We start from the raw sequence: 144,179 nt of genomic DNA on the forward strand, positions 1-144,179 counted from the left end.
CCGTGCGTGAGGCCGCCAAGTGATATGAGGTGTTACATGCTAGATCGGTGTGGCATTGAGTCGGGGTCCTGACAGTTGTCCTTGTTCTGATTTCTGCCTTCTTCAGCATCTCGACGCCTACCAGGTCGCCGCCTTCAACCGTCTCCTAGGCAAGTACTGGGAGCTCAAGGAGTAGCTCGCCGCCAAGGAGGAGGAGTTGCACGTCGCGGCAGGTATCTTCGTGCTCTTATCTACTGGGGGCACGCTAGCTCACCCACTGGGTGTAGCCCCCGAGATTCGGGCCAACTGTGTAACAGTTGGGCCAAATCTTAAGTCTTGCTTTCTCATTCACTAAACTCTTCGTTTTCGCAGCCGAGGTGCTATCCTGGCGGACTCGTCTACTCCGGGCTGGTCACCACTATGGCCGGCTCATTGTCGACGTCGACCGTCTTGGCGTCGAGGCGACGCAGGCGAGGGCAGAGGCGGCCGCGGCCCGGCGGTCTCTCAACGAGGCCAACCAGCTGCATGAGTAGCTGGCGGCTCACAAGAGCCGCCTCGAGGCCGAGGTGGAGCTTCTTAAGGCGTAAGCCACCAAGGTGGTGGAGGCGCAGCAGGCCCTGGTCGAGGTGGACCAGCAACGCGGCCAGCTGGCCGACGATAAGGGCCGGCTCCAGGCCGAGGTGGATCGCCTGTGGGGGCAGGTCACCACGGCTGAGGGGGCCCGGCAGGACGAGGCCCATCATCGCGAGGCGGCCGAGAAGGAGGTCGACGACAAGGACGCCAAGCTGAAGGCGGCCCTTGCCAAGGCGGCCGATCTGGAGAAGGCGCTCCAGGAGCGCGACCGCACCATTGAACGGGAGCGGCGTGGTACGTTGCTCGAAGCACAACACCTAGAAGAGTCCTTCTCTAGTAAGTGCTTTTTCTTGAATTTTTCCGGGTCGGGCTCCGGCCTTTCGTCCAAGTTGTCCTTCTTCTGATATGCTTCGTTTTTGTGGCAGGAGCCTTCACAGAGATGCAGCGGCTGGCGGAGGAAGTGGTCCGCTTTCAGCGCGACCCGACCGGAGTCGTTGGATCTGGAACGGACCCACGGGTGGTGTGGACCTTCCCGGAAATCACCGCCGCCGCTGAGGCCCGCCTGCGGTGTTGGGGAACGTAGGAGAAATTCAAAATTTTCCTACGTGTCACCAAGATCTATCTATGGAGAAACCAGCAACGAGGGGAAGGAGAGTGCATCTACATACCCTTGTAGATCGCTAAGCGGAAGCGTTCAAGAGAACGGGGTTGAAGGAGTCGTACTCGTCGTGATCCAAATCACCGGAGATCCTAGTGCTGAACGGACGGCACCTCCGTGTTCAACACACGTACATCCCGGTGACGTCTCCCATGCCTTGATCCAGCAAGGAGAGAGGGAGAGGTTGAGGAAGACTCCATCCAGCAGCAGCACAACGGTGTGGTGGTGATGGAGGAGCGTGGTAGTCCAGCAGGGCTTCGCCAATCACCGCGAGATATGAGGAGAAAGAGAGGTAGGGTTGCGCCAAGAGGGAGAGAAACTCATGTGTTGGGCAGCCCCTAGACCTCATCTATTTATAGGGGGAGGGGAGGGGGCTGCGCCCCCTCTAGGGTTCCCTCCCCAGGGGTGGCGACAGCCCCCAGATTCTATCTGGGTGGCGGCCACAAGGGGGGAGAGGGGAGGGGCACCTGGGATGGGCCTTAGGGCCCATCTGCCCTAGGGTTTGCCCCCTCCCACACTTCCCTGCGCCTTGGGCCTTGTGGGGGGGCACACCATCCCACCTGGGGCTGGTCCCCTCCCACACTTGACCCATGCAGCCCTCCGGGGATGGTGGCCCCACTTGGTGGACCCCCGGGACCCTCCCGGTGGTCCCGGTACGTTACCGATAAAACCCAAAACTTTTCCAGTGACCAAAACAGGACTTCCCATATATAAATCTTTACCTCCGGACCATTCTGGAACTCCTCGTGACGTCCGGGATCTCATCCGGGACTCCGAACAACATTCGGTAACCACATACAAACTTCCTTTATAACCCTAGCGTCATCGAACCTTAAGTGTGTAGACCCTACGGGTTCGGGAACCATGTAGACATGACCGAGACGTTCTCCGGTCAATAACCAACAGCGGGATCTGGATACCCATGTTGGCTCCCAAATGTTCCACGATGATCTCATCGAATGAACCACGATGTCAAGACTCAATCGATCCCGTATACAATTCCCTTTGTCTAGCGGTATTGTACTTGCCCGAGATTCGATCGTCCGTATACCGATACCTTGTTCAATCTCGTTACCGGCAAGTCTCCTTACTCATTCTGTAACACATCATCCTGTGATCAACCCCTTGGTCACATTGTGCACATTATGATGATGTCCTACCGAGTGGGCCCAGAGATACCTCTCCGTTACACGGAGTGACAAATCCCAGTCTCGATTCATGCCAACCCAACAGACACTTGCAGAGATACCTGTAGTGCACCTTTATAGCCACCCAATTACGTTGTGATGTTTGGTACACCCAAAGCATTCCTATGGTATTCGGGAGTTGCACAATCTCATGGTCCAAGGAAATGATACTTGACATTAGAAAAGCTTTAGCATATGAACTACACGATCTGTGCTAGGCTTAGGATTGGGTCTTGTCCATCACATCATTCTCCCAATGATGTGATCCTGTTATCAATGACATCCAATGTCCATGGTCAGCAAACCGTAACCATCTATTGATCAACGAGCTAGTCAACTAGAGGCTTACTAGGGACATGGTGTCTATGTACCCACACATGTATCTGAGTTTCCTATCAATACAATTATAGCATGGATAATAAACGATTATCATGAACAAGGAAATATAATAATAATAACCAATTTATTATTGCCTCTAGGGCATATTTCCAACAGTCTCCCACTTGCACTAGAGTCAATAATGTAGTTCACATCGCCATGTGATTAACACTCACAGGTCACATCGTCATGTGACCAACATCCAAAGAGTTTACTAGTGTCGCTAAACTAGTTCACATCATCATGTGATTAAGACTCAATGAGTTCTGGGGTTTGATAATGTTTTGCTTGTGAGAGTGGTTTTAGTCAACAGGTCTGCAACATTCAGATCTGTATGTACTTCGCAATTATCTATGTCATATTGTAAATTTTGCTTCCACGCTCCACTTGGAGCTATTCCAAATGGTTGCTCCACTATACGTATCCGGTTTTCTACTCGGAGTCATTCAGATAGGTGTTAAAGCTTGCATCGACGTAACCCTTTATGCCGAACTCTTTATCACCTCCATAATCGAGAAACATGTCCTTATTTACTCCAAGGACAATTTTTTTGACCGATGTCCAATGATCCATTCCTGGATCATTCTTGTACCCCATGACTCACTCATGGCAAGGCACACTTCCGGTGCGGTACACAGCATAGCATACTATAGAGCCTACATCTGAAGCATAGGGGACGACCTTCGTCCTTTCTCTCTCTTCTGCCGTGGTCGAGCTTTAACTCTTAACTTCATACCTTACAACTCAGGCAAGAACTCCTTCTTTGACTGATCCATCTTGAACACCTTCAAGATCATGTCAAGGTATGTCCTCATTTGAAAGTACCATTTAGCGGTTTTTTGATCTATCCTCATAGGTCTTGACGCTCAATGTTTAAGTAGCTTAATCCAGGTCTTCCATTGAAAAACACTTTTCAAATAACCCCATATGCTTTCCAGAAATTCTACATCATTTCTGATCAACAATATGTCAACAACATATACTCATCAGAAATTCTATAGCGCTCCCACTCACTTCTTTGGAAATACAAGTTTCTCATAAACCTTGTATAAACCCAAAATTCTTTGATCATCTCATCAAAGCGTACATTCCAACTCCGAGATGCTTACTCCAGTCCTTAGAAGGATTGCTAGAGCTTTGCATATTTGATAGCGTCTTTCAGGATTGTCAAAAACCTTCTGGTTGTATCACATACAACCTTTCCTCAAGAAATTGTCGAGAAAACAATGTTTTGACATCCTATCTGCAAGATTTCACAAATAATGCCATAACTGCTAATATAATTCCAATAGACTCTTAGCATCGCTACGAGTGAGAAAGTCTCATCGTAGTCAACTCCTTGAACTTGTCGGAAAATATCTTAACAACAAGTCGAGCTTTCTTAATGGTGACACTTACCATCATTGTCCGTCTTCTTCTAAAATCCATCTGTACCCAACGGTCTTACGACCATCAAGTATTTCTTCCAAAGTCATGGATTCTTTCTCGGATTTTATGGCCTCGAGCCATTTGTCGGAATCCGGGCCCACCATCGCTTCTCCATAGCTCGTAGGTTCATTGTTGTCTAGCAACATGACCTCTAAGACAGGATTGCGTACCACTCTAAAGTAGTACGCATCCTTGTCACCCTACGAGGTACGGTAGTGACTTGATCCAAAACTTCATGATCACTATCATAAGCTTCTACTTCATATGGTGTAGGCGCCACAAGAACAACTTCTTGTGCCCTGCTACACACTATTTGAAGTGACGGTTCAATAACCTCATCAAGTCTCCACCATCCTCCCACTCAATTCTTTCGAGAGAAACTTTTCCTCGAGAAAGGACCCATTTCTAGAAACAATCCCTATTGCTTTCGGATCTGAATTAGGAGGTTTACCCAACTGTTTTTGGGTGTCCTATGAAGATGTATTTATCTGCTTTGGGTTCGAGCTTATCACGATGGAACTTTTCACATAAGCGCCGCAGCCCCAAACTTTCAAGAAACGACAGCTTAGGTTTCTCTAAACCATAGTTCACACGGTGTCATCTCAACGGAATTACGTGGTGCCCTATTAAAGTGAGTGTGGTTGTCTCTAATGCCTAACCCATGAACGATAGTGGTAATTCGATAAGAAACATCATGGTACACACCATATCCAATAGGGTGCAACTATGATGTTCGGACACACCATCACACTATTGTGTTCCAGGCGGTATTAATTGTGAAACAATTTCCACAGTGTCTTAATTGCGTGGCAAAGCTCGTAACTCAGATACTCATCTCTATGATCATATCATAGACCTTTTATCCTCTTGTCACGAAGATCTTCAACTTCACTCTGAAATTAATTGAACCTTTCAATAATTCAGACTTGTGTTTCATCAAGTAAATGTACTCAACATCTACTCAAATCATCTGTGAAGTAAGAACATAACGATATTCACTGCATGCCTCAGCACTCATTGGACTGCACACATCAGAATGTGTTACTTCCAACAAGTTGCTATCTTGTTCCATCTTACTGAAAAACAAGGCTTTTCAGTCATCTTGCCTATGTGGTATGATTTGCATATCTCAAGTGATTCAAAATCAAGTGAGTCCAAACGATCCATCTGCATGGAGTTTCTTCATGCGTATACACCAATAGACATGGTTTGCATGTCTCAAACTTTTCAAAAACGAGTGAGTCCAAAGATCCATCAACATGGAGCTTCATCATGTGTTTTACACCAATATGACTTACATGGCAGTGCCACAAGTACGTGGTACTGTCATTACTATCTTATATCCTTTTTGGCATGAAAATGTGTATCACTACGATCGAGATTCAATAAACCATTCCTTTTAGGTGCTAGACCATTGAAGGTATTATTCAAATAAACAGAGTAACCATTATTCTCCTTAAATGAATAACCGTATTGCGACAGACATAATCCAATCATGTCTACGCTCAACGCAAACACTAATAACAATTATTTAGGTTTAACACCAATCTCGATGGTAGAGGGAGCGTGCGATGCTTGATCACATCAACCTTGGAAACACTTCCAACACGTATCGTCAGCTCACCTTTAGCTAGTATCCGTTTATTCCGTAGCTCTTTTATTTCGAGTTACTAACACTTACCAACCGAACCAGTATCTAATACCCTGGTGCTACTAGGAGTACTAGTAAAGTACACATTAAAATAATGTATATCCAATATACTTCTATCGACCTTGTCAGCCTTCTTATCTACCAAGTATCTAGGGTAATTCTGCTCCACTGGCTGTTCCCCTTATTACAGAAGCACCTAGTCTCGGGTTTGGGTTCAACCTTGGGTTTCTTCACTGGAGCAGCAACTGATTTGCCATTTCATGAAGTGTCCCTTCTTGCCCTTGCCCTTCTTGAAACTAGTGGTTTCACTAACCATCAACAATTGATGCTCCTTCTTGATTTCTACTTTCGTGGTGTCAAACATCGTGAATACCTCAAGGATCATCTATCCCTGATATGTTATAGTTCATCACGAAGCTCTAGCAGCTTGGTGGCAATGACTTTGGAGAAACATCACTATCTCATCTGGAAGATCAACTACCACTCGATTCAAGTGATTGTTGCACTCAAACAATCTGAGCACAATCTCAACGATTGAGCTTTTCTCCGTTAGTTTGCAGGCTAAGAAAATTGTCGGAGGTCTTATACCTCTTGACATGGGCACGAGCCTGAAATCCCAATTTCAGCCCTCGAAACATCTCATATGTTCCGTGACATTTTGAAAAACTTCTTGGTGCCTCAACTCTAAACCGTTTAACTGAACTATCTCATAGTTATCAAAACGTGTATGTCCGATGTTTGCAACATCCACAGACGACGTTTAGGGTTCAGCACATTGAGCGGTGCATTAAGGACATAAGCTTTCTACTGTCCGCATAATCGCTACTGTCAACTTTCAACTATATTTTCTCTAGGAACATATCTAAACAGTGGAACTAAAGCGCGAGCATACGACATAATTTGCAAAGTTCTTTTGACTATGTTCAGGATAATTAAGTTCATCTCATGAACTCCCACTCAGATAGACATCCCTCTAGTCATCTAAGTGATTACATGATCCGAGTCAACTAGGCCGTGTTCGATCATCACGTGAGACGGACTAGTCATCATCAGTGAACATCTTCATGTTGATCGTATCCTCCATACGACTCATGCTCGACCTTTTGGTCTCTTGTGTTCCGAGTCCATGTCTGTACATGCTAGGCTCGTCAAGTTAACCTAAGTGTTTCACATGTGTAAATCTGGCTTACACCCATTGTGTGTGAACGTAAGAATCTATCACACCCGATCATCACGTGGTGCTTCGAAATGACGAACTTTCACAACAGTGCACAGTTAGGGGGAACACTTTCTTGAAATTTTAATGAGGGATCATCTTATTTACTACCGTCGTTCTAAGCAAATAAGATGCATAAACATGATAAACATCACATGAAATCAAATAGTGACATGATATGGCCAATATCATTTTGCTCCTTTTGATCTCCATCTTCGGGGCTCCATGATCATCATCGTCACCGGCATGACACCATGATCTCCATCATCATGATCTCCATCATCGTGTCTCCATGAAGTTGTCTCGCCAACTTATTACTTCTACTACTATGGATACCGGTTAGCAATAAAGTAAAGTAATTACATGGCGTTGTTCAATGACACGCAGGTCATACAATAAATTAAGACAACTCCTATGGCTCCTGCCGGTTGTCATACTCATCGACATGCAAGTCGTGATTCCTATTACATTAACATAATCAATCTCATACATCACATATATCATTCATCACATTCTTCTTGGCCATATCACATCACATAGCATACCCTGCAAAAACAAGTTAGACGTCCTCTAATTGTTGTTTGCATGTTTTACGTGGCTGCTATGGATTTCTAGCAAGAATGTTTCTTACCTACGCAAAACCACAACGTGATATGTCAATTGCTATTTACCCTTCATAAGGACCCTTTTCATCGAATCCGTTCCGACTAAAGTGGGAGAGACTGGCACGCGCTAGCCGCCTTATGCACCAAGTGCATGTCAGTCAGTGGAACCTGTCTCACGTAAGAGTACGTGTAAGGTCGGTCCGGGCCGCTACATCACACAATACCGTTGAAACAAGATTGGACTAGTAACGGTAAGCATATTGAACAAAATCAACGCCCACAACTACTTTGTGTTCTACTCGTGCAAAGAATCTACGCAATAGACCTAGCTCATGATGCCACTGTTGGGGAACGTAGCAGAAATTCAAAATTTTCCTATGTGTCACCAAGATCTATCTATGGAGAAACCAGCAACGAGGGGAAGGAGAGTGCATCTACATACCCTTGTAGATCTCTAAGCGGAAGCATTCAAGAGAACGGGGTTGAAGGAGTCGTACTCGTCGTGATCCAAATCACCGGAGATCCTAGTGCCGAACGGACGGCACCTCCACGTTCAACACACGTACAGCCCGGTGACGTCTCCCATGCCTTGATCTAGCAAGGAGAGAGGGAGAGGTTGAGGAAGACTCCATCCAGAAGCATCACAATGGTGTGGTGGTCATGGAGGAGCGTGGTAGTCCAGCAGGGCTTCACCAAGCACCGCGAGATATGAGGAGAAAAAGAGGTAGGGCTGCGCCAAGAGGGAGAGAAACTCATGTGTTTGGCAGCCCCTAGACCTCACCTATTTATAGGGGGAGGAGAGGGGGCTGCGCCCCCTCTAGGGTTCCCTCCCCAGGGGTGGTGGTAGCCCCTAGATTCCATCTGGGTGGCGGCCATAAGGGGGGAGAGGGGAGGCGCACCTGGGGTGGGCCTTAGGGCCCATCTGCCCTAGGGTTTGCCCCCCTCCCACTCTTCCCTGCGCCTTGGGCCTTGTGGGGGGCGCACCAGCCCACCTGGGGCTGGTCCCCTCCCACACTTGGCCCATGCATCCCTCCGGGGATGGTGGCCCCACTTGGTGGACCCCCGGGACCCTCCCGATGGTCCCGGTACGTTACCGATAAAACCCGAAACTTTTCTGGTGACCAAAACAGGACTTCCCATATATAAATCTTTACCTCCGGACCATTCCGGAACTCCTCGTGACATCCGGGATCTCATCCAGGACTCCGAACAACATTCGGTAACCACATACAAACTTCCTTTATAACCCTAGCGTCATCGAACCTTAAGTGTGTAGACCCTACGGGTTCGGGAACCATGTAGACATGACCGAGACGTTCTCCGGTCAATAACCAACAGTGGGATCTGGATACCCATGTTGGATCCCACATGTTCCACGATGATCTCATCGGATGAACCACGATGTCAAGGACTCAATCGATCCTGTATACAATTCCCTTTGTCTAGCGGTATTGTACTTGCCCGAGATTCGATCGTCGGTATACCGATACCTTGTTCAATCTCATTACCGGCAAGTCTCTTTACTCGTTCCGTAACATATCATCCCGTGATCAACCCCTTGGTCACATTGTGCACATTATGATGATGTCCTACCGAGTGGGCCCAGAGATACCTCTCGGTTACACGCAGTGACAAATCCTAGTCTCGATTCATGCCAACCCAACAGACACTTGCGGAGATACCTGTAGTGCACCTTTATAGCCACCCAGTTACGTTGTGACGTTTGGTACACCCAAAGTATTCCTACGGTATCCAGGAGTTGCACAATCTCATGGTCTAAGGAAATGATACTTGACATTAGAAAAGCTTTAGCATACGAACTACACGATCTGTGCTAGGCTTAGGATTGGGTCTTGTCCATCACATCATTCTCCCAATGATGTGATCCCGTTATCAATGACATCCAATGTCCATGGTCAGGAAACCGTAACAATCTATTGATCAACGAGCTAGTCAACTAGAGGCTTACTAGGGACATGGTGTCTATGTACCCACACATGTATCTGAGTTTCCTATCAATACAATTATAGCATGGATAATAAACGATTATCATGAACAAGGAAATATAATAATAATAACAATTTATTATTGCCTCTAGGGCATATTTCCAACATGCGGGTCTTGGGGACGCAGATGGGGCGTCTGTCCCAGGTCGGCACTGCGATGATGACGGCCCTTTGGCCGGACTCCGTCGAGCTGAGCAGCTTCACGTGCCTCGCACGTTGATTGGAGATGGGGCTGGACCGGCTTCACGAGTGGCGCGTCTCCACCGCTCGTGCCGGTGCTGAGATGGCGCTCCGGTTCACGCTGTCTTGGCATCCGGACCTGCAGCTGGACGCGCTGATGGGCCACCGGGCCGCCTCGGAGCAGCTCTTGCAGGAGCAAGCCGGCCGGATTGCCTCCCGGGCCAGCTACATCGCCGAGTTCGCCTTCCATGATGAGTTCCACCCGGAGAGGACGGAAGACGGCAGGGTCGTGGACGGCGACGACTACGGCTTGCTTCTCCATGATCCGGAGGGGAGATCCGAGGAGACGGGCGTCTACCATGACGGGGGTGCCAAGAAGGACACTGGTGCCTCGCTGGACTCGGATGTCGCCATGGGAGAGCCGTCGACATCGCGATGCGGTGCTGAGATGCCTGAGATATTCTAAGTAGAATTTGTTAAGTAGAAGGTCCACCCACCCACTGGGGGTTTTAGGGTGTAATGAACTCGGGCCGTGGGCCTTTTTAAATATTTATGTGTAAATGTCATGAGTGTTTTCGCTTTTGCCTTCCATTTTTTGGACCGATTTCTTGCGCTTTTCCTATCTCAAACCTCCCCCCCCACCCGCGAGTCAGACGGCCGAGGCTCCGATCCATGACAAGGAGTTCGGTTCTTCGAGAGGAGCGCGCAGGACTTGGGCCCTTCAAAATGTTGAGCACGAGTGAAACACCCACTGGGCCGGCTGGCGGCAATCCGACGAAGCCGGTTGGCAAGCAGCCGGTCGTGCGACTGTTTATTTTCTGAGTGGCGGGCTAGGTTGATCGACCCGGCAGCCTTTGACTTAGTGTATGAAGCGTAAAGGAGCTCTGGCCCATTGTGCTTGCCAGCCGATAGCCAAAGCTGGATCTGTGGCTTTAGGGCGAAGTGGGGGACCACGGCATCCTAACTGTATCAGGAATCACCAAGTAAAGCGGCGGGGTGGCGATCGAGCCGGCCATCCCCTGAGCCCCCGGGTCGAGCGGGTCGGACCTGTGGTCGGGTTCATGTGTTTACAAAAGGCGACAGTACATACACTCGTGCAGCTAACTGTAAAACGGGAGGAGGAGTTCTGCGTTCCACGACCGGGTCGTTTCTTTGCCATCGGTGTCCTTCTTGTGCTTCCTTGACTTGCGTGCATCGATGAGGTAGTAGGCGTTGCGGTCGCACAAGGCTCAGCTCACGATGAATGGGCCCTCCAATGGAGGGGTCAACTTGTGCTGGCCTGCTTGCTCTTGGACGAGTCGGAGGACGAGGTCGCCAGGAGGCGTGCTTCTTCGAGCAGGTCGACACCATCCTCGCGGGCTTCTCTGGCTTCGGCTTCGGTGTACATCATGACACGCGGTGAGTCAAACTCGACGTTGATCAGGATGACGGCTTCGGCTCCATAGACGAGGAAGAACGGGGTGAACCATGTTGACCGATTCGGCGTGGTGCGGAGACTCCAGAGAACAGCCGACAACTCGTCAAGCCAGCTGCCGGGTGAATGGATGAGTGGCTCAACGAGTCGTGGCTTGACGCCGGACAGGATGAGTCTATTGGTCCGCTCAACCTGCCCATTGGACTGCGGATGCGCAACGGAGGCGAGGTCAAGGCGGATGCCGGAGACGGAGCAGTATTGTTCGAGCGTGCCCTTGGCGAAGTTGGTGTCATTGTTCATGATGATGCTGTTTGGCATGCCATAGCGCACCGTTATGTCCTTGATGAACTAAGCGGTTGTTGGTCCGTCCAGTTTCTTGATTGGCCGTGCCTCGATCCACATGGTGAACTTGTACACTGCCACCAGCAGGTGCGTCATGCTACCTCGAGCGGTTTTGAATGGGCTCACCATGTCGAGTCCCTAGACCACGAAGGGCCAGGCGATCGGAATGGTGCAGAGTGTTGATGCCGGCTGGTGGCTGCGTTTGCTGAAGTGCTGGCACCCCTCACACTTGAGAACGAGCGACTCGGCATCTTGGAGGACCATGGGCCAGTAGAAACCGTGGCGGAATGCCTTGGCCACCAGGGATCGCGACGCGGCGTGGTGCCCACATTTTCCCTGGTGTGTGTCGAGGAGGATGTCGATGCCCTATTCCTCCTCGACGCAGCGCTGGAACATGCCGGTGGAGCTGCGCTTGACGAGCTCATTGTTGATGATGCTGTGGGCGAACGCCCTGCGCTGTACTTTCCGGGCCTTAGTCTCGTCCATGGGGAGAACCCCGTTCTCCAGGAATTCTATTATTGGGAGAGCCCAAGACGGAGCCGTAATGACGGGGAAGACGGCCACCAGGGTGGGTTCCGAGTCGGCAGCCCCCGAGCCGGGTTGAGTAGCCCCCGGGTCGGGGATGGCGACGGCCGGGTCCGGGGCGATGGTGGCCGGGTTGAGCTCAGCGGCCCCCGAGCCGGGTTCCATAGCCCCCGGGCCGGGTTGAGGTGCGGCCGGGTCATCTAGAACGTGGATGGACTCGGAGTCCGGCGATGGCTTGACGGACGGCTTGCGCAGGTGCTCTAGGGAGACGCCGGACGGGATGGACTGTCGGGACGAGGCGATCTTGGCGAGCGTGTCGGCCGCTTCGTTCTCCGCGTGTGGGACGTGGAGGAACTCGCAACCCTCGAAGGATCCGGACAGCTTCTGGACGAGGAAGCGGTAGCTTGCCATGTTGGAGTCGGGGGCGTCCCACTCGTCGGAGCACTGCTGCACCACCAGGTCCAAGTCGCCGTAGCACAGGATGCGCTGGATGCCGAGTTCCTTGGCGAGCCGGAGGCCGTGCACAAGGGCTTCATACTCGGCGACGTTGCTGGAGGCGGCGAAGTGGATCTGGAGCACGTAGCGGAGCCGCTCGCCCTTCGGGGATGATAGTACGATGCCGGCCCCCAGGCTGAGTCGCATCTTGGATCCGTCAAAATGCATGCACCAATGCGTCGAGTAGGGGGGAGACGGCAAAAATTGGGTCTCAGTCCAGTCGATGAAGAAGTCGGCCAGGGCTTGAGACATGACCGTGGTGCGGGGCTCATAGAGGATGGTGTGGCTGGCTAGCTGGATCGCCCACTTGGCGACCCGGCTAGAAGCATCCCGGCACCCGATGATTTCTCCGATAGGAGCCATGCTGACCATGGTGACGATGTGCTCTTGGAAGTACTGCTTCATCTTCTTGGCGGTAAAGTATACGCCGTAACACATCTTCTGGTAGTGTGGGTAGTTCTGCTTGGAGATGGAGAGCACCTCGCTCAGGTAGTAGACTGGGCGCTGGACGGCTTGGATCTTGCCCTTCTCTGGTCGCTCGACCACCAGCACCGTGCTGACTGCCCGCGAGGTTGTGGCTATGTAGAGCAACAGCGGCTCCTTGTCGGTCGGCGCGGCCAGGACCGGTGTGGTGGAGAGCATGCGCTTGAGGTCTTGGAAGGCCTCGTCTGCCTTGTCCTTCCATTCGAACGGGTTCGTATTCTTCATCAGCTGGTACAGGGGTAGCGCCCTCTCGCCCAGCCGACTTAGAAACAGGATGACCGAGGCCAAGCATCCGGTGATCTTCTGGACATCGCGCAGCCGAGCTGGCTTGCACATGCGCTCGATGGCCTTGATCTTCTTCGGGTTCGCCTCAATGCCATGCTCCGAGACGAGGAAGTCGAGTAGCTTTCTGACCGGGACGCCGATGACGCACTTTTACGGGTTGAGCTTGATCTTGTATTCACGGAGGTTAGCGAATGTTTCCTTCAGGTCGTCGAGGAGTGTGAGGTGCTGCTTGGTCTTCACCACGATGTCGTCCACGTAAACGTGGATATTGCGGCCGAGTTGCGGCAGGAGGCATTTCTACATGCAGGGTTGGAAGGTGGCACCGGTGTTCTTCAAGCCAAACGACATGGTGATGTAGCAATACACCCCAAAGGGCGTGATGAAGGACGTCTTCAGGGCGTCAGCCGGGTCTAGCTTGATCTGGTGGTAGCCGGAGTAAGCGTCCAGGAAGGACAGGAGCTCGCACCCGGGGTCGAGTCGATGACTTGGTCGATCCGTGGGAGAACGAACGGATCCTTGGGACAGGCTTTGTTGAGGCTGGTGTAGTCGATACACATGCACCAGGTCTTGTTCTTTTTCAGGACGAGGACTCGATTGACCAGTCACTCGGGGTGAAACACTTCCATTATGAAGCTGGCCGCCAAAAGCTTGGAGACCTCTCCGCCAATGGTTCTTCTCTTCTCTTTGGAAAAATGTCATAGGGGTTGGCGGACAGGCTTGGCATCCTTGCGGACGTGAAGTTTGTGCTCGGCGTACTTCCTTGGGATACCTGGCATGTCCTTGGGGGTCCATGCAAAGATATCCCGATTCTCATGGAGGAAGTCGATGAGCTCGCCTTCCTATTTGCTGTCGAGGCGGGCGCCTACGACAACGTACTTGCTGCAGCTTGGGTCTTCCGGGTTCAACTTCACTTTCTTGGTCTCCTTGGAGGGTTTGAAGGCAGCCTCGTCGACCGGGTCCTTGGTCAGGATCGATGCGGCGGAGGCCTCACCTGCCAGGGCGACGATGCGGTCGAGCTGGTGCCGCTCCTCGGCAATGACCAGCGACTTGGCCAAGTTGGCGCCGTCTCGGGCGCACTCCAGGGACTTGCGGTAATCGCCGGTGATGGTGATGAGGCCCTTGAGACCTGGCATCTTCATCTTCAGATATGCGTAATGGGGAACCGCCATGAACTTGGCGAGCGCGGGCCGGCCCAGCAACACGTGCTATGCGCTGGACAGCTCCACCACCTCGAACCAGATTGGTTCGCATCGGAAGTGGCTGCTGTCGCCGAATAGGACATTGAGCTGGACTTGGCCAATTGAAGAGCAGGAGAGGCTGGGCACGATGCCGTGGAAGATCGTCCGGGTCGGCTCCAGGTCCTCGGCCCTGAGGCTAAGCTTGGTCATCGTGTCGCGGTAGAGGATGTTGATGTTGCTGCCGCCGTCGATGAGGACTCAGGAGAACTTGCACGTGCGCCACATGACGATGTAGGGTTGAGGACCAGGGCGTAACCACCTGGACTCGGCATGACCGCCGGGTGATTGATGACCCACAAGTATAGGGGTTCTATCGTAGTCTTTTCGATAAGTAAGAGTGTCAAACCCAACGAGGAGCAGAAGGAAATGATAAGTGGTTTTCAGTAAGGTTTTCTCTACAAGCACTGAAATAGTAGGTGATAGATAGTTTTGTGATAAGACAAATAGTAACGAGCAAAAAGTAAATAAAGTAAATAAAGTGCAGAAGGTGGCCCAATCCTTTATGTAGTAAAGGATAAGCCTTGACAATTTCTAATAATGAAGAAGGAGCTCCCGAGGACACATTGGGAATTATCGTCAAGCTAGTTTTCATCACGTTCGTAAGATTCGCGTCCGGTACTTTGATAATTTGATATGTGGGTGGACCGGCACTTGGGTACTGCCCTAACATGGACAAGCATCACACTTATGATTAACCCCTATTGCAAGCATCCGCAACTACAAAAAGGAGTATTAAGGTAAACCTAAGCACAACATTAAACATATGGGTCCATATCAACCCCTAACGAAGCAACGCATAAACTAGGGTTTAAGCTTCTGTCACTCTAGCAACCCATCATCTACTTATTACTTCCCTATGCCTTCCTCTAGGCCCAAATAATGGTGAAGTGTCATGTAGTCGACGTTCACATAACACCACTAGAGGAAAGACAACATACATCTCATCAAAATATCGCACGAATACCAAATTCACATGATTACTAATAGCAAGACTTCACCCATGTCCTCAGGAACAAACGTAACTACTCACAAAGCATATTCATGTTCATAATCAGAGGGGTAATAATATGCATAAAGGATCTAAACATATGATCTTCCACCAAGTAAACCAAATAGCATCAACTACAAGGAGTAATCAACACTACTAGCAACCCACAGGTACCAATTTGTGGTTTTGATACAAGATTGGATACAAGAGATGAACTAGGGTTTCGAGAGGAGATGGTGCTGGTGAAGATGTTGATGGAGATTGACCCCCTCTCGATGAGAGGATCGTTGGTGATGACGTTGGTGAGGATTTCCCCCTCCCGGAGGGAAGTGTCTCCGGCAGAACAGCTCCGCCAGAGCCCTAGATTGATTCCACCAAGGTTCCGCCTCGTGGCGGCGGAGTTTCGTCCCTTAAGCTTGCCCACGATTTTTTCTAGAGGGAAAGGGGTGATATAGCAGAAGATGGACGCCGGAGGCCCGCCAGGGGGCCCAGGAGATAGGGGGGCGCGCCCTAGGGGGGGGGGCGCCCATCTATCTCCTGGACAGGGTGTGGGCCCCCTGGCCTATTTCTTTTGCCCATAAATTCTTATTAAATCCAAAAAGTTGTTTCGTGGAGTCTCAGGTCTTTTGGAGTTGTGCAGAATAGGTTTCCAACATTTGCTCCTTTTCCAGCCAGAATTCCAGCTGCCGGCATCCCCCCTCTTCATGGTAAACCTTGTAAAATAAGAGAGAATAGCCATAAGTATTGGGATATAATGTGTAATAACATACCATAATGCAATAAATATTGATATAAAATCATGATGCTAACTGGACGTATCAACTCCCCAAGCTTAGACCTCGCTTGTCCTCAAGCGGAAGCCGAAATCGAATAATATGTCCACATGTTTAGAGATAGAGGTGTCAATAAAAAGAAAATATGGACATGAGGGCATCATGATCATTCTAATAACAACAACATATATGGGTTTTGTCATATGATTTCCTATGTTCAAGTAATAAACAATTCACAATGTCAAGTATGGTTCAAAAACTTCATTGGGAACTAACAAACTATAATCTCAGTCATTGAAGCAATTGCAATTTATCGTAACATCAGAAAGAGTCAATAATAGAGCTTTTCAGCAAGCTCACATACTCAACTATCTCGTAGTCTCCTATAATTGTTAACACTCACGCAATACTTGTGGTTATAGAGTTTCAGCCGGACACTGAGAAAGATAGTGGCTTATTGTGTTGCCTCCCAACATATTCACCTTTAGGTGATGTCAACAATAATAGCCTATGCCAACTTACATCCAATTGGATATATGTATCATGATCTTTCAAACACGAGGAGCTTGCCAAAGGATAAAAATAAAAAGGGAAAGGTGAGAATCACCTTGACTCAAGCATAAAGTAAAACATAAAGTAAAAGATAGGCCCTTCGCAGAGGGAAGCAGAGGTTGTCATGTGCGTTTAGGGTTGATGCACAAAATCTTAATGCAAAAGAACGTCACTTTATATTGCCCCTTGTATGTGGACCTTTATTATGCAATCCGTCGCTTTTATTACTTCCACAACAAGTTCGTACAAAGCTTATTTTCTCTGCACTAATAAGTCATACATATTTAGAGAGCAATTTTTATTGCTTGCACCGATGACAACTTACTTGAAGGATCTTACTCAATCCATAGGTAGGTATGGTGGACTCTCATGGCAAAACTGGGTTTAAGGATATTTGGAAGCACAAGTAGTATCTCTACTTGGTGCAAGGAATTTGGCTAGCATGAGGGGGAAAGGCAAGCTCAACATGTTTGGAAGGTCAATGACAATATACTTTAACTAAGATGTCGGATAACATAAACCATTACGTTGTCTTCCTTGTCCAACGTCAACTCTTTTAGCATGTCATACTTAATGAGTGCTTCACAATCATAAAAGATGTCCAATATAATATATTTATATGTGAACCCCTCTTTCCTTATCACTTCCTATTAATTGCAACGATGACCAAGGCTATGTTCATCAACTCTCAACAATTTTTGTGCCTCATACTTTCTATGTGTGAAGTTATCACTATCCATAAGATCAATATGAACTCTTTTGTTCTTTCTACTTTATCAAGATCATAGCAACATAGCAAAGCCCTTGACTCAACACTAATCTTTATTATAGATAGCACACAGACTCGATTACATAAAGAGATCACAATGAAAAACTCAAAACTACTTGATATCAAAACTTCGAACTAGTAGATCAAGATACTACTAAAAGGATCGAACTAAATAAAGCGGTAAAAATAGGAGTGTGATGGTGAAACTACCGGGGCACCTCCCCCAAGCTTGGCAGTTGCCAAGGGGAGTGCCCATACCCATGTGATTATTTCTTCGGAGGTGGTGAAGTAGGAGTTGTTGCACTTTTCTTCTCTAGCTTGCGTCTGAGGCTAAAATTTTCCTCCCTCAGATCCTCATTCTCGAGCTCAAGTTTCATTATCTTTTTGCATAGTGTTGCCTTGCTGTCCTGCAAAGAACATGGTGGGATAGATTGGACCTTAGGGAGGCTTGAATTCTTGAACTCCACGTGCATATCACCAGGTTGAGGCAGTGGATCGTCCTCTTCATCAGAGCTTGTCTCCTCCTTCCTCTTTGGATCATAGTCTTCTTCTTCCTTTGTGGTCCAGCCATAATGTTCCACATCCCCATATACTTTTGGGTTTGCAATATAATCAGCCATGTGGCTCTCTCCCTCCGAATCTTGGGATGACATCTTGTTCCAAATCTGCAATAGGAACAGCTCGAAACGAAAACAGAGGATATTTGCGTGATACGGTGGTCAAAACCTTCCGGAGTATATATAATGAATTTTTACTGACCAAAATACGGAACATACAAGAAAACAGAGTCCAGAAAGAACATGAGGTGCCCACGAGACAGGGGGGCGCGCCCTACAGGGGGGCGCGCCCTCCTCTCTCGTGGGAGCCTTGTGTCCCTTTCGGACTACTTCTTTCTTCCTAAAATCTTTAAATAATCCAAAACAGATAAAAATTGTCATTAGAGTTGTTTTGGAGTCGGTTTACCTACCGTACCACGTACCTATGCCTTTTCGGAGTCTGGAACGTTCTGGAAAGTGTCTCTTATGTATTCCTCAGGGGTTATGGTTTCAATAATATTAGTTTCAACATTGATAGGATTACCTGAAATATAATGTTTAATTCTTTGACCGTTTACCACCCTCGGATTTGTGCCTTCGAAGTTGTTGATTTTTGTAGCACCGGAATGATAGACCTCCTCGATAACATAGGGACCTTCCCATTTTGAGAGAAGTTTTCCTGCAAAAAATCTTAAACGAGAGTTGAACAATAACACATAATCTCCTACGTTAAACTCACGCTTCTGTATCCTCTTATCATGCCAGCGTTTGACTTTTTATTTGAAAAGCTTGGCATTCTCATATGCTTGGGTTCTCCATTCATCAAGTGAGCTAATATCAAACAACCTCTTCTCACCGGCAAGTTTGAAGTCATAATTGAGCTCTTTAATAGCCCAATATGCTTTATGTTCAAGTTCAAGAGGTAAATGACATGTTTTTCCATAAACCATCTTATATGGAGACATACCCATAGGATTTTTGTATGCAGTTCTATAGGCCCATAATGCATCATCAAGTTTTTGGACCAATTCTTTCTAGATCTATTCACAGTCTTTTGCAAAATTAATTTGAGCTCTCTATTGCTCAACTCTACTTGACCACTAGACTGCGGGTGATAAGGAGATGCGATTCTATGATTGACATCATACTTAGCGAGCATCTTACGGAAAGCACCATGAATAAAGTGTGAACCACCATCAGTCATAAGATATCTAGGGACTCCAAACCTCGGAAAAATAACTTCTTTAAGAATTTTAATAGAAGTGTTATGATCAGCACTACTAGTTGGAATAGCTTCTACCCACTTAGTAACGTAATCAACAGCAACTAAAATATGTGTATAACCATTGGAGGCAGGAAAAGGTCCCATATAATCAAAGCCCCAAACATCAAATGGTTCAATAACAAGAGAATAATTCATAGGCATTTCTTGACGTCTACTTATGTTACCTATTCTTTGACATTCATCACAAGATAAGACAAACTTACGAGCATCTTTGAAAAGAGTAGGCCAATAAAAACCAGATTGTAGTACCTTGTGTGCAGTTCTATCTCCAGCGTGGTGTCCTCCATAGGATTCAGAGTGACACTTGCGTAGGATTTGTTCCTGTTCATGCTCAGGCACACAACGTCTAATAATACCATCTACTCCTTCTTTATAAAGGTGTGGATCATCCCAGAAGTAATGTCTTAAATCATAAAAGAACTTTTTCTTTTGCTGGTATGTGAAACTAGGCGGTATATATTTAGCAACAATGTAATAGCATAATCAGCATACCAAGGAGCAGTACGAGAAGCATTGACGACCGCTAATTGTTCATCAGGAAAACTATCATTAATAGGCAGTGGGTCATCAAGAACATTCTCTAACCTAGACAAGTTGTCTGCAACGGGGTTCTCAGCTCCCTTTCTATCAATAATATGCAAGTCAAATTCTTGGAGCAAGAGAACCCATCTAATGAGTCTAGGCTTAGCATCTTTCTTTTCCATAAGATATTTAATAGCAGCATGATCAGTGTGAATAGTAACTTTGGAATCAACAATATAAGGTCTAAACTTATCACATGCAAACACAACTGCTAAGAACTCTTTTTCAGTGGTAGCATAATTTCTCTGGGCAGTATCAAGAGTCTTACTAGCATACTGGATAACATTCAATTTCTTATCGACTCTTTGCCCTAAAACAGCACCTACAGCATAATCACTAGCATCGCACATAATTTCAAAAGGTAAATTCCAATCAGGTGGCTGAACAATAGGTGCAGTGATCAAAGCTTTCTTAAGTGTTTCAAATGCTTCTACACAATCATCATCAAAGACAAAAGGAATATCTTTTTGCAATAAATTAGTCAGAGGCCTAGAGATTTTAGAAAAGTCCTTAATGAACCTCCTATAAAAGCCGGCATGACCAAGGAAACTTCTTATACCTTTTATGTCCTTGGGACATGGCATCTTTTCAATAGCATCAACTTTGGCTTTATCAACTTCAATACCTCTCTCGGAGATCTTGTGCCCCAAGACAATGCCTTCATTAACCATAAAGTGACACTTTTCCCAATTTAGGACGAGACTAGTGTCTTCGCATCTCTGCAAAACTCGATCAAGGTTGCTCAAACAATCATCAAAAGAGGATCCATAGACGGAGAAGTCATCCATGAATACCTCACAAATCTTTTCACAAAAATCAGAAAATATAGCCATCATGCATCTTTGAAAGGTAGCAGGTGCATTACATAAACCAAAAGGCATACGTCTATAAGCAAAAGTACCAAAAGGGCAAGTAAAAGTAGTTTTAGATTGATCCCCCGCTGATACAGGTATCTGAGAGAAGCCAGAATAACCATCTAGAAAGCAAAAATGTGTGTGTTTGGATAGCCTCTCTAGCATTTGATCAATAAAAGGTAAAGGGTAATGATCTTTCTTAGTAGCTTTATTTAACTTACGAAAATCAATTACCATCCTATAGCCTGTAATAATTCTTTGCGGGATCAATTCATCTTTATCATTAGGAACAACGGTAATACCTCCCTTTTTAGGGACACAATGGACAGGGCTTACCCATTCACTATCAGCAACGGGATAAATAATACCTGCCTCAAGGAGCTTTAGTATCTCCTTTCTTACCACTTCCTTCATTTTGGGATTTAATCGTCTTTGAGGATCTCTAACTGGTTTGGCATCTTTCTCCACTGAGATTTTGTGTTGACATAATGTGGGACTAATGCCCTTAAGATCATCCAGAGTATATCCAATAGCAGCTCGGTGCTTCTTCAGAGTTTTCAATAATCTTTCTTCTTCTTTCTCTGAAAGGTTAGCACTAATAATAACATGATATATTTCTTTTTCATCAAGATAAGCATACTTAAGATTATCAGGTAAGGGTTTGAGTTCAAACACGGGATCACCCTTGGGTGGAGGGGGATCCCCAAGAATTTCAACGGGAAGGTTATGTTTCAGCATAGGTTCTTGTTTAAGGAACACTTCATCTATTTCTTCCCTTTCCTTCATACACATATCGTTTTCATGGTCTAGCTATTGTTCTAACGGATCAGTTGGTGGAACGGCAATGGAAGCAAGACCAATAATTTCATCCTTACTAGGTGGTTCCCTTTCACGAGGTTGTCTACTAAATTAGCAAAATTAAACTCATGAGACATACCATCTATGCCAACAGTGACAATATTCTTTTCACAATTAATCTTAGCACTAGCAGTATTCAAGAAGGGTCTACCAAAAATAATGGGACAAAAATCATCTTGTGGGGAACCAAGAACAAGAAAATCAGCAGGGTATTTAATCTTCCCACACAAGACTTCAACATCTCTAACAATCCCAATAGGTTTAATGGTGTCCCTATTAGCAAGCTTAATAGTAACATCAATGTCTTCTAATTCAACAGGTGCAATATCGTGCATAATTTCTTTATAAAGATCATAAGGTATCGCATTAGCACTAGCACCCATATCACATAAACCATGATAACAATGATCTCCTATTTTAACAGAAATAACAGGCGTGCCTACAACAGGTCTACGTGTCTTAGTATCGGGTCTAGCAATATTAGCAGTTTCACCCAAGAAAGAGATGACATGCCCATCTAAGTCCTCATCCAAAAGATCTTTAATCATAGCAATACCAGGTTCAACATTAATTTGCTCAGGAGGTGTATAGGTCCTAGTATTACTCTTACGAACAATAGTCGAAGCTTTAACATGATCTTTTATCCTAACAGGAAAAGGAGGTTTTTCAACATAAGCAGTAGGAATAATAGGATCACTATATGTAATAGTCTTTTCTTCGACTGTAATAGGTGCAACTACTTTAACTTCAACAGGAGGATTATATTTAAACCACTTCTCTTTAGGGAGATCAATGTGAGTAGCAAAAGTTTCACAAAAAGTAGCTACTATCTCAGAGTCAAGTCCATACTTAGAGCTAAATCCACGGAAAGCATCGGTATCCATAAAAGATTTAACACAATCAAACTTAGGTGTCATACCTGACTCCTTACCATCGTCGGAACCCCAATCTTCAGAGTTGCGTTTAATTCTTTCCAATAAGTCCCATTTGAAATCAATAGTCTTCAACATATAGGAACCAGCACAGGAAGTATCGAGCAAGTTGCGATTATCAAGAGAAAGCCGAGCATAAAAATTCTGAATAATCATTTCCCGAGAGAGCTCATGATTGGGGCATGAATACAACATTGACTTAAGCCTCCCCCAAGCTTGAGCGATGCTTTCTCCTTCGCGAGGCCAGAAATTATATATGTAATTACGATCACGATGAACAAGATGCATAGGATAGAACTTCTGGTGAAATTCCAACTTCAATCGCTTATAATTCCAATATCTCGTATCATCACATAGCCTATACCATGTCATTGCATCTCCCTTCAAAGATAAAGGGAAGACCTTCCTTTTGACAACATCATCGGGAATACCTGCAAGCTTAAATAATCCACAAACTTCATCCACAAAGATAAGGTGTAAGTCGGGATGCAATGTTCCGTCTCCTGCAAAAGGATTAGCTAGCAGTTTTTCTATCATACCCGAAGGAATCTCAAAGTGAATATTTTCATAAGGTTCAGTAGGTTGAGGAGCATCTCTTTGCTCTTCTGGTTGGGGTGAAGATACCCCAAACAAGCCCCTCAAAGGATTAGTTTCCATAGTGACAAGTAACAGAAAATTTCAGCACACTATATAAATGTTTCCTTACCAAGTTCCACTCACCAAGAGCGCTACGCTCCCCGGCAACGGCGCCAGAAAAGAGTCTTGATGACCCACAAGTATAGGGGATCTATCGTAGTCCTTTCGATAAGTAAGAGTGTCGAACCCAACGAGGAGCAGAAGGAAATGATAAGCGGTTTTCAGTAAGGTTTTCTCTGCAAGCACTGAAATAGTAGGTGATAGATAGTTTTGTGATAAGATAAATAGTAACGAGCAAAAAGTAAATAAAGTAAATAAAGTGCAGCAAGGTGGCCCAATCCTTTATGTAGCAAAGGATAAGCCTGGACAAATTCTAATAATGAAGAAGGAGCTCCCGAGGACACATTGGGAATTATCGTCAAGCTAGTTTTCATCACGTTCATAAGATTCGCGTTCGGTACTTTGATAATTTGATATGTGGGTGGACCGGCACTTGGGTACTGCCCTAACATGGACAAGCATCCCACTTATGATTAACCCCTATTGCAAGCATCCGCAACTACAAAAAGGAGTATTAAGGTAAACCTAACCACAACATTAAACATATGGGTCCATATCAACCCCTAACGAAGCAACGCATAAACTAGGGTTTAAGCTTCTGTCACTCTAGCAACCCATCATCTACTTATTACTTCCCTATGCCTTCCTCTAGGCCCAAATAATGGTGAAGTGTCATGTAGTCGACGTTCACATAACACCACTAGAGGAAAGACAACATACATCTCATCAAAATATCGAACGAATACCAAATTCACATGACTACTAATAGCAAGACTTCACCCATGTCCTCAGGAACAAACGTAAATACTCACAAAGCATATTCATGTTCATAATCAGAGGGGTAATAATATGCATAAAGGATCTAAACATATGATCTTCCACCAAGTAAACCAAATAGCATCAACTACAAGGAGTAATCAACACTACTAGCAACCCACAGGTACCAATTTGTGGTTTTGATACAAGACTGGATTCAAGAGATGAACTAGGGTTTTGAGAGGAGATGGTGTTGGTGAAGATGTTGATGGAGATTGACCCCCTCTCGATGAGAGGATCGTTGGTGATGACGTTGGTGATGATTTCCCCCTCCCGGAGGGAAGTGTCCCCGGCAGAACAGTTCTGCCAGAGCCCTAGATTGATTCCGCCAAGGTTCCACCTCGTGGCGGCAGAGTTTCGTCCCGTAAGCTTGCCCATGATTTTTTCCAGAGGGAAAGTGATGATATAGCAGAAGATGGACGCCGGAGGCCCATCAGGGGGCCCAGGAGATAGGGGGCCGCGCCCTAGGGGGGGCCCTATCTCCTGGACAGGGTGTGGGCCCCCTGGCCTATTCCTTTTGCCCATAAATTCTTATTAAATCCAAAAGGTTGTTTCGTGGAGTCTCAGGTCTTTTGGAGTTGTGCAGAATAGGTTTCCAACATTTGCTCCTTTTCCAGCCAGAATTCCAGCTGCCGGCATCCCCCCTCTTCATGGTAAACCTTGTAAAATAAGAGAGAATAGCCATAAGTATTGGGATATAATGTGTAATAACAACCCATAATGCAATAAATATTGATATAAAAGCATGATGCAAAATGGACGTATCAGTGATCCTCTCGGGTCCAGGTGATCGGGCGATCCGACCAGTGCATGAACTCCGGCTTGGCCGGGACAACGGTGTTCACCTCGTGCCGAAGGAGATGCTCGCTACGCTTAACGTCGTCGAGGCTGGTAAAGATGATGTAGGCCGCGTTCTGGTCCGGGTAGGCGTCGTCGCACACCGCGCCGCCAGCTGGAGGTGGTGGTGGAGGTGGAGGCGGCTGTCCTGCGCCTGGGGCCGGAGTCAGAGGAGGCGGGACGTTGCCCCTCATGATGCGCTTGGTGATGGTGCACTGTCGAAGCGTGTGCGTGGAGGGTCTTGCGCCACTGTGGTGCTTGCAGGGGGCGTCGAGCATCTCTTCGAAACTCATGGCGGGTTGCCACGCCGTCTTGCTGGTCTGCCGGTGCTTCACGGCCGGATCCGCCATGGGCTCGGTGGCCACGACGAGTCGGTTGTCGTGGCGCTGCGCCGGCTGGTCGGCCTTGCGCTTGTTGTTCTGGTGATGCTGCTGCCGACTGCTTTCACCGGTCGGTTTCAGAGGGGGAACCGGCTTTCCCTTGCCGGTTTCATCCAACGCCACCTGGATCTTCATGGGGGAGTCAGCGTTGGCATACTTGTCTGCTTTCACCATGAGCGCGGCCATGGTGGCCGGCTCGGAGAGTAAGAGCATGTGCTTGAGGAGGGTGCCGTCTCGGTACCCGCTGACAAAGTACTGGATCGTGTGGACTTCATGGACGCCCTCGCAGTTGTTCCGGAGCTCAGTCCAGCATGCGAGGTACTCGCGACCAATCTCCGTAGGCCCTTGCATGCACATGGCGAGCTGGCTAGGGTGGCCGGGTCGCTTGTAGGTCCCCGTGAAATTGCGGACAAAGGCTTCCTCGAAATCAATCCACGTGTCGATGCTGCCCATCGGCAAACTGTTCAACCATGTGCGGGCTGACCCCTGGAGCATGAGCGGTGCGTAGCACACGGCGAGACGATGATTGGCATCGTGATGCCAATGGCCGTGGTGTAGTCGGTGAGCCAGTCTTCTGGCTTCACGGTCCCGTTGTACTTGGGGGTGTCGCGGGGGAGCATGAACCCTTTGGGAAAGGGCTCTTCCCGGATGCGTGGGCCAAAGGACGCCGGCCCGATAGCGTCGCTCTCCTCCACCACCAGGGAGCGAGCGAGCTAATCTAGGCTGTGGTGAGCGTCGGCGTCGTCGATGGCGCGCGGGCCGAGTCGACTAGCGGCCAGGCCACGGGGGGCCGGGTCGGTTGGAGCCGGATGCCGGCCATGCTGGCCGGGTCCGCGCTAGGTCTCTCGGTCGGGCTCGTCGCCCAATCCTCCTGTGGCTGTGGCAGCCGGGTCACGCCGAGTTCGGGCTCGGTCGGAGTGCGCCTCGCCGGCTGGTGAGGAAGCTGTGTGCAGAAGTTCGCCGGGTCCGCCAAGGCGGCCGGAGCTGGATCCCGCCGGCTTGGCGAGCTGGTTGAGGCGGTCCTGCTAGGCATTGGCCACTTTGAGGAGTTCGCACATCCGCCCGATGCGCCCCTCCAGCATGTCACCCGTGAGCTGGTCCAGGCCGACTGCGTCTGCCTGGGCAGCGCGCATGTTCTTCGCTGGGGTCTTGTAGACGGTCGGGACGGCACCAAGGGCCCGGCCTATCGCTCCTCCCCGAGCACCAAGGGCCCGGCCTATCGGCCGCGGCGGGCGTGAATCCATGGGCGGCATTGCGCTCCAGCTGAGCAGCGTCCAGGCGACGCTGGGTGGCGGCGAGCCTCTCGGATAGGTCTAGTATCTGCTGGCGCCTTTCCTCGAGCTGGGTTCGGGCCTCAGCGACGTTGGTGGTGTCGACATTGGTTCCGATGGGGATGCGGAGGCTCTGCATCGCGGCGCACAACGGATCGGACGGCTCGTTCTGTTCTGCTGCGGCCCTGGCTTCGGCAGCATTACTCGTCTTGCTCGACGAGGAGGAGGTGCCATCGCCGGTGACGAAGACCTCCACATGGACGTCGATCGCCCCGGCGGAAATGCCACCGCGGAGGGAACGGGGGGAGTCGGACTAGCTGAGCACCTCGCTGGGGTACTCGTCGGCCGTGAACGCATCAGAGATGCACAGCGCGGCGGAGGAGGCGGCGAGCGCGCCGATGACGTCGTCCGCCAGCGCGACGGACTCGTCGGAGTAGGGGAAGAGCCCCGTCTGAAGCATTGCTCCCGGCCAGCTCCTCGAGCTGCCCCACGATGGGCACCAACTGTCGTGGTGGGCGCACGGCAGATGCCAAGGGATGGCTAAAGAGAGGAGGAGGCTCGAGGGCGCTGGTGGGCTCCGGAGGCGAGGTTGGCATGAGCGGGCGCGGGACGCCGGACATACCCAGGTTCGGGGCTCTCCGTAGAGATAACACCCCTAGTCCTGCCGAGTGTAGTTTGATGTGTGATAGTACAATGTTGCTCCTGGAGCTGTATGGGGGAGGAAGGAGGCTGGCCAAGGCTTAGGCTGCTCCTTCTCTCTAGCGTTGCTGCCTTGGTGGCTAGTTCTGTGCTTACTGGCCTTTCTCTCGTTACATGCCCGTATGAGCGTGGGCTCCTGGGGGGTTTTATAGACCAACCCCCAGGGGTACAATGGTAATGTTACAAGTCGGTGGGCCCGGGGACCCGGGCTGGGACCCGCTGAGGGCTTGTGGTTTGCCGGGATCCCCTAGGTGTGGGCCCCGCGTGCATAGGGGGACTGTGCACCGTCTTGTCAATTGGCAGGGCATGGCCGAGTCGAGTCGTGTATAGTGGCTCTACGTTAGGTTGTCGCTTGCTATCGTCAGCGGTGAGGGCGGGGGCATTGTAGACATGCCAACCCTGGTCATCGGGTAGGTGAGGGGCACTATTGCCACGCTCCGGCTGGCCAGAGGCATGGGCGGGGCACTGTTGCCTTGGTCATTGTTGATTGAAGACTCGTCCCATCGTACGTCCTGGATGGTAAAGGAGCTGACCCATGGCTGGATTGCGGAGCACGCCATGGGTGGAGCTGGCTTGTCAAGGAAGCTTTAGCTGTGCCAGGTTCGGCTGTCTTGCGCTAGTTGTTGAGGCCGAGTCGACGCGTCTTGCCGGGTCAGAGAGTTTGGCCGGGTTGCGGGGCTTGGCCGGGTCGAGCGACCCGGCCAAGCGCATGTCGGCTTGAGGGGCGGTGCCAGCTCAGTTGTTTTTGAAAATGATCCGGGTTCCGTCGCCTACCCGGGGTTCATCCCCCCCCCCGACAATAGGGGATCGCAACAGTTTTCGAGGTAGAGTATTAACCCCAAATTTATTGATTTGACACAAGGGGAGCCAAAGAATATTCTCAAGTATTAGCAGCTGAGTTGTCAATTCAACCACACTTGAAAGACTTAATATCTGTAACAAAATATTTAGTAGCAAAGTAGTATGGAAGTGACGGTAACAGTGGCAAAAGTAATAGTAGCGGTTTTGTAGCAATCGTAACGGTGGCAACAGAGAAGTAACTAAGCAAAGATCAATATGTGAAAAGCTCATAGGAAATGGATCGATGATGGATAATTAAGTCGGATGCAATTCATCATGCAATAGTTATAACATAGGGTGACACAAAACTAGCTCCAGTTCATCAATATAATGTAGGCATGTATTCCGAATATAGTTATACATGCTTATGGAAAAGAACTTGCATGGCATCTTTTGTCCTACCCTCCCATGGCAGTGGGGTCCTATTGGAAACTAAGGGAAATTAAGGCCTCCTTTTAATAGAGTACTGGACCAAAGCATTAGCACTTAGTGAATACATGAACTCCTCAAACTATGGTCATCACTGGGAGTGGTCCCGATTATTGTCACTTCAGGGTTGCTGGATCATAACACATAGTAAGTGACTCTTGACTTGCAAGATAGGATCAAGAACTCACATATATTCGTGAAAACATAACAGGTTCAGATCTGAAATCATGGCACTCGGGCCCTAGTGACGAGCATTAAGCATGGCAAAGTCATAGCAACATCAATCATAGAACATATTGGATACTAGGGAGCAAACCCTAACAAAACTAACTCGATGACATGGTAAATCTCATCCAACCCATCACCATCCAGCAAGCCTACGATGGGATTACTCACGCGCGGCGGTGAGCATCATGAAATTGGTGATGGAGGATGGTTGATGATGACGATGGCGACAGATTCCCCTCTCCATTGCCCAGAACAGACTCCAGATCAGCCCTCCTGAGGAAGATTAGGGCTTAGCGGTGGCTCCGTATCATAAAACGCGATGAATCCTTCTCTCTCATTTTTTTTCTCCCCGAAAGTGAATATATGGAGTTGGGGTTGAGGTCGGTGGAGCTCCAGGGGACCCATGAGGCAGGGGGCACCCTGCACCCTCATAGACAAGGTGTGGGCCCCCTGACCCTGATTCTTTAGTCAATATTTTTTATTAATTCCAAAATGTGTCTCCGTGGAATTTCAGGTCATTCCAAGAACTTTTATGTCTACACAAAAATAACACGGTGGCAATTCTACTGAAAACAGCGGCAATCCAGGTTAGTTCAATTCAAATCATGCAAGTTAGAGTGCAAAACAAGGGCAAAAATGTTTGGAAAAGTAGATACGTTGGAGACGTATCAACTCCCCCAAGCTTGAACCTCTGCTTATTTTCAAGCAATTCAGTTGACAAACTGAAAGTAATAAAGAAAAACTTTTACAAACTCTGTTTGATCTTGTTGTTGCAAATATGTAAAGCCAGCATTCTAGTTTTCAGCAAAGATTATGAAGTAACCACATTCACTATAATATTTAGCTCTCATGTTTACTCATATCAATGGCATAACCAACTAGCGAGCAATAATAATAAATCTCGGATGACAAAACTTTCTCAAAACAATCATAATATGATATAACAAGATGGTATCTCGCTAGCCCTTTCTGAGACCGCAAAACATAAATGCAGAGCACCCCTCAAGATCAAGGACTGACTAGACATTGTAATTCATGGCAAAAGAGATCCAGTCACAGCCATACTCAATTTAAATTAATAGCAATGCATGCAAATGACAGCGGTGCTCACCAACTGGTGCTTTTTAATAAGAGGATGATGACTCAACATAAAAGTAAATAGATAGGCCCTTTGCAGGGGGAAGCAGGGATTTGTAGAGGTGCCAGAGCTTGAGTTTTGAAGCAGAGATAAATAATATTTTAAGCGGAATACTTTCATTGTCAACATAACAACCAAGAGATCTCAATATCTCCATGCTACATACATTATAGGCGGTTCCCAAACAGAATGGTAAATTTTATACTCCCCCACCACCAACGAGCATCAATCCATAGCTGGCCGAAACAACGGGTGCCGTCCAACTAATAACAATCCTGGGGGAGTTTTGTCGGTGTTCTGGGAACGGGGGTCCCCAGACTTGCCTGCCTGCGGCCTGCGGCGTGGCTCAAGGGGCGGCCCAGCATGGCCCATCTTCATCAGCACGAGCTCAAGAGCCTCGCGAGGGGCCAAGCCTCGCGGGGTGGATGACAGGAGGCTTCCTCAGGAGCGGCCTCGTCAGGCTGGCTCGCGAGGAGGCGGAGAGATCAAGGCGGGGTACCTCACGAGGTGCCCATGACGCAAGCCATGACGACCAAGGGCACCAGGCGAGCGCCAGCCCGCGCAGTGTCCTTCTTTCCTCTTTGGTGTATAGGGAGCAAGCGCAGGCAAGAGTATCAAGCAAAGGCAGCCATTTCGGTGCAACAAGACCAAGACCGTCGCAACCGCAGGATGGAGGTCATCGTGGAGCCTAGGCTGGCATTACCACCAGAGCGTTTGGCAGGCGAGGACCAACTTTAGTCAGGATAAGTGTACTAGATGTTCCCCTTCAAATTGGCCAATTGTTGGCGCCCTTCCCGCTCAATATTTGGGAAGAGGCCCAGGGCCTTTGCCTATAAATAGGACTAGCCACCACAAGGTAGAGGCAATCCGGTCATCACCAGGAAACCAGTAGAGAGAGCGACTGAACTCTCCCCAGAGGTTCATCGCACCAGCCAAGAACAGACCCTCGCGAGGCTGTTCTTCCTTGTATTGTTCATCATCAGCCCAAGAGGCAATCCACCACACCACACATTGGAGTAGGGTATTACACCACAATGGTGGCCTGAACATTATAAACTCCGTGTCACTTGTGTTGTTCCTTTGATTGCTCAGATCATAGCGTGGCGGTGAGGTGCAGGTAGGCAGAGGGCGAAATCTCCGCGTGCACCCTAGTGTTTGAATCTAGAGGGCCTGCCGGAACCCAAAATCCGACATTTGGTGCGCCAGGTAAGGGTGCGTCGGAATTCGTCTTCTACCGCCCTGTTCTTCAGCGACCATCACGTCCATGTCAAATGCTCGTCGGTCCCGCGCCGAGCGCTGAGCCGCTCTCGCTTCCCGCGTCGCCCAGACGGCCCCCGTCGGCGGCAACCCCCGCCATCCCCGTCGCCTGCCGTCAACGCCGCCACTGGCCCGGCGGGGAACGAGCAGCAAGCATCGTCCCAGCATCCGTCCATGAGGCGAGACGGCCGCACTGCTACTCCCTCGCTCGTCCCGGCTGGTTCTTCGTCCTGCGCGCCCCGCGCGGCCATGGAGGCTCGAGCTGCAGTCATCGCGGCAAACGAGCTCCTGCGCTACCGCCCAGTCGACGACATCTACGAAGAGTGGCTCGACCGCGTCGCCGAGCTCGTCCGCGCCGCAGGGGGCTCCCCCGCATCGTCCTTCTCGCTGCACCGCTCCCCGCCCTGCACGGGCAATGAAGCTCCGGGGGCGCCTCAGCTGCCTCCCCCTCAAGAAGGTGCCCTGGCCCCAAGGCGCGTGGCCCCTGGGCGGAACCCACTCCGTCCGGCGCCAACGCAGCAAGAGCGGAGCTGCCAAGAGGTTCCTCGCCCCCAAGAAGCTACCTGAGTGCTCCCTGCTCCGGTCCGTCGCGACCACGCTCCTGTTCCAGCACGCCAAGACCCCACGCTGCTCCCAGCTGCAGTGCATGGGGGACCGCAAGACCAAGCTCCTCTTCACCAGAGGCCTCTCGTGGCCACAGTAGGTTGCCGCGCCTTCACCACTGAGCTGCGCAGCGTCGCGTGGCCCTGCAAGTTCAAGCCAGACCTGCCTCCTCGCTACGACGGCACGACCGACCCTGCGGAGTTCCTCCAGCTCTATGAGTTGGGCATCGAAGCCGCCAACGGGGACGAGAAGGTCATGGCGAACTGGTTTCCCATGGCGCTCAAGGACGGGGCCCGCACCTGGCTCCTGAACCTGGCTCCTGGCACGATCTCCTCCTGGGACGAGATGCGCACCCGTTTCATCACCAACTTCCAAGGTACTCGCGACCGGCCACCCGCCATGCGCCGCATCAAGCAGCAACCAGGGGAAACCCTGCAGAAGTACATCCAGCACTTCAACAACGCACGCCTCAAGATTCCCAAGGTGACCGAGGAGGCCATCATCTCAACCTTCTCCGACGGTGTGCGTGACGTCAAGATGAAGGAGGAGCTGGCGATGCATGAAGATCTATGCACTTCCTTGGAGCTGTTCAACTTGGCAACCAAGTGCGCCAGGGCTGAGGAGGGGCGCCTTTCCCTCCTCGAGCTACCAGCCGCAGACCCAGAGGAAAAGAAATCCAAGGCCAAGGACGTGAAGCGCAAGGGGGCTGCCGTGCTCGCGGCAGAACCAGACACCAAACGGGGCAGAGATCAGCCCGAGTCTTTCAAGGGCAGCCGGTACTGTGTGTACCACGACCTCCACACCCACAACACCAACGAATGCCAAGAGCTCTGAGCCGTGCGAGAAGGAAGGGTCGGCCGACGCCCCGACCGCAACGATCGTGGCTATGGCCGAGGAGGAGGAAGGAACACAGGACACTGGGAAGACCGCGGCCCTCGCAAAGGGTGGCACGACCGACCTCGCGAGGATCGCTAGCAGGATCAGCCTCGTGAGGGAGACTGGAGGGATCAGCCTCGCGAGGATCGTCCGCAAGGAAACGCAAGCCTTCCTCCACTGCCGCCGCAGCCAAGGAGAAACGAGGACCATCATCAGGACGAGGGGGCTGGGGGCTTCCAGGAGCCGCGCGCGATCGCCTGCATCCTGGGCGGAGCTCAAGCCCCAGACTCTCAACGCATCTTCAAGCAGTTCGCCCACGAAGTGAATGCAGTCCTCCCCAAGCTTGAAGCCACGCGCCCCCTTAGGTGGTCGGTGTGCGCCATCATGTTCAGCTCAGCGGATCAGCTCAAGTGCGCGGCCACAGCCGGAGTCCTCCCAATGCTTTGCTCCCCAGTCATCAGCAACGTGCAAGTCACCAGGACCCTCATCGATGGCGGGGCAGGGCTCAACGTCCTGTCCGTAGAGATGTTCAACAATCTCCAAGTGCCTTACGATCAGCTTCAGCCAACCAAGCCTTTCTCCAAAGTCACCGACGGCTCCACAGTTCCAATTGGGCAGGTCCGCCTCCCTGTAACATTCGGGGCACGCAACAACTACCGCACCGAGCTCATCGACTTCAACATCGCCCACATTCGCCTACCATACAACGCCATCCTCGGGTACCCAGCTCTCGCCAAGTTCATGGCCATGACTCATCACGGCTACAACGTCCTCAAGATGCTAGGAAGTGGCGGAGTCATCACGGTGCCCTGTGAAGAAAGAGACGCAGTGTGCTCCCTGGAACGAGCTTTTCAGGCTGCATCACTTGAAGACCCAGATCGCGGGAGCGGGAGGCTCCATGAGACCGCCCCCAAGAAGAAGAAGACATCATCAGTCCCGACCCCTCAGGAGGCAGGCCCTTCAGGGTCTGCGCCTGCTCAAGGGGCACCTCCTTTTGTCGCATAGGAAGGCGCGCTCGGTGCCCTCCTGAAGCAGGGTTCGGGGGCTCCCTCCTGGAGGGCCACCGACCTTGCTAAGGTCACAAGGGAGGCGCTTGGGCACCACTTGGAGGTCATGTTTCAAAACACGTTTACCTCAGGAAGGAACAAGGCAAGGAGGGCCAAACCCTCAGGAGTTCGTTAGTCAGATCAAGCAGGAGTTGCAGGAGTCAAGAGTCATGAGTGGCAGCCGCCGCTTACCCGCCGCAGCTCCCCGTCTAGGCGAGGATGGTGGGCTGCGCGTCTGCATCGACATCCCAGGGCTCAACCAAGCCGCCTCTCAGGAGCGCTTCTAGCCCTCACGCGTGGGGCGCTGCGAAGGCCCGCCCCACAGCTACCCTCGCATGCCCTACGACTTGCCGAACGCGGCTGCTGTGCGCCAGCGCCTCATGAAGAGCATCCTGGAGGCTCAGGAGGCCAGGCGTTCCGCAGTCCTGGCAGAGATGGAGATGGTTCACGAGGAGCCACCAGCGCCTCCGGAGCCTCCCGAGGCTCCTGGGCTTGGGGGCTCGTGAAGATCGGCTCCCGCAGCCCGCAACGTCTCCTACTTCAACACCCCTTCATCATCAACACTATCAGGTGACATCTTTCAAGTTTTGTTTCTAGCTGGGAGCACCCTCAGGGATGTATCATTCCCAGGCCGCGTGGGTCCGTCCCTACAGCGTGTATCCCTTTTGTTCATGTTTCTAACTTACCTTGTTGGGGGCGCCCCTCGGGCTGCATCATCCCCAAGTCGCTCGGGTCAGACCCAGCGGCGTGTACCCCTCTTGCGTTTATTTTCGGGCCATGCATTCGACCCATCATGCTTGTTATTTGATACCTGTCCGCGGCACCTCTTTTTCCTTCATGTCGGCCGCTTGCACGTTAAAGGGGTGTTACCTGAGCATCGCGACTCAGGGCTCCTACCGGCTCTCCCGCCCTCACCCTCTGGCTTTGTCCACGGCATCGCGCCCTGGCAAACCAGCGACGGCTGAGACTCGCTCGAGGGCCGGGACCCGAGGACGTAGAGCATCAACATCTAACCAAGCTTGCGCGTTAAAGGGGGGGTACCTGAGCATCGCGACTCAGGGCTCCTACTGGTTCTCCAGCCCTCACCCTCTCTCTTTGTCCACGGCATCGCGCCCTGGCAAACCAGCGACGGCTGAGACTCGCTCGAGGGCCAGGACCCGAGGACGTAGAGCGTCGACATCTAACCAAGCTTGCACGTTAAAGGGGGGGGGGGTACCTGAGCATCGCGACTCAGGGCTCCTACCGGCTCTCCATCCCTCACCCTCTAGATTTGTCCATGGCATCGGGCCCCGGCAAGCCAGCGACGGCTGAGACTCGCTCGAGGGCCGGGACCCGAGGACGTAGAGCGCTAATTTGCAGGAACACATCACAAGTTAAGGCCCAGTGCCAGGTGCAACCCGCCTTGAGGTAGGGCCCCGTGAGTCCCACACTGGCTCACGGGTGCCCAGATACACCTCCTCATGCCCTACCATGCCGGCCACGTGTCAGGGCAGGCTGTACACGCCCCGAGGGCTCCTCCCGGAGGGGAGCCCCCTCCCACGCACTAGTGTAAGCACCATGCTCCACGCTGGCTGACGACACTGCCGAGGAGCGGCTATGCCCGTACACATACGGAAGTGCTATGCTCCGCGCTGGTGATAAACAACTGAGGGTGGCCCCTGGCTGCATTAACCTTAGGGAGCCCAGGCATAGGGGATGACAGTCATCTTTTCTCTATCTTCTGCCGTGGTCGGACATTGAGCCGAGCTCAATTTCACACCTTGCAACACAGGCAAGAATCCCTTCTTGGGTTGATCCATATTGAACTTCTTCAATATCTTATCAAGGTATGTGCTTTGTGAAAGACCTATGAGGCGTCCCGATCTATCTCTATAGATCTTGATGCCTAATATGTAAGCAGCTTCTCCAAGGTCCTTCATTGAAAAACACTTATTCAAGTAGGCCTCAATGTTTTCCAAAAGTTATATATCATTTCCCATCAAAAGTATGTCATCCACATATAATATGAGAAATGCTACAGAGCTCCCACTCACTTTCTTGTAAACGCAGGCTTCTCCATAAGTCTGCATAAACCCAAACGCTTTGATCATTTCATTAAAGTGAATGTTCCAACTCCGAGATGCTTGCACCAGCCCATAGATGGAGCGCTGGAGCTCGCATACCTTGTTAGCATTCTTAGGATTGACAAAACCTTCCGGCTGCATCATATACAATTCTTCCTTAAGAAAGCCATTAAGGAATGCCGTTTTGACGTCCATTTGCCATATCTCATAATCATAGTATGCGACACTTGCTAACACGATTCAGACGGACTTCAGCTTCGCTACGGGTGAGAAGGCCTCATCGTAGTCAACCCCTTGAACTTGTCGATAACCCTTAGTGACAAGTCGAGCCTTATAGATGGTAACATTACCATCTGCGTCCGTCTTCTTCTTAAAGATCCATTTATTTTCTATCGCTCGCCGATCATCGGGCAAGTCTGTCAAAGTCCATACTTTGTTTTCATACATGGATCCTATCTCGGATTGCATGGCTTCAAGCCATTTGTTGGAATCTGGGCCCGCCATCGCTTCTTCATAGTTCGAAGGTTCACTGTTGTCTAACAACATGATTTCCCGGACAGGGTTGCCATACCATTCTGGTGTGGAACGTGTCCTTGTGGACCTTCGAAGTTTAGTAGTAACTTGATCTGAAGTACCTTGATCATCATCATTAACTTCCTCTCTAGTCGGTGCAGGCACCACAGCAACATCTTCCTAGGATGCACTACTTTCTGGTTCAAGAGGTAGTACTTCATCGAGTTCTACTTTCCTCCCACTTACTTCTCTCAAGGGAAACTCTTTCTCTAGAAAGGACCCATTCTTGGAAACAAAGATCTTGCCTTTGGATCTGAGGTAGAAGGTATACCCAATGGTTTCCTTAGGGTATCCTATGAAGATGCATTTTTCCGACTTGGGTTCGAGCTTTCAGGTTGAAGTTTCTTGACATAAGCATCGCATCCCCAAACTTTTAGAAACGACAGCTTAGGTTTCTTCCCAAACCATAATTCATATGGTGTCGTCTCAATGGATTTAGACGGTGCCCTATTTAAAGTGAATGTAGCTGTCTCTAGAGCGCATCCCCAAAATTATAGCGGTAAATCAGTGAGTGACATCATAGATCGCACCATATCCAATAGAGTGCGATTACGACGTTCGGACACACCGTTACGCTGAGGTGTTCCAGGCGGCGTGAGTTGTGAAACGATTCCACATTTCCTTAAGTGCGCACCAAATTCGTGACTTAAATATTCTCCCCCACGATCTGATCGTAAGAACTTTATCTTTCGGTCACGTTGATTCTCTACCTCACTCTGAAATTCCTTGAACTTTTCATAGGTCTCAGACTTGTGTTTCATCAAGTAGACATACCCATATCTACTCAAGTCGTCAGTGAGAGTGAGAACATAACGATAGCCTCCGCGGGCCTCAACGCTCATTGGACCGCACACATCAGTATGTATGATTTCCAATAAGTTGGTTGCTCGCTCCATTGTTCCGGAGAACGGAGTCTTGGTCATTTTGCCCATGAGGCATGGTTCGCATGTGTCAAATGATTCGTAATCAAGAGACTCCAAAAGTCCATCAGCATGGAGCTTCTTCATGCATTTGACACCAATGTGACCAAGGCAGCAGTGCCACAACTATGTGGGACTATCGTTATCAACCTTACATCTTTTCGTATTCACACTATGAATATGTGTAACATCACGTTTGAGATTCATTAAGAATAAACCATTGACCAGCGGGGCATGACCATAAAACATATCTCTCATATAAATAGAATAACCATTATTCTCGGATTTAAATGAGTATCCATCTCGTATTAAATGAGATCCAGATACAATGTTCATGCTCAAAGATGGAACTAAATAACAATTATTGAGGTTTAAAACTAATCCCGTAGGTAAATGTAGAGGTAGTGTGCCGATGGCGATCACATCGACCTTGGAACCATTCCCGACGCGCATCGTCACCTCGTCCTTCGCCAGTCTCCGCTTATTCCGCAGCTCCTGTTTTGAGTTACAAATATGAGCAACTGCACCGGTATCAAATACCCGGGAGCTACTACGAGTGCTGGTAAGGTACACATCAATTACATGTATATCACATATACCTTTGGTGTTTCCGGCCTTCTTGTCCGCTAAGTACTTGGGGCAGTTCCGCTTCCAGTGTCCGCTTCCCTTGCAATAAAATCACTCAGTCTCAGGTTTGGGTCCATGCTTTGGCTTCTTCCCGGCAACTGGCTTACCGGGCGCGGCAACTCCCTTGCCGTCCTTCTTGAAGTTCTTCTTACCCTTGCCTTTCTTGAAACTAGTGGTTTTATTGACCATCAGCACTTGATGTTCCTTTTTGATCTCCACCTCCGCTGATTTCAGCATTGAATGTACCTCAGTAATGGTTTTCACCATCCCCTGCATATTGAAGTTCATCACAAAGCTCTTGTAGCTAGGTGGGAGCGACTAGAGGATTCTGTCGACCACCGCGTCATCCGGGAGATTAACTCCCATTTGAGATAAGCGGTTGTGCAACCCAGACATTTTGAGTATGTGCTTGCTGACAGAGACATTCTCCTCCATCTTACAAGTGTAGAACTTGTCGAAGACTTCATATCTCTCGACCCGGGCGTGAGCTTGGAAAACCATTTTCAGCTCTTGGAACATCTCATATGCTCCGTGCTGCTCAAAACGCTTTTGGAGCCCCAGTTCTAAGCTGTAAAGCATGCCGCACTGAACCAGGGAGTAATCATCACTACGCGACTGCCAGGCGTTCATAACGTCTTGAGTTGCTGGGAAAATGGGTGCTTCACCTGGCGGTGCATCTAGGACATATGCTTTCTTGGCAGCTATGAGGATGACCCTCAAGTTCCGGACCCAGTCCGTATAGTTGCTCCCATTGTCTTTCAACTTGGTTTTCTCTAGGAACGCGTTGAAGTTGAGGGCAACATTAGCATGGGCCATTTGATCTACAAGACATATTGCGAAGATTTTAGACTAAGTTCATGATAATTAAGTTCATCTAATCAAATTATATAATGAACTCCCACTCAGATAGACATCCCTCTAGTCATCTAAGTGATCCATGATCCGAGTCAACTAGGCCGTGTCCGATCATCACGTGAGACGGACTAGTCATCATCGGTGAACATCCTCATGTTGATCTTATCTTCTATACGACTCATGTTCGACCTTTTGGTCTCTTGTGTTCCGAGGCCATGTCTATACATGCTAGGCTCGTCAAGTCAACCGAAGTGTTTTGCATGTGTAAATCTGGCTTACACCCGTTGTATGTGAACGTTAGAATCTATCACACCCGATCATCACGTGGTGCTTCGAGACAACGAACTTTCGCAACGGCGCACAGTTAGGGGGAACACTTTCTTTAAATTATTATGAGGGATCATCTTATTTACTACCGTCGTACTAAGCAAATAAGAAGCAAAACATTATAAACATCACATGCAATCAAATAGTGACATGATATGGCCAATATCATTTTGCTCCTTTTGATCTCCATCTTCGCGGCGCCATGATCATCATTGTCACCGGCATGACACCATGATCTCCATCATCATGTCTTCATGAAGTTGTCATGCCAACGATTACTTCTACTTCTATAGCTAACATGTTTAGCAATAAAGTAAAGTAATTACATGGCGTTATTCAATGACACGTAGGTCATACAGAAAATAAAGACAACTCCTATGGCTCCTGCCAGTTGCCATACTCATCGACATGCAAGTCGTGATTCCTATTACAAGAACATTATCAATCTCATACATCACATATATTTCATTCATCACATCCTTTTGGCCATATCACATCACAAGGCATATGCTGCAAAAACAAGTTAGACGTCCTCTAATAGTTTTTGCATGTTTTTACGTGGCTGCTATAGGTTACTAGCAAGAATGTTTCTTACCTACGCCAAAACCACAACGTGATATGCCAATTTCTATTTACCCTTCATAAGGACCCTTTTCATCGAATCCGATCCGACTAAAGTGGGAGAGACAGACACCCGCTAGCCACCTTATGCAACTAGTGCATGTCAGTCGGTGGAACCTGTCTCACGTAAGCGTACGTGTAAGGTCCGTCCGGGCCGCTTCATCCCACGATGCCGCCGAAACAAGATAAGACTAGTAGTGGCAAGAAAATTGACAAAACGAACGCCCACAACAATCTTGTGTTCTACTCGTGCATAGAAACTACGCATAAACCTGGCTCTGATACCACTATTGGGGAACGTAGCAGAAAATAAAAAAATTCTATGCACCCCCAAGATCACTCTATGGAGTCATCTACAAACGCGAGAGAGGAGTGCATCTACATACCCTTGTGGATCGCGAGCGGAAGCGATCAAGAGAACGGGGTTGATGGAGTCGTACTTGTCGTGATCCAAATCACAGATGATCCTAGCGCCGAACGGACGGCACCTCCGCGTTCAACACACGTACGGTTGGGGAAGACGTCTCCTCCTTCTTGATCTAGCAAGGGGAAGGAGAGGTTGATGGAGATCCAGCAGCACGACGGCGTGGTGGTGGAAGTAGCGGCGATCTTGGCAGGGCTTCGCCAACCTCAGCAGGAGGGAGAGGGAGGCGCCAGGGGCAAGGGTGCACAGCCCTCCCTGCCCCCTCTTTATATAGGGGCCCTGGGGGGCGCCGGCCCCCTAGGGATCCAATCTCAAGGGGGGGGCCAAGGGGGGGGACTTGCCCCCCAAGTCAAGTGGGGCGCCCCCCCACCCTAGGGTTTCCAACCCTAGGCGCAGGGGAGGCCCAAGGGGGGCGCACCAGCCCACCAGGGGTTGGTTCCCTTCCCACTTCAGCCCATGTGGCCCTCCGGGATAGGTGGCCCCACCCGATGGACCGCCGGGACCTTTCCGATGGTCCCCGTACAATACCGGTGACCCCCGAAACTTTCCCGATGGCCGAAACTGGACTTTCTATATATAAATCTTAACCTCTATACCATTCCGGAACTCCTCGTGACGTCCGGGATGTCATTCGGGACTCCGAACAACTTTTGGGTTACCGCATACTAAGATCTCTACAACCCTAGCGTCACCGAACCTTAAGTGTGTAGACCCTACGGGTTCGGGAGACACGCAGACATGACCGAGACGACTCTCCGGTCAATAACCAACAAAGGGATGTGGATACCCATGTTGGCTCCCACATGTTCCACGATGATCTCATCGAATGAACCACGATGTCGAGGATTCAAGTAATCCTGTATGCAATTCCCTTTGCCAGTCGGTACGTTACTTGCCCGAGATTCGATCGTCGGTATCCCAATACCTAGTTCAATCTCGTTACCGGCAAGTCACTTTACTCGTACCGTAATGCATGATCCCATGATCAACTACTTGGTCACATTGAGCTCATTATGATGATGCATTACCGAGTGGGCCCAGAGATACCTCTCCGTCATACGGAGTGACAAATCCCAGTCTTGATTCGTGTCAACCCAACAGACACTTTCGGAGATACCTGTAGTATACCTTTATAGCCACCCAGTTACGTTGTGACGTTTGGTACACCCAAAGCACTCTTACGGTATCCGGGAGTTAGACGATCTCATGGTCTAAGGAAATGATACTTGACATTAGAAAAGCTCTAGCAAAGCAAACTACATGATCTTGTGCTATTCTCAGGATTGGGTCTTGTCCATCACATCATTCTCCCAATGATGTGATCCCGTCATCAATGACATCCGATGTCCATGGTTAGGAAACCGTAACCATCAATTGATTAACGAGCTAGTTAACTAGAGGCTCACTAGGGACATGTTGTGGTCTATGTATTCGCACATGTATTACGATTTCCGGGTAACACAATTATAGCATGAACAATAGACAATTATCATGAACAAGGAAATATAATAATAACCATTTTATTATTGCCTCTAGGGCATATTTCCAATACTGCCCACCTCATGTGCCCCCCGGACCGCCTCTTTGCTCTATAAATACGCCAATATTCTAGAAACCTTAGGGTAGTCGACAAAATATTCATCCAGCCGCCGCAGAGTCCAGAACCACCAGATCCAATCTAGACACCATCACAGAGGGGTTCACCACTTCCATTGGTGCCTCTCCGATGATTGCTGGGTAGTTCTTTGTAGACCTTCGGGTCCGTAGTTAGTTGGTAGATGGTTTTCTCTCTCTCGCTGAATTCTCAATACAATGGTCTCTTGGAGATCCATATAATGTAACTCTTTTTGCGGTGTGTTTGTTGGGATCTGATGAACTTCGAGTTTATGATCAGTTATATCTTTCTATATCCATGAAAGTTATTTGAGTTTCCTTGATCTCTTATATGCATGATCCCTTATAGCCTTGTATTTCTTCTCCGATATTTGGGTTTTGTTTAGCCAACTTGATCTGTTTATATTGCAGTGGGAAGAGGTGCCCGGTAGTGGGTTCGATCTTACGGTGCTTGATCCCAGTGACAGAAAGGGAATCGACACGTATGTATCGATGCTACTAAGGATAAAAATATGGGATCTATGTCTATGCAATAGATAAATGGATCTCGTCTACATCATGTCATCGTTCTTATTGCATTAATCCGTTTTTCCATGAACTTAATACACTAGATGCATGCTAGATAGCGGTCGATGTGTGGAGTAATAATAGTAGATGCAGGAAGGAGTCGGTCTACTAATCTTGGACGTGATGCCTATGTAATGATCATTGCCTGGATATCATCATAATTATTTGAAGTTCTATCAATTGCCCAATAGTAATTTGTTTACCCACCGTTTGCCATCTTTCTCGAGAGAAGCCACTAGTGAAACCTACGGCCCCCGGGTCTTCTTTGTCATATATTTGCCTTGCGATCTACTTTTTCTTTCGTTTATTTTCAGATCCATTAAACCAAAAATACAAAAATACCTTGCGGCAATTTATTCTTATTTATTTTATTTGGCGTTCGATCTAACAATCTACTACATATTTACATCATGTCCTTTTCCTATCTTGAGGCGCTGTACCCCGAAAGGGATTGACAACCCCTTTAACACGTCAGGGTGCGAGGTGTTTTTATTTGTGTGCAGGGGCTGTTTACGTTGTGTTGCCTTGTTCTCCTACTGGTTCGATAACCTTGGTTTCATATCTGAGGGAAATACCTGCTGTTGTTGTGCTGCATCATCCCTTCCTCTTTGGGGAAATAATGATGTAGCTTCAAGTGACATAAAGGTGTTGTGATCAGCACTACTGGTTGGAATAGCTTGTACCCACTTAGTAACATACTCAACAGCAACCAAAATATGTGTATACCCATTAGAGGAAGGAAAAGGTCCCATGAAATCAAATCCCCAAACATCAAATGGTTCAACAGCAAGTGAATAATTCATAGGCATTTCTTGACGCTAACCAATATTACCTATTCTTTGGCATTCATCACAAGATGAGACAAAATTATGGGCATATTTGAATAGAGTAGGCCAATAAAAACCAGATTGCAATACCTTATGAGCGGTTTTGTCTTCCGCGTGATGTCCTCCATAAGCTTCATAGTAACATTTCCGTAGGATTTTTTCCTGTTCATGCCCAGGTACACAACGTCTAATAGTACCACCTACTCCTTCTTTGTAAAGATGTGGGTCATCCCAAAAGTAGTGTCTTAAATCATAGAAGAATTTTTTCTTTTGTTGGTATGTGAAGCTAGGCGGTATGTATTTAGCAACAATATAATTAGCATAGTCAGCATACCAAGGTGTACTATTAGAAGCATTTATTACAGCTAGTTGTTCATCAGGAAAGCTATCATTAATAGGTTGTGGGTCGTCAAGAATATTTTTAAACCTAGACAAGTTATCAGCTATGGGGTTCTCTGCTCCTTTCCTATCAGTGATATGCAAATCAAATTCTTGTAGCAGAAGAACCCACCCAATGAGTCTAGGTTTAGCATCCTTCTTTTCCATAATATATTTTTTAGCAGCATGATCGGTGTGGACAATTACTTTAGAATCAACAATGTAAGATCTGAATTTATCATAAGCAAACACCACTGCTAAGAATTCTTTTTCAGTAGTAGCATAGTTTTGTTGAGCATTGTCTAGAGTTTTACTAGCATAATGAATAACATTCAGTTTTTTATCAACTCTTTATCCTAGAACAGCACCAACAGCATAATCACTAGCATCACACATAATCTCAAAAGGCAAGTTCCAATCAGGTGGTTGAACAAGAGGTGTAGTAATTAAGGCTTTCTGTAGTGTTTCAAAGGCTTCCATACAATCATCATCAAACACAAAGGGAATATCCATTTGCAAAATATTCGTAAGAGGCCTAGAAATTTTAGAAAAGTCTTTGATAAACCTCCTATAGAAACCAACATGACCAAGGAAACTATGAATACCTTTGATATCTTTAGGACATGGAATTTTCTCAATTGCATCAACCTTGGGTTTTTCCACCTCAATGCCTCTTTCAGAAATTTTATGGCCCAAGACAATACCTTCGTTAACCATAAAGTGGCACTTCTCACAGTTCAAGACAAGATTTGTTTGTTCACATCTCTGCAAAACTTGAGGGGGATTGCTTAAACAATCATCAAAAGACTTCCCATAAACAGAAAAGTCATCCATGAAAACCTCAACAATATTTTCACAAAAATTATAGAATGTAGCAGTCATACATCTTTGAAAAGTAGCAGGTGCATTACATAAACCAAAAGGTGCATACGTCTATAAGCAAAAGTTCCAAAAGGACAAGTAAAAGTGGTCTTTTCTTGATCAGATTGTAAATTAGGTATTTGTGAAAAACTAGAATATCCATCAAGGAAGCAAAAATGTGTGTGCTTGGATAATCTTTCTAACATTTGATCAATAAAAGGCAGAGGATAATGATCTTTTCTAGTAGCTTTATTTAATTTTCTATAATCAATTACCATCCTATAGCCTGTGACAATTCTTTGTGGAATCAGCTCATTCTTATCATTAGGAACAATAGTAATACCTCCCTTCTTAGGGACACAATGAATATGACTTACCCATCTACTATCAGCTATAGGATAATTATACCTGCTTCCAGAAGTTTCAATATTTCCATTCTTGCCACTTCTTTCATCTTCGGATTTAACCGACATTGGTGATCAACAATGGGTATAGCATCAGGTTCCATATTAATCTTGTGCTGACATAGAGTGGGACTAATGCCCTTAAGATAATCAAGAGTATATCCAAGAGCAGCCCTGTGCTTCCTTAGAACTTTCAATAATCTTTCTTCTTCTTGTTCTGAAAGGTTACCACTAATAATAACAGGATATATCTTTTTCTCATCAAGATAAGCATATTTCAAAGTGTCTAAGCAATTGTTTTAATTCAAACATAGGATCACCTTTAGGTGGAGGAGGACCTCCTAGAGTTTCAATAGGCAAATTGTGTTTAAGCAGAGGTTGTTGTTCAAAAAAGATTCTACCTATTTCATTTCTCTCACTCATATGCAAATCATTTTCATGGTCTAGCAAATATTGTTCCAAAGTATCAATAGGAGGCACAACAATAGAAGAAAGACCCATAATTTCATCTTTACTAGGCAAATCTTTCTTATGAGGTTGTTTACTAAACTTGGAAAAATTAAATTCATGAGATTCATCAGCAAAGCTAGCACCGACAGTTTGTTTCTCACAATCTATTTTGGCATTGACAGTGTTCAAGAAAGGTCTACCAAAAATAATGGGACAAAAGTCATCTTGTGGGGAGCTAAGAACAAGAAAATCAGTAGGGTATTTTATTTTCCCACACAAGACTTCAACATCTCTAAGAATCCCAATTGATGATATAGTATCTCTATTAGCAAGTTTAATAGTGACATCTATGCCTTCTATTTCAGCAGGTGCTATTTCATCTTTAATTTCTTGATATAATGAGAAAGGAATAGCACTCATACTAGCACCTAGGTCACATAACCCATGATAACAGTGATCTCCTATCTTAACTGAGACAACAGGCATGTCAACAACTGGTCTATATATGTTTATCTTTTCCTTCAGGTTTGGCAATTCTAGAAGCTTCACCACAGAAGTAAATAACATGCCCATCAATATTATCAACTAAGAGATCTTTAACCATAGCAACACTAGGTTCAACTCTAATTTATTCAGATGGTTCGGGTGTTCTAACATAACTTTTGTTAACCACAATTGAAGATTTAGCATGTTCCTTCATCCTAACAGGGAAAAGTGGGTTTTCAATATAAGAAGTGGGAACAACTGGATAAACATTGTAAATGATAGTTTCTTCTTTAGTTTTTACCGGTTCTGTAATTGGTGGGCGATATTTGAACCACTCCTCCTTAGGGAGATCAACATGAGTAGCAAAATATTCACAGAAGGAAGCTACTATCTCAGAGTCAAGTCCGTATTTAGTGCTAAACTGTTGAAAAGCATCGGTATTCATAAAAGATTTAACACAATCAAACTTAGGTTCAATACCTGACTCTTTACCTTCGTCGAGTTCCCAATCTTCAGAGTTGCGTTTAATTCTTTCTAAAAGATCCCACCAGAATTCAATAGTCTTCTTCATGAAGGAACAAGTACAAGAAGTATCGAGCATGGATTGATCATTACAAGAAAGCCGAGCATAAAAATTCTGAATAATAATTTGTCTTGAGAGCTCATGATTGGGGCACGAATATAACATTGACTTAAGCCTCCCCCAAGCTAGAGTGATACTTTCTCCTTCACGAGCCCAAAAATTATATATATAATTCCGATCACGATGTACTAGATGCATAGGATAATTTTTTTGATGAAATTCCAATTTCAAATGATTCCAGTTCCAAGACCCAATATCATCGCATAGCCTATACCATGTCAATGCTTTTCCCTTCAAAGATAAAGGGAAAAACTTCTTCTTAGCTTCATCTCTAGGCAAACCTGCAAGCTTAAACAATCCACAAATTTCATCTACATATATCAAGTGCATATCAGGATGTTTGGTTCCATCTCCTGCATAAGGATTAGCTAGCGGTTGTTCTAACATACCCGAAGGAATTTCATATTCAATATTTTCAGTAGGTGCAGTAGGTTGAGGGGCAACTAATTGTGGTTCTGATCGAGGTGAAGATACCCCGAACAAACCCCTTAAAGGATTGTTTTCCATAGTAGCAAGTAACAATAAATTTCAGCACGTAGTAATAATGTTTCCTTACCAATTTCCACTTACCAAGAGCGCTTCACTCCCCGGCAACGGTGCCAGAAAATAACCTTGATGACCCACAAGTATATGGGGTCAATTTTATCCTTTTCGATAAGTAAGGGTGTCAAACCCAATGAGGAGCAGAAGGAAATTACAAGTGGTTTTCAGCAAGGTATTGTCTGCAAGTGCTAAAATTGTAAGTAGCGGACTAGTTTGATAGCAAGATAATTTGTAACGAGCAAGTAGCGATAGTAGTAACAAAAGTGCACCAAGGTAGCCCAATCATTTTGAGGCAAAGGACAGGCCAAAATGGTCTCTTATGATAAGCAAAGTGTTCTTAAGGGTACATGGGAATTTCATCTAGTCACTTTCATCATGTTGGCTTAATTCGTGTTCAGTACTTTGATAATTTGATATGTGGGTGGACCAGTGCTTAGGTGCTGTTCATACTTAAACATACCTCCTACTTATGATTAACCCTCTCGCAAGCATTCGCAACTACGAGAAAAGTATTAAGAATACATTCTAGCCATAGCATTAAACTTTTGGATCCAATCGATCCCTTACGGAATAGCGCATAAATTAGGGTTTAAGCTTCTGTCACTCTCGCAACCCATCATCTAATAACTACTCCACAATGCATTCCCTTAGGCCCAAATATGGTGAAGTGTCATGTAGTCGACGCTCACATGACACCACTAAGAGAATGACAACATACATATCATCAAAATATCGAACACATATCAAGTTCACATGATTACTTGCAACATGATTTCTCCCATGACCTCAAGAATGAAAGTAACTACTCACAAATGATAAACATGCTCAAGACTAGAGGGGTATTAAATAGCATAATGGACCTGAACATATAATCTTCCACCAAATAAACCATATAGTAATCAACTACAAGATGTAATCAACACTACTAGTCACCCACAAGCACCAATCTATAGTTTTGATACAAAGATTGAACACAAGAGATGAACTAGGGTTTGAGAGGAGTTGGTGATGTGAATATGTTGATGAGGATAGCCCTCACCAAGATGGGAGAGTTGTTGGTGATGATGATGACGATGATTTCCCCCTCCGGGAGGGAAGTTCCCCCGGCGGAATCGTTCCGCCGTAGGGCAAAAGTGCTCCTGCCCAAGTTCCGCCTCGAGGCGGCGGCACTTCGTCCTGAATGTCCTCCTCTCATTTTTTTCTAGGTCAAAAAGACTTGTACACCATAAGAAGGACATTAGAGGTGGGCCGAGGCGGGCAACACACACCAGGGCGCGCCTGGGCCTCCTGGCGCGCCCAGGTGGGTTGTGCCCACCTGGTGGCTCCCCTATGGTACTTATTTGCTCCAATATTTTTTAAATATTCCATAAAAAATCCTCGGGAAGTTTCAGCTTATTTAGAGTTGTGCAGAATAGGTAGCTTGACATAGCTTTTTCAGGTCCAGATTTCCAGTTGTCGGAATTCTCCCCCTTGGTGCATACCTTGCATATTATGAGAGAAAAGGCATTAGAATTACTCCAAAAGCATTATTATACAATAAAACAACATAAATAACAGTAGGAAAACATGATGCAAAATGGACGTATCATACCCCCCGAGGCGGAATCCAAAAGATTACGAGAAACAAAATTCAATCCCGCATATTTTTTTGTATGATCATCAAAAGATTTAACCCATGAGTTGGGCAATTCCTTAGCATGAATTTCATCCTTTCCCAAGATTGTGCAACATTCTCATGTTCAAGTTTCTTGGAATTCATGATCTGGGTTCTAAGGGAAATGATTTTTGTGGGCGGAAAATACATAGTAATAAAAGCATCCTTGCACTTGTTCCAAGAATCGATAATATTGCAAGGCAAAGAAGAAAACCAATTTTTTGTGCGGTCTCGCAAAGAAAATGAAAACAATTTCAACTTCACAACATCATTGTCCACATCTATTTTCTTTTGCATATCACATAATTCCATGAATATGTTAAGATGGGACGATGCATCCTCATTAGGATTACCGGCAAATTGATCTTTCATAACAAGATTCAGCAAAGCAGTATTAATATCACAAGACTCAGCACTAGTGGTGGGACGAGAAATGGGAGTGCTAATAAAATCATTTTTGTTGGTATTTGAGAAATCACACAACTTTGTGTTCTCGTGAGTCGTGGTGACTTCACAACAAGATTGCAGTCAAAAACAGATCCGACGAGAAAACGGCGAACGAAATAGAGGGCGACTAAAATGGCAAATTTTTGTGAAGTGGGGGAGAGGAAAACGAGAGAAAAATGACAAATAATGTAAATTGCGAGGAGATGAGATTTGTGATTAGGAAACTAGTTGAGGTTGAAGATCCTCCCCAGCAACAACACCAGAAATTCCTTTTGATGCCTGCTTGATCTACGTAGGTATTTCCCTAAAGAGGAAGGGATGATGTAGCATAGCGACGGTAGGTATTTCCCTCAGTGATGAGACCAGGGTTACCGAACCAGTAGGAGAAGCAAGCAACACAATGTATACAACCCCTGCACACAAATAGCAAATACTCGCAACCCGACGTGTTGCAGGGGTTGTCAATCCCTTTCGGGTAATGATGACTCAAATTGGTGAGAAGACGTGATAAAGTTTTGATAGATAGGATAAATAGATCACGAAATAAATAAAGTGCAGCCAGGTATTTTTATATTTTTGGTTTAAGAGGTCTGAAAATAAAAGCAAAGGAAAATAGATCGTAAAGGCAAATATGATGAGAAGAGACCCGGGGGCCGTAGGTTTCACTAGTGGCTTCTCTCGAGAAAAATAGCAAATGGTGGGAAAACAATTATTGTTGGGAAATTGATAGAACTTCAAATAATCATTACGATATCCAGTCAATGATCTTTATATAGGCATCACGTCCAAGATTAGTAGACCGGCTCCTGCCTACATCTACTACTATTACTCCACACATCAACCGCTATCCAGCATGCATCTAGTGTATTAAGTTCATGGAAAAACGGCGTAATGCAATAAGAACGATGACAAGATGTTGACAAGATATATTTATGTAGAAATAGACCCCATCTTGTTACCCTTAATAGAAAAAATACGTAAGCATTGTTTCCCCTTCTGTCACTAGGATCAAGCACCATAAGATCGAACCCATCACAAAGCACCTCTTCCCGTTGCAAGATAAATAGATCAAGTTAGCCAAACAAAACCCAAATATCGGAGAAGAAATACGAGGCTATAATCAATCATGCATATAAGAGATCAAAGAAGACTCAAATAACTTTCATGGATAAAAACATAGATCTAATCATAAACTCAAAGTTCATAGGATCCCAACAGACGCACTGCAAAAAGATTTACATCATATGGATCTCCAAGAGACCATTGTATTGAGAATCAAGAGAGAGATAAATAGATAGAGAGAGAGAGAGAGCCATCTAGCTACTAACTACGGGCCCATAGGTCTATGAAGAACTACTCAAGCATCATCGGAGAGGCACCAATGGACATGATTAACCCCTCCGATATTGTGTCTAGATTGCATCTGGTGTTTCTGGAACCTGCGGTGACTGGAATTGATTTTCGTCGACTCTCCTAGGGTTTCTGGAATATTGGGGTATTTATAGAGCAAAGAGGCGGTGCGGGAGGCCACTGAGGTGGGCACAACCCACCTGGGTGTGCATGGGCCTCCGGGCACGCCCTGGTGGGTTATGCTCCCCTCGGAGCTCCCCTCAGGTACTTTCTTGGCCCACTGGATGTCTTATGGTCCAAAAAAATCCACAAAAGGTTCCACTGCGTTTGGACTCCGTTCGGTATTGATTCCTTGTGATGTAAAAAACAAGCAGAAAATAACAACTGACATTGGGCACTATGTCAATAGGTTAGTACCAAAAAATGATATAAAATGACTATAAAATGATTGTAAAACATCCAAGAATGATAATATAACAGCATGGAACAATCAAAAATTATAGATACATTGGAGACGTATCAGTGCATCACTACCCAATCGTGCACCATACCGTACCAATCCAGAGGAGACGAAGGAGATTATGCGTCAAGTACAAGAGCTGCTCAACAAAGGTTGTATACGTGAATCTCTTAGTTCTTGTGTTGTTCATATTATACTAGTGCCAAAAAAGGATGGTACGTCGTGTATGTGTGTTTATTGTAGAGGAATTAATAATATACTATTCGTTATCGTCATCCTATTCCTAGGCTAGATGGTATGCTTCATGAATTGAGTGGCTCTACAATATTCTCCAAAGTTGATTTGGGTAGTGGATACCATCAAATTCGTATGAAATTGGGAGATGAATGGAAAACAACATTTAAAACTAAGTTTGGATTATATGAGTGGTTAGTCATGCCTTTTGGGTTAACTAATGCACGTAGTAATTTCATGAGATTAATGAACGTAGTTTTACGTGCTTTCATTGGACGATTTGTGGTAGTCTATATTGATGATATACTGATCTATAGCATATCTTTGGAGGAACATTTGGAACATTTACATGCTGTTTTTATTGCTCTACGTGATGCACGTTTGTTTGGTAACCTTGGAAAGTGCACCTTTTGCATCGACCAAGTATCTTTTGTTGGCTATGATGTTACTCCATAGGGAATTGAAGTTGATAAAGCCAAGATTGAAGCTATTGAGAGTTGGCCGCAGCCCAAAACGGTCACACAAGTGAGGAGTTTTCTTAGCCCCGCTGGATTCTATAGGCATTTTGTGAGAGATTTCAGCATCATTGTTGCACCTCTCAATGAGCTTACAAAGAAGGACCTGCCTTTTGTTTGGGGTACCACACAAGAATAAGCCTTCATGGTACTGAAAGATAAGTTAACACATGCTCCCTTGCTCCAACTTGCTGATTTTAATAAGACTTTTGAACTTGAATGTGATGCTAGTGGAATTGTATTAGGAGGTGCGTTATTACAAGATGGAAAACCTATTGCATACCTTTGTAAAAAATTGAGTGGGCCTCGTATTAATTATTCTACTTATGATAAATAATTATATGCTCTTGTTCGGACTTTAGAAACATGGCAACATTATTTATGTCCCAAAGAATTTTTTATACTTTCTGATCATGAATCTTTGAAACATATTAAAAGTCAAGCTAAACTGAATCGTAGACATGCTAAATGGGTTGAATTCTTTGAGACTTTCCATTATTTCATTAAACACAAGAAGGGTAGAGAAAATGTTATTGTTGATGCATTGTATCGTCGATATACTATGCTTTCACAACTTGACTTAAAAATATTTGGTTTGGAGACCATTAAAGATCAATATGTGCATGATGCTGATTTTGAAGTTGTATTGCAGAATTGTAAAGAAGGAAGAACATGGAACAAGTTCATCGTTAATGACGGATTTGTGTTCTGTGCTAACAAGCTATGCATTTCCAGCTAGCTCCGTTCGTCTTTTGTTGTTGCAGGAGGCGCATGGAGGAGGACTAATGGGACATTTTGGTGTGAAGAAGACGAAGGACGTACTTGCTACACATTTCTATTGGCCAAAGATGAGACGGGATGTTGAGCGTTTTGTTGCTCGCTACACTACATGTCAAAAAGCTAAGTCACGACTCAATCCTCATGGTTTATATATGCCTTTGCCTGTACCTAGTGTTCCTTGGGAGGATATATCTATGGACTTTGTTTTAGGTTTACTTCGAACAAAGAAGGGGAGGGGTAGCATATTTATTGTCGTTGATAAATTCTTGAAAACGGCACACTTTATACCATGTCATAAAAGCGATGATGTTGTTAATGTTGCTGATTTATTCTTTCGTGAAATTATTCGCTTGCATGGTGTGCCAATAACTGTTGTTTCAGATCGTGATACTAAATTTCTTAGCCACTTTTGGAGATGTTTATGGGCCAAGTTGGGGACTAAACTACTTTTAGTACTACTTGTCACCCCCAAACTGATGGACAAACCGAAGTAGTAAATAGAACATTGTCTACTATGCTTAGGGATGTTTTGAAGAATAATAAGAAAATGTGGCAAGAATTCTTGCCTCATATTGAATTTGCTTCTAATCGTTCATTGCATTCTACTACTAAGATGTGCCCTTTTGAAATTGTGTATGGTTTCCTACCTCATGGGCCTATTGATTTGGTGCCTCTTCCATCCTCGGAGAAGGTTATTTTTGATGCTAAACAACATGCTGAATTGATCTTTAAAATGCATGAGTTAACTAAGGAAAACATTGAGCGTATGAATGCTAAATATAAACCTGCTGGAGATAAGGGTAGAAAACATGTTGAGTTTGCACCTGGATATCTTGTTTGGTTACATTTGCGTAAGGATAGATTTCCTGATTTGCGCAAATCAAATCTAATGCCACGTGTTGATGGTCCTTTTCAGACGTTAGAGAAATTAAATGATAATGCATATAAACTTGAGCTGCCTGAAGATTTTGGGGTTAGTCCCACTTTTAACATTGCAGATTTGAAGCCTTATTTGGGTGAGGAAGATGAGCTTCCATCGAGGACGACTTCATTTCAAGAAGGGGAGGATGATGAGGACATCAATACCATTGTTACACCCACAACCCCTGCCGCAATACATACTGGACCAATTACTAGAGCTCGCGCATGCTAATTAAATTACCAGGTACTTTTGTTTCTTGGTAATGATCCTAATGTTCATGAGAATATGATGCTGCCTAAATTGGATATATTTGTTTTGCTTACAAATGAAGGGCCTAGCTTGGAGAAGGATGAACACTAGAGCAAGAACTAGCATGGAGATGATGGCATGCACATGGGGAATAAGAACGGAGTTTCAAGTGATGATTTCAGGACTATGAAGCCTCCATAATGAGTGCAAGAAGGCTGGGACAAAATATACAAGATGTCACTTCACAAATTTCATCTAGAGGCTATTATAGGTGCTACGTCACCTTATTATTCGGCTAGGCCCATGTAATTTTGAAATACATAAGAATAGGCTGTTTTTAGAGTCCATATATGTGGGGAAACAAGAGATAGGGTTGGTTTCAGACCCCTCTTCTAAGGGTCACGAAATTCCCCCTACTATTCCATATATACAGCCCTTAGGGCGTCGTTTAGACTGTGTGTTTTGTTAAGATTAAAATTTCGCCATAGCTGCAACTTCGCGTACTTCATTTGTGTTCAACGACCAGACAAAGGCGTCACATAACCCCACCTTCATTAATGAAGCTTTCCTCTTATATTCGCAATATCTAGATTGCAATCTCAGTTTCTTGCTTGTTCTTCATTTGCTTGTGGGAAAACATACACTCGTGGTCAGGTTGATTGTGCTCCCGCGTGGTCAATAACCCCTCGGAAGTTGGTTTAGCGATTGCTAAGGTGTGACGTCTCGCATGTTCGTAGTCGAATCGTCAAAGTTGACTCCGACAGGAAATGAGAGCCGCCATCTCATCAAAACATCGGGACACCTTCGCCTTTGTCCCCACCGAGTTGATCTCATCGGTCCACCGACATTTCTAACATTCGCATTTTGAACTAAATCGGTCTCACCGAGTTCTTCTATTCGGTCTGACCGAGTTCGGTAAAAAGTGTTTAACAGTTGAATTTTTTGTGGAGGCTATATATACCCCTCCACCCCCTTCTCCATTTGAGAGAGAGCCATCAGAATGTCCCTACACTTCAACTACTCATTTTCTGAGAGAGAACCACCTACTCATGTGTTGAGACCAAGACATTCCAATCCAACCACAAGAATCTTGATCACTAGCCTTCCCCAAGTTTCTTTCCACTCAAATCATCTTTCCACCATAGCCAAATCTGTGAGAGAGAGTTGAGTGTTGGGGAGACTATCATTTGAAGCACAAGAGTAAGGAGTTCATCATCAACACACCATCTATTACCTTTTGGAGAGTGGTGTCTCCTAGATTAGTTAGGTGTCACTTGAGCGCCTCTGTCAAGATTGTGGAGTTGAACCAAGGAATTTGTAAGTGCAAGGAGATCGCCTACTTTGTGAAGATCTACCCAAGTGAGGCAAGTCCTTCATGGGCGATGGCCATGGTGGGATAGACAAGGATGCTTCTTCATGGACCCTCCATGGGTGGAGCCCTCCGTGGACTCGCGCAACCGTTACCCTTCATGGGTTGAAGTCTCCATCAACGTGGATGTATGATAGCACCACCTATCAGAACCACGCCAAAAATCTCCATGTATATATTGTGTTTGCCTTCTCCAAACCATTATGTTTACCTTCATATGCAATGTTATACTTTGCGCTGCTACACTCTTAGAATTGCATGTGTAGGTTGATTACTTGATTTGTGCTAATTTGCTAAAATCTGTCAAGACTTAAAATTGTGAAAGGCTAGATTTTTATTTGGTCAAGTAGTCTAATCACACCCTCTAGACCTACTTTTGATCCTACAAGTGGTATCAAAGCTTTGATCTCCATTTGCCCTTATTTCCATAGCTTTTGGTGATCATAGCCTTGGTTTCACAACCTAGGAGAGTATGGCATCTAGTGAGGGAAATTACCACTGTAGAGGTCCTTACTTTAATGGTACTCATTTTTCTAGTTGGAAGGATAAGATGAAAATGCATATTCTTAGTCATAACCCCGCCGTTTGGGCTATTCTGTGTATTGGTTTGCAAGGTGAATTCTTCAAGGATGGAAGAGAATCAAATCTTGAAGCAACTGCATAAGAATTGAAGATGTTGCCATACAATGCACAAGCTTGCAATATCCTGTTCAATGGATTGTGCCCCGAAGAATTCAACAAAACCAGTCGTCTTGAGAATGCAAAGGAAATTTGGGATACTTTGGTTGATATGCACGAAGGTACCAAGTCCGTCAAGGAATCAAATTGGATGTACTTTAAAGTCAACTTGACAAATTCAAAATGAAGGATGGTGAAGGAGTCGCTGAAATGTACTCTAGGCTTGCTCTCATTACAAATGAGATTGCTGGCTTATGAAGCAAAGAGATGACCAACGGATTCATCACCAAGAAGATCCTAAGAGCCATGGATGGAAAATATGATACCGTGTGCACCTTGATCCAAATTATGCCCAATTACAAAGATCTCAAGCCAACAAAAGTCATTTGGAGAATTGTTGCTCATGAGATGTCACTCAAGGATAAGGAAGAGCTGCACAGCAAGTCTAGTGGTGCTTATAAAGCTTCATGTGATGCCCCTACTACATCAAGTGAGAATCAAGTCTTCAATGAAGAATTGGGCTTAATGGTGAAGAACTTCAACAAGTTCTACAAGAATAGAAGCAAAAATAGAAGCTCTAGGTCAAGGTACTACAAAGACAAAATATCTTCTAGTCATGATCGAAATTGCTACAATTGCGGAAGACCCGGACACTACTCCAATGAGTGTACGGCTCACCACAAAGAAGAGAATACTCACCAAAAAGGAGGAGTAAAATAGATGAATCACCTCCAAGAGAGAGAAGGAGTAGAGATGATCGTTATGAACGAAGATCCTCTCATAGAAGCAAGGATTCGAAAAGGAAGGGCAAGTCATCAAGGAGCTACACAAGACGAAGACATCAAGCTCATGTTGGTGAATGGGTTTCCGATTCCGACTCCGACAACTACTCTGAGAGAAGTTATCACTCCGACTCCGAATATACTCAAGATGAAGGTGTTGCCAGTCTTGCACATGTGTCAACCAACTCCTACGACATATTTGACTCACCAAATGAAGGATTTGGAAGATGCTTCATGGCTAAAGGCCCTAAGGTATCACACCCTGAGTATATTGATTTCAATAGTGATGAAGATGATTTGCTTGTTGACAATACTAGTGATGAAAACTATGATGAAATTGCTATTAATCATGCTAATCAAGATGAAACGAATGACAATGATTAGAAGGAGATTGAGCGACTAACTAAAGAACTAAACACTCTTAAGTTAGCTCATGAAACAACTTTGGAGGATCATCCAGAGCTTTTAAAAACTCACGAGAAGCTATGCTTTCAAAAGCTCAATTTAGAGCAATAGCATGGGTTCTTAAAATCAACAATGATGATCTTCAGAAGAAAAGTTCTTCTTACATTGCCAAGCGTTAACTCTTGTCTACTTACATGCCACAAGTAAAATCTAGCAACAAGAGTAAAAAGATTCTTCTTCTAGTAGTAATAATAATCATGCTAAACCCAATATTGTTACACCTAGTAGTTCTCTTGATTCCACTAATGATTCTCTTAGCCAAGTTACACTTGAGATAGAAAATAGCTTATTGAAGGGAATTATAGAGAAAGGTGTTTACAAGAGCCTTGCCGGAAGTAAGCAATTGAGGAAATTGTACACAAGCAAGGAAGGCACCGGAAGAATCAATGTGTTGGTTTTGAATGAAAGTTCAATGCCAATGGAGTTGAGTGGGAAGAAGATCAATACCCCAAGACGAAGTTTGTTCCTCAACAAGAGAAGTATGACCCTACTTCCTTCAAGGCAACACAAGCTCAAATGATCTTTCACCACAAGACCACAAGCTAAAAGGCAAGGACAAGATTCAAGAAGAGACTGATGCATTTGAAGACCTTGGTCAAGTGGGTTCCAAAGACTGCATCAAGTTCTACTTCATCAAGTATGACGACAACTCCAAGGGTTCCCATCAAGTTGATGTGGGTCCCAAAGAAAAAGAACTAGAGATTTCTTGAGGGTGACTCCGCCAACATACTTCACTCATATTCATTTTGGCAAGCACAAGTGCAATCAACTTCCATATCTTGCACTAGTTCAAGGAGTCACAAACCCTCTTATTGGAAAGTCAAGGGACAAGGTAACCAAATGCTTCCATGGACATCATCATACGGGTACATCACTCTATGTCTATGGATATCCTTGTTGTTCCTTGTGGGACTAACCACTACTGCAGGATGCTGCTAACACGACACTACGATCAGAGACCCTTCAACGAATCTGTGTGCGATGCAAAATAATCGCAAACGGTGGTGTAAAAAACCATCAAAAAGGTGCAAAACATTTGCAATGGCGGATGCATCAAACACGGTTTAGATTTTGGTTGTGTATGGGATGCAGGGCATATGGTTCCGTTCAATTAACTATTTGCGATGAGGAGGAACAAAAGAAACGGGCTGCCAGATCAAGGTGTGTGTAATATACATCATACATTTCACTCGGATGAACTGTTTGTGATTAGGCAATACAAAAGAAACGGTCAGCCAGATCAAGGTGTGTGCGATATACGGCATGCGGTTCACTTGGATGAACTATTTGCGTTGAGACAAGAGAACATAAACGGTTCAATATAACAAGATGTGTGTGATACGCGGCAAACATGCCTGTATTAAAAAATGTTAGACCAATAATAACACATATGATTGCTTCTAATAATATGTATGTGATATTCTTGGTCTACACAACATCCATTGGCCATTGTGAGACGGGTGGTCATCCGGATACGCCATAAGGATGCGAAGAGGCATGCTATATCAACAAGGACTAATTGTTCCACCAATAGCTCATGTAAGAGAACTCTCAAGTTAAGTGTGCTTAGGCTGGAGCAGCTATCAGATGGGTGACTAGATGGGAAGTTGTGTTGATGTTAAATTAACTAATGGGATGGGTCATATCTGTCAAATTAAACGACCGATATGACCCACCCCATGAGTTAATTTAACCTCAAGGTCCCCATTTTTTATTTTTTTATTTCTTAACACATGTGCGATACATGGCATACAGTTGATCCATCCGACCTGTTTGTTATGTGGGGAAACGCTTGCTAGTGTACAACCGTTTGTGATTGATGAATTCATCATCGACGAGTGGTCCATGTTCATCTCATCACTGTATACTTCTTGTGCTAGCTCGATGTTCCTTATATGCTAAGTTTCCATTAGTTGATGGCGTTTTATGAACACGCCACCATGTCCCACCATTTCCTCACCTGTTTCCCGCCACCCAGCGATGTTGCACATAAACCTAGGCGGCACGCGACACACGGAGGCAAAAAGCATAGCCTATAGGACATCCACCTTTTCCAAGCATGCCAACCCACCAAAGCGCCGCCTCTGCCATCAACCTCGTCGACGAGGAAAATCAGAAGGTGCCACGGCCCGTCAAGGCCACGGCGCTCCTCGGCAACGTGATGGACGACGCTGTGATGTGTGTCATTGCCAAGGTTGAGCAGACCCTTGGTGCATGGTGCTTCAGCACCGCGGATCATGTTAGGCATGTCAGTGCTGCGAGGCTGCAGCTCGCCGCACAAAATGATCAATGGCACGCCGCAGAGCGACAGGGCTCGCAGCTGGGTACACATGCCGTCAGTACCCCCATTCCTCGCCAGGAGTGAGAACATGCCCTCTGCGCCTTACTTGCACCAGAGGTCAGCCGCGCCGTACTCGCACGGGACACCCGCCACGCCGTTCGCATGGGTCGCATCATTCGCCTTCTCCGTGGCCCGCTTGATGCCAACGCACTGGTCGGTAGGCTCGACCGCCACCTTGGCCCAGGTGTCCCCCTGGGCGCAGTAGAGGAACATTGCCGTCGCATCCTCGAGGTGGTTCTCCGATGAAATAGCCAACTTGTGAGCACGTGATCGCGCTCCAAATGTGCCGCGAGCGTGTCGACCGTTTGGTGATACATCCATTTTGCATCATGCTTTTATATCAATATTTATTTCATTATGGGCTGTTATTACACATTATGTCTCAATACTTATGGCTATTCTCTCTTATTTTACAAGGTTTACCATGAAGAGGGGGAATGTCGGCAGCTGGAATTCTGGCTGGAAAAGGAGCAAATATTGGAAGCCTATTCTGTACAGCTCCAAAAATCCTGAAACTCCACGGAAGTTATTTTTGGAATTAATAAGAATTATTGAGCGAAAAAAACACTAGAGGGGGCCCACACCCTGGCCAGGAGGGTGGGGGGGCGCGCCCACCCCTACTGGGCGCGCCCCTTGTCTCCTGGGCCCCCTGGTGGCCCTGCCCATCTTCTGCTATATGAAGGCTTTTACACTGAAAAAAATCATAAGCAAGCTTACGGGATGAAACTCCGCCGCCACGAGGCGGAACCTTGGTGAAACCAATCTAGGGCTCCGGCGGAGCTGTTCTACCCGGGAAACTTCCCTCCGGGAGGGGGAAATCATCACCATCGTCATCACCAACGATCCTCTCATCGGGAGGGGGTCAATCTCCATCAACATCTTCACCAGCACCATCTCCTCTCAAAACCCTAGTTCATCTCTTGTATCCAATCTTGTATCAAAGCCACAAATTGGTACCTGTGGGTTGCTAGTAGTTTTGATTACTCCTTGTAGTTGATGCTAATTGGTTTACTTGGTGGAAGATCATATGTTCAGATCCTTAATGCATATTAATACTCCTCTGATCATGAACATGAATATGCTTTGTGAGTAGTTACGTTGTTCCTGAGGACATGGGTGAAGTCTTGCTATTAGTAGTCATGTGAATTTGGTATTGGTTCGATATTTTGATGAGATGTATGTTGTCTCTCCTCTAGTGGTGTTATGTGAACGTCGACTACATGACACTTCACCATTATTTGGGCCTAGAGGAAGGCATTGGAAAGTAATAAGTAGATGATGGCTTGCTAGAGTGACAGAAGCTTAAACCCTAGTTTATGCGTTGCTTCGTAAGGGGCTGATTTGGATCCATATGTCTAATGCTATGGTTAGGTTTACCTTAATACCTCTTTTGTAGTTGCAGATGCTTGCAATAGGGGTTAGTCATAAGTGGGATGCTTGTCCAAGTAAGGGCAGTACCCAAGCACTGGTCCACTCACATATCAAATTATCAAAGTAATGAACACGAATCATATGAGCGTGATGAAAACTAGCTTGATGATAATTCCCATGTGTCCTCGGGAGCGCTTTTTTCATTATAAGAAATTGTCCAGGCTTGTCCTTTTCTACAAAAAGGGTTGGGCCACCTTGCTGCACTTTATTTACTTTCATTGCTTGTTACCCGTTACAAATTATCTTATCGCAAAATTATCTGTTACCTACAATTTCAATGCTTGCAAAGAATACATTACTGAAAACCGCTTGTCATTTCCTTCTGCTCCTCGTTGGGTTCGGCACTCTTACTTATCGAAAGGACTATGATAGGTCCCCTATACTTGTGGGTCAACAACACTCTTTTCTGGCGCCGTTGCCGGGGAGTGTAGCGCCTTTGGTGAGTGGAACTTGGTAAGGAAACATTTATATATTGTGCTGAAATTTTCTGTCACTTGTAACTATGGAAACTAATCCTTTGAGGGGATTGTTCGGGGTGTGTTCACCCCGACCAGTAGAGCAAAGAGTTGCTCCTCAACCTTCGGGTATGATACAGAAGCTGCTAGCTAATCCATTTGCAGGAGATGGAACATTGCATCCCGATTTACACCTTATCTTTGTGGATGAAGTTTGTGGATTATTTAAGCTTGCAGGTATTCCCGATGATGTTGTCAAAAGGAAGGTCTTCCCTTTATCTTTGAAGGGAGATGCATTGACATGGTATAGGATATGTGATGATACGGGGTCTTGGAATTATAAATGAATGAAGTTGGAATTTCACCAGAAGTTCTATCCTATGCATCTTGTTCATCGTGATCGTAATTACATATATAATTTCTAGCCTCGCGAAGGAGAAAGCATCGCTCAAGCTTGGGGGAGGCTTAATTCAGTGTTATATTCATGCCCCAATCATGAGCTCTCAAGAGAAATGATTATTCAAAAAATTTATGCTCGGCTTTCTCTCAATGATCGCACCATGCTCGATACTTCCCGCGTTGGTTCTTATATGCTGAAGACTACTGAATTCAAGTGGGATTTATTGGAAAGAATTAAACGTAACTCTAAAATTGGGGTTCCGACGATGGTAAGGAGTCAGGTATAACACCTAAGTTTGATTGTGTTAAATCTTTTATGGATACCGATGCTTTTCGTGGATTTAGCGCTAAGTATGGACTTGACTCTGAGATAGTAGCTGCTTTTTGTGAATCTTTTGCTACTCACGTTGATCTCCCTAAGGAGAAGTGGTTTAAATAAAATCCCCCTATTGAAGTAAAAGTAGTTGCACCTATTATAGTTGAAGAAAAGACTGTCACTTATAATGATCCTATTGTCCCTACTAGTTATGTTGAGAAACCACCTTTTCCTGTTAGGATGAAGGATCATGCTAAAACTTCAACTGGCGTTCGTAAGAGTAATACTAGAACTTATACACCTCCCGAGAAAATCAAAGTTGAACCTAGTATTGCGATGGTTAAAGATCTCTTGGATGATAATTTAGATGGGCATGTTATTTACTTCTGTGAACAGGCTGCTAATATTGCTAGAAGATATGCTAAGATACATAGACATGTTGTATGCATGCATGTTATTTCTGTTAAAATAGGAGATCATTGTTATCATGGCTTATGTGATATGGGTGCTAGTGCTAGTGCTATACCCTTTGACTTATATACAGAAAATATGCATGATATTGCACCTGCTGAAATAGAAGATATTGATGTTAGTATTAAGCTTGCCAATAGGGACACCATTAAGCCAGTCGGGATTGTTAGAGATGTTGAAGTCTTGTGTGGGAAGGTTAAATACCCTACTGATTTCCTTGTTCTTGGTTCCCCACAAGATGACTTTTGCCCCATTATTTTTGGTAGACCCTTCTTGAATACTGTTAATGCTAGGATTGATTGCAAAAACGATGTTGTTACAATTGGCTTAGGGGATATATCTCATGAGTTTAATTTTGCTAAGTTTCATAGACAACCACGTGATAAAGAACCACCTAGTAAGGATGATATTATTGGTCTTGCTTCTATTGCCGTGCCTCCTACTGATCCGTTAGAACAATATTTGCTAGACCATGAAAATGATATGTTTATGAATGATACAAGAGAAATAGATGAAGTGTTCCTTCAACAGGGTCCTATTCTGAAACACAACTTGCCTGTTGAAATCCTAGGGGATCCCCCTCCACCCAAGGGTGATCCCGTGTTTGAGCTCAAACCATTACCTGATAATCCTAAGTATGCTTATCTTGATGAAAATAAAATATATCATGTTATTATTAGTGCTAACCTTTCAGAGCAAGAAGAAGAAAGATTATTGAAAACTCTGAAGAAGCACCGTGCTGCTATTGGATATACTCTGGATGGTCTTAAGGGCTTTAGTCCCACTCTATGCCAACACAAAATTAAAGTGGATAAAGATGCCAAACCAGTTAGAGATCCTCAACGACGGTTAAATCCTAAGATGAAAGAAGTGGTAAGAAAGGAGATATTAAAGCTCCTTGAGGCAGGTATAATTTATCACGTTGCTGATAGTGAATGGGTAAGTCCTGTCCGTTGTGTTCCTAAAAAGGGAGGTATTACTGTCATTCCTAAAGATAAAGATGAATTGATCCCGCAAAGAATTATTACAGGTTATAGGATGGTAATTGATTTCCGTAAATTAAATAAAGCTACCAAGAAAGATCATTACCCTTTACCTTTTATTGATCAAATGCTAGAAAGACTATCCAAACATACACATTTTTGCTTTCTAGATGGTTATTCTGGTTTCTCTCAAAGACCTGTGTTAGCGGAGGATCAATCAAAAACTACTTTTACTTGCCCTTTTGGTACTTTTGCTTATAGACATATGCCTTTTGGTTTATGTAATGCACCTGCTACCTTTCAAAGATGCATGATGGCTATATTCTCTGACTTTTGTGAAAAGATTTGTGAGGTATTCATGGATGATTTCTTCGTTTATGGATCCTCTTTTGATGATTGCTTGAGCAACCTTGATCGAGTTTTGCAGAGATGTGAAGACACTAGTCTCGTCTTGAATTGGGAAAAGTGCCACTTTATGGTCAATGAAGGCATTGTTTCGGGGCATAAGATATCCGAGAGAGGTATTGAAGTTGATAAAGCTAAAGTTGATGCTATTGAAAAGATGCCATGTCCCAAGGACATAAATGGTATAAGAAGTTTCCTTGGTCATGCCGGTTTATATACGAGATTCATTAAGGACTTTTCTAAAATCTCTAGGCCTCTGGCTAATTTATTGCAAAAAGATATTCCTTTTGTCTTTGATGATGATTGTGTAGAAGCATTTGAAATACATAGGAAAGCTTTGATCACTGCACCTATTGTTCAGCCACCTGATTGGAATTTACCCTTTGAAATTATGTGTGATGCTAGTGATTATGCTGTAGGTGCTGTTCTAGGGCAAAGAGTTGATAAGAAATTGAATGTTATCCAGTATGCTAGTAAAACTCTTGATACTGCCCAGAGAAATTATGCTACTACTGAAAAAGAGTTCTTAGCAGTCGTATTTTCTTGTGATAAGTTTAGACCTTACATTGTTGATTCCAAAGTTACTATTCACACTGATCATGCTGCTATTAAATATCTTATGGAAAAGAAAGATGCTAAGCCTAGACTCATTAGATGGGTTCTCTTGCTCCAAGAATTTGATTTGCATATTATTGATAGAAAGGGAGATGAGAACCCCATTGCAGACAACTTGTATAGGTTAGAGAATGTTCTTGATGACCCACTACCTATTGATGATAGCTTTCCTGATGAACAATTAGCGGTCATTAATGCTTCTCATAATGCTCCATCGTATGCTGATTATGCTAATTACATTGTTGCTAAATTTATACCACCTAGTTTCACATACGAGCAAAAGAAAAAGTTCTTTTATGATTTAAGACATTACTTCTGGGATGACCCACACCTTTATAAAGAAGGAGTAGATGGTGTTATTAGACGTTGTGTACCCGAGCATGAACAGGAACAGATCCTACACGAGTGTCACTCCGAACCATATGGAGGACACCACGCTGGAGATAGAACTGCACAAAAGGTATTGCAATCTGGATTTTATTGGCCTACTCTCTTCAAAGATGCTCGTAAGTTTGTCTTGTCTTGTGATGAATGTCAAAGAATAGGTAATATTAGTAGATGTCAAGAAATGCCTATGAATTATTCTCTTGTTATTAAACCATTTGATGTTTGGGGCTTTGATTATATGGGACCTTTTCCTGCCTCTAATGGATATACACATATTTTAGTTGTTGTTGATTACGTTACTAAGTGGGTAGAAGCTATCCCAACTAGTAGTGCTGATCATAACACCTCTATTAAGATGCTTAAAGAAATTATTTTTCCGAGGTTTGGAGTCCCTAGATATCTTATGACTGATGGTGGTTCACATTTTATTCATGGTGCTTTCCGTAAGATGCTTGCTAAGTATGATGTTAATCAAGAATCGCATCTCCTTATCACCCGCAGTCTAGTGGTCAAGTACAGTTGAGCAATAGAGAGCTCAAATTAATTTTGCAAAAGACAGTGAATAGATCTAGAAAGAATTGGTCCAAGAAACTTGATGATGCATTATGGGCCTATAGAACTGCATATAAAAATCCTATGGGTATGTCTCCGTATAAGATGGTTTATGGAAAAGCATGTCACTTACCTCTAGAACTTTGAACATATAGCATATTGGGCTATTAAAGAGCTTAATTATGACTTCAAACTTGCCGTTGAGAAGAGGTTATTTGATATTAGCTCACTTGATGAATGGAGAACCCAGGCCTACGAGAATGCCAAGCTGTTCAAAGAAAAAGTTAAAAGATGGCATGACAAAAGAATACAAAAGCGAGAATTTAACGTAGGTGATTATGTGTTTCTATTCAACTCTCGTTTAAGATTTTTTGCAGGAAAACTTCTCTCTAAATGGGAAGGTCCGTACGTTATCGAGGATGTCACATCCCTAGCTTCTGGTAATGCACTAGGCTAGACCTCTTGCTGCATCATGTTTAAATTCAAATGAAATTTGAATTGAGGAATTTTCAAAGCCTCAGAAACCTCTAAAAATAACCAACAATTAAATCTTCTCAAATGTGTCCAAGAAAATGTTCCTGATATCCTCTGGAAATATTGGCAAGAGGTAAAATCCAAACCAATATTTTTGGTGTCTCAGAAACATTTAATTTGGGCATTTGAATTAAATCAATAATTATTTGAATTGGATTTATATCTACTATTAAATAAATATAGGTCCAATAATTCTGAAATATTTTGTGGAGCATTGTTTTAATTCTTTTAGCTCCTAAAAATATTGTCAGAAGCAAAATAAATTGAATTGGTTTCAAAACCAAATTCAAAACAAACCTGCAAAATAGAAAACTGAAATAAAATAAAAAGAACAGAGCTTACCTGGGCCACTTACCGCAGCCTACCTGGCCCAGCCCCCCCTCCAGCCGGCCCAGCCCACCTCCCTCCTTGTCCTCTTCTTCCTCTGCCAGTAGGCAGAGGCGAGGCGTGGCGCGCGTCGACGCCGGCCACCTCCTGCTTCGCGCTGGAGGCCTCCCCCTTCGAGCCTATCCATGCGTGGAGACGCCACGCAGCCGCCCGGAGCCGTCCAGCCCTCCCTCTCTTCCCCTGGACCCCGTTCCCTCCTCTGCTTCCCTCCCGCGCACACCACCGAGTGGAGCTCGCCGTCTTCGTCGCCGTAACCATGGCCACCAGCCCTCCCTCGCCCATCCAGCGTGCTTGAGAGCTCCGTCACGACATCTTCGACCTCCCCACCAAGCCATGGAACTACGGACGCGCCACAACGTCGCCGGCATCGCCGTTTCCATCGCCGGTCGCCGAGGATCTTCATCGTCAATTCACCACCATCGTCGCGTCCCCGAGCCGGCTAACCACCCCTACGGCACCGCTGTGAGCTCCCACGCCTCCCCTCCCTCTTTTCCCCTTCAATTGCGCCCTGTAGCCTCGATTCCACCGGAGCCGCGAGCTCGGCTCCGCCGGCGATGTCGCCGCCGTCGTTGCAGGTCACCGAACTCGCGTCCGAGCACGACCTCGAGCTCGTGGATCTCCCAGGAGCCCGCCCAGCCTCTCAGCTCGCTCGCTCGCTAAGCGTAGCCCCGTGCCCGTGCTGGCCCGAACTCCGGTCGCCGCCGCGGACCCCGTTCCGGTGAGCTCGAGCCACCTCAGCCCCTGCCGTTTGCACAAATGGATGCGGGCGACTCCCAGCTACGCGTAGCTGCCCTCCGCCGGCCATTTGGTCGCCGAAGGAGGAATTCCGACCCCCTCCGCCGTCTCGGGCTTCACCGGCGATGAGCCGCCGGCGTGTTAGCCTCGGCTGACCAGGGGTTTGACCTCCCCTAGGTCCATGACAGGTGGGCCCGGCCCCTGCTAACTTTGGTTAAGTTAATAACTACTTTTAGTTAAGCCACTGACCCACTGACAGTAGGCCCCACCCCTGGTCAAACCCCAGTCAGCGCTGGGTTTGACCGGGATTAACTCCTGTGACACTGACATATGGGTCCCACAGGTCAGGTTTGACCTGGAGGCGCCCAGTTGACCCTGCTGACGTCACTGTGACGTGGGGCTGACGCAATAAGTATTTTCTGGATTTAATTTAATTCTGAAATTCCAGAAAATTGTAAAAACTTCTAAAAATCATAGAAATTCAACCGTAACTCCAAATTAAATAATTTATATATGAAAAATTATCAGAAAAATTCAAGGAATCCATCTGTACCATTTTCATGCATGCTAGAACAACTTATAGCTGCTGTTTAGCACAAATCAAATAAAGGGCATTTAAATAACCATATATGGAGTGTGAATTTGAATCTTGTATTCAAACCAACTTCATTTAATCTGTTGCTAGTTGCATTAGCCCAAAACACATTCATATTGCCATGTCATGAGCATGCATCATATTGTGCATTGCATTGATTGTATTTCTTCTTTGTTGCCGGTATCTGTTCCCTCCCAGTAGAGGATGTTCCGACGTTGTGATCGTTGACACTGATGAAGACTCAATGTTATCTTCAGAAGTGCCAGGCAAGCAAAACCCCCTTGTTCATTCCGATACAATCCTACTATCTCGCTCCTGCTCTCTTTTACTGCATTAGGACAACAACGACATATTTGTTACTTGCTGCGGTAGCTGAACCCCTTTGTCCTTTGCATGACCTGTCATTGCCACAGTAAATAGATGAAACCCACTAGCATGAGTAGGAGTTGTTTGAGCCCTGATGTGCCTACTCATTCTTGTTTGTTTGTCATGCCTGCTACTGCTTAGAGTTGAGTCAGGTCTGATTCATCGGGGATGAATCAGAGGCGTGTGAACATGTCCTACTGTGTGAGAGCTAAGTGTGTGAACACGATTTGGTAAAGGTAGCGGTGAGAGGCCATGTAGGAGTACATGGTGGGTTGTCTCATTGTAGCCGTCCTCAGGAACTGAGTTCTGTGTTTGTGATCCATGATTCAGCTACTACCACGCATTGGGCCCGAAACCAATGGACCCTCTCGGCTTCTTGATCACCCTTGTCCTCTGTCCAGGAGTTGCAAGTAGTTTCTGGTGTTTGTAGTATGCTGGAGGCCGTGCGCAGCGCTGACCGTAGGGGTGGGCTGTGATGCGGTAGGCACGTGGCACGGTGTACCGGGCGCCCGTTTGGTGTCTCGGGAACCCTGTTCACATCGTTTGGGGCTGTGAGCGAAACTCCGGCCGGATCTCCTCATGGATGGAACCCGAATAGGCGATAAACCTGGACTAGAGACTTGAGTGATTAGGTAGGTCGTGGCCGACACCCACGTTGGGCTTCCGCTTGAAGGTTGCCGAGTACATGTCGTGTAAACGGCGGTAAGTGGTGAGAGCGTGTGTGAAGAAGTACACCCCTGCAGGGTTAACCTAATCTATTCGAATAGCCGTGTCCACGGAAAAGGACCTCTGGGTTGCTTATATCAGTTCATAGACAAGTGAAAGTGGATACCTAAAATACGCAAGATAAGCGTGAGTGCTATGGATGGCGTTCTCGTAGGGAGACGGGAGCGGATCCATAGTGGTGTATTGATATGGTGAATATGTGGACTCGTGTGCGCCACCTCAAAAGAGTCGCTTGCAGTCGTAGTTCAGGATAGCCACCGAGTCAAAGCTGGCTTGCTGCAGTTAAACCCCACCATCCCTTTGTTGATAATGATGCATATGTAGATAGTTCTGATGTAAGTCTTGCTGGGTACATTTGTACTCACGTTTGCCTATTTTATGTTTTTGCAGAGAGACTTCGGTCTCGCTAGTAGTTTCACGTGGACTTCGACGTTTAGCTTGTTACCTCAGCTACGATCTTGTGCCCCGGCAGGATCTGATAGATAGTAAGGCTTCTCAGCCTTTTTCATTTGTAGATGTCTGTACTCAGACATGATAGCTTCCGCTTGTACTTTGACTTGTATGCTCTGATTGTTGGGTCATGAGACCCATGTTTGTAATGTCTCGCTCCTCGGAGCCTATTGAATAGATTACTTGAGTCATAGAGTCATGTTGTGATGCCATGTTGTATTTGCACATATCGAGCATATTGTGTGTATGTTATTGAAATGCTTGGTATGTGTGGGATCTGACCGTCTAGTTGTTTATCTTTAGTAGCCTTTCTTACGGGGAAATGTCTCCTAGTGTTTCCACCAAGCCATGGTAGCTTGCTACTGCTCCGGAACACTTAGGCTGGCCGGCATGTGTCCTTCTTCGTTCCTGTGTCTGTCCCTTCGGGGAAATGTCACGCGGTGAATACCGGAGTCCTGTTAGCCCGCTACAGCCCGGTTCCCCGGAGTCCTGCTAGCCCAGTGCTACAGCCTGGATTCACTCGCTGATGACCGACACGTTCGATGCTGGGTCATGGATGCCTGTCCCTGTAAGTCTGTGCCGCTTTGGGTTTACGACTAGCCATGTCAGCCCGGGCTCCTTATCATATGGATGCTAGCGACACTGTCATATACGTGTGCCAAAAGGCGCAAACGGTCCCGGGCAAAGGTAAGGCGACACCCGTGGGAATACCGTGCGTGAGGCCGCAAAGTGATATGAGGTGTTACATGCTAGATCGATGTGGCATTGAGTCGGGGTCCTGACAGCGTTGGTATCAGAGCTTGACTGCCTGTAGGATTACCAAGCCAAACTGGTCGATGTTGAGTCTAGAAATTCTTTAGTTATATGTAGGGGAATTGTTTGTGGGTTGGAACGTATGGCTCTTTTTACTCCTTATACCTCATGCCCTTCTGATCTGAGTCATCTTATCTTTCCTGCGGGGATTAAGAACTAGGCTATCTCTTCTTTCTATTAGGATCACGTGTTACTAATCAGTAGACTTATAAGATTGTTGGATTTAAGTCTCAGTTCAGTTCCTACTATTTCCGTATGTTAATTGTTGATCTCGGAACCTTGATATTTTGCTTCTGAGTGGTTATGCCACCATTTTTGTGAATGTCTCAAATCTTTTCTGAGCATTTACAGCCGTTATGCTGTCCGAGTCATCCCAGGTTTCTAAGTAGTCTGATGCATTTGCAAATCCTTTCTTCCCGTTTCAATGTTCCCATGGGCCAGATTAACCACACTAATCAGTAAGTTGAGGTACTCCGTTACCTTGACATATATGTTGGAGATATTATTATGACCCTAGGTGTCTTAGGGGATCATCTAGTAATTTAGCCATGATTTGTGTTCCCAGTGTGATGATTCTGGCCATCATTCTCGAAAGCATCCTGTGATGCTACTTAGTAGTAGGTATTCTACTCCTTGAGCTTTGAACCCGAGATTCACTCTACTTACTTCATGTTGATAGTGTTTGCTAGTTCCTTCAGGATATTAGTAACTTTGCGATAGTCCTCGAGGTCCGTGGTATTTCCTTCTTCCAAATACTATGAACCGCTTATGGCAGATGTTTATTGGATCAAAAGATCACAATTAGAGTACTCTTGAGGAGTTCTCCATTCATAAATCGTGACTCTGCCAGTTCTACCTTTCTGCATGGGTTATCCGGAAGAAACATGTTGAACTTGGTTCGACATACTAATCTATGCGTCCACAACTCAGAAAATTATATGATCCTTTGAGTTGATCTCTTTAGTTGCATTCTGACCCTCGTCTATCAATTGATAGTCAAGAGTATGCGTGTGTTCGTTTATCGATGCCTAATACTCTTGTGGTCCGTCAAGCCATTCTATCGCAGAATGACTAGGAGAAACAAACTCCAGTACCTCTTCCATATCTAGGATTGGGTCAAAGAAGTTGTGCCCCGCAGATCAAATTGCTAATCCAGCCTTTGATCCTGTTCTACCCTGAAGTATTACCATCTTTATATCGGGATTGTTATAGGAATTGCACACCATCCTATGAACTCTTGGTACAGTGATACTTCTTGCCATCATTGTTCATTCCTCGGTTCCGTGTTGTTGCAGCCGGAGTGCCGACAAGTGAATCATGATGTGTGAACTCAATACTCCTAGCAACCCCATTGCTTGGTAGTTAATGGACAATAATCTTATTCTTAGTATGTTGGTTATTGAATCACCATTCTAAGATTGATCGTGCTACCTAGTCTTTATTTCCTGGTGCACTCTTTGATTGATGAGTTAGGATTTTGTCAAGTCCTTGCTCATTTGATCATATCATCTTGCTCTGAAAAGCAAGATTGTTCTCGAGCTTAGTAACATATCGGTGGTTCGTGATTTTCCGAATATCTTCTCGAAAGTATCACCAGGTTGTCGCCTGACTGTTATGTTAAGCTCGTGATCAAGTTGGTTTATCCTGTAAACCACCCTTTCTCCAAGAATCCGTGTTGGATACCCCTGACCTAGTTGGTTAAGCTATGCATCAACTTGGAGAGTTGGAAGATAGAAGCTTGCCCGATTTAGTTCATCCAAAGGGATATTCTTGTGTAGTGTGTGTTGAAGAAAGATGATATCTTCATCGATTGGTCCTTGTGATCAGTTGCTGGACCTATTGTCTTATCAATCCTTTGATTTGAGTGTGGGCTATCGTCAAATCAAATCAGTACCAACGATGCTCGTAATGTTGTCTTATTTCGTGGTTGATCCCTCGAGCATACACCATTATATCTTTTAGGTCTGACCAATGCTATCACTTGTTCCCTTAACTATGGAATTCCTTTTAAAAGGAAACCCAGATGAATTGTTGTTGTGCCCATTGACAACATCCTTGTCTTCTCCATAATTTTGCTGAACATTAAGCTAGTGTTGGAAACTTTTGAAAGCATTTGTTCATGCTAGCTCATGAAGCATATGTTTGGATGAAGGTAGTGACTTCCTTTAATTCATGTGCATCTGATGCAAGTTGCCGCCGTGGATTCGAGAAAGTCAATGTTGCTTTCTTTGGAATCATTCCAAATCAGTCATGCACACGTGCGAAGAATGCTGTGGTTTGAAGACTTGCAACCTTCAATCTATATGTATCCCTAGCACACCAAGCCACTGATTGATTTGTTCAAGGAGAAGGAGTTCCTCCATAAGAGCTAATCCGGACTTATGAAAGAACTTCGATATCCTCGCTGATGGTTCCCAACCTGAACTCGGTAGTGTTTTATTATAAGACTACTTTGTGGTCATGCTTGTCTTGGACAACGTGTTCACATGTTTGTAGCAGAACCAGCTCATGTTTTGGAGCTTGCTATCGTAGTTCATCTTCCGAGAATCTCGCAACGTCATCTCGTCGATTTGTGTTGTAAACTTTCGTTTTTCTTCCTAGACTCGATGAGTCTGGAATATCCTGACACCAACCAGATCTGAATCTCAGGCAGATATGATGGGTTGGAACATTTCCCAAGAACTATAATATTGGTCTCGCGATAACCGATAAAGTGGATGTCATGGCCAACACACCCAGCCGGAAGACCTGTTATTATAATATCTTGATTGATGAAGTTGGCCACCTTCCCATAAGGACTTCGTAGGATTTACTCTCTAGTTGTGCCTTATGATTTGTTGTGTTCCCGAAGTCCGACCTTTACTTGATGTTCTAGTTATCAAACCGTATCTATGAATGGGATACACTAGCACATCAAGGAGAACATTAGAAGCGGAGTGCTAAATGTCTCTCGGTCGATCATCCAGATTTTGTTCCTTGGCTTCGCTAAGGTGTAATCTGAGAAGGTGTTATCTTCCTTTGCATCTGCATCCTCCATCACCATTCATCATGGTAGTAAGTTGTGTTACCGGACCCTTGACACGGATGTTGGTAAAACCTTGATGAATATGGAAATGCTCAAGTTCTTGAGAGCACGCACAAGCGCTACGTCTTATCATCGGCACTAGCTGGGATTGCCCCAGATTTCCTCGGTTATGCTATAACCACTCCAACAGTGAATTCACTCTCTATTGTTGGGTTCTTCCCCAGTTACCAGAATCATTCCCAGCATTTGCATTTTGTTCCCAGCTTGCACCGCCAATGTGCCATTCTACCATGGGTCTCTTCCATTTCCGGTGATAAGCAAAATTCATCCATTACGTTGTCTTCAACAAGGTAATCCACATCATCCAAGTTTGAGTATGCCATTCTACCGAACCCCTCTAAATGATCGATTATGATTTGCCTTAAGCTGGTATAAAGAGTTCAATGATCTCTGAATCAAAGGTAATTCTTTTGCCACTTAAGGGGAGATATCTACGAGTCACGGTTCCGAAGGTGTCTCGTTGTGGTATCATGGCAACTCAACTCCTCGCTACATTGACAACCAATTACCACCTTCTTAAGTGTGGAATTGTTGTCCACCTAGTGAACCTTCGTCATCCGTTTCTTTCCACCCCTCTTGATGTGTATCTCGTGTCTCAACCCGAGAGATGGTCCTATGTCTCATTCCGTGAGTTGTTCGATCTTCAAGAAGATCGACCCTTCTAGAGTCTCCTTCTTCCCTCCATGTCATGTTGGCAGGATTTCTCAAGACAATGATGGTGAATGAATCAACGTTCAACTGAAGTGCACCCTGGATCGTGAAGATTGTACTAGTTTGCGTTTCCCCTTCATCCTACCCTACGCTTGAATCTCGAGACGAGATTCTTGTTTAGTGGGGGTGAGTTGTCACATCCCTAGCTTCTGGTAATGCACTAGGCTAGACCTCTTGCTGCATCATGTTTAAATTCAAATGAAATTTGAATTGAGGAATTTTCAAAGCCTCAGAAACCTCTAAAAATAACCAACAATTAAATCTTCTCAAATGTGTCCAAGAAAATGTTCCTGATATCCTCTGGAAATATTGGCAAGAGGTAAAATCCAAACCAATATTTTTGGTGTCTCAGAAACATTTAATTTGGGCATTTGAATTAAATCAATAATTATTTGAATTGGATTTATATCTACTATTAAATAAATATAGGTCCAATAATTCTGAAATATTTTGTGGAGCATTGTTTTAATTCTTTTAGCTCCTAAAAATATTGTCAGAAGCAAAATAAATTGAATTGGTTTCAAAACCAAATTCAAAACAAACCTGCAAAATAGAAAACTGAAATAAAATAAAAAGAACAGAGCTTACCTGGGCCACTTACCGTAGCCTACCTGGCCCAGCCCCCCCTCCAGCCGGCCCAGCCCACCTCCCTCCTTGTCCTCTTCTTCCTCTGCCAGTAGGCAGAGGCGAGGCGTGGCGCGCGTCGACGCTGGCCACCTCCTGCTTCGCGCTGGAGGCCTCCCCCTTCGAGCCTATCCATGCGTGGAGACGCCACGCAGCCGCCCGGAGCCGTCCAGCCCTGCCTCTCTTCCCCTGGACCCCGTTCCCTCCTCTGCTTCCCTCCCGCGCACACCACCGAGCGGAGCTCGCCGTCTTCGTCGCCGTAACCATGGCCACCAGCCCTCCCTCGCCCATCCAGCGTTCTTGAGAGCTCCATCACGACATCTTCGACCTCCCCACCAAGCCATGGAACTACGGACGCGCCACAACGTCGCCGGCATCGCCGTTTCCATCGCCGGCCACCGAGGATCTTCATCGTCAATTCACCACCATCGTCGCGTCCCCGAGCCGGCTAACCACCCCTACGGCACCGCTGTGAGCTCCCACGCCTCCCCTCCCTCTTTTCCCCTTCAATTGCGCCCTGTAGCCTCGATTCCACCGGAGCCGCGAGCTCGGCTCCACCGGCGATGTCGCCGCCGTTGTTGCAGGTCACCGAACTCGCGTCCGAGCACGACCTCGAGCTCGTGGATCTCCCAGGAGCCCGCCCAGCCTCTCAGCTCGCTCGCTCGCTAAGCGTAGCCCCGTGCCCGTGCTGGCCCGAACTCCGGTCGCCGCCGCGGACCCCGTTCCGGTGAGCTCGAGCCACCTCAGCCCCTGCCGTTTGCACAAATGGATGCGGGCGACTCCCAGCTACGCGTAGCTGCCCTCCGCCGGCCATTTGGTCGCCGAAGGAGGTATTCCGACCCCCTCCGCCGTCTCGGGCTTCACCGGCGACGAGCCGCCGGCGTGTTAGCCTCGGCTGACCAGGGGTTTGACCTCCCCTAGGTCCATGACAGGTGGGCCCGGCCCCTGCTAACTTTGGTTAAGTTAATAACTACTTTTAGTTAAGCCACTGACCCACTGACAGTAGGCCCCACCCCTGGTCAAACCCCAGTCAGCGCTGGGTTTGACCGGGATTAACTCCTGTGACACTGACATATGGGTCCCACAGGTCAGGTTTGACCTGGAGGTGCCCAGTTGACCCTGCTGACGTCACTGTGACGTGGGGCTGACGCAATAAGTATTTTCTGGATTTAATTTAATTCTGAAATTCCAGAAAATTGTAAAAACTTCTAAAAATCATAGAAATTCAACCGTAACTCCAAATTAAATAATTTATATATGAAAAATTATCAGAAAAATTCAAGGAATCCATCTGTACCATTTTCATGCATGCTAGAACAACTTATAGCTTCTGTTTAGCACAAATCAAATAAAGGGCATTTAAATAACCATATATGGAGTTTGAATTTGAATCTTGTATTCAAACCAACTTCATTTAATCTGTTGCTAGTTGCATTAGCCCAAAACACATTCATATTGCCATGTCATGAGCATGCATCATATTGTGCATTGCATTGATTGTATTTCTTCTTTGTTGCCGGTATCTGTTCCCTCCCAGTAGAGGATGTTCCGACGTTGTGATCGTTGACACTGATGAAGACTCAATGTTATCTTCAGAAGTGCCAGGCAAGCAAAACCCCCTTGTTCATTCCGATACAATCCTACTCTCTCGCTCCTGCTCTCTTTTACTGCATTAGGACAACAACGACATATTTGTTACTTGCTGCGGTAGCTGAACCCCTTTGTCCTTTGCATGACCTGTCATTGCCACAGTAAATAGATGAAACCCACTAGCATGAGTAGGAGTTGTTTGAGCCCTGATGTGCCTACTCATTCTTGTTTGTTTGTCATGCCTGCTACTGCTTAGAGTTGAGTCAGGTCTGATTCATCGGGGATGAATCAGAGGCGTGTGAACATGTCCTACTGTGTGAGAGCTAAGTGTGTGAACACGATTTGGTAAAGGTAGCGGTGAGAGGCCATGTAGGAGTACATGGTGGGTTGTCCCATTGTAGCCGTCCTCAGGAACTGAGTTCTGTGTTTGTGATCCATGATTCAGCTACTACCACGCATTGGGCCCGAAACCAATGGACCCTCTCAGCTTCTTGATCACCCTTGTCCTTTGTCCAGGAGTTGCAAGTAGTTTCTGGTGTTTGTAGTATGCTGGAGGCCGTGCGCAGCGCTGACCGTAGGGGTGGGCTGTGATGCGGTAGGCACGTGGCACGGTGTACCGGGCGCCCGTTTGGTGTCTCGGGAACCCTGTTCACATCGTTTGGGGCTGTGAGCGAAACTCCGGCCGGATCTCCTCATGGATGGAACCCGAATAGGCGATAAACCTGGACTAGAGACTTGAGTGATTAGGTAGGTCGTGGCCGACACCCACGTTGGGCTTCCGCTTGAAGGTTGCCGAGTACATGTCGTGTAAACGGCGGTAAGTGGTGAGAGCGTGTGTGAAGAAGTACACCCCTGCAGGGTTAACCTAATCTATTCGAATAGCCGTGTCCACGGAAAAGGACCTCTGGGTTGCTTATATCAGTTCATAGACAAGTGAAAGTGGATACCCTAAAATACGTAAGATAAGCGTGAGTGCTATGGATGGCGTTCTCGTAGGGAGATGGGAGCGGATCCATAGTGGTGTATTGATATGGTGAATATGTGGACTCGTGTGCGCCACCTCAAAAGAGTCGCTTGCAGTCGTAGTTCAGGATAGCCACCGAGTCAAAGCTGGCTTGCTGCAGTTAAACCCCACCATCCCTTTGTTGATAATGATGCATATGTAGATAGTTCTGATGTAAGTCTTGCTGGGTACATTTGTACTCACGTTTGCCTATTTTATGTTTTTGCAGAGAGACTTCGGTCTTGCTAGTAGTTTCACGTGGACTTCGACGTTTAGCTTGTTACCTCAGCTACGATCTTGTGCCCCGGCAGGATCTGATAGATAGTAAGGCTTCTCAGCCTTTTTCATTTGTAGATGTCTGTACTCAGACATGATAGCTTCCGCTTGTACTTTGACTAGTATGCTCTGATTGTTGGGTCATGAGACCCATGTTTGTAATGTCTCGCTCCTCGGAGCCTATTGAATAGATTACTTGAGTCATAGAGTCATGTTGTGATGCCATGTTGTATTTGCACATATCGAGCATATTGTGTGTATGTTATTGAAATGCTTGGTATGTGTGGGATCTGACCATCTAGTTGTTTATCTTTAGTAGCCTTTCTTACGGGGAAATGTCTCCTAGTGTTTCCACCGAGCCATGGTAGCTTGCTACTGCTCCGGAACACTTAGGCTGGCCGGCATGTGTCCTTCTTCATTCCTGTGTCTGTCCCTTCGGGGAAATGTCACGCGGTGAATACCGGAGTCCTGTTAGCCCGCTACAGCCCGGTTCCCCGGAGTCCTGCTAGCCCAGTGCTACAGCCTGGATTCACTCGCTGATGACCGACACGTTTGATGCTGGGTCATGGATGCCTGTCCCTGTAAGTCTGTGCCGCTTTGGGTTTACGACTAGCCATGTCAGCCCGGGCTCCTTATCATATGGATGCTAGTGACACTGTCATATACGTGTGCCAAAAGGCGCAAACGGTCCCGGGTAAAGGTAAGGCGACACCCGTGGGAATACCGTGCGTGAGGCCGCAAAGTGATATGAGGTGTTACATGCTAGATCGATGTGGCATTGAGTCGGGGTCCTGACAGAGGAGGTCTATCGTTCCGGTGCCATAAAAATCAACAACTTCGAAGGCACAAGTCCGAGGGTGGTGAACGGTCAAAGAATCAAACACTATATCTCAGGTAATCCTATCAATGTTGAAAGTAATATTATTGAAACCGTAACCCCGAAGGAATACATAAGGGACACTTTCCAGAATGTTTCAGACTCCGAAAAGGAATAGGTATGTGGGACGGTAAGTAAACCGACTCCAAAACAATTCTAATGGCAATTTTTCTCTGTTTTGGAATATTTAAGAATTTTGGGAAGCAAGAAGTAATCCGGGAAGGACACGAGGCCTTCACGAGGGTGGAGGGTGCGCCCACCTTTACTGGGCACGCCCCTGTCTCATGGCCACCTCGTGTGCCTCCCGGACTCCATTTTCTTGCATGTTATGTATTTTGGTCGGTAAAAAATCATTATATAATCTCTCGAAGGTTTTAACCACCGTATCACGCAAATATCCTCTGTTTTTGTTTCGAGCTATTTTTCTGACAGATCTAGAGCACCATGACGTTGCCCTCCTTCAACAATGAAGACAAGGATGCTTGGCTATTGAAGATAGAGATGAAAAGAGAAGAATCGGAGGAGATTAACAAGGATGAAGGGATCAAGAAGGCCATGGAGGATCAAGCTCCAGCGGTGGAAGAAGAAGACATCCCTCAACCTCCACCTAACCTCTTTACTCCAACTGAGATTGAAGCTTTCAAGATGATTGAGTTAGCTCGCATACAAAACAAGTATCTCATGCAAGAAAATATTTTGTTGAAGGATCATATTATCAGACTCAAGGGCATCATCCGCAAGTTGGAGGAGCTTTTACGCTTGATGTGCGATTATCCACCATCATCATCACCACCTCCATCACCTTCGAGGACATAATCACATGGGTATGGGCACTCCCCTTGGCAACTGCCAAGCTCGGGGGAGGTGCCCCGGTATCGTATCACCATCACACTCCTATCTTTACCGTTTTAGTTAGTTCGATCCTTTTAGTAATATCTTGATCTAGTAGATTGAAGTTTTGGTATGAAGTAGTTTTGAGTTTTGCTTTGTGATCTATTTATGTAATCGAGTCCGTGAGCTTTCTATAATAAAGATTAGTGATGAGTCAAGGGCTTTGCTATCTTGCTATGATCTTGAGAAAATAGAAAGAATAAAAAGAATAAAAGAGTTCATATTGATTTTATGGATAGTAATGACTTCACATATAAAAAGTATAAGGCATGAAAGTTGTTGAGAGTTGACAAACATAGTTTTGGTCATCTTGCAATTAATAGGAAGTAATAAGGAAAGAGTGGTTTTCACATACAAATATACTATCTTGGACATCTTTTATGATTGTGAGCACTCATTAAGTATGACATGCTAAAGAGTTGATGTTGGACAAGGAAGACAACGTAATGGTTTATGTTTTCTCACATCTTAGTTAAAGTATATTGTCATTGATCTTCCCAACATGTTGAGCTTGCCTTTCCCCCTCATGCTAGCCAAAAATTCCTTGCACCAACTAGAGATACTACTTGTGCTTCCAAATGTCCTTAAACCCAGTTTTGCCATGAGAGTCCACCATACCTACCTATGGATTGAGTAAGATCCTTCAAGTAAGTTGTCATGTTGCAAGCAATAAAAATTGCTCTCTAAATATGTATGACTTATTAGTGCGGAGAAAATAAGCTTTATACGATCATGTGATGTGGAAGTAATAAAAGCGACAGACTGCATAATAAAGGTTCATATCACAAGTGGCAATATAAAGTGACGTTCTTTTGCATTAAGATTTTGTGCATCCAACCCTAAAAGCACATGACAACCTCTGCTTCCCTCTGCGAAGGGCCTATCTTTTACTTTATGTCTTTTTACTTTTTGCAAGAGTCAAGGTGATCTTCACCTTTCCCTTTTTCATTTTATCCTTTGGCAAGCACCTCGTGTTGGAAAGATTTGGATATATATATCCAATTGGATGTAAGTTAGCATGAACTATTATTGTTACCATCACCCAAAGGTGAATACATTGGGAGGCAGCATTATAAGCCTCTATCTTTCTCAGTGTCCGATTAAAACTCCATAACCACAAGTATTGCATGAGTGTTAGTAATTGTAGAAATCTATATGATAGTTGAGTATGTGGACTTGCTTAAAAGCTCTATTCTTGACTCTTTTTGATGTTATGATAAATTGCAATTGCTTCAATGACTGAGATTATAGTTTGTTAGTTCCCAATGAAGTTTTTGAACCATACTTGACATTGTGAATTGATTGTTACTTGAGCATAAGAAATCATATTACAAAATCTATATATGTTGGTGTTATAAGAATGATCATGATGCCCTCATGTCCGTACTTTATTTTTATCGACACCTCTATCTCTAAACATGTGGACATATTTTTCGATTTCGGCTTCCGCTTGAGGACAAGTCAGGTCTAAGCTTGGGGGAGTTGATACGTCCATTTTTCATCATGCTTTTATATCAATATTTATTACATTATGGGCTGTTATTACACATTATGTGTCAATACTTATGGCTATCCTCTCTTATTTTACAAGGTTTACCATGAAGAGGGGGAATGCCGGCAGTTGGAATTCTGGCTGGAAAAGGAGCAAATATTGGAAACCTATTCTGTACAGCTCCAAAAATCCTAAAACTCCATAAAAGTTATTTTTGGAATTAATAAGAATTATTGAGCGAAGAAAACACCAGAGGGGGACCACACCCTCGCCAGGAGGGTGGGGGGCGCGCCCACCCCTACTGGGCGCGCCCCCTATCTCCTGGGCCCCCTGGTGGCCCTCCGGTGCCCATCTTTTGCTATATGAAGGCTTTTACCCTGAAAAAATCATAGGCAAGCTTACAGGACGAAACTCCGCCGCCACGAGGCGGAACCTTGGTGGAACCAATCTAGGGCTCCGGCGGAGCTGTTCTGCCGAGGAAACTTCCCTCCGGGAGGGGGAAATCATCACCATCGTCATCACCAACGATCCTCTCATTGGGAGGGGGTCAATATCCATCAACATCTTCACCAGCACCATCTCCTCTCAAAATGCTAGTTCATCTCTTGTATCCAATCTTGTATGAAAACCACAAATTGGTACATGTGGGTTGCTAGTAGTGTTGATTACTCCTTGTAGTTGATGCTAATTGGTTTACTTGGTGGAAAATCATATGTTCAGATCCTTAATGAATATTAATACTCCTCTGATCATGAACATGAATATGCTTTGTGAGTAGTTAGCTTGTTCATGTGGACATGGGTGAAGTATTGCTATTAGTAGTCATGTGAATTTGGTATTCGTTCGATGTTTTGATGAGATGTATGTTATCTCTCCTCTAGTGGTGTTATGTGAACGTCGACTACATGACACTTCACCATTATTTGGGCCTAGAGGAAGGCATTGGGAAGTAATAAGTACATGATGGGTTGCTCGAGTGACAGAAGCTTAAACCCTAGTTTATGCGTTGATTCGTAAGGGGCTAATTTGGATCCATATGTCTAATGTTGTGGTTAGGATTACCTTAATATTTCTTTTGTTGTTGCATATGCTTGCAATAGGGGTTAATCATAAGTGGGATGCTTGTCCAAGTAAGGGCAGTACCCAAGCACCGGTCCACCCACATATCAAATTATCAAAGTAACGAACGCGAATCATATGAGCGTGATGAAAACTAGCTGACGATAATTCCCATGTGTCCTCGGGAGCGCTTTTCGAATTACAAGAAATTGTCCAGGCTTGTCCTTTGCTACAAAAAGGATTGGGCCACCTTGCTGCACTTTATTTACTTTCATTGCTTGTTACCCGTTACAAATTATCTTATCGCAAATTTATCTGTTACCTACAATTTCAGTGCTTATAGAGAATACCTTACTGAAAGCCGCTTGTCATTTCCTTCTGCTCCTCGTTGGGTTTTACACTCTTACTTATCGAAAGGACTACAATAGATCCCCTATACTTGTGGGTCATCACTTGGACGAACGCCTGCACGAGTTCAGGCAGAGCCAAGAGCTACTGTAGGCAAGGGCTGCTGGTCATGGTCTCATGGACGCGTTTTATTTTGTTTAGTCGTTTCAACTTGTATAGCTATGTATTCACAACAATCATAGTATTTCTCCGTTTCAATGTGTGTACTCTATTTTCCATTCTTATATGTTCTGTTTCAATGTGTGTTTATACGCTTTCCATTCTGTACATGTGGATGATAACAACTAGATTCAAATTAGTATACGAAAACAGATAGAAAATGGAATTCATAATATTGAAACGGAATATATCTAATATCATCACATATACGTGATGATACTTAACTACTAGGTACAATGCATAAAATTGAAAACGAACAATACTAAAACTAATATTCCCTCTTGGGGTAGTATTCCGGCAGCCCCTCGCCAGCAACTCCCTAGTGCGCGGCGTCTTCCCAGCACGGAGGCAGTACTCCGCCTCCTCTGCCTCACAGCGCTTGACGTACCGATCTGCCTCTTGCAGGCGTACAAACGCGAACAATCTTGCCATTTCGTTGGGCGCCCACCGGAGCTCCTCGTCGGTGGCGCGCTGGAGCTTATTGGCCCACGTCCATGCAGCGATGAGGCGCCTAGCACCTTTGACCTTCCTCGTGAAGTACTTGTCTTCGTACACCTCCTCCACACGATGAGCGCCCACCCCCAAAGCTCCAATGCCTCCTTTTTCCAGGCGGCATCATGGGCTTCACAGGCTGCCTGGTACCTAGCATCCTCCTCCGCCATCTCCTTCTTGAAAGCCACTTGCCTGGCTTTCTCAGCCAGCAACAATGACTTCCAAATACAAAGATTGTACTGGCCGCAAAACCAATCCAAAGTTGTGGGGTCCGGCGCAACCTCGTCCACCGGCGCATAGAGGTCCTCGTCGCTGCTCTTCAAGTGAGCATCCTCGGGGGCGGTGACTCCTCCTAGGCACGTGGGTAGACCGGTAGCGCCATGGCAGAGATTTGAGAGAGAGAGGGAGAGAGAGAGAGAGAGCAAGGGGAGGATGTAGATGAGAATGCAGGCGGGACGACGTGAGCAAGGTAGTATTTATTGGCGGCCGGAATCTAGATCGACAGGAATAGTACACACATCGGTCAGAGGAATTTATGAGTACTGTAGTTTGAATTACACACAATTCCCGTAGAAGAATTCATGTGTGAACATATAGCTGACGGTTTCCAATATAGAACCATGTCTGATTAATAACCCCCGCCAATCAACTTCCAAATCTTGAGGCGCAAAATAGAGTGCCAATCGTGCGGGGGTTGGTTGTCTTGCCAAATTTTACATTTCCTTTTCTCAACACCAGATATTTACATCATGTGAGGATTTTTTAACTCGCACACAAGTATACAAGTATGATTTTTCAAACTGTTATGGTTAGCCATCGCATGTAGATATAGTTAAAATTTAAATTACGGTCATTAAATGGCTGGAAAATCACTTAAATGTCTTTAAAAGGTCAAATGACCACTGAAATTTTCCAAATTTTCACATGACAGTTGTATTAGTGCACATTAAATGTAGAAAATTTTTGAAAGCCATAAGAGGAATCTATCTCTCATTCGTCATCAAACATGCATTGTTCCCTCTTGGAACCACAAGCCTTCTAGTGAGTTGCTCTGGTTTGTGAGGGGTGTGTGTCCAAACTTTCGTCAAATGTGCCAAATTTTTTTACCACATCATCTTGGTGGCATGACATTACATCAAGCAAGGTTTCATGTTTTTCTGATCATTTTTAATTTTTTGGAATTAAAATGCCATGGCATTCCATGCATATGTCCATGTCGTGAGACCAATATGTTTGAAATTTCCTTCTAATTTACTGCACATGGAATTAACTCGCACACAAGAACAGAAATATGATTTTTCAAACCGTTATGGTTAGCTGTTGCATGCAGATGTACTTCAAATTTGAATTACGGTCATTAAATGGCTAGAAAATCACTTAAATGTCTTCAAAAGGTCAAATGACCCCTGAAAGTTTCCAAATTTTCACATGACAGTTATATTAGTGGACGTTACACGTAGAAATATTTTGAAGGCCGTAAGAGGAAGCTATCTCCCGTTCGTCATCAAACATGCATTGTTCCCTCTCGGAACCACGAGCCTTCTAGTGAGTTGCTCCGGTTTGTGAGGCGTGTGTGTCCAAACTTTCGTCCAACAAGCCATTTTTTTACCACATCATCTTGGTGGCATGACATTACATCAAGCAAGGTTTCATGTTTTTCTAATCATTTTTTAATTTTTGGGATTTAAAATGCCATGTCACTCCATGCATGTGTACATGTCGTGAGACCAATATGTCTGAAAATTCCTTCTAATTTACTGCACATGGGATTAACTCGCACACAAGTACACAAATATGATTTTTCAAACCGTTATGGTTAGCCATTGCATGTCGATGTAGTTCAAATTTGAATTACGGTCATTAAACGGCTAGAAAATCACTTGAATGTCTTCAAAAGGTCAAATGACCCCTGAAATATCCCAAATTTTCACATGATAGTTGTATTAGTGCACGTTACACGTAGAAAAATTTTGAAAGCCGTAAGAGGAAGCTATCTCCCATTCGTTATCAAACATGTATCCTTCGCTATCGGAACCACGAACCTTCTAGTGAGTTGCTCTGGTTTGGGAGGGGTGTGTGTCCAAACTTTTGTCAAACAAGCCAATTTTTGTACCGCATCATCTTGGTGGCATGACATTACATCAAGCAAGATTTCATGTTTTTCTACTCATTTTTTATTTTTTTTGAATTAAAATTCCATGGCACTCCATGCATGTGTCCATGCCATGAGACCAATATGTTTGAAATTTCCTTGTAATTTACTTCACATGGAATTAACTCGCACCCAAATACACAAAGACGATTTTTCAAACCGTTATGGTTAGCCGCTGCATCTACATGTTGTTTAAATGTGAATTACGGTCATTAAATGGCTAGAAAACAACTTAAATGTCTTAAAAAGGTCAAATGACCCTTGAAATTTGCCATTTTTTCACATGATAGTTGTATTCGTGCATGTTACACGTAGAAAAATTTTGAAGGCCGTAAGAGCAAGCTATCTCTCGTTTGTCATCAAACATGCATTGTTCCCTCTCGGAACCGCGAGCCTTCTAGTGAGTTGCTCCGGTTTGTGAGGGGTGTGTGTCCAAACTTTCGTTAAATAGGCCAATTTTTTTACCACATCATCTTGGTGGCATGACATTACATCAACCAAGGTTTCATGTTTTTCTGATCTTTTTTTAATTTTTTGGAATTTAAATGCCATGGCACTCCATGCATGTGTCCATGCAGTAAGACCAATATGTTTGAAAATTCCTTCTAATTTACTACACATGGAACTAACTCGCACACAAGTAAACAAATATGATTTTCAAACCATTATGGTTAGCCGTTGCATGTACATGTAGTTATAATTTGAATTACGGTCATTAAATGGCTAGAAAATGACTTAAATGTCTTTAAAAGGTCAAATGACCCCTGCAATTTTCCAAATTTTCACATGACAATTGTATTAGTGCATATTACACGTAGGAAAATTTTGAAGGCCGTAAGAGGAAGCTATCTCTAGTTTATCATCAAACATGCATTTTTCCCTCTCGAAACCACAAGCTTTCAAGTGAGTGGCTCTGGTTTGTGAGGGGTGTGTGTCCAAACATTCGTCAAACAGGTAAATTTTTTATCACATCATTTTGGTGGCATGACATTACATCAAGCACTACTAGGAAAAGGCTAATTAGTGGCGCACCTGTTTTGGCCATTAATGGCGCACTACAGGTGCGCCACTATCATCACGCCACTAGTAACTAGTACTAATGGCGCACCCCTGGTGCGCCATTAGTATACCAGACAATAATGGCGCACCTGGAAGTGTGCCATTAGTATGTCAAACGGTGCGCCATTACTATGCCTCCCGGGGGACATATTTACCTTGTGCTCTGGGTTACTAATGGCGCACTTCTAGTTAATGCGCCACTAGTGTGTTTTTTGCAGTGCGCCACTAAAGTGCAGTATGATGCGCCACTAGTATGAATATTAGGATTTTTTTTCTTTTCTGATATTTGCGCAGGTTACAAAGTATATTACTCCACAGAATATAGACGACACAACATATAAACAGCTGATTTATCGAATACAATAGAAGATTAGTCTCCAAATACAATCAACATATTAGTCTCTGAATTCAAAATACCAAACAAAGTTAGAACATTACAAGTCTCAAGACCGCGAATAGCGAGTTTGTATTCACATTACAAGTCTATATCGATCATCTAAACTACCATCACATAGAAGAGAGTTGCGGTCATCACGATGAGCATCATCGCGATGAAACTGGTCTTCATCCAGTTCCTCCAACGCTCCCTCTTCTCTCCCGCCAGATAGCACGCGTATCAAGCTTCTGCCTCCGCCCTAGTGGTGTACCCTTTGTAACTGTTACCGCTAAAACGGTGAACCTGTCTCCGACACTCCTCCCAGTCGTCATAGACTCCGGGAACCTTACCCTTGTACACGACATACGACGGCATCTCTATGCACTAGACAAACAAAACGTTAGTAGCAATTCACAGACAATACATAAGCAATATATAAGTATGCAACAAAAGGATCGGAATAGAAAAGCAACACATTAATAGCACGATTCATGGTCCTACTAATAAATAGCATCGATTACATATAAGTTCAACAACTGTCCAAACTAAAGAGACATACAAGTTCATTAAAGTTGAATTACAACGTGAGCTAATCGATATTTCAGGACTACATAGCATCACTACTTTCGACTCGACTCAGGGACCGGAGCATGGATGAAGCCGCCGTCTATCGTGATGGTCATGAAATCGCGGTTGTTGTTAGCCTCCATTTGTAGCGTTGTTTCTATCTCACTGTTGGATGGTTGATATCTGAGGTAGAACTGCCCCAAGGTATGAAGGACATCTTGATGGATGATTTCCACAAATTCCGACTGGATGCAAAAGAATTCTTGTCTGATGTCTGCGTCCTGGATTGCCGACAAGCGTGTGGCCCAATCTTTGAGATTATTTGGTAGCAGAAGGTGATTATGGTCTCGTACGATCGCCTGCATGTGATGGAGGGCGTAGTAGGCATCCTTTTGACCACCAGGAGGCTGCTTGACGCAGGGGAACGTCGTATTGTGGGTGAACGCGTCCTTGCCATACCTACGAATTGGCCTGCTGAAGGTGCCTCCAGATCTGGCGTAGCCGGGGAGAGCTTCATCAAGAACTTTCTTGATATTTGTGTAGTCTTTCTTCGACTGACAGTCTGAGTCGAAATACATGGACATGGAATATTTCGGGCTTAAGAGGATGAGTGTGTAATGTGTGTCACTGCACAAAACACGGAATGTTAGAAAAAAAATGATCGAAATCTAAGAAATCATATGTTACGGGTGGTGAGGGAATGACTTACTCGTGAATGTAAGGCACGAGGAAGTTATCCTTATCTGGGTTTGCCAGAATGACGCCTTCAAGGTATGAACTCGCGACTTGCCGGTCCCCAGTGCTGCCCAAGATCTTGGCACGCATGTAGAAGGGGTCGACTATCACGATGTCCGGGGTCTTGTCTCTAATGATCTGCATATCCATACTCAGTGAAAATAGCCGAATGAAGGTGTAGTGCAGTGGATGAAGGTTAAACATCACGAAGATGTCATCAAACCACAGGACGATCATACCCCCGATGGTGCTATCGACAAAGCCCTTTCCCTCTGGCAACTTGACCATGAAAACCGGGTATGCCACATCATTCTCGGAGAGACGCTGCTTCTCCAAAGAAAGAACACTGTCATGCAGACTCCGCATAGCACCGGTTGCAGCATTGAGCAGATTAGTCGGTAGCATCGGCCTACCCCCACATGTACCCTCCTCGAGATATCCTTAGGTGAAGGGGGCCCGTCCTGAGCACGGATTGTACTCGGTGCCGGATGGCTCGCACCCTTGTTATTCTTTCTTTTCCGTCCCTTCTTCTTCTGCTGTAATGGGATCGAGTTCTGCTCAGAGACCACCTTCTTGAGTGTCTTGGGGCTGATAATATTTCACACCTCGGCTATCTGAGGCACGGTGAAGGCGGCAGCTGGAGGCGTCTCCTGAGAACTAAACGCCAGACGACGCCTGTTGCAATTGGGTTTCTCCGCGGTACCAGCTAGATCGTGGTCGTCTTTTGCAGGTTTGGGTTCTTGAGAAGGAGGCCCCAAGAATTCATCACCGTACCGATGTTCGTTGAAGTACTTAACGACGTTGGTAAATGTACCTCGTCGTCATCGTCGTCCAGATCCTGGGCCATATGCATGTCCAGCATGTCCGGTAGCATTGCGGCGGTCTTGCCATGGCTTGGCGCCGGCACGACTGGCGGTGTTGTCTGTGGGGTGGTGTCGCCCGCCCCCAAATGAATCTGGCTCTTCGGCCAAAGCTGGGGCCAGTTTAAGCAGGCGCTGAGGGTCATCACATCATCTTTGTCGGCCCCAGCGGGTTGAAACGGAGGTAACAAGTCATCGCAGCCCGACAGTACCCGAACCAGTTGAACCCTATACACGGTGGATGGCATCGTATTACCGTGAAACACGGGGTTGCCCGGTTGAAAGATTCTGCCCTTGGCCGCATCGATCAACTCGCTGCCCACGAAGTGCAGGAGAGTGCATGTAAAGTCGGCGGCGCCCTGCGAAAACATGTAGGGCGTCAGGGATGCCCAGTCAAAGGCAAGGAGATGAAGTCATCCGCCGAGAGGCTTAGTTACCGTGATGGCATCGAGCTCGGCTAATGTCGAGGCACCGCCAGCGGCGGGCGTGCAAGTGGCGGAGGGGCCGCTTGCTGCCGAGGTGCCGGCCGGCATATTCTTCCCACACCCGGGTGCATTAAGCTCCAATGCCCGCGCCGGCGCCGGAGACACCAATACCGCCTCCGATGGAGACACCAATGGCGCCACCGGTGCGTTGTGCGAGTTGCTGGCCGTGAAGCAGGGAATCGGGGCGGCCCCTGTTGGCCGCCCGCAATCCACGCCTGTAGCCCAGAAACCAAGGTAGGCATAATGGCGGTGATCGTCGCTCCCAGTTGGTCTCGCACTTGCTCTTGGACCATCTCCGGAATCCGCACCACTTGTGCCTTGAGTTCTTTAACCTCGCGCTCCTGGCTTTTTGAGGTGGTCTTTCTCTCCTTTCGCCCACCAGCGTTATAGTATTCCGACCATTTCGTGGACAAGCCTTTGCCGGCCACACGACCAGCTGATGACGGCTTACTGAACTTATCCTTGTTTTTCATTATGTTTAGCGCCCTATTTAAAGTGTTGTCCCAAGGGGAGCTCTGAGATGACCCCACGCTACTGCTTTCAGTGTCCCGTGGAAGGAACGTGAACCATTTAGAAATTTGGCTTCATTAATTAGAATCCAACCATATGGAGCTAATTACGCGGGGGTGTATTCCTTACCAGAAGAAGCTCAAGCGCCTTGGTCTACGGATCCGTGGTAAGCTCCTTTCTTACCGGGTCCACCTTGTACCGGGCCCTGACATAGTTCCTGGTCTGCTTGTCACGGTATTTATCAAAGAGGGGCGGTAGGCCTTGCTCGGCACGCTCCACGTCCTCCTTGTCCCATATAGGTTCCACCACTCTGTAACCACCGGGACCGAGTTTGTGGACCCCTAAGTTCAAGTCCCGCATATCTTTCCCCCACTGACTTGATTCCGCGATTGCGTTGCTCTCGCACTTGATCTTGAACTCCTTGTAGTCATCTTCGCTAATCGAAGGATTTGTCTCCTTGATCTTCTCATAACTATCACCTCTTAGAATCCTTCTCCTCACCGCAGCTCTCCAAGTAGCCAGGGCCGTGCTCATCTTCGTGAGGGCGGCATTGTTCACTTTATTCCCTGAGAGGCGTGTGTTTGCAACGTCACTAGGGAACTTGTATCGTTCGTGCAGATTCGTGAAGAGGAGGTTGCGAAAATTCCCTCGGTCACGATGCCTTAGGTTCTCGGTGTTGATCGAGATGGTGCTCCGGAGAATGCACCCGAGTTGTCCTGAGTATCCATTGACTAATTCTTTGGGCGCTGTTGGATGCCCACTGGAGGACACTTCAGTAAATTCCTGCTTGACGGTGCCGAGCACGTTCGGGCGCCGGTCCTTCCGTTGCCTCTTCGCTTGGCTGCCATCTGTGCGTGCGCTGCCATCATCAGTGGTGGCATCCTCGGCGGCACCATCAGTGGTGTCATCCCCGACGCCACTAGGGGTTGTGTAGTCGGGATTGGTGTCTTCCACGGCGTCCTCATAGAGGTGAGGTTCTTCATCCATCTCCTGGGACAGCTCCCAGAATTGCTTGCCCGAACCGCCGGCCTCATCGTTGTGGGCCATGTTTCGCTCTAAATAGGAAAAAAGTTTGGTCAAAAAGTTGGTTATTGTCAAGGAACAAGATCTCTAAGTTGACCAAATAACCAAATTCTCGAGGAATGTCACCAAAAAGTTGGTTATTGTCAAGGAACAACTGGGAGATGTTTGTGATATTGCTTAGGTGTTTTGGGATGGAACATGTTAGTGTGTTGTTGCTAAGGTCCAAGTCCCTTCCTAACCCCCTTCTTCTTGTCTCCTCTCACTATCTCTCTCACACACATGGCAAGCAAGGGGTGTCTGGGTGTGTGAAAAAAATACTAAACTAATCCAAGGGCTGAAAATTGATCATCTGTTTCAGATTGCAGTTTTCCTTCTTGGGGCTTCGGTGTGCGGTACAAAACTAAATTTTGGAAATCTACAGAATGAACAAGCTAAGGGCTGCGAATGCCCGCAAGGCTTCAAGGGTGATGACATAATGGCTCAGTGTTATTTAAGGGTTGGTTTGTGAGGAATTATCATGGTCTCATCATTTAGGGTTTGTCGACACCGAGGCATCCTAAAAGCTAAGCTTTTATCATTTAGGGTTTGTCGACGCCGAGGCACCTTAAAAGCCTAAGCTTTCATCATTTAGGTTTTTATCGACACCGAGGCACCCTAAAAGCCAAGGTTTTATCATTTAGGGTTTGTTGACGTTGAGGCACCCTAAATGCTAAGTTAAGTTTTCATCATTTAGGGTTTATTGAGGCCGAGGCACCCTAGGTTGATTGATATATATGGGTATCTTCTAATAATATACCCTATCAAGTATGGTGCAATAGTTAAAAAAATAGCCAACAGTGACATGCAAGTGCTGACAGAAAATGGTAGGAGAATTCTAAGTTTGGCCTAATCACTTGGCTCTATTGCCACCTATGGCAGTTGCATATTAGTTGTGCAAAAAAAATGTAAGAGCAGGCAGTAATGAATAATATTTAATGGGATACCTCAAAAAGCTAATCTAGTATCTCCATTTAACAGTTTTCAACTAGAAAGTGCACAAAGTGCAACAAACAGATTATTTCAACCCCCCAAACAATAATGATAACATTCTTTTCCTGAACTATAAACGACTCATGGTTTCATCTGTCCACACATGAATTCAACATATGTGTTTAATGCAGCAAGAATAAAGGGACACCACATGTCAAAAATCTCGCATCCAAAATTTCACAATTGAGCCTAACGTGAGAGTGCATATATAACCAGGCTTATGGTGCATTCTACTTTCTACCTGTCCAAATTGTATTTGTCAGACTTAACTAAGTTAACTATTATCTACACGCCCTTATCTTTTTATCTGATTAACACAAAATAGACATATCAACACTTGCATTTGCAAATATAACACCATGAGACACTTCAACTAGGCACTTCTCGAAGGACAAACACCAAGAGACAGTAAACATATGAGCCGTTGATAGAAGATTCAGAACTAGTCCTTAGCTTGAGCTTCTGAACTAGTACTGGCAAACCTAGAATAATGGCTCAAATGCTGAACTGTTTGAGCTTCTGAACTAGTACTGGCAAACCTAGAATAATGGCTCAAATGCTGAACCTAGAATAAATCATACCATTAGTAATAACTATGCATTGCTCATGTTGTAAAAAGGCACAGAAAGAGAGCAACTGACATTAGTAATAACTACGAGTTGATATCACACTTCTATATGTACAACACAAGAGGCAGTTGATCCTACTTAATTAAGTACTAAATACCCCGGCCCATGCATTAGTGGCAAGTACCCCATATGTCCTATTTTTAGCAAAGTCATGCTAAAATTCACGGAAAATTTCAGCATGACCTTTGCTGAAAATAGGACATATGGAGTACCCAAATTTGCCGGAACGGAAGTTAATCGACATTTCGGCTAACTCAAGGGCCTCTCAGGGTACCTACAAAATCATTATCCCACCCCGCCCCGCTGTAACCCCACAACACCCCACAATATCATCATGACACGATGGTATTAGACAAAAAACCCCAATATCATCACGACACTATGGTCGGAGACAAAACCCAGCAATATATCTTCTAGCCATGAAACCCTACCTTGATTCTCCTTTCTTCGTCTTTTTTCACTTAAACCTGCAAACATGTAGGGAAAGCAATTAATACAAGGCACAAAAAGGGCATGCTATGTAGCCTTAATGCTATAGAAGATATGAAATACATGCCAGCAATATATATGATATAAACTCCAATAATTTTTGAATCCACTTGTTGTCTGGCTAAGAGGTTGAAGTTGGCACTGATTAGTGCTGAAGTTGGCACTCTTTAAATTTAGAAAAGAAAAGGCACCACATAATATTGATTGACAGGGGAAAGCTTTGCAATTGTACCCACAAGTGTCAAGCACCAACTTAATAGATCCACAGATCATGGAGGAGGGAGGTAACCAAGTTGAAGAAGTAGCTGCTCTAGTTGTATCATGCACGAAACTAAGAGTGGAGGAACGACCAAGCATGAGGCCAGTCGAGATGACACTAGAATCCCTTCAAGAACCCAAGAAGCATGTTTGGGTTAGGGATGATATGCTGGCAGAAACAAGTAAGCAAGTCATTTGGCAATGAGATATACATATAAACATGTAAGAAGGGAAAGCTTGGAGAACGTAAGCAAACAATACAGTCAAGAAGAAGAGTTTGCGCTGTCTGCGAGCTACCCTCAATAGTCTTGTGTACTCGTACATGTGAAAGATTCCTCTACATGGTTGATTGTTTTATAGCATGCATATGTCTTCAGTAAGTTCAGAAATTGTGGGTGCTTTTGTTGTTTCCTTAATAGTTATGTTCACATATCATTTTTTGTTTGTTCCATGTATGATTGTTTTAGCATTGAATAACTCGTACAACAGGCAGAGTAGTAGTGTGGCGGCAACAGAGAGCAGCATCAGCAGCGGGAAAGAGCAACGCCAAGGCAGCATCGAGCAGTGGCCAAGCAGCGAACATCAACAGCAGCAGTAGTGCAGTCAGCAGAGCAACAACAGCAGCGAGGGCGGCGCGAAAACAGTAAGCATGGGAGGACGAGCACGAGCGAGGGATGGCCAGGGGCACGCAGGCGGATGCGTGCCCAAGGGCAGGAGCAGCGGGGAGGGCATGCGCCGGGGCGCGGCAGAGGAGCCCGGGGGCATGGGCCGGCTGTGGGGTGAGGGCGAGGTCGACGGTGGCGGCTTACAGCGGCCTATGGAGGCGGATCGAAGGGGGGAACGGGTGAGGAACTCACCGCGGAGATCATGGCAGGCTCGGTGAAGGTCGAGGTGGACCGGAGAGACGGTGGCGACCGCGAGATGGCGACGGCTGGAGGAAGAAGAAGGACTGCCCCTCCTAGTGCTCCGGCGGTGACTCTGGCGGCAGAGCGGGCGCGGGGGTCGTCGGGTGCGGGGTGTCATCAGTGGCGGTGGAGAGCAAGAGCGGGCGAGGGGGATCTGGCGAGGGAGGGGGATCAATATGGTGAGGGAGGGTTAGCGAGGGGGGAAGGTTCGCAATGGCGCACCTCCTAGGGGTGCACCATAAGTACTTTGATAGCAATGGCGCACCTTCCCCTGGTGCGCCATTACTAACTTGTTTTTTTTTTTGGATTTTTAGTTGCATCTAATATTTTTTATTTGAAAATATCAACAAATTTGTTATTTGAAAACATTTATGAATGTGAAAAAATATCAACAAATTTGTTATTTGAAAATATTTATGAATATGAAAAAATATCATCAAATTTGTTTTTTGAAAATATCATCAAATTTTTTATTTGAAAATATTTGAAAAAATATCATAAAAATTTGTATACCAATGGCGCACCTCCTATGGGTGCGCCATAAGTACTTTGATAGCAATGGCACACCTTCCCCTGGTGCGCGATTACTAACTTTTTTGGATTTTTAGTTGCATCTAATATGTTTTTAGAAAATAACGATCATATTTGAAAACATTTATGAATGTGAAAAAATATCATCAAATTTGTTATTTGAAATATTTATGAATATGAAAAAATATCATCAAATTTGTTATTTGAAAATATCATCAATTTTTTTGATTTTTAGTTGCATTCATTTGTGAATTGGTAAAACATTTATGAATATGAAAAAATATCATCAGATTTGAAAAAATATTCATGAATTCAAAAAGTGCCCATAAATTTAAAAATATTCATGAGTTCAAAAAATATTAACAAATTCAATACTTTTTGTGAGTTAGAAATTCAATACCAGAATAAACATAAATAAATATTCATGAGGACTAGAACAGAAGAAATATCATTTCAATATGTCGAAATACAATCGAGAAATGAAGACTACAATTTAAATACAATCGATCTTAGCTAGCTATCTTTTCACAATCTTCTTGCCCTTCTTTTTCGCAAATGGAGTTCTTCTGTTGAACGAACGTCATTTAGGTAGGGTGGTCCCGCTTCTTCTTGTGGTGTATGGCACTTCATCGTCGTCGTCATGTTCTATCTTTGGGTCGCCGTACTTGTCGAAGTCTTGCTCATTGGCGACTCCATCCATTCCGATGATCTTCCTTTTAACACTCCTCACGATAACACGACTGGGCTTTGACGGGTCGGTAATGAAGAAGCGTTGGTCCACTTGGGAAGCCAGTACCCATGGCTCATTTTTCGCGGTGACGTTTGCGCCCGCGGTCTTGGATTTGGCTTCGGGTATAACCATGGTGGTGAAATACCGGTCTTCTTTTAGGACGCTCTTGGCCCATCTGACACGGAACACCGGGACCTTCTCTCCAGCGTAGCTCAGCTTCCAAATCTCCTTGATCCTTCCATAGTATCTGTCCTTGTCGTTACCGGTGTAGGATTCCATCGTTACCCCGGAGTTCTAATAACCATCGCTCTTCATGTCCTTTCCCTTGGTGTAGAATGTGAAGCTGTTGATATCGTACGCCTCATACATCATCAGGTTGTGCTCGGCGCCCTGTGACAAGGCGAATATGAGTTGTTCTTCCGCGGAAGAATCCTCATGTAAAGGGTACGACAGAAGCTTCTCCTTGAACCAACGCGTGAAACATGAGTTGTGCTCTTTGATTATATCTCCGTCCGTCCTCTATTGGCCTCGGTCATTGTACGTCTTCTCAATAAAGGTTTTGTGCTCTACTACCCAAGGATCAACCACATCTATGTGTTGTACCACGACTAGGTTTGCTCTTTGAAAGTCGGCGAGTCGACCCTCGAAGTCGACATGCATTTCGCGGCGACCCTCTCGTTGACCCCATCCAGCGAGCCTGCCGAGGTGCCTGTTGACGGGCAGACCAACAGGGTTCTCGATGCCTAGATAATTCGTGCAGTAGGAGATGCACTCTTTGGTCAGAAAGCCCCTAGCTATACTTCCCTCTGGACGTGACATGTTGCGAACATATCCTTTGATGACACCATTCATCCTTTCGAACGGCATCATGTTGTGCAGGAACGTCAGCCCGAGTTGGATGATACCCTCCAAGATATGGACCAGCAGATGCACCATAACATCGAAGAATGCGGGCGGGCAGTACATCTTAAGCTCGCATAGTATCACCACGATCTCTTCCTGTAGCCTTCTGAGTTGCCTCACGCCAACTGACTTCTGAGAGATGACGTTGAAAAAGTTGCATAGGCCAAAAAGCATTTCAAGGACGTGCGCGTCCATGATCCCACGGATTGCAACTAGAAGTATCTGCGTCATCCGCACGTGACAGTCGTGAGACTTCATCCCGCTGAACTTCTGCTTCGCTGAGTCTAGGTATCTGCTTATCTTCCCCGTGTAACCGTAAGGAAGTTTTACTCCTACGAGACAGGTGAAAAACTGGATGATCTCCTCCTGACTTAGAGTGAAGCACGCGGGAGAGAAGTCATTTCCGATCTTCTTGGCCTTTTTGCCTTTGCAACAACTTTCCGTGTCCTTCGCCTCATCATCATCATCATCATCATCATCATCATCATCATCATCATCATCATCATCATCATCATCATCATTATTATTAGCGTGAAGCTCCTCCCTGATGCCCATTGATTTCAAGTCTGCCCTTGCTTTCGGCCCATCCTTTGTCCTCTCTGGCATGTTGAGCAGGGTACCAAGCAGACTCTCGCACACGTTCTTCGTGATATGCATGACATCAAGGATGTGAGGCACACGGAGGATCTTCCAGTACGGCAAGTCCCAAAAAATAGACCTCGTTTTCCATATCTTCAGTAGCGGCTCTGGTGCCTTTCGCTTCTTTCCCGGCTCCAGGCACTCTTTCCAATTTTTCAACAGCTCGTCTATTTCCTCGCTACTCCTCGTACGCAGGCGCCTTCGGGGTTCAGTTTGCACCTTTGATGTCCCATGAACACGGTTTTCGAAGACCCAGGATCTCTATCTAGCTGGCGATATGTTGTGTTATCCATGCACCTGACGCATCCAGAAAATCTGTGGACCACCTGCCTTGTGACATATCCGTAACCGAGATAGTCGTGCACCGTCGTGAGCAGTGCGGCTCTCATAGGGAAATATTCTTTCTCTGCGACATCCCACGTATTGGCTGGCGTTTTCCACAGCGTGTCTAGCTCCTCTTTCAGCAGCCCCTGATACAGATTGATGTTGTTCCCTGGTTGTTTCGGCCCTTCAATTAGCATACTCATGTGAATGTACTTCCTCTTCATGCACAACCAGGGGGGAAGGTTGTACATCCACACAAACACAGGCTACGTGCTATGTGTGCTTCTCTGGCTGCCAAACGGATTGACTCCATCGGTGCTTGCACCCAGCATGATGTTCCTTGGATCGTCGCCAAATTCTAGATGTTCGAAGTTCAACGCTTGCCACTGGCTCGCATCCTTAGGGTGACTCAGCATCTTGTCTTTTTTATTAATCTCCGGATCATTTCCTTCATCTTCTTGCTTCTTCTCCTCCCTATCCACGTGCCAACGCAGGAGCTTTGCTACCTTAGGGTCCACGAAATACCGCAGCAGACGAGGAGTGATCGGAAAGTACCACACCACTTTTCGAGGAGCTTTCTTCCTCTTCTTGTATCGAGTGACGCCGCACACCAGACATATGGTAGACTCCGTGTGCTCGTCCCAATAAATTATGCAATCGTTCATGCACACATGGTATTTCACGTGCGGTAAATCCAGAGGACACACGATTTTCTTCGCCTCCTCGAAACTGGTCAGGCACTTGTTCCCCTTGGGAAGACGTTCGTGCCAGAATGACATGTTCTCGTCGAAGCATGCGTCAGTCATTTTGTGTTTTACCTTCATCTCAAGAGCCATGAGCGTTACTTTCAGGCGGGTATCCTCAGGCCTGCATCCTTCATACAATGGAGTAACCACGTCTATCGCCAGTTGATCTAGCTTGGCTTTCTCTCGGACGGCAGCTCTTGTGTTATCCGTCTGCTTGAGAAGCAGCTCTTGAATATGAGGGTCCTACACCCATCCCATCGATGGTCCATTGTCGTCTGCTCCGGCATCTTCATCTTCATGTTCATGCCCTTCGTCTGCTCCGGCATCTTCCTCATCATCATGTCCGGCATCTTCTACATGATGACTATGTACTGCATCTACTTCGTGATCATGTCCTGGAGATTTTTCGTCTTCTCGCCCGCCCTCGCCGCGGTTGTCTTACTTCCCTTCCTCATTTCATACCCGGCCGCCATGGACGACTTCATAATCATCTTCATCACCTTGCCACCAATAGCCATCCATGAAACCACGCAAGAGCAGGTGGTCCTGCACCTGTACAGAATCCGGGTCCATAAGGCTCTTCAGCTTGCATACTCGACACGGACATCTTATCTCCGTCTCATTCTTTTGAAGCATCTCGGCCTTCACGGAGCTCAAAAACCTATTCACGATGCCTTCGGTCATCGTGCAGACCATGGTAGCCTGCGGGGTAGAGCAAAATGATATTTTAGAACCAAGAAAAAATTTGGCATGACTTTGCCTAAAAATAGGACCAAAAAGAATGCATAGTGCCAAATTCTCGCCGAAACGGAAATGAATCAACATTCTGGCAAAATATTGGCAACTATCGCATTTCAAATATCGGTACCTGCAAACACAAACATATGCAACAACACAAACATACGTAGATCTAGGCCATAAAAAGTGCATGTGCATGTTGTTGGAGGGAGAAAAAAGTAGATCTACAACATAAAGAAGCTTTCCCCTTACTTACCTATCAAAAAAAGGAAATTTAACCACTTAATTTGGGTGAATCTATGGTGCAAATGAGGTGAGGAGGAGGAGGCAGCCGAGACAAGCTTGGAGGAGGAGGTGGAGAGAATGAAGTGAGGAAAGTGAGTGTGGTAGGTGGCTGTCCAAAATATCTAGCTGCTCTCAGGTTACCAATAGCGCACCACATAATAATGCGCCATTAGTAACCCTGGTTACTAATGGAGCACCTGTTACGTGGTGCGCCATTACTAGTTTTGCAAAAAAAAATAAAAAAATATTGTTAGTAGTGGCGCATCGTGGTTGTGGTGCGCCATTACTAGTTTGAACTAGTAATGGCGCACTATGCCCTGGTGTGCCATTACTAGTTTTGAAAATAAAAGAATTTCTTAGTAGTGGCACACCGTGGGTGTGGTGCGCCATTAGTGTGATGGACACTAATGGCGTACCTACACATGGTGCGCCACTGCTATATAGCAGTGGTGCACCACATATGTGGTGCGCCATTAATGTCCATATTAGCTATAACCCTTTTCCTAGTAGTGAAGCAAGGTTTCATGTTTTTCTGATCATTTTTTATTTGTTTTGCAATTAAAATGCCATGGAACTCCATGCATGTGTCCATGCCGTGAGACCAATATGTTTGAAAATTCCTTCTAATTTACTACACATGGAATTAACTCGCACACAAGTACATAAATATGATTTTTCAAACCATTATGGTTAGCCGTTGCATGTAGATGTAGTTCAAATTTGAATTAAGGTCATTATATGGCTAGAATATCACTTAAATGTCTTCAAAAGGTCAAATGCCCCTGAAATTTTCCAAATTTTCACATGACAGTTGTATTAGTGCATGATACACGTAGAAACTTTTTGAAGGCCGTAAGAGGAAACTATCTCCCGTTCATCATCAAACATGCATCGTTCCCTCTCGGAACCATGAGCCTTCTCGTGAGTTGCTCCGGTTTGTGTCCAAACTTTCGTCAAACAGGCCAATTTTTTTTACTACATCATCTTCGTTGCATGACATTACTTCAAGCAAGGTTTCATGATTTTTTGATCATTTTTTATTTTTTGGAATTAAAATGTCATGGCACTCCATGCATGAGTCCATGCCGTGAGACCAATATGTTTGAAAATTCCTTCTAAGTTACTGAACATGGAATTAACTCGCACACAAGTATTGTTCCCTCTCGGAACCACGAGCCTTCTAGTGAGTTGCTCCGGTTTGTGAGGGGTGCGTGTCCAAACTTTCGTCAAATAGGGCAATTTTTTTACCACATCATCTTGGCGGCATGACATTACATCAAGCAAGGTTTCATGTTTTTCTGATCATTTTTTAATTTTTTGGAATTAAAATGCCACGGCCCTCCATGCATGTACGTGTCCATGCCATGATACCAATATGTTTTAAAATTAATTCTAATTTACTGCACATGGAATTAAATTGCACACAAGTACACAAAATGTGACTTTTCAAACCGTTATGGTTAGATGTTGCATGTACATGTAGTTCAAATTTCAATTACATTCATTAAATGGCTAGAAAATCACTTAAATGTCTTAAAAGGTCAAATGACCCATGGAATTTTCCAAAATTTGACATGACAGTTGTATTAGTACTACAAATTATCTTGTCCATTTAAAACACCAACCGTTGCCAGTTTACTCCAAATTTTTCTTTCACAGCTAACAAAAAATATCTACAACATCACACACAATTGTTTTGTAGGAACCGTTTGCGATGACAATTTCTGGGTCTGTTTTAGTCTTCCTCCTTGAGCTTCGCCTGCTCGTCTGCTCCAGTGCCGGTAACCCCACGAATCCTAGTCCCCATTCCCGCACCCCCTTCTTGCAAAGCTGGCGTCGTGGAAATGCTTCGTGAAGGCCCGTACGATGGCCACGTCCCCCCAAGCGCCGCCACCTGCGCCGAGAGCGCGTCCGCCTACGCCGAGTGTGCCGCCGCATCCGCACTGAGCGTGGCCGGTTCCGTCGAGAGGGCGTCGACGGCAGCAGACAGGGCAGCTGCAGCAGTCGAGACGGCTGGAGCTGTTGCTATGATGGCGGCTGTCAGTGTCAGAACCAGCGGATCTCGAGTAGGGGGTCCCAAACTGTGCGTATAAGGCTAATGGTAACGAGAGGCGGGGGACACAATGTTTACCCAGGTTTCGGCCCTCTCTATGGAGGTAATACCCTACTTCCTGATTGATTGATCTTGACGAATATGAGTATTACAAGAGTTGATCTACCACAAGATCGTAATGGCTAAACTCTAGAAGTCTAGCCTATGAGGTTATGATTGATGTCCTATGGACTAAACCCTCCGGTTTATATAGACACTATAGGGGGCTAGTGTCGTGGAATTAACACGTCAGATGTCCTAGTGAGAGGACTTAGTCGTGGAGCCATCGCAACGAGATTAGCTTAAAGGGGTTAAACCGGACAAAGGACACGGGGAGTTTATACTGGTTTGGCCCCTTGCGGTGAAGGTAAAAGCCAACGATCCAGTTGTGGTGGAATTGATGGGGTCTCGATGATTAGGGAGTGAATCCGCTTTTCCTGTCTCTCGAGTTGTTGTTTCTTGTCGCTGAACCACCGTCGGGTCGTCCCTTTATATACACAGGTTGACGCCGGCGGTTTACAGAATCCCGAGGCCGGCTCATACATGTGTCCGGCTCGGTTTCTACCTTTCCCTATCTTACAACACAAGTTACATATCTCATGGCAGTTTATGTCTATGGGCCCTAATCCGCCCTTGGGCTCTAGGCCTCTAAGTCTCTATAGTAAAGCTCCTTATTCCTTGTCTTCATGGGCTTCAATACGGATGATTCCTTGTGAGCATAACCCGGCCCCTCCTGGGAGGTTTATACAGTAGTTATATCCCCAACATTAGGCCCCGGATTGATTTGAACATGTTCATGTCAATCTTCAACACTTAGAAAAACTCCTTGAGCACCTTCGTATGAACCTTGTAAACCACCATGACATCATCTCCATATGAACTTGGTAAACCGCCATGACGTCATCTTTCAAGATTGTAGTAAATCGCCATGACGTCACCTGCTTATTAAAAACATGTAAATACCTCCCTTTTATTAATGAACCTCCGAAAACCAAGGCGACAGCTGTGTCACATATCCATTTTTTGGGTTCCTCGATTCCCGCGCCTGTCACTTATCCATTCGCCTTATAAATATACCATAGTGCTCGAGCGTGATAACCCACAAGTGTAGGGGATCGCAACAGCTTTCGAGGGTAAAGTATTCAACCCAAATTTATTGATTCAACACAAGAGGAGCCAAAGAATATTATTGTGTATTAGCAGTTGAGTTGTCAATTCAACCACACCTGGATAACTTAGTATCTGCAGCAAAGTATTTAGTAGCAAAGTAGTATGATAATAAAGGTAATGGTAGCAAAAGTAATATTTTTGGGTTTTGTAGTGATTGTAACAATAGCAACGGAAAAGTAAATAAGCGAAGCACAAGATGTGAAAAGCTCGTAGGTTTTGGATCAGTGATGCATAATTATGTCGGATGTGATTCCTCATCTAATAGCTATAACATAGGGTGACACAGAACTAGCTCCAATTCATCAATGTAATGTAGGCATGTATTCCGAATATAGTCATACGTGCTTATGGAAAAGAACTTGCATGACATCTTTTGTCCTACCCTCCCGTGGCAGCGGGGTCCTAACGGAAACTAAGGGATATTAAGGCCTCATTTTAATAGAGAGCCGGAACAAAGCATTAGCACATAGTGAATACATGAACTCCTCGAACTACGGTTATCACCAAGAAGTATCCCGATTATTGTCACTTCGGGGTTGTAGGATCATAACACATAATAGGTGACTATAGACTTGCAAGATAGGATCAAGAACACACATATATTCATGAAAACATAATAGGTTTAGATCTGAAATCATGGCACTCAGGCCCTAGTGACAAGCACTAAGCATAGCAAAGTCATAGCAAGATCAATCTCGGAACATAGTGGATACTAGGGATCAAACCCTAACAAAACTAACTTGATTACATGGTGAATCTCATCCAACACATCACCGTCCAGCAAGCCTAGGCTCTCGCACATCCAAAGCAACAGGCGGCAGCAGCTGGGGTGGTCGGAATCTTCGTCGGCATCGGATGTGGTGGCTGCCGGAGCTCGCGCAACGACGGCTATGGTGCTGTGGTGCACGGCAAGGCGAGCTAGCGGCTGAGTTCGAATTCTGGGAGCAACCCGAGCACGATGACAAGCTCAGGTGCGAGCTATGGTGTCCGTAGCCACGACGGCGACAGAGCATGGCGCCGACGAGCTTCTGAGCTCATGGGGATGGCATCTACGGCGAGAAGCAGACCACGGGGCCAGGGGGAAACGGTGGAGGAGCTCACTGTGAACTCGAGGAGGGGCTCGGCTTGCTCGTGGACGACCTGGGGCAGACGAATCGGCCGACGGCATCTCAGATGCCTGAGGTTGAAGAAGACGGCGGTGACGGCGGAGCAGGCCTCTCGGTGACATGTAGCTCGATGGAGAGGGCAAGGGCGTCGAGGCGGAGCTCAGGGATGCGTTGGAGAGGCTCGGGGATGGTCGTGGTCGTGGTGGTGCTCGTCGACGGCGTCGGCTGCGCTCGGGCGCGTGCGGGGAAAGAGTAGAGGAGGGGAATGAGCGAAGAAGAGTGAGGGAGAGAGGCAGGGAGGTGCGTGGCACCACCAGAGAAAGCCAGGGTGTCGAGGGGAGCGGCAAGCAGGAGGTGGCCGGGGCACGTGTGCGCGCACGGCGGCCACACGCCCTCCTGCCCACTGGAAGGACGTGGAAGACGACAGGGAGGAGCCCCTGGTGGGTTGGGCTGGTTTTGCCTGGCTGGGCTGCTACAGTGCCAGGCCAGGTGCGCTTTGCTAGGTAAGTGCCAGGTAAGTCCTCTCTCTTTCTCTTTATTTCTGTTTTCTATTTTGTTATTTTGTTCTGGGCTTTATTAAAAATACTAAAACGTTTCCAAAAATCATGAAACTACTCAATGCCACTGTTTGGGATATAACCAATAGCAAACATTTTATTTTATGATTATTTGAGCATTTAAAGTATTTATGGCATTTAAATTCCCAAATGCAAATACTATATAATTTAATTCAGTGACCCTGTGTTGTCCTAGAAATGTGTGCACCTTTTTTGTCACAGGTTATAGACCAAGGCAAAGATGATGAACATTTTAGAAGGGCATTTTGGGTTCATTGAAAATGATTTTTATTTGAACCTAGTTGGATTCATTTGTGCTAGGGTTTGGATCAATCCCCATTTCAGGTTTAAGAGAAATTTAAACATGATGCAACACAACACTATCTAACCCAGAGCAGACTAGAACTAGGGATGTGACAGTAATGTAGGCATGTATTCCGAATATAGTCATACGTGCTTATGGAAAAGAACTTGCATGACATCTTTTGTCCTACCCTCCCGTGGCAGCGGGGTCCTAACGGAAACTAAGGGATATTAAGGCCTCATTTTAATAGAGAGCCGGAACAAAGCATTAGCACATAGTGAATACATGAACTCCTCGAACTACGGTTATCACCAAGAAGTATCCCGATTATTGTCACTTCGGGGTTGTAGGATCATAACACATAATAGGTGACTATAGACTTGCAAGATAGGATCAAGAACACACATATATTCATGAAAACATAATAGGTTTAGATCTGAAATCATGGCACTCAGGCCCTAGTGACAAGCACTAAGCATAGCAAAGTCATAGCAAGATCAATCTCGGAACATAGTGGATACTAGGGATCAAACCCTAACAAAACTAACTTGATTACATGGTGAATCTCATCCAACACATCATCGTCCAGCAAGCCTAGGCTCTCGCACATCCAAAGCAACAGGCGGCAGCAGCTGGGGTGGTCGGAATCTTCGTCGGCATCGGATGTGGTGGCTGCCGGAGCTCGCGCAACGACGGCTATGGTGCTGTGGTGCACGGCAAGGCGAGCTAGCGGCTGAGTTCGAATTCTGGGAGCAACCCGAGCACGATGACAAGCTCAGGTGCGAGCTATGGTGTCCGTAGCCACGACGGCGACAGAGCATGGCGCCGACGAGCTTCTGAGCTCATGGGGATGGCATCTACGGCGAGAAGCAGACCACGGGGCCAGGAGGAAACGGTGGAGGAGCTCACTGTGAACTCGAGGAGGGGCTCGGCTTGCTCGTGGACGACCTGGGGCAGACGAATCGGCCGACGGCATCTCAGATGCCTGAGGTTGAAGAAGACGGCGGTGACGGCGGAGCAGGCCTCTCGGTGACATGTAGCTCGATGGAGAGGGCAAGGGCGTCGAGGCGGAGCTCAGGGATGCGTTGGAGAGGCTCGGGGATGGTCGTGGTCGTGGTGGTGCTCGTCGACGGCGTCGGCTGCGCTCGGGCGCGTGCGGGGAGAGAGTAGAGGAGGGGAATGAGCGAAGAAGAGTGAGGGAGAGAGGCAGGGAGGTGCGTGGCACCACCAGAGAAAGCCAGGGTGTCGAGGGGAGCGGCAAGCAGGAGGTGGCCGGGGCACGTGTGCGCGCACGGCGGCCACACGCCCTCCTGCCCACTGGAAGGACGTGGAAGACGACAGGGAGGAGCCCCTGGTGGGTTGGGCTGGTTTTGCCTGGCTGGGCTGCTACAGTGCCAGGCCAGGTGGGCTTTGCTAGGTAAGTGCCAGGTAAGTCCTCTCTCTTTCTCTTTATTTCTGTTTTCTATTTTGTTATTTTGTTCTGGGCTTTATTAAAAATACTAAAACGTTTCCAAAAATCATGAAACTACTCAATGCCACTGTTTGGGATATAACCAATAGCAAACATTTTATTTTATGATTATTTGAGCATTTAAAGTATTTTATGGCATTTAAATTCCCAAATGCAAATACTATATAATTTAATTCAGTGACCCTGTGTTGTCCTAGAAATGTGTGCACCTTTTTTGTCACAGGTTATAGACCAAGGCAAAGATGATGAACATTTTAGAAGGGCATTTTGGGTTCATTGAAAATGATTTTTATTTGAACCTAGTTGGATTCATTTGTGCTAGGGTTTGGATCAATCCCCATTTCAGGTTTAAGAGAAATTTAAACATGATGCAACACAACACTATCTAACCCAGAGCAGACTAGAACTAGGGATGTGACAGTAATGTAGGCATGTATTCCGAATATAGTCATACGTGCTTATGGAAAAGAACTTGCATGACATCTTTTGTCCTACCCTCCCATGGCAGCGGGGTCCTAACGGAAACTAAGGGATATTAAGGCCTCCTTTTAATAGAGAGCCGGAACAAAGCATTAGCACATAGTGAATACATGAACTCCTCAAACTACGGTTATCACCAAGAAGTATCCCGATTATTGTCACTTCGGGGTTGTCGGATCATAACACATAATAGGTGACTATAGACTTGCAAGATAGGATCAAGAACACACATATATTCATGAAAACATAATAGGTTTAGATCTGAAATCATGGCACTCGGGCCCTAGTGACAAGCACTAAGCATAGCAAAGTCATAGCAAGATCAATCTCGGAACATAGTGGATACTAGGGATCAAACCCTAAAAAAACTAACTTGATTACATGGTAAATCTCATCCAACCCATCACCGTCCAGCAAGCCTAGGCTCTCGCGCATCCAAAGCAACAGGCGGCAGCAGCTGGGGTGGTCGGAATCTTCGTCGGCGTCGGATGTGGTGGCTGCCGGAGCTCGCGCAACGACGACTACGGTGCTGCGGTGCACGACAAGGTGAGCTAGCGGCTGAGTTCGAATTCTGGGAGCAACCCGAGCACGATGACAAGCTCAGGTGCGAGCTATGGTGTCCGTAGCCACGACGACGATAGAGCATGGCGCCGACGAGCTTCTGAGCTCATGGGGATGGCATCTACGGCGAGAAGCGGACCACGGGGCCAGGGGGAAACGGTGGAGGAGCTCACTGTGAACTCGTGGAGGGGCTCGGCTTGCTCGTGGACGACCTGGGGCAGACGAATCGGCCGACGGCATCTCAGATGCCTGAGGTTGAAGAAGACGGCGGTGACGGCGGAGCAGGCCTCTCGGCGACATGTAGCTCGATGGAGAGGGCGAGGGCGTCGAGGCGGAGCTCAGGGATGCGTTGGAGAGGCTCGGGGATGGTCGTGGTCGTGGTGGTGCTCGTCGACGGCGTCGGCTGCGCTCGGGCGCGTGCGGGGAGAGAGTAGAGGAGGGGAATGAGCGAAGAAGAGTGAGGGAGAGAGGCAGGGAGGTGCGTGGCACCACCAGAGAAAGCCAGGGTGTCGAGGGGGAGCGGCAAGCAGGAGGTGGCCGGGGCACGTGTGCGCGCACGGCGGCCACACGCCCTCCTGCCCACTGGAAGGACGTGGAAGACGACAGGGAGGAGCCCCTGGTGGGTTGGGCTGGTTTTGCCTGGCTGGGCTGCTACAGTGCCAGGCCAGGTGGGCTTTGCTAGGTAAGTGCCAGGTAAGTCCTCTCTCTTTCTCTTTATTTCTGTTTTCTATTTTGTTATTTTGTTCTGGGCTTTATTAAAAATACTAAAACGTTTCCAAAAATCATGAAACTACTCAATGCCACTGTTTGGGATATAACCAATAGCAAACATTTTATTTTATGATTATTTGAGCATTTAAAGTATTTTATGGCATTTAAATTCCCAAATGCAAATACTATATAATTTAATTCAGTGACCCTGTGTTGTCCTAGAAATGTGTGCACCTTTTTTGTCACAGGTTATAGACCAAGGCAAAGATGATGAACATTTTAGAAGGGCATTTTGGGTTCATTGAAAATGATTTTTATTTGAACCTAGTTGGATTCATTTGTGCTAGGGTTTGGATCAATCCCCATTTCAGGTTTAAGAGAAATTTAAACATGATGCAACACAACACTATCTAACCCAGAGCAGACTAGAACTAGGGATGTGACAGTAATGTAGGCATGTATTCCGAATATAGTCATACGTGCTTATGGAAAAGAACTTGCATGACATCTTTTGTCCTACCCTCCCATGGCAGCGGGGTCCTAACGGAAACTAAGGGATATTAAGGCCTCCTTTTAATAGAGAGCCGGAACAAAGCATTAGCACATAGTGAATACATGAACTCCTCAAACTACGGTTATCACCAAGAAGTATCCCGATTATTGTCACTTCGGGGTTGTCGGATCATAACACATAATAGGTGACTATAGACTTGCAAGATAGGATCAAGAACACACATATATTCATGAAAACATAATAGGTTTAGATCTGAAATCATGGCACTCGGGCCCTAGTGACAAGCACTAAGCATAGCAAAGTCATAGCAAGATCAATCTCGGAACATAGTGGATACTAGGGATCAAACCCTAAAAAAACTAACTTGATTACATGGTAAATCTCATCCAACCCATCACCGTCCAGCAAGCCTAGGCTCTCGCGCATCCAAAGCAACAGGCGGCAGCAGCTGGGGTGGTCGGAATCTTCGTCGGCGTCGGATGTGGTGGCTGCCGGAGCTCGCGCAACGACGACTACGGTGCTGCGGTGCACGACAAGGTGAGCTAGCGGCTGAGTTCGAATTCTGGGAGCAACCCGAGCACGATGACAAGCTCAGGTGCGAGCTATGGTGTCCGTAGCCACGACGACGATAGAGCATGGCGCCGACGAGCTTCTGAGCTCATGGGGATGGCATCTACGGCGAGAAGCGGACCACGGGGCCAGGGGGAAACGGTGGAGGAGCTCACTGTGAACTCGTGGAGGGGCTCGGCTTGCTCGTGGACGACCTGGGGCAGACGAATCGGCCGACGGCATCTCAGATGCCTGAGGTTGAAGAAGACGGCGGTGACGGCGGAGCAGGCCTCTCGGCGACATGTAGCTCGATGGAGAGGGCGAGGGCGTCGAGGCGGAGCTCAGGGATGCGTTGGAGAGGCTCGGGGATGGTCGTGGTCGTGGTGGTGCTCGTCGACGGCGTCGGCTGCGCTCGGGCGCGTGCGGGGAGAGAGTAGAGGAGGGGAATGAGCGAAGAAGAGTGAGGGAGAGACGCAGGGAGGTGCGTGGCACCACCATAGAAAACCAGGGTGTCGAGGGGGAGCGGCAAGCAGGAGGTGGCCGGGGCACGTGTGCGCGCACGGCGGCCACACGCCCTCCTGCCCACTGGAAGGACGTGGAAGATGACAGGGAGGACCCCCTGGTGGGTTGGGCTGGTTTTGCCCGGCTGGGCTGCTACAGTGCCAGGCCAGGTGGGCTTTGCTAGGTAAGTGCCAGGTAAGTTCTCTCTCTTTCTCTTTATTTCTGTTTTCTATTTTGTTATTTTGTTCTGGGCTTTATTAAAAATACTAAAACGTTTCCAAAAATCATGAAACTACTCAATGCCACTGTTTGGGATATAACCAATAGCAAACATTTTATTTTATGATTATTTGAGCATTTAAAGTATTTTATGGCATTTAAATTCCCAAATGCAAATACTATATAATTTAATTCAGTGACCCTGTGTTGTCCTAGAAATGTGTGCACCTTTTTTGTCAGAGGTTATAGACCAAGGCAAAGATGATGAACATTTTAGAAGGGCATTTTGGGTTCATTGAAAATTATTTTTATTTGAACCTAGTTGGATTCATTTGTGCTAGGGTTTGGATCAATCCCCATTTCAGGTTTAAGAGAAATTTAAACATGATGCAACACAACACTATCTAACCCAGAGCAGACTAGAACTAGGGATGTGACAGTAATGTAGGCATGTATTCCGAATATAGTCATACGTGCTTATGGAAAAGAACTTGCATGACATCTTTTGTCCTACCCTCCCGTGGCAGCGGGGTCCTAACGGAAACTAAGGGATATTAAGGCCTCCTTTTAATAGAGAGCCGGAACAAAGCATTAGCACATAGTGAATACATGAACTCCTCAAACTATGGTTATCACCGAGAAGTATCCCAATTATTGTCACTTCGGGGTTGTCGGATCATAACACATAATAGGTGACTATAGACTTGCAAGATAGGATCAAGAACATACATATATTCATGAAAACATAATAGGTTCAGATCTGAAATCATGGCACTCGGGCCCATAGCAACATCAATCTGAGAACATAGTGGATACTAGGGTTCAAACCCTAACAAAACTAACTTGATTACATGGTAAATCTCATCCAACCCATCACCGTCCAGCAAGCCTACGATGGAATTACTCACGCACGGCGGTGAGCATCATGAAATTGGTGATGGAGGATGGTTGATGGTGACGATGGCAACGAATCCCCCTCTCCGGAGCCCTGAATGCACTCCAGATCAGCCCTCCCGAGAGAGATTAGGGCTTGGCGGCGGCTCCATATCGTAAAGCGCGATGAAACTTTCTCTCTGATTTTTTCTCCATGAAACGGAATATATGGAGTTGGAGTTGAGGTCGGTGGAGTCTCAGGGGGCCCATGAGACAGGGGGGCGCGTCCATGGGGGGTGGGCATGCCCCCACACTCGTGGACAGGGTGTGGGGCCCCTGGTCTTGATTCTTTCGCCACTATTTTTTATATTTTCCAAAAAGGGCCTCCGTGGATTTTCAGGTCATTCCGAGAACTTTTGTTTTCTACACATAAAACAACATCATGTCTGTCCGGGTTAGTTTCATTCAAATCATGCAAGTTAGAGTCCAAAACAAGGGAAAAAGTGTTTGGAAAAGTAGATACGTTGGAGACGTATCAACTCCCCCAAGCTTAAGCCTTTGCTTGTCCTCAAGCAATTCAGTTGATAAACTGAAAGTGATAAAGAAAAACTTTTACAAACTCTGTTTGCTCTTGTTGTTGTAAACATGCAAAGCCAGCATTCAGGTTTCAGCAAATATTATGAACTAACCATACTCACAATAACACCTCGGTCTCACAATTACTCATATCAATAGCATAATCAGCTAGCAAGCCATAATAATAAAACTCAGACGACAACACTTTCTCAAAACAATCATAACATGATATAACAAAATGGTATCTCTCTAGCCCTTTCTGAGACCACAAAACATAAATGCAGAGCACCTTTAAAGATCAAGGACTGACTAAACATTGTAATTCATGGTAAAAGAGATCCAGTCAAGTCATACCCAATATAAACCAATAGTAAGAATGCAAATGACAGTGTGCTCTCCAGTGGGTGCTTTTTAATAAGAAGGTGATGACTCAACATAAAAGTAAATAGATAGACCCTTCACAGAGGGAAGCATGGATTTGTAGAGGTGCCAGAGCTCGATTTTAAAATAGAGATTGAACAACATTTTGAGCGGCATACTTTCACTATCAATGCAACAACTATGAGATGACTGTATCTTCCATACTACATGCATTATAGGCAGTTCCCAAACAGAATGGTAAAATTTTATACCCCCCCCACCACCAACAAGCATCAATCCATGGCTTGCTCGAAAGAACGAGTGCCTCCAACTAACAACAGCCATGGGGGAGTTCTGTTTAATTATTTTGATTTGCTTTGATCTTTTTGGATCATGGGACTGGGCATCCCAGTTACCGACCCTTTCTCGTGAATGAGGAGTGGAGTCCACTCCTCTTGAGAATAACCCACCTACCATGGAAGATATAGGCAGCCCTAGTTGTAACATGAGCTGCTCAAGCATACAAAACAGAATTTCATTTGAAGGTTTTGAGTTTGGAACATACAAATTTACTTGGAACGGCAGGTAAATACCGCATATAGGAAGGTATGGTGGACTCATTGGAATAACTTTGGGGTTTAAGGAGTTTGGATGCACAAGCAGTATTCCCGTTTAGTACAGGTGAAGGCTAGCAAAAGACTGGGAAGCAACCAACTGAGAGAGCGACAACAGTCATAAACATGCATTAAAATTAATTCACACAGAGTACAAGCATGAGTAGGATATAATCTACCATGAACATAAATATCATGAAGGCTATGTTGATTTGTTTCAACTACATGCGTGAACATGTGCCAAGTCGAGTCACTCAATTCATTCAAAGGAGGATACCATCCCATCATACCACATCATAATCATTCTAATAGCATGTTGGCACGCAAGGTAAACCATTATAACTCATAGCTAATCTTGCATGGAACAAGCAACTATAATCTCTAGATGTCATTGCAAATATTTCTACTTCATAATAAACTGAATCAGGAATGATGAAGTCATCATATTTACAAAAACAAGAGAGGTCGAGTTCATACCAACTTTCCTCATCTCAATAAGTTCATCATATATCGTCATTATTGCCTTTCAGTTGCACGACCGAACGATGTGTATAATAATAATCGTGCACATGCATTGGACTAAGCTGGAATCTACAGGCATTCAACTCAAGAGAGAAGACAAGTAATATGGGCTCTAAGTTAAATAAACAATCATGTATATGAGAGCCACTAAACATATTCAATATGGTCTTCTACTCTCGACCCCCAAAGAAAATAAAAGAAAATAAAACTATTTACACGGGAAAGCTCCCAACAAGCAAAATAAGAATGAGAAATCTTTTTGGGTTTTTCATTTTAATTCTACTACAAGCATGGAAATTAAACTAACTATTTTTTTTGGTTTTTCTCAAAGTTTATCAAACACACAAGAAGAAAGCGAGAAAAAAGAAAACTAAACTAGCATGGATAATACAATGAAAGAGTATGAGCACCGACGACTAGAATAGTGTGTGAACATGAATGTAAAGTCGGTGAGAAATACGTACTCCCCCCAAGCTTAGGCTTTTGGCCTAAGTTGGTTTAATGCCAAGGATAGCCTGGCTGATATCCGTAGTTGTAACTAGGGTCGTACTGAGATGCAGCAGCAAATGCCTCCTGAGCTGCAGCATGTTGGTGAGCCGCCTCCGCTCTCCCCTTGTGTTCAACTACTTCCTCCCTGGTAACAACATATCTTCCTTTTGGCTGGTAAACAAAAGGAGAGGAGCAGGAAGAGTAACATGGTCATTGTTGCGTCTGTCATAGATTAGTCGATACTGGAGGAATTGTTCATTCCTCTTAAGAAAATGATGTTGGACCATAGCGTCATAATCTAAATAAGAAGGAGGTAACATCATATCCCCCTCTCGTGGGGCTATACACAGATAATTTGCCACACGGGTAGCATAAATTCCTCCAAATAAATCTCCAGCTCTACCATTATTATGCAACCTACGTGCAACTATTGCCCCCATGTTATAATCTTTATAACCTAACATGGCACTCTTGAGGACACAAAGATCAGGGACACACATGTGTCATGCTTCGTCTTTACAATTAATGCATCTACCATTGAAAAGAGAAAAATAATGTATAGAAGGAAAATGAATGCTCCCTATGGTAGCTTGTGCAATATCCCTAGATTATCCCACAGTAATACTAGCAAGGAAATCTCTAAATTCAGATTTGTGGGGATCATTAATATTGCCCCACTGTGGAAGTTTGCAAGCAGTTGTAAAATCTCTAAGTCCATGGTATAAGATGTATCATAGATATCAAATAGGACACTCGGAGAATTACGTGTACATTTATATTTAAACCTTCGCACAAATGAATCAGTCAATTGATAGTACTGAGGACACTTATCTTGTAAGAAGTCCTCCAGATCAGCATTACGCACATACGCATCAAATTCCTCCTTGAAGCCCGCTTCGATCATAAAATCGTCGGATGGCCACTCACAAGCTCGTACTTCTGTGTCCCTCGGTAGTTCCTCGTCTTGTTCACGTATAGCAATCCTGGGTCCTTTCTTTACTGAGGAACCACCTTGGTACATTCTCCTAGACATAATTCTTTTTCTGTAAAATTTCTGAAATTTTAGTAATTTCAAAATAAAAGTGAATGAAACTAAACAAGATTGGTAGCAACTACTCCTACAAGTGCCTAGAGCCTATATCATGCATTAGAATTGCTTGGGACCTCTTAAATTTAACATGCAAGCTCAAGAACATGGTCGCCTATGCAGCAAAAATTTGCAATGAATAAAGCACTAGAACAAAAACTAATTGGACCAATGGAGGAGTCACATACCAAGCAACAATCTCCCAAAGCAGTTTTGTGAATGGAGCTTTGAGCAAGGAGATCGAAAATCGCAGCAAAGTGAGCTAGAACTCGTGCTTGAGCTGGATGGGGATTTTTGGGAAGAAGATGGAGAGTGTGGGTGCTGGCATAAGTGGAGGGGGCCCACCAGGGGTGTTGGAAATATGCCCTAGAGGCAATAATAAAAGGATTATTATTATATTTCCTTGTTCATGATAATTGTCTTTTATTCATGCTATAATTGTATTATCCGGAAATCGTTATACACGTGTGAATACATAGACCATGATACGTCCCAAGTAAGCCTCTAGTTGACTAGCTCGTTGGTCAACAGATAGTCATGGTTTCCTGACTATGGACATCGGATGTCGTTGACAACGGGATCACATCATTAGGAGAATGATGTGATGGACAAGACCCATTCCTAAGCATAGCACAAGATCGTGTAGTTTGTTTTGCTAGAGCTTTTCCAATGTCAAGTATCTCTTCCTTAGACCATGAGATCGTGTAACTCCCGGATACCGTATGTCACATCCCTGGTCCTGTTATGCACTAGGCTAGACCTCATGTGAGCATCATGTTTAAATTCAAATGAAATTGAATTGAGGAATTTTCAAAGCCTCAGAAGACCTCTAAAAATAACCAACAATTAAATCTTCTCAAATGTGTCCAAGAAAATGTTCCTGTTATTCCATGGAAATATTGGTAAGAGGTAAAATTTAAACCAATATTTTGGGAGTCACAGAGATAATTATTTTGGCCATTTGAATTAATCCAATAACTATTTGCTTTGGATTTATATTTAATATATATTAAATATGACTCCAATAATTCTGGAAGTTTGTGAGTGGCTTTGTATATATTTTAGCAAGCCACATAAAAATCTACAGAATTTATTTAAATGATTTAGTTGCTAAACTAAATCAAAACAAACTACAGGAAATAGAAAACAGAGGTAAAATAGGAAAAACAGAGAGAGGGAGAGAAACATTACCTAGCACTCACCTGGTAGCCACTTGGCCCAGCAGCACGGCCCAGCCCGCCACCGTTACCCCCCCTGTCGCCTTCCTCCCCTCGCACCGAAGCAGCTGCGTGCCTGACGCTCGCCGCGCCACCTCCAGACTGCCTGCCTGTGCCCCGACTCCTCTGAAGACGCCACGCAGCCGCCCGGAGCCGTCCAGCCCTTCCTCTCTTCCCTGGAGCTCTCTCCCCTTCCCTGGCTCTCTCTCCCTCGCTGTTCCCCACCTCACCGGACGGAGCCGCCGCCACCGACGAGCTCCCTCGTGGACACCGGCCACCCCACGCGAACCCGACGCGCCCAGAAGCTCCGCCACGTTGTCTTCTTCATCTTCGATGAGCCACGCAAACCGGGAGGGCCCGGAACATCGCCATCGCCGTCGTCTTCCACCTCGGGCTCCGACCACTGCCGCCGTTGATTCGCCGTCTCCACCGCCTCCCCGAGCACGCCGACCTTCTCTTCGAACTCACCGTGAGCCCCTGTCCATTTCCCCTCTCTCTCCGTGCCCGTCCGCGCCCTCTAACCACCCTGGCTGTCGGAGCCGACCGTTCCTCGCCGCCAGCGATGACGCAGAGGGTGCTAGAGCCACCGTAGCTAACTCCCGAGCACGGCAACATGCTCAGCACCCTTCCAGGAGCCGAGCGCGCCCACCCGTGTGACCTGTCGTGCCCCCTAGCACCAACCCCGACCTCGCGGTGCTCCGGCAGCCGCCTTTGAGCTCGCCGCCGTCGATATAGGTCGCCCCCGGCCTAACTGACCGCAACACTCGACGCACGGGATCTTCAGCGTCACGTAGCTGCCCTCCGCCGGCCATTTGGTCGCCGGAGGAGGAATTCCGACCCCCTCCGCCGTCTCGGGCTTCACCGGCGACGAGCCGTGGACCAAGTCCGGCGAGTTTTGACCCCAGTTGGACGCCCTGACTCAATGACAGGTGGGCCCAGCCCTGTTAGCTAATTAGGATTAGCACTAATCGAGTTAGTTAAACTAATTACCCCCCTGCTGACACTGACATGTGGGCCAGGCTCTAAATAAACTTAGGTTAGTTAACTGTGTCACTGACGTGTGGTCCCCACACGTCAGGTTTGACCGGACCAGCCCCTGTTGACCTGTGACGTCATGCCAACGTCATGCTGACGCAATAATTCCTTTCTGGAATTTAAATAAATCAGAAATGATTTATTAATTTCAGAAAATGCCCTAAACTTCAATAAATCATAGAAAATTAACCGTAACTCCAAATTAAATGTTTTATATATGAAAAATTATCAGAAAAATTCAAGGAATCCATCTGTACCATTTTCATGCATGTTAGAACAACTTATCACTACTGTTTAGAACAAATGAAGTGAATGGCATTTGAATAATCACATATGGAGTTTAAATTTGAATCTTGTATTCAAACCAACTTCATTTAATCTGTTGCTAGTTGCATTAGCTCAAAACACATTCATTTTGCCATGTCATGATCATGCATCATATTGTGCATTGCATTGATTGTGTTCCCTTCTATGTTGCCGGTATTTGTCCCCTCTCGATAGACGTGATACTGATGATGTGATCGTTGACACTGATGAAGACTCAATGTTATCTTCAGAAGTGCCAGGCAAGCAAAACCCCCTTGTTCATTCCGATAAAATCCCACTCTCTCGCTCCTGCTCTCTTTTACTGCATTAGGACAACAACGACATATTTGTTACTTGCTGCGGTAGCTGAACCCCTTTATCCTTTGCATGACCTATCATTGCCACAGTAAATAGATGAAACCCACTAGCATGAGTAGGAGTTGTTTGAGCCCTGATGTGCCTACTCATTCATGCTTGTTTGTCATGCCTGCTACTGCTTAGAGTTGAGTCAGTTCTGATTCATCGGGGATGAATCAGAGGCGTGTGAACATGTCCTACTGTGTGTGAGCTAAGTGTGTGAACACGATTTGGTAAAGGTAGCGGTGAGAGGCCATGTAGGAGTACATGGTGGGTTGTCTCATTGCAGCCGTCCTCAGGAACTGAGTTCTGTGCCTGTGATCCATGAACAGCTACTACCACACATTGGGATCCTTAATTGACTCTCTCGACTTATTAATCAACATGATCTCTGTCCAGGAGTTGCAACTAGTTTATGGTGTTTGTAGGTAGTGTTAGTAGTCTACCAAGTGGCACCCGGTACAGGTGGGCTTGGGACAGACTAGGCACAGTGGCCCGGTGTACCAAGTGGCACCCGGTTGGTGGGCTTGGGAACCCTGCACACATCGTTTGGGGCCGTAAGCGACACCCCGGCCGGATCTCCTTGCGGATGGAACCCGAATAGGCGATAAACCTGGACTAGAGACTTGTTCGGTTAGTCAGGTCGTGGCCGACTCCCTCGCCCGGCTTCCGTTTGAAGGTTGCCGAGGTACATGACGTGTACAGGGCGGTAAGTGGCGAAAGCGTGTGTGAAGAAGTACACCCCTGCAGGGTTAACATCATCTATTCGAATAGCCGGATTCCTCGGATATGGAAACTTGGACCCCTTGCACAGTTCATAGACAAGTGAAAGTGGATACTCTAAGATACGCAAGATAAGCGTGAGTGCTATGGATGGCGCTCTCGTAGGGAGATGGGAGCGGATCCATAGTGGTGTATTGATATGGTGAATATGTGGACTCGTGTGCGCCACCTCAAAAGAGTTACTTGCAGTCGTAGTTCAGGATAGCCACCGAGTCAAAGCTGGCTTGCTGCAGTCAAACTCCACCATCCCCTTTGTTGATAATGATGCATGTGTAGATAGATCTGATGTAAGTCTTGCTGGGTACATTTGTACTCACGTTTGCCTATTTTATGTTTTGCAGAGAGACTTCAGTCTCACTAGTAGTTCCGCTTGGACTTCGACGTTTAGCTTGATACCTCAGCTACGATCTTGTGCCCTCGGCAGGATCTGGTAGATAGTAAGGCTTTCAGCCTTTTTCATTTGTAGACGTCTGTACTCAGACATGATAGCTTCCGCTTGTGTTTTGACTTGTATGCTCTGATTGTTGGGTCATGAGACCCATGATTGTAATATCTCACTCCTCGGAGCCTATTGAATAATTACTTGAGTCGTAGAGTCATGTTGTGATGCCATGTTGTATTTGCACATATCGAGCATATTGTGTGTATTTTATTGAAATGCTTGGTATGTGTGGGATCTGACCTTCTAGTTGTTTATCTTTAGTAGCCTCTCTTACCGGGAAATGTCTCCTAGTGTTTCGACCAAGCCATGGTAGCTTGCTACTGCTCCGGAACACTTAGGCTGGCCGGCATGTGTCCTTCTTCGTTCCTGTGTCTGTCCCTTCGGGGAAATGTCACGCGATGAATACCGGAGTCCTGTTAGCCCGCTACAGCCCGGTTCACCGGAGTCCTGCTAGCCCAGTGCTACAGCCTGGATTCACTCGCTGATGACCGACACGTTCGATGCTGGGTCATGGATGCCTGTCCCTGTAAGTTTGTGCCACTTTGGGTTTACGACTAGCCATGTCAGCCCGGGCTCCTTATCATATGGATGCTAGCGACACTATCATATACGTGTGCCAAAAGGCGCAAACGGTCCCGGGCAAAGGTAAGACGACACCCGTGGGAATACCGTGCGTGAGGCCGCAAAGTGATATGAGGTGTTACATGCTAGATCGATGTGGCATTGAGTCGGGGTCCTGACAGCGTTGGTATCAGAGCTTGACTGCATGTAGGATTACCAAGCCAAACTGGTCAAAGTTGAGTCTAGAAATTCTTTAGTTATATAAGGGAATTGATTGTGGGATGGAACGTAAGGCTCTTTTTACTCCTTATACTTTATGCCGTTCTGATCTGAGTCATCTTCTCTTCTACGGGGATTAAGAACTAGGCTATCTCTTCTTTCTATCAGGATCACGTGTTACTATTCCGTGGACTTATAGATTGTTGGACTTAAGCCCCGTTTCAGTTCCTAGTACTTCTGTATGTTAATTATTGATCTCGAGACCTTGATATTGTGCTTCTGAGTGGTTATGCCACCATTTTTGTGAATGTCTCAAATCTTTTCTGAGCTTTTACAGCCGTTATGCTGTCCGAGTCATCCCAGGTTTCTAAATAGTCGGATGCATTTGCAAATCCCTTCCTCCTGTTTCCGATGTGCCTTTGGTCAGATTAATCACACAAATCAGTGAGTTGAGGTACTTTATTGCCTTGACATATATGTTGGAGCTAGTATTATGACCCTAGGTGTCTTAGGGGATCATCTAGTAATTTAGCCATGATTTGTGTTCCCAGTGTGATGGTTCTGGCCATCATTCTCGAAAGCATCCCGTGATGCTACTTAGTAGTAGGTATTCTATTCCTGGGTTTTGAACCCGAGATTCACTCTACTTACTTCATGTTGATAGTAATTGCTAGCGCCTTTAGGATATTAGTAACCTTTGCGATAGTCCTTGAAGTCCGTGGTATCTTCTTCTTCCAGATACCATGAACTACTTATGGCAGAAGTTCATCGTTGAACTGAAATATCACAACAGGATTATTCTTGAGGAGTTCTCCATTCATAAATCGTGACTCTGCCAGTTCTACCTTTCTGCATGGGTTATCCGGAAGAAATATGTTGAACTCGTTCGACATGCTAATCCATGCATCCACAACTCAGAAAATCGTATGTTCCTTTGAGTTGTCCCTCTTTAGTTGTCTTCTGACCCTCGTCTATCAATTGATAGTCAAGAGTATGCGTGCATTCGTTCGTCGATGCCTATTACCCTTGTGGTCCGCCAGGCCATTCTATTTCAGAATGAATAGGAGAAACAAACTCCAGTACCTCATCCATATTTAGGATTGGGTCAAAGTAGTTGTGTTCCGCAGATCAAGTTACAATCCAGCTTCTGGTCTGCTCTACCCTGAAGTATTACCTTCTTTATGACAGGAATTTCATGAGAATTGCACCACCTTTTGTGAATTCTTGACATAGTGATACTTCTCGCCATCCTTTTTCATTCCTCGGTTCCGTGTTGTTGCAGCCGGAGTGCCGACAAGTGAATCATGATGTGTGAACTCAATACTCCTAGCAACCCCATTGCTTGGTAGTTAATGGACAATAATCTTATTCTTAGTATGTTGGTTATTGAATCACCATTCTAAGATAGATCGTGCTACCTAGTCCTTATTTTGGTGCACCCTTCGATTGATGAGTTAGGTTCTTTTCAAGTCCTCACTCATTTGATCATATCGTCTTGCCCTCAAAAGCAAGATTGTTCTCGGGCTTAGTAACATATCGGTGGTTCGTGATTTTCCGAAGATCTTCTCGGAAGTATTACCAGGTTGTCACCTGACCGCTGTGTTGAGCTCATGATCAAGTTGGTTTCTTGTGAACCACCTTCTCTCCAAGAATCGGTGTTAGATATCCCTGAGCTAGTTGGTTAAGCTAGACAACAACTTGGAGAATTGGAAGATAAAAGCTTGCCTGACTTAGTTCGTTCCAAAGGGATATTCTTGTGTAGTGTGTATTGAAGAAAGATGATATCTTCATCGATTGGTCCCTGTGATCAGTTGCTGGACCTATTGTCTTATCAATCCTTTGATTTGAGTGTGGGCTATCGTCAAATCAAGTCAGAACCAACGATGTTCGTAATGTTGTCTTACTCGTGGTTGATCCCTCGAGCATACACCATTATATCCTTTGGTTCTGACCAATGCTATCACCGTGTTCACATGATGGTGGAAGTCCAGTGATATGGAAATTCCGATGAGTTGTTGTTGAGCCCATCAGTAGCATTTTGTCTCCCCCCATGAATCATGTTGAACATCAACCTAGTGTTGAAAATTTTGTAAGCAAAGCCTTCGTGCTCCGTTCATGAAGTCTATGCTGGATGAAGGAAGTGACTTCCTTTGATTCACGTGCATTTGATGTAAGTTGCCGCCGTGGGTTTGAGAAAGGTTTGTTTTGTTTCCTCTGGAATCGTCCCAAGTCAGTCATGCATGTGCAAAGTATACTATGGTTTGGTAGATTAATTACCTCCACTCCATATGTATTCCGTAGCACCCCAAGCCACTAATTGATTTGTTCTAGGAGAAGGAGTTCTTTTTAAGAGCTAACCCGGGCTTAATCAAAAATTTTGATATCCTCGATGATGGTTCCCAACCAGAACTCGGTAGTGTTTTATTATAAGACTACCATGTGGTCATGCTTGTCTGGGATAACATGTTCACATGTTTGTAGCAGAACCAGCTCATGTTTTGGAGCTTGCTATCGCAGTTCGTCCCTCGAGAGTCTCGCAACGTCATCTCGTCGATTTGTGTTGCAAACTTTCATTTTTCTTCCTAGACTCGATGAGTCTGGAATATCCTGACACAAACCAGATCTGAATCTCAGGCAGATATGATGGTAGGAACATTTCCCAAGAACTATAATATTGGTCCCTCGATAACCGGTAAAGTGGATGTCGTGGCCAGCACCACCCAGCCGAAAGACCTATTATTGTAGTATCTTGATTGAAGAAGTTGGCCACCTCCCCATAAGGATTTCGTAGGATTTACCTCCGTAACTGTTCCTTATGGATTCTATTGCTCCCGAAGTCCGACCTTTACTTGATGATCTAGTTATCAAACCATATCTATGAATGGGTTACACTAGCACGTCAAGGAGAACATTAGAAGCGGAGTGCTAAATGTCTCTCGGTCGATCATCCAGATTTTGTTTCCTTGGCCTCGCTAAGGTGAAATCTGAGAAAGTGTTATCTTCCTTTGCATCTGCATCATCCATCATCATTCATCATGGTAGCAAGTTGTGTTGCCAGGATCCTTGACACGGATGTTGGTAAAACCTTGATGAATATGGAATTGCTCAAGTTCTTGAGAGCACGCACAAGCGCTAGGTGTTATCATCGGCACTAACTGGGTTTGCTCTCACCTTCCTCGGTTATACTATAACTTCTCAAACAGTGGATTCACTCTCTATTGTTGGGTTCTTCCCCAGTTACCAGAATCATTCCCAGCATTTGCATTTTGTTCCCAGCTTGCACCGCCAATGTGCCATTCTACCATGGGTCTCTTCCATTTCCGGTGGTAAGCAAATTCATCCATTACGTTGTCTTCAACAAGGTAATCCACATCATCCAAGTCTGAGTATGCCATTCTACCGACCCCCTCCAAACGATCGCTCGAGAATTTCCTTAGGCTGGTTTAAAGAGTTTCAATGATCTCTGAATCAAAGGTAATTCTTTTTGCCACTTAAGGGGATATATCTACGAGTCACCTTCCCTAAGGTGCATCGTTATGGTATCATGGCAATTCAACTCCTCGCTACGTTGACAACCGATCACCACCTTCTTAAGTGTGGAATTATTGTCCACCTAGTGAACCTTCGTCATCCGTTTCTTTCCACCCCTCTTGATGTGTATCTTGTGTCTCAACCCGAGAGATGGTTCTATGTCTCATTCCGTGAGTTGTTCGACCTTCGAGAAGAACAATTCTTTTAGGGTCTTTCCTTTCCTCTCGTTGTCATGATAACTGGAGTTCTCAGAACAAGATGTCGAGACAAAGATGGTGATCGAAACAACGTTCCTATGAAGTGCAACCTGGATCGTGAAGATTGTGCTAGTTTGCGTTCCCCCTTCACCTTACCCTAAGCTTGAATCTCGGGACGAGATTTTTGTTTAGTGGGGGTGAGTTGTCACATCCCTGGTCCTGTTATGCACTAGGCTAGACCTCATGTGAGCATCATGTTTAAATTCAAATGAAATTGAATTGAGGAATTTTCAAAGCCTCAGAAGACCTCTAAAAATAACCAACAATTAAATCTTCTCAAATGTGTCCAAGAAAATGTTCCTGTTATTCCATGGAAATATTGGTAAGAGGTAAAATTTAAACCAATATTTTGGGAGTCACGGAGATAATTATTTTGGCCATTTGAATTAATCCAATAACTATTTGCTTTGGATTTATATTTAATATATATTAAATATGACTCCAATAATTCTGGAAGTTTGTGAGTGGCTTTGTATATATTTTAGCAAGCCACATAAAAATCTACAGAATTTATTTAAATGATTTAGTTGCTAAACTAAATCAAAACAAACTACACGAAATAGAAAACAGAGGTAAAATAGGAAAAACAGAGAGAGGGAGAGAAACATTACCTGGCACTCACCTGGTAGCCACCTGGCCCAGCAGCACGGCCCAGCCCGCCACCGCTACCCCCCCTGTCGCCTTCCTCCCCTCGCACCGAAGCAGCTGCGTGCCTGACGCTCGCCGCGCCACCTCCAGACTGCCTGCCTGTGCCCCGACTCCTCTGAAGACGCCACGCAGCCGCCCGGAGCCGTCCAGCCCTTCCTCTCTTCCCTGGAGCTCTCTCCCCTTCCCTGGCTCTCTCTCCCTCGCTGTTCCCCACCTCACCGGACGGAGCTGCCGCCACCGACGAGCTCCCTCGCGGACACCGGCCACCCCACGCAAACCCGACGCACCCAGAAGCTCCGCCACGTTGTCTTCTTCATCTTCGATGAGCCACACAAGCCGGGAGGGCCCGGAACATCGCCATCGCCGTCGTCTTCCACCTCGGGCTCCGACCACCGCCGCCGTTGATTCGCCGTCTCCACCGCCTCCCCGAGCACGCCGACCTTATCTTCGAACTCACCGTGAGCCCCTGTCCATTTCCCCTCTCTCTCCGTGCCCGTCCGCGCCCTCTAACCACCCTGGCTGTCGGAGCCGACCGTTCCTTGCTGCCGGCGATGACGCAGACGGTGCTAGAGCCACCGTAGCTAACTCCCGAGCACGGCAACGTGCTCAGCACCCTTCCAGGAGCCGAGCGCGCCCACCCGTGCGACCTGCCGTGCCCCCTAGCGCCAACCCCGACCTCGCCGTGCTCCGGCCGCCGCCTTTGAGCTCGCCGCCGTCGATATAGGTCGCCCCCGGCCTAACTGACCGCACCACTCGACGCGCGGGATCTTCAGCGTCACGTAGCTGCCCTCCGCCGGCCATTTGGTCGCCGGAGGAGGAATTCCGACCCCCTTCGCCGTCTCGGGCTTCACCGGCGACGAGCCGTGGACCAAGTCCGGCGAGTTTTGACCCCAGTTGGACGCCCTGACTCAATGACAGGTGGGCCCAGCCCTGTTAGCTAATTAGGATTAGCACTAATCGAGTTAGTTAAACTAATTACCCCCCTGCTGACACTGACATGTGGGCCAGGCTCTAAATAAACTTAGGTTAGTTAACTGTGTCACTGACGTGTGGTCCCCACACGTCAGGTTTGACCGGACCAGCCCCTGTTGACCTGTGACATCATGCCAACGTCATGCTGACGCAATAATTCCTTTCTGGAATTTAAATAAATCAGAAATGATTTATTAATTTCAGAAAATGCCCTAAACTTCAATAAATCATAGAAAATTAACCGTAACTCCAAATTAAATGTTTTATATATGAAAAATTATCAGAAAAATTCAAGGAATCCATCTGTACCATTTTCATGCATGTTAGAACAACTTATCACTACTGTTTAGAACAAATGAAGTGAATGGCATTTGAATAATCACATATGGAGTTTAAATTTGAATCTTGTATTCAAACCAACTTCATTTAATCTGTTGCTAGTTGCATTAGCTCAAAACACATTCATTTTGCCATGTCATGATCATGCATCATATTGTGCATTGCATTGATTGTGTTCCCTTCTATGTTGCCGGTATTTGTCCCCTCTCGATAGACGTGATACCGATGATGTGATCGTTGACACTGATGAAGACTCAATGTTATCTTCAGAAGTGCCAGGCAAGCAAAACCCCCTTGTTCATTCCGATAAAATCCCACTCTCTCGCTCCTGCTCTCTTTTACTGCATTAGGACAACAACGACATATTTGTTACTTGCTGCGGTAGCTGAACCCCTTTATCCTTTGCATGACCTGTCATTGCCACAGTAAATAGATGAAACCCACTAGCATGAGTAGGAGTTGTTTGAGCCCTGATGTGCCTACTCATTCATGCTTGTTTGTCATGCCTGCTACTGCTTAGAGTTGAGTCAGTTCTGATTCATCGGGGATGAATCAGAGGCGTGTGAACATGTCCTACTGTGTGTGAGCTAAGTGTGTGAACACGATTTGGTAAAGGTAGCGGTGAGAGGCCATGTAGGAGTACATGGTGGGTTGTCTCATTGCAGCCGTCCTCAGGAACTGAGTTCTGTGCCTGTGATCCATGAACAGCTACTACCACACATTGGGATCCTTAATTGACTCTCTCGACTTATTAATCAACATGATCTCTGTCCAGGAGTTGCAACTAGTTTCTGGTGTTTGCAGGTAGTGTTAGTAGGCTACCAAGTGGCACCCGGTACAGGTGGGCTTGGGACAGACTAGGCACAGTGGCCCGGTGTACCAAGTGGCACCCGGTTGGTGGGCTTGGGAACCCTGCACACATCGTTTGGGGCCGTAAGCGACACCCCGGCCGGATCTCCTTGCGGATGGAACCCGAATAGGCGATAAACCTGGACTAGAGACTTGTTCGGTTAGTCAGGTCGTGGCCGACTCCCTCGCCCGGCTTCCGCTTGAAGGTTGCCGAGGTACATGACGTGTACATGGCGGTAAGTGGCGAAAGCGTGTGTGAAGAAGTACACCCCTGCAGGGTTAACATCATCTATTCGAATAGCCGGATTCCTCGGATATGGAAACTTGGACCCCTTGCACAGTTCATAGACAAGTGAAAGTGGATACTCTAAGATACGCAAGATAAGCGTGAGTGCTATGGATGGCGCTCTCGTAGGGAGACGGGAGCGGATCCATAGTGGTGTATTGATATGGTGAATATGTGGACTCGTGTGCGCCACCTCAAAAGAGTTACTTGCAGTCGTAGTTCAGGATAGCCACCGAGTCAAAGCTGGCTTGCTGCAGTCAAACTCCACCATCCCCTTTGTTGATAATGATGCATGTGTAGATAGATCTGATGTAAGTCTTGCTGGGTACATTTGTACTCATGTTTGCCTATTTTATGTTTTGCAGAGAGACTTCAGTCTCACTAGTAGTTCCGCTTGGACTTCGACGTTTAGCTTGATACCTCAGCTACGATCTTGTGCCCTCGGCAGGATCTGGTAGATAGTCAGGCTTTCATCCTTTTTCATTTGTAGACGTCTGTACTCAGACATGATAGCTTCCGCTTGTGTTTTGACTTGTATGCTCTGATTGTTGGGTCATGAGACCCATGATTGTAATATCTCGCTCCTCGGAGCCTATTGAATAATTACTTGAGTCGTAGAGTCATGTTGTGATGCCATGTTGTATTTGCACATATCGAGCATATTGTGTGTATTTTATTGAAATGCTTGGTATGTGTGGGATCTGACCTTCTAGTTGTTTATCTTTAGTAGCCTCTCTTACCGGGAAATGTCTCCTAGTGTTTCCACCGAGCCATGGTAGCTTGCTACTGCTCCGGAACACTTAGGCTGGCCGGCATGTGTCCTTCTTCGTTCCTGTGTCTGTCCCTTCGGGGAAATGTCACGCGATGAATACCGGAGTCCTGTTAGCCCGCTACAGCCCGGTTCACCGGAGTCCTGCTAGCCCAGTGCTACAGCCTAGATTCACTCGCTGATGACCGACACGTTCGATGCTGGGTCATGGATGCCTGTCCCTGTAAGTTTGTGCCACTTTGGGTTTACGACTAGCCATGTCAGCCCGGGCTCCTTATCATATGGATGCTAGCGACACTATCATATACGTGTGCCAAAAGGCGCAAACGGTCCCGGGCAAAGGTAAGACGACACCCGTGGGAATACCGTGCGTGAGGCCGCAAAGTGATATGAGGTGTTACATGCTAGATCGATGTGGCATTGAGTCGGGGTCCTGACACCGTAGGAGTGCTTTGGGTGTACCAAACGTCACAACGTAACTGGGTGACTATAAAGGTGCACTACAGGTATCTCCGAAAGTGTCTGTTGAGTTGATACGGATCGAGACTAGGATTTGTCACTCCGGATAACGAAGAGGTATCACTGGGCCCACTCGGTAGTGCATCATCGTAATGAGATCAAAGTGACCAAGTGTCTGGTCACGGGATCATGCATTACGGTACGAGTAAAGTGACTTGCCGGTAACGAGATTGAACGAGGTATTGGGATACCGACGATTGAATCTCGGGCAAGTAACATACCGTCTGACAAAGGGAATAGTATACGGGGTTGTTTGAATCTTCGACATCGTGGTTCATCTGATGAGATCATCGAGGAGTATGTGGGAGCCAACATGGGTATCCAGATCCCGCTGTTGGTTATTGACCGAAGAGCTGTCTCGGTCATGTCTGCATGTCTCCCGAACCCGTAGGGTCTACACACTTAAGGTTCGGTGACGCTAGGGTTATAAGGAAGACTTGTATGTGATTACCGAATGTTGTTCGGAGTCCCGGATGAGATCCCAGACATCACGAGGAGTTCCGGAAGGGTCCGGAGGTAAAGATTTATATATGGGAAGTTGTCATGCGGACACCGGAAAGTTTCGGGGGCATATCGGTATTGTACTGGGACCACCGGAACGGTTTCGGGGGTCCACCAGGAGGGGCCACCCCTCTCGGAGGGCCTCATGGGCCGCATGGGGCAGGGAACCAGCCCCTGGAGGGCTGGGCGCGCCACCCCCCCCCTTGGGCCCATGCGCCTAGGGTTGGGGGGGGAACCCTAAGGGGGGCGCACCCCCTTGCTTGGGGGGCAAGCCCCCTCCCTGGCCGCCGCCCCCCCTCTAGATCTCATCTAGAGGGGGCCGGCCCCCTTCCCCCTTCCCCTATAAATAGAGGGGCGAGGGGAGGGCTGAACACCTGATCCAAGGCGCAGCCCCTCCACTCCCCAACACCTCTCCTCCTCCGTTGAGCGCTTGGCGAAGCCCTGCCGGAGTACTGCATCTCCACCATCATCACGCCGTCGTGCTGCTGCTGGAGCCTTCTTCTTCAACCTCTCCTTCCCCCTTGCTGGATCAAGAAGGAGGAGACGTCGTCCGTTCTGTACGTGTGTTGAACACGGAGGTGCTGTCCGTTCAGCACTTGGTCATCGGTGATTTGGATCACGACGAGTACGACTCCGTCATCACTGTTCCCTTGAACGCTTCCGCACACAATCTATAAGTGGTATGTAGATGCAATCCCTCTCCCATGACTCGTTGCTTAGATGAACTCATTGATGGATCTTGGTGAAACCGTAGGATTTTTTTTAATTTTCTGCAACGTTCCCCAACAGTGGTATCAGAGCCAGGTTTATGCGTACTTCTCTATTGCACGAGTAGAACACAATTTTATTGTGGGCGTAGATCTTGTCAACTTGCTTGCCGCTACTAGTCTTTTCTTGCTTCAGCGGTATTGTGGGATGAAGCGGCCCGGACCGACCTTACACGTACGCTTACGTGAGACAGGTTCCACCGACTGACATGCACTAGGTGCATAAGGTGGCTAGCGGGTGTCTGTCTCTCCTACTTTAGTTGGAGCGGATTAGATGAAAAGGGTCCTTATGAAGGGTAAATAGAAGTTGACAAAATCATGTTGTGGTTATTCGTAGGTAAGAAAACGTTCTTGCTAGAACCCAATTGCAGCCACGTAAAAGATGCAACAACAATTAGAGGACGTCTAACTTGTTTTTGTAGCAATTGTCATGTGATGTGATATGGCCAGAAGTTGTGATGAATGATGAATGATATATTGTGATGTATGAGATCATGTTCTTGTAATAGGAATCACGACTTGCATGTCGATGAGTATGACAACCGACAGGAGCCATAGGAGTTGTCTTTATTTTGTATGACCTGCGTGTCATTGAAGAACGCCATGTAAATTACTTTACTTTATTGCTAAACGCGTTAGCCATAGAAGTAGAAGTAGTCATTGGTGTGACAACTTCATGAAGACACAATGATGGAGATCATGATGATGGAGATCATGGTGTCATGCCGGTGATGAAGATGATCATGGAGCCCCGAAGATGGAGATCGAAGGAGCTATATGATATTGGCCATATCATGTCACTACTATATAATTGCATGTGATGTTTATTATGTTTTATGCATCTTGTTTACTTAGAACGGCGGTAGTAAATAAGATGATCCCTTATAATAATTTCAAGAAAGTGTTCCCCCTAACTGTGCACCGTTGCTAAAGTTCGTCATTTCGAAGCACCACATGATGATCGGGTGTGATAGATCCTTACGTTCACATACAACGGGTGTAAGACAGATTTACACATGCAGAACACTTAGGGTTAACTTGACGAGCCTAGCATGTACAGACATGGCCTCGGAACACAGAGACCGAAAGGTCGAACATGAGTCGTATGGAAGATACGATAAACATGGAGATGTTCACCGATGATGACTAGTCCGTCTCACGTGATGATCGGACACGGCCTAGTCGACTCGGATCGTGTAACACTCAGATGACTAGAGGGATGTCTAATCTGAGTGGGAGTTCATTAAATAATTTGATTAGATGAACTTAATTATCATGAACTTAGTCTAAAACTTTTGCAAAATATGTCTTGTAGATCAAATGGCCAATGCTCATGTCAACATGAACTTCAACGTGTTCCTAGAGAAAACCAAGATGAAAGATGATGGCAGCAACTATTCGGACTGGGTCCGGAACCTGAGGATCATCCTCATAGCAGCCAAGAAAGATTATGTCCTAGATGCACCGCTAGGTGAAGCACCCATCCCAGAAAACCAAGACGTTATGAACACTTGGCAATCACGTGCTGATGATTACTCCCTCGTTCAGTGCGGCATGCTTTACAGCTTAGAACCGGGGCTCCAAAAGCGTTTTGAGAAGCACAGAGCATATGAGATGTTCGAGGAGCTGAAAATGGTTTTCCAAGCTCATGCCCGGGTCGAGAGATATGAAGTCTCCGACAAGTTCTATAGTTGTAAGATGGAGGAAAACAGTTCTGTCAGTGAGCACATACTCAAAATGTCTGGGTTGCACAACCGCCTGTCCCAGTTGGAGATCAACCTCCCGGAAGAGGCGGTCATTGACAGAATCCTTCAGTCGCTCCCACCGAGCTACAAGAGCTTTGTGTTGAACTACAATATGCAGGGGATGGTGAAGACCATTCCTGAAGTATTCTCAATGCTGAAGTCAGCAGAGGTTGAAATCAAGAAAGAACATCAAGTGTTGATGGTCAATAAGACCACTAAGTTCAAGAAGGGCAAGGGTAAGAAGAACTTCAAGAAGGACGGCAAAGATGTTGCCACGCCCGGTAAGCCAGTTACCGGGAAGAAGTCAAAGAATGGACCCAAGCCTGAGACTGAGTGCTTTTATTGCAAGGGGAAGGGTCACTGGAAGCGGAACTGCCCCAAATACTTAGCGGACAAGAAGGCCGGAAACACTAAAGCAGGAGCTGTGGAATAAACGGAGACTGGTGAAGGACGAGGTGACGATGCGCGTCGGGAATGGTTCCAAGGTCGATGTGATCGCCGTCGGCATGCTACCTCTACATTTACCTACGGGATTAGTTTTAAACCTCAATAATTGTTATTTAGTACCAAGTTTGAGCATGAACATTGTATCTGGATCTCGTTTGATACGAGATGGCTACTCATTTAAATCCGAGAATAATGGTTGCTCTATTTATATGAAAGATATGTTTTATGGTCATGCCCCGTTGGTCAATGGTTTATTCTTAATGAATCTCGAACGTAATGTTACACATATTCATAGTGTGAATACCAAAACATGTAAAGTTGATAACGATAGTCCCACATACTTGTGGCACTGCCGCCTTGGTCACATTGGTGTCAAGCGCATGAAGAAGCTCCATGCTGATGGACTTTTAGAGTCTCTAGATTATGAATCATTTGACACATGCGAACCATGCCTCATGGGAAAAATGACCAAGACCCCGTTCTCTGGAACTATGGAGCGAGCAACCAACTTATTGGAAATCATACATACTGATGTCTGTGGTCCAATGAGCATTGAGGCTCGTGGAGGATATCATTATGTTCTCACTCTCACTGATGACTTGAGTAGATATGGGTATGTCTACTTGATGAAACACAAGTCTGAGACCTTTGAAAAGTTCAAGGAATTTCAGAATGAAGTAGAGAATCAACGTGACCGAAAGATAAAATTCTTACGATCGGATCATGGAGGAGAATATTTAAGTCATGAATTTGGTACACACTTAAGAAAATGTGGAACCGTTTCACAACTCACGCCGCCTGGAACACCTCAGCGTAACGATGTGTCTGAACATCATAATCGCACTCTATTGGATATGGTGCGATCTATGATGTCTCTTACTGATTTACTGCTATCATTTTGGGGATACGCTCTAGAGACAGCTACATTCACTTTAAATAGGGCACCGTCTAAATCCGTTGAGACGACACTGTATGAATTATGGTTTGGGAAGAAACCTAAGCTGTCGTTTCTAAAAGTTTGGGGATGCAATGCTTATGTCAAGAAACTTCAACCTGAAAAGCTCGAACCCAAGTCGGAGAAATGCGTCTTCATGGGATACCCTAAGGAAACCCTTGGGTATACCTTCTACTTAAGATCCGAGGGCAAGATCTTTATTGCCAAGAACAGATCCTTTCTGGAAAAAGAGTTTCTCTCGAAAGGAGTAAGTGGGAGGAAAGTAGAACTCGATGAAGTACTACCTCTTGAACCGGAAAGTAGTGTAGCTCAGGAAAACGTTCCTGTGGTGCCTACACCGACTGGAGAGGAAATTAATGATGATGATCAAGGTACTTCTAATCAAGTTGCTACTGAACTTCGTAGTTCCACAAGGACACGTTCCACACCAGAGTGGTATGGCAACCCGGTCCTGGAAATCATGTTGTTAGACAACGGTGAACCTTCGAACTATGAAGAAGCGATGGCGGGCCCAGATTCCAATAAATGGCTAGAAGCCATGAAATCCGAGATAGAATCCATGTATGAAAACAAAGTATGGACTTTGACTGACTTGCCCGATGATCGGCGAGCGATAGAAAACAAATGGATCTTTAAGAAGAAGACGGACGCGGATGGTAATGTCACCATCTATAAAGCTCGACTTGTCACTAAGGGTTATCGACAAGTTCAAGGGATTGACTACGATGAGACTTTCTCTCCCGTAGAGAAGCTTAAGTCCGTCCGAATCATGTTAGCAATTGCCGCATACTATGATTATGAGATATGGCAGATGGACGTCAAAACGGCATTCCTTAACGGGCATCTTAAGGAAGAACTGTATATGATGCAGCCGGAGGGTTTTGTCGATCCTAAGAATGCTAACAAAGTATGCAAGCTCCAGCGATCCATTTATGGGCTGGTGCTAGCATCTCGGAGTTGGGAACATTCGCTTTGATGAGATGATCAAAGCGTTTGGGTTTATGCAGACTTATGGAGAAGCCTGCGTTTACAAGAAAGTGAGTGGGAGCTCTGTAGCATTTCTCATATTATATGTAGATGACATACTTTTGATGGGAAATGATATAGAATTCTTGGACATCATTAAGGCCTACTTGAATAAGTGTTTTTCAATGAAGGACCTTGGAGAAGCTGCTTACATATTAGGCATCAAGATCTATAGGGATAGATCGAGACGCCTCATAGGTCTTTCACAAAGCACATACCTTGATAAGATTTTGAAGAAGTTCAAAATGGATCAGTCCAAGAAAGGGTTCTTGCCTGTACTGCAAGGTGTGAGATTGAGCTTGGCTCAATTCCCGACCACGGCAAAACATAAAGAAGAGATGAGCGTCATCCCCTATGCCTCAGCCATAGGATCTATTATGTATGCCATGCTGTGTACCAGACCTGATGTAAACCTTGCCGTAAGTTTGGTAGGAAGGTACCAAAGTAATCCTGTGAAGGAACACTGGACAGCGGTCAAGAATATCCTGAAGTACCTAAAAAGAACAAAGGACATCTTTCTCGTTTATGGAGGTGACGAAGAGCTCGTCGTAAAGGGTTACGTCGACGCTAGCTTCGACACAGATCTGGATGACTCTAAGTCACAAACCGGATACGTGTATATGTTGAATGGTGGAGCAGTAAGCTGGTGCAGCTGCAAGCAGAGCGTCGTGGTGGGATCTACATGTGAAGCAGAATACATGGCAGCCTCGGAGGCAGCACATGAAGCAATTTGGGTGAAGGAGTTCATCACTGACCTAGGAGTCATACCCAATGCGTCGGGGCCGATCAAACTCTTCTGTGAAAACACTGGAGCTATTGCCCTTGCCAAGGAGCCTAGGTTTCACAAGAAGACCAGGCACATCAAGCGTCGCTTCAACTCCATCCGTGAAAATGTTCAAGATGGAGACATAGATATTTGCAAAGTACATACGGATGTGAATGTCGCAGATCTGTTAACTAAACCTCTCTCGCGAGCAAAACATGATCAACACCAGAACTCTATGGGTGTTCGATTCATCACAATGTAACTAGATTATTGACTCTAGTGCAAGTGGGAGACTGTTGGAAATATGCCCTAGAGGCAATAATAAAAGGATTATTATTATATTTCCTTGTTCATGATAATTGTCTTTTATTAATGCTATAATTGTATTATCCGGAAATCGTAATACACGTGTGAATACATAGACCACGATACGTCCCTAGTAAGCCTCTAGTTGACTAGCTCGTTGGTCAACAGATAGTCATGGTTTCCTGACTATGGACATTGGATGTCGTTGACAACGGGATCACATCATTAGGAGAATGATGTGATGGACAAGACCCATTCCTAAGCATAGCACAAGATCGTGTAGTTCGTTTTGCTAGAGCTTTTCCAATGTCAAGTATATCTTCCTTAGACCATGAGATTGTGTAACTCCCGAATACCGTAGGAGTGCTTTGGGTGTACCAAACGTCACAATGTAACTGGGTGACTATAAAGGTGCACTACAGGTATCTGCGAAAGTGTCTGTTGAGTTGACACGGATCGAGACTGGGATTTGTCACTCCGGATAACGGAGAGGTATCACTGGGCCCACTCGGTAGTGCATCATCATAATGAGCTCAAAGTGACCAAGTGTCTGGTCACGGGATCATGCATTATGGTACGAGTAAAGTGACTTGCCGGTAACGAGATTGAATGAGGTATTGGGATACCGACGATCGAATCTCGGGCAAGTAACATACAGTCCGACAAAGGGAATAGTATACGGGGTTGTTTGAATCCTCGACATCGTGGTTCATCTGATGAGATCATCGAGGAGTATGTGGGAGCCAACATGGGTATCCAGATCCCGCTATTGGTTATTGACCAGAGAGCTGTCTCGGTCATGTCTGCATGTCTCCCGAACCCGTAGGGTCTACACACTTAAGGTTCGGTGACGCTAGGGTTATAAGGAAGACTTGTATGTGATTACCGAATGTTGTTCGGAGTCTCGGATGAGATCCCGGACGTGACGAGGAGTTCCGGAAGGGTCCGGAGGTAAAGATTTATATATGGGAAGTTGTCATGCGGACACCGGAAAGTTTCAGGGGTATATCTGTATTGTACCGGGACCACCGGAAGGGTTCCGGGGGTCCACCAGGAGGGGCCACCCCTCTCGGAGGGCCTCATGGGCCGCATGGGGCAGGGAACCAGCCCCTGGAGGGCTGGGCACCCCCCCCCTTGGGCCCATGCGCCTAGGGTTGGGGGGGAACCCTAAGGGGGGCACATCCCCTTGCTTGGGGGGCAATCCCCCTCCCTGGCCGCCTCCCCCCTCTTGATCTCATCTATAGGGGGCCACCCCCTTCCCCCTTCCCCTATAAATAGATGGGCGAGGGGAGGGATGAACACCTGATCCAAGGCGCAGCCCCTCCCCTCCCCAACACCTCTCCTCCTCCGTTGAGCGCTTGGCGAAGCCCTGTCGGAGTACTGCCTCTCCACCATCATTACGCCGTCGTGCTGCTACTGGAGCCTTCTTCTTCAACCTCTCCTTCTCCCTTGCTGGATCAAGAAGGTGGAGACGTCGTCCGTTCCGTACGTGTGTTGAACGCGGAGGTGCTGTCCGTTCAGCACTTGGTCATCGGTGATTTGGATCACGACGAGTACGACTCCATCATCACCGTTCCCTTGAACGCTTCCGCACGCGATCTACAAGTGGTATGTAGATGCAATCTCCCTCCCATGACTCGTTGCTTAGATGAACTCATAGATGGATCTTGGTGAAACCGTAGGAAAAAATTTAATTTTCTGCAACGTTCCCGAACAAGGGGCCCACGAGACAGGGGGGCGCGCCCAGGGGGTGGGCGCGCCCTACACTCTCGTGGCCCGGTGCTTGCGCCTCCTGCAGTGATTTCAGTGCCTAAAATCCTCAAATATTCCATAAAAAATTATACTAAATTTGCAAGGCATTTGGAGCACTTTTATTTTCGGGATATTTTTTATTGTACGGATAATTCAGAAAACAGACGGATAATACTATTTTTGCTTTATTTATTCTAAATAACAGAAAGTAAAAAGAGGGTACATAAGGTTGTGCCTTCTAGTTTCATCCATCTCGTGATCATCAAAATGAATCGACTAACAAGGTTGATCAAGTCTTGTTAACAAACTCATTCCAAATAACACGGAACCGGAGAAATTTCGAATAACACTAAGTTACCTCAACGGGGATATGAACATCCCCAACAATAAGAATATCATATTTTTTTCTTGACAGTAGGAAGAGGAAATTCAAAACCTCCAATAATAATAGTTGTAACTTTTCCAATTGAGTTGATGCTATGAACTTGAGATTGTTTCCACGGAAAGTGTACCATATGCTCATTACCATTAACATAAAAAGTGACATTGCCTTTGTTGCAATCAATAACAGCCCCTGCAGTATTCAAAAAGGGTCTACCAAGGATAATCAACATACTATCGTCCTCGGGAATATCAAGAATAACAAAGTCCGTTAAGATAGTGACATTTGCAACCACAACAGGCACATCCTCTCAAATACCGACAAGTATGGCAGTTGATTTATCAGCCATTTGCAAAGATATTTCAGTAGGTGTCAACTTATTCAATTCAAGTCTACAATATAAAGAGAGAGGCATAACACTAACACCAGCTCCAAGATCACATAAAGCAATTCTAACATAATTTCTTTTAATGGAGCATGGTATAGTTGGTACCCCCGGATCTCCAAGTTTCTTTGGTATTCCACCCTTAAAAGTGTAATTAGCAAGCATGGTGGAAATTTCAGCTTCCAGTATCTTTCTTTTGTTTGTAATGATATCCTTCATATATTTAGCATAAAGATTTACTTTAAGCATATCAGTTAAGAGCATATGTAAGAAGATAGGTCTAATCATTTCAGCAAAGCACTCAAAATCCTCATCATCCTTTGTCTTGGATGGTTTAGGAGGAAAGGGAATGGGTTTCTGAACCCATGGTTCTCTTTCTTTACCGTGCTTCCTAGCAACAAAATCTCTCTTATCATAACGTTGATTCTTTGATTGTGGGTTATCAAGATCAACGGCAGGTTCAATCTCTACTTCATTGTTTTTGCTAGGTTGAGCATCAACATGAACTTTATCATCAACCTTATCACTAGGTTCATGTTCATCACCTGATTGTGTTCCAGCATCAGAGATAGAAATATCATTGGGGTTCTCAGGTGTGTCTGTAACAGGTTCACTAGAAGCATGCAAAGTCCTATCGTTTTTCTTTTTCTTCTTTTTGGAAGAACTAGGTGCCTCTAAATTATTTCTCTGAGAATCTTGCTTGATTCTCTTAGGGTGGCCTTCAGGATACAAAGGTTCCTGAGTCATTCTACCAGTTCTAGTAGCCACTCTAACAACAAAATCAGGTTTATTATTTAATTCATCAAGCAAATCAATTTGAGCTTTAAGTACTTGCTCATCTTGAGTAGCAACCATAGAAGCATATTTGCTAATGAGTTTAAGTTCACCTTTAATTCTAGCCATATAATCACTCAAGCGTCCTATCTCAAAAGCGTTATTCTTTAACTCTCTACCAACATAAGCATTAAAACTTTCTTTTCTAGCCATAAAGTCATCAAATTCATCTAAGCATGGGCTATGAAATTTAGTAGAGGGGACTTCAACTTTATCATATCTATAGAGAGAATTTACGTTTACTACCTGTGTCGGGTTATCAAGACAATGTGGTTCTTCAACAGGTGGTATATTAAGACAATGTATTTCTTCAATAGGAGGTAAATTCTTAACATCTTCAGCTTTAATACCTTTTTTTCATTGATTTCTTTGCCTCTTGCATATCTTCAGGACTGAGAAATAAAACACCTATCTTCTTCAGAGTGGGTTTACGAATAGGCTCAGGAGTTAGCTTAATTGGTTCAGGAATTGGCTCGGGAAGAGTCCAATTATTTTCATTAGTGGACATATTATTCAATAGTAATTCAGCTTCGTCAACTGTTCTTTCCCTGAAAACACAACCAGCACAACTATCCAAGTAGTCCTTGGAAGCATCGGTTAGTCCATTATAGAAGATATCAAGTATTTCATTTTTCTTAAGAGGATGATCAGGCAAAGCACTAAGTAGTCAGAGAAGCCTCCACCGAGCTTGTGGGAGACTCTCTTCCTTGATTTGCACAAAATTATATATTTCCTGCAAGGCAACTTGTTTCTTATGAGCAGGGAAATATTTAGCAGAGAAGTAATAAATCATATCCTGGGGACTACGCACACAACCAGGAGCAAGAGAATTAAACCAAGTCTTAGAATCACCCTTTAATGAGAACGGAAATAACTTAAGGATATAATAATAGCGAGACTTCTCATCATTAGTAAACAGGGTGGCTATATCATTTAACTTGGTAAGATGTGCCACAACAGTTTCAGATTCAAGACCATAAAAAGGATTAGATTCAACCAAAGTAATAATTTTAGGATCAACAGAGAATTCATAATCCTTATCAGTAACACAGATAGGTGAAGTAGCAAAAGCAGGGTCAGGTTTCATTCTAGCATTAAGAGATTGCTGCTTCCATTTAGCTAATAATTTCTTAAGATCATATCTATCTTTGCAAGCAAAGATAGCTCTAGCAGCTTCCTCTTCCATAACATAACCCTCAGGAACAACGGGTAATTCATAATCAGGGGGAGAACTTTCATTATCACTATCATCAATAATAGCATCTTCAATAATTTCATTCTCTAGCCCTAGCGAGTTGTTCATCAAGAAATTCACTTAATGGCAAAGTGGTATCACACACAGAAGTAGTTTCATCATAAGTATCATGCATAGTAGAAGTGGCATCATCAATAACATGCGACATATCAGAATTCATAGCAGTAGCAGGTTTAGGTGTTGCAAGCTTACTAATAACAGAAGGAAAATCTAGTGCAGAGCTAGATGGCAGTTCCTTACCTCCCCTCGTAGTTGAGGGCAAAATCTTGGTTCTTTCGTCTTTCAAGTTCCTCATAGTGATCAACAGATATAAATCCCCTGCCAGAAATTAGTCTTGATAACCCATAAGTGTAGGGGATCGCAACAGCTCTCGAGGGTAAAGTATTCAACCCAAATTTATTGATTTGATGCAAGGGGAGCCAAAGAATATTATTGAGTATTAGCAGTTGAGTTGTCAATTCAACCACACCTGGATAACTTAGTATCTGCAGCAAAGTAGTTAGTAGCAAAGTAGTATAATAATAAAGGTAACGGTAGCAAAAGTAATATTTTTGGGTTTTGTAGTGATTGTAACAATAGCAACAAAAAAGTAAATAAGCGAAGCACAAGATGTGAAAAGCTCGTAGGCATTGGATCAGTGATGGATAATTATGTCGGATGCGATTCCTCATCTAATAGCTATAACATATGGTGACACAGAACTAGCTCCAATTCATCAATGTAATTGTTAGGACCCCGATCCTAAGTCACACCGATCTAGCATGTAACACATCATATCACTTTGCGGCCTCACGCACAGTATTCCCACGGGTCCCACCTTACCTGGCCCGGGACCGTTTACGCCTTTTGGCTCACGTATATGATAGTGCCGCTAGCATCCATATGACAAAGAACCCGGGATGACATGGCTAGTCGTGAACCCAAAGTGGCACTAACTTATAGGGACAGGCATACATGACCCAAAAACGAACGTGTCGGTCATTAGCGAGTGAATCCGGGCTGTAGCAACTGGGCTAGCAGGACTCCGGTAAATCGGGCTGTAGCAGGCTAACAGGACTCCGGTAGACACCGCGTGACATTTCCCCGAAGAGACAGACACAGCAACGAAGAAGGACACATGCCGGCCAGCCTAAGTGTTCCGGAGCAGTAGTAAGCTACCAGGGCTCAGTGGAAGCACTAGGAGACATTTCCCGGTAAGAGAAGCTACCAACGATAAACAACTAGATAGTCAGATCCCACACATACCAAGCATTTCAATAACATACACACAATATGCTCGATATGTGCAAATACAACATGGCATCACAACATGACTCTACGACTCAAGTATTTTATTCAATAGGCTCCGAGGAGCGAGATATTGCAAATATGGGTCTCATGACCCAACATTCAGAGCATACAAGTCAAAGCACAAGCGGAAGCTTAACATGTCTAAGTACAGACATCTACAAATGAAAAAGGCTGAGAAGCCTGACTATCTACCAGATCCTGCCGAGGGTACAAGATCGTAGCTGAGGTAACAAGCTAAACGTCGAAGTCCACGTGGAACTACTAGCGAGACTGAAGTCTCTTTGCAAAAACATAAATTAAGCAACGCGAGTACAAATGTACCCAGCAAGACTTACATCAGAACTAACTACATATGCATCATTATCAACAAAGGGGGGTGGGGTTTAACTACAGCAAGCTAGCTTTGACTCGGTGGCTATCCTGAACTACGACTGCAAGTATCTCTTTTGAGGTAGCGTACACGAGTCCACATATTCACCATATCAATACACCACTATGGATCCGCTCCCATCTCCCTACGAGAACGCCATCCATAGCACTCACGCTTATCTTGCGTATTTTAGAGTATCCACTTTCACTTGTCTATGAACTGTACAGGCAACCCAGAAGTCCTTTACCACGGACACGGCTATTCGAATAGATCATATTAACCCTGCAGGGGTGTACTTCTTCACACACGCTCTCACCACTTACCGCTGTTTACATGACATGTACTCGACAACCTTCAAGCGGAAGCCCAGCGAGGGTGTCGGCCACGACCTGACTAACCACACAAGTCTCTCGTCCAGGTTTATTGCCTATTCGGGTTCCATCCGCAAGGAGATCCAGCCGGGGTGTCGCTCACGGCCCCAAACGATGTGTGCAGGGTTCCCAAGCCCACCATCCGGGTGCCACTTGGTACACCAGGACACTGTGCCTAGTCTGTCCCAAGCCCACCTGTACCGGGTGCCACTTGGTCGACTACTAGCACTACCTACAAACACCAGAAACTAGTTGCAACTCCTGGACAGAGATCGAGTTGATTAATAAGTCAAGAGAGCTTGGAGCGCCCGGAGCCCAATGTGTGGTAGTAGCTGTTCATGGATCACAAACACAGAACTCAGTTCCTAAGGACGGCTTCAATGAGACAACCCACCATGTACTCCTACATGGCCTCTCACCGCAACCTTTACCAAATCGTGTTCACACACTTAGACCACACACAATATAGGACATGTTCACACACCTCCAATTCATCCCCGATGAATCAGACCTGACTCAACTCTAAGCAGTAGTAGGCATGACAAATAAGCATGAATGAGTAGGCACATCAGGGCTCAAACAACTCCTACTCATGCTAGTGGGTTTCATATATTTACTGTGGCAACGACTGGTCATGCAGAGGAAAGGGGTTCAACTACCACGGCATGTAAAAGTTGAATCGTTGTTGTCCTAATGCAGCAAAAGAGTGCAGGAGCGAGAGAGTGGAATTTTATCGGAATGAACAAGGGGGTTTTGCTTGCCTGGCACTTCTAAAGATAATATAGCTCTTCATCGGTGTCATCGATCTCATCGTCGGAACCACGTCTACTGAGAGGGAACAATTACCGGCAACAGAGAAGAAACACAATCAATGCAATGCAACATTATGATGCATGATCATGACATGGCAACATGCTGGTGTTTTGAGCTAATGCAGCTAGCAACAAAGTTAAATGAAGTTGGTTTGAACCCTAAGTTCAAATCCAAACTCCATATGTGAAATTCAAATGTCATCTATATGATTTGTACTAAACAGCAGCCATAAGTTGTTCTAACATGCATGAAAAAGGTACAGATGGATAGATTGGATTTTTCTGATCATTTTTCATATATAATTTATCTTATTTGGAGCTACAGATAATTTTCTATGAATTTTAAAAGTTTTAGCTATTTTCTGGAATTTCCTGGATTGTTTTTATTCCAAAAAATGATTAATTGCGTCAGCAGCGCATCGGGGCGATGTCAGCGGAGTCAACAGGGCTGGTCCAGGTCAAACCTGACCTGTGGGACCCACGTGTTAGTGACTAACTAAACTAACCGAGTTTAATTAGCACTAACCTAGTTCAAACTAATTAAATTTAAACCTAAACTAGATTAATTAGCCGGACGGGGCCCGCATGTCATACACCCAGGGGAGGTCAAATCCCCTGGTCAACCGGGGCTAAACCATCGGGGTTGAGTCGCCGGCGAGGCCGATACGGCGGAGGGCATCGGGATTCCTCCTCCGGTGACCAAATGGTCGGCAGAGGACATCTACACGTAGCCTAGGCTCTCGCGCATCCAAAGCAACAGGCGGCGGCAGCTGGGGTGGCTGGAATCTTCGTCGGCGTTGGATGTGGTGGCTGCCGGAGCTCGGGCAACGACGGCTACGGTGCTGCGGTGCACGGCAAGGCGAGCTAGCGGCTGAGTTCGAATTCTGGGAGCAACCCGAGCACGATGACAAGCTCAGGTGCGAGCTATGGTGTCCGTAGCCACGACGGTGACAGAGCATGGCACCGACGAGCTTCTGAGCTCATGGGGATGGCATCTACGGCGAGAAGCAGACCACGGGGCCAGGGGAAACGGTGGAGGAGCTCACTGTGAACTCGAGGAGGGGCTCGGCTTGCTCGTGGACGACCTGGAGCAGACGAATCGGCCGGCGGCATCTCAGATGCCTGAGGTTGAAGAAGACGGCGGTGACGGCGGAGCAGGCCTCTCGGCGACATGTAGCTTGATGGAGAGGGCGAGGGCGTCGAGGCGGAGCTCAGGGATGCGTTGGAGAGGCTCGGGGATGGCCGTGGTCGTGGTGGTGCTCGTCGACGGCGTCGGCTGCGCTCGGGCGCGTGCGGGGAGAGAGTAGAGGAGGGGAATGAGCGAAGAAGAGTGAGGGAGAGAGGCAGGGAGGTGCGTGGCACCACCAGAGAAAGCCAGGGTGTCGAGGGGGAGCGGCAAGCAGGAGGTGGCCGGGGCACGTGTGCGCGCACGGCGGCCACACGCCCTCCTGCCCACTGGAAGGACGTGAAAGACGACAGGGAGGAGCCCCTGGTGGGTTGGGCTGGTTTTGCCCGGCTGGGCTGCTACAGTGCCAGGCCAGGTGGGCTTTGCTAGGTAAGTGCCAGGTAAGTTCTCTCTCTTTCTCTTTATTTCTGTTTTCTATTTTGTTATTTTGTTCTGGGCTTTATTAAAAATACTAAAACGTTTCCAAAAATCATGAAACTGCTCAATGCCACTGTTTGGGATATAACCAATAGCAAACATTTTATTTTATGATTATTTGAGAATTTAAAGTATTTTATGGCATTTAAATTCCCAAATGCAAATACTATATAATTTAATTCAGTGACCCTGTGTTGTCCTAGAAATGTGTGCACCTTTTTTGTCAGAGGTTATAGACCAAGGCAAAGATGATGAACATTTTAGAAGGGCATTTTGGGTTCACTGAAAATGATTTTTATTTGAACCTAGTTGGATTCATTTGTGCTAGGGTTTGGATCAATCCCCATTTCAGGTTTAAGAGAAATTTAAACATGATGCAACACAACACTATCTAACCCAGAGCAGACTAGAACTAGGGATGTGACAGTAATGTAGGCATGTATTCCGAATATAGTCATACGTGCTTATGGAAAAGAACTTGCATGACATCTTTTGTCCTACCCTCCCGTGGCAGCGGGGTCCTAACGGAAACTAAGGGATATTAAGGCCTCCATTTAATAGAGAGCCGGAACAAAGCATTAGCACATAGTGAATACATGAACTCCTCAAACTACGGTTATCACCGAGAAGTATCCCAATTATTGTCACTTCGGGGTTGTCGGATCATAACACATAATAGGTGACTATAGACTTGCAAGATAGGATCAAGAACATACATATATTCATGAAAACATAATAGGTTCAGATCTGAAATCATGGCACTCGGGCCCATAGCAACATCAATCTGAGAACATAGTGGATACTAGGGATCAAACCCTAACAAAACTAACTTGATTTACATGGTAAATCTCATCCAACCCATCACCGTCCAGCAAGCCTACGATGGAATTACTCACGCACGGCGGTGAGCATCATGAAATTGGTGATGGATGATGGTTGATGGTGACGACGGCGACGAATCCCCCTCTCCGGAGCCCTGAATGCACTCCAGATCAGCCCTCCCGAGAGAGATTAGGGCTTGGCGGCGGCTCCATATCGTAAAGCGCGATGAAACTTTCTCTCTGATTTTTTTCTCCATGAAACGGAATATATGGAGTTGGAGTTGAGGTCGGTGGAGTCTCAGGGGGCCCATGAGACAGGGGGGCACGTCCATGGGGGGCGGGCACGCCCCCACCCTCGTGGACAGGGTGTGGGGCCCCTGGTCTTGATTCTTTCGCCACTATTTTTTATATTTTCCAAAAAGGGCCTCCGTGGATTTTCAGGTCATTCCGAGAACTTTTGTTTTCTACACATAAAACAACATCATGTCTGTCCGGGTTAGTTTCATTCAAATTATGCAAGTTAGAGTCCAAAACAAGGGCAAAAGTGTTTGGAAAAGTAGATACGTTGGAGACATATCAGAGCACAGCCACCGCAATCGACCTTCACCTCTGCACCAACAACGGTCGCTGCATCAACCTGATCTGACCAGAGAAACACGACACCTCTCCGCTACTCCTTCAACCTATGTAAGTTTTCTTCTTCTTCACCTCAGATCTACCATTAGGGTTTCATTGTTCTTCGGTGTTCTTCAGTGTTCATCAATGTTCATTACTGCACCTTGCGGCCACATAAGAACTTGATAAATCTTGATATTCCTCCTGTGTGACCGTAGCTATAGTCCGTTTTTTTCTCATCATAGCATCTCTTCTTCAGAAAATAGATCCCATCTGGTTTTTTATTGTTCCGCTGTCACCACTTAGGGCTTTGGAATTTTTCTCCTTTTTAGAACTGTGGTAGATCCAAAATCATAACATCAACTTGTGAAACCTGTTTGTTCAATACTTAGGAATTTCTCATATCTGTAGCTTCCGCGCCATTGTAGGCGGTTTAACCTTTAAAAGATGATAACCCACCAGGTACCATTAGCCCTCTCTTAAAACCGCCAACTCAATCTTAACGTTTAAACAATCCAGTTTATTATGCATATATGCTTCAATTTCTTCTTCCTTCTGTCCTTAGGCCGGTTTATCTGCATTAGTCATGAATCTTTGAACCGACATTGATCCTTTTTTTCCAGCTTTCCATTAACATGGCAAAAAACATTCTATGCTTGCAATTGGGTTCCTTCCTGGGTCACTGAAGAACAACTGACTGGGTATGTTTTCACTAGCGCTTTGGTGAGCCAAGAAACCATCCACTGGAGGTTC

Source organism: Triticum aestivum, chromosome 1B (assembly GCF_018294505.1).
Source record: "Triticum aestivum cultivar Chinese Spring chromosome 1B, IWGSC CS RefSeq v2.1, whole genome shotgun sequence".
NCBI lineage: Eukaryota > Viridiplantae > Streptophyta > Magnoliopsida > Poales > Poaceae > Triticum > Triticum aestivum.